The following is a 144179-nucleotide window of genomic DNA, read 5'->3' as shown; positions in this document are numbered from 1 at the left end:
AATCTCAATATCTACCTATTACTTACCTATCTGTCTACTTTAAACCTTAACATTATTTATTGATATATTCCTTTCTTGTTAATTTTGAATTAAGTACCCCAGGCCACTAGAGACTGAAGAACCTGATTTGGATTTCTATGTGCCCAGTCATGATACAGAAGAGCTGGAAGTCATAGCCAAGTTACTGTCACTCAACTTGCCTCACTAAGTTTCCCCTGATTCTCTGAAATAGTTTCTTTTTAACCACCTTTATCCTCAGCCTCCTATTATTTTTTCTTTTTCTTTTTTTTTAAATTGAAGTATAGCTGATTTACAATATTGTGTTAGTTTCAGGGGTACAGAAAAGTGATTCAGTTATATATATTTTTTCAGATTATTTTCCATTATAGGTTATTACAAGATGTTGAACATAGTTCCCTGTGCTATATAGTAAATCCTTGTTGCTTATCTAGTTTACATATACTAGTGTGTATCTATTAATCCCATACTCCCAATTTATCCCTCCCCCGACTCAGCCTCCTATTTTTTAGGTAGATATCATTACATAAATAAATAGTAATAACTGTATTATTGAGTGTTTACATTATGTGTTTATAATGTTTATGAACATTATCTCATTTAATAGTCACAATGACCCTGTAAAGTTAGTACTATTATTATTTCCATTTCACAGATAAGGAAACTAAAGTATAGAAATGTTAATTAACTAGAATTTAAACTGAAAAGGAAGTTCACCATCTTAAAGCCTACTACACTGCCACCATAAAAATTTTCACATTGATTGACTTGACGAAGTGCTTGTAAAGGAAAAAAGAAAACAGTTTTTATGATGTAGCTTCATAACGAGTTTTTCATATTTGAATATGAATGTTATTCTTATCCACACATTTGAGAAACTATAGTATAGTGTTTGCGTTATAGTATAGAGTTTGGGTTTTAAGATTTGAACTAGAGTTCAAATCATGACTCTCCAGTCTTCTAAATAAACTTGACAGAAATATTTAATTCATTCAACAAATACTTATTGAACATCAATGTGTCAGGCACTGTTCAAGGTACTGGAGGTTCTACATGTTAATTGTTTGCTTGGTTTTTGTTTGTTTGTTTGTTTTTGTCTTTTTTTTTTTTGGCCACGCTACGCGGCTTGCAGGATCTCAGTTCCCCAACCAGGGATTGAACCCGGGTCACAGCAGTGAAAGCCAGAATCCTAACCACTAGGCCACCAAGGAACTCCCTTAGGTGTTTAATACAATGAACAAAATCACTTCCCTGATCTCATGGAACTTACCTTCCAGTGACAGGAGAGTGTCAATAAATCAACAAGTAAATATATAAACTCTGTCAGACAGCGGTAAGTGCATAGGAGGGATGTACTGCAAGGTAAGAGATATAAAAAGGGTGGAGTGTTATTATCTTATAGGATATATTAGTTTTCTAGGGGTGCTATAGAAGTACCACAAAGTGGGTGGCTTAAACAACAGAAATCTATTGTCTCACAGCGCTGGAGGCTAGAAGTCTGAGATCAATAGCTACAGGGTTGGTTCCTGATGAGGGCTGCAAGGGAGAATCTGCTCCATGCTACTTTCCTAGAGTCTGGTAGTTTGCTGGCAAACTTTGGCATTCCTCCATTTGTAGGTGCATCATCCCAATTTCTGCCTTAATGTTCACATTGTGTTCTCCCTGTGTGTGTGTCTATGGACAAATTTTCCCTTTTTATAATGACACCAGTCATATTGGACTGGGGACACATCCTACTCCAATATGACCTCACCTTAACTAATTACATCTGCAGTAACTCTATTTCCAAAAAAGGTCACATTCTCAGGTACTAGGGATTAGGATTTCAACATCCGCATTTGGGGGGACACAATTTACCCCATAATACAGGGTAATCAGGAAGTCCTCACTGATAAGGTGATATTGGCACAGGGGCTTGAAGGAAGTAAGGAAATTATCCATGCAGATATCTGAGGGAGGAGTGGTCCAGATACAAAGGACCTGAGACCAGGTCCTAGAATGTTCAAGAAGTGGAAACAAGGCCAGTGTGGCCATGGTGAGTGAGTGAGGGAATGCCTGGAAATAAGGTTAGAGAGGGGTGGGCAGGAATGGAGGATGGATTACATAGATCTTATCTTACATCAAAAGATGGAAAAGCCTTGGTTCTTACTCTGAGTGAGAAGGGAAGACACAGGAGGGCTTTGAGCACTGCTAGCTGCTCTCTGGTAAGCCACGTGTGAGGAGCAAGGGTGGAAGAATACAGACTGGTTAGAGACTTTTGCTATCAGGCAGGTGAAAGATAATGGTGGCTTGGACTAGACAGATTGTACTGGAAATACAGAAGTGGTTGGATTCTGCATGAATTGCTCTTAGAGCAAATGTGGATTGTGAGAGCAAGTAAGGAATTAAGACTATCTCTGAGGTTTTTGTCCTGAGCATCTTAAAGGTGGCAAAAGCTATATTGGAGCAGTGACTTTGGCAGGGGAAGACAAAAAGGAGCTCAGTTTTGCCCGTGATAAGTTTGCAACTCCTAGATATCAGGTAGAGGCGAAGGCAGTTGGAAATAGGAGTTTGAATTTAAGGGGGAAGACTGCGGATGGAGACATACATTTGGAAATGCATATCAGAAAGTAGATTCTATTTAAAGTGATGCAGGACTTCCCTGGTGGTCCAGTGGGTAAGACTCCGTACTCCCAATGCAGGGGGCCTGGGTTGGATCCCTGGTCAGTGAACTAGATCCCGCATGCTGCAACTAAGAGTCCTCATTCTGCAACTAAGAAGTCCACATGCCACAAGGAAGATCCTGCGTGCCACAACTAAGACCCGGTGCAGCCAAAATAAAGAAATAAATAAATATTTAAAAATACATAAATAAAGCCATGGAACTGTGAGATCAACAACAGAGTGAGTACAGAGATAAAGAAGATGTACATGGAGAGGAAAAGGAGAACCAGAACTGAACTCTTTGACATTTCAAAGTTTAGAAGTTCACAAGTTGAGCCAAATGAGGACTGAAAATTGATCATTAGATGTAGTAACATGGGGGTCACTTGGAACCTTGTCAAGAGAAAGTTTGGTGGGGTAAAAAGCCTGAATGGAGTGGGTTCAACGAAGAATGTGAAGAGAGGAACTGGCTGTATTAAAACTTTGTGGAAGATCTTGCTGAGAAACGGTGTTGAGACTGGAACACTAGCTGCAGGGGAGAGGAGGGTGTCTGCGGTAAAGGAAAACATTTTTCAAAGGTGGGAGTATGTCTATATGGAGATCCATAAGAGAGGGAACAAATTAATCTCTTGAGGGTCATCTTATCTGTAAAAAGCCATAACTCCCACCTCCATGGGGCAACTGAGCTAATGAAGGGAGATAAGGATCAGGTCTTGGAAAGTGGTTTGCCCTCAATCAAAATGACAGCTCCAGGGCTTCCCTGGTGGCGCAGTGGTTGAGAGTCCGCCTGCCGATGCAGGGGACACGGGTTCGTACCCCCGTCCGGGAAGATCCCACATTGCCGCGGAGCGACTGGGCCCGTGAGGTGAGCCATGGCCACTGAGCCTGCGCGTCCGGAGCCTGTGCTCCGCAGCGGGAGAGGCCACAACAGTGAGAGGCCCGCGTACCGCAAAAAAAAAAAAAAAAAGACAGCTCCAACTGCATCCCTGAGAAACAGTGATGTACACAAGGCTGGTCCCTGTGGGGATTCACCCCTCCTGCCACCAGGCCTGGCACAGATGGAGGTCTGCAGAACCTGGTCCTGCCGTTTAAGTTCTTCACAGGGCTGCAGAAGACGTGTTCTCCGCCTTAGTGAGGACGGGGGGGGGGGGGGGGGGCCGTCACTACCCTGTACGGTAGCTGAAAGATGCTTTCTCATAGTGAAGAAGGTGGGAAGGGAGAAGCTCAATCTTGGGGAAGGCGGAAACGCCCAAAGCCGTGTGGAAGACACACGGCTGAAGTCGCTTCGCTCACCAGCCCACATCTGACTTGGGGTTGAAGTCGCAGTTCACATTTCACACCGCATTCACTCCAGAAATTAATTCCTCCTAATCAGGAGGGAGTGGTTGGCGGAACAAAGAATGTGTGTCTGCGGAGGCTAGGGGTGGCTGGGTGGGTGCCTTTCAATGCGAAAGGGGAGAATGCGTGGGACCAGGCAATGTGTGCACGGTATGAATGGAAAGAGGCCAATGAGTGTGGAGATGGGCAGGGAAGAGCTGCACGCGGCGCCCCAGCGGCCGGGGGCCTCCCGAGGGAACGTCTGCCTGTGATGCGGGAGCGCCAGTCGAGGAGCCTCCTTCTCCCCACCCACCTCCCAAACTCCGGCAGTCAGTGGTGCATATAGACATATTTCTGGGAGCTGTCCATGAGCTCATCGCTCTCCCGGCGATAGCGGCGGCTGCGAGGGAAACAGCCTCATTTCCCCCCGGCGCCGCTAGAATAAGCCCCGCCGCTCGCACATTCACACGCGCGGCGCGCGGCGCCGGGAAGGAGCAGCCGCCGGCCCAACCCCGAGGCCAAGGTCGCCCCCGACCCTGGTCCGCCATGGCCCGGAGTCTCCCCGCCGGGAGGTAGGTGGGCGCAGGAAGGGGCGAGGGGCTCCGGCCAGGACTGCAGCCGGGCGAGCCAAGCGGGCAGCCGCCCCTCGCGCTCTGCGGCGGAGGAGCCGGGCGGAGCCGCGAGCGCGGCGGCTGCGGAACCTCCCCGCCCGTGTGGGGCCGCGGGCCGCAGGCCCCGCGCGGAGGAGCCGCAGGAGACCCGAGGGACCCGGGCGTGACAGGAGGAAGAAACCGGAGCACCAGGAAGATGGCTTCTCCCACCTCCCCGGCCCCGGAAGGCGGGGCCTCCACGCCGCCGAACCCGCCGCGGATTCGTCAGGTGGGTGCACAAAGTGCGGGGAGGGGCGCCCGCACCCCATTGTTCTCGCCTTCCCCAAGGACGGGGACGTCGCCCCAGTGCAGAGGCTGACGAGGAGTGGGACTGACACAGGCATACTTGGCCGCATCGCCTGGTCCAGGACCATTCTCTGAATGCCCTGTTCCCAGTCTCGCTTCACACACGGACACAGAAACACACACACACACACACACACACACACACACACACACACACACACACACTCCTAGAAAAACACGTTTTCCAAAACCAGATGTGTAACTTATGCATACACACACGCTCATATACACCCCGCAAACTCACCACCCAAACTCATCCCCCCACCGCGCACACACACGCCCAGCTGTCACATGACCCACTGCGGAGCTACACCATTAAGGAGGAGCCCTTGGTGCCCTCAGGGGGGAAATGCACCCCAGACCCCACACCCCTAACCCCCGAGGACCTTGAGAGGGACTGCTGGAAGCATTCACTTCCCACCCACAGGAGAGAAGGAACCGTGTCTAGAGGTTTCTTACTAGTTCTCAACTTTCAGATAGAGCTACACCCAACAATTGCAGCCTTGTATTAGACATTAGTACTGGAAAACATGTGTTCCTGCTCTCCCGACTGTCTCTGTCTGCAGAGACAGTTTTCCCCAACACTGCAAGGGAGGATGTGGGGTGGGTGATGCACATTTCTTTGGCTGTCTGAATAAACCCTGTTTTCTGTTTGTATGGTAATATTAAAACATGGGAGCACTGCATCTGGTTGTGATCTGTGATTTGGTATCTAAAGGAGCTTTCTTCTTTTTGTGCTACCATTGCCAGGAACTACAGCATTAGCACTTTAGGTTATCGCGGTAGCAACGCAAGCGTCAGGTTGCCCTGTTCAGTGTAGTGTATGGGTGTGAGAATATGATCCACTGACTACAGATAGGCAACCTCTTGACCAAGGAGAATCGAACTCCTGTTTAGAAATATGGTAAAACTGGTGAATGCAGCAGGAGGATAATACCCAACAGAACAGTTTTTCTTCAGGGCAGTGTGGAAATTTTGAAGAACCCAGAAGCTTTAGAATTTATGAAAACATGACAGTAAAATTTGGTTGACACTTCACAAGGTCTTTGCCACATTTGAATTTTAATGTGTATAGATAATGTTATTTTAGGGATAACCTTGTGCATTTTTAATGCAATGACTAAAAATCAATGTGTACTTTTTTTTTAATGGCCCTCTGTGTCTCAATGAAGTTGTTAGGGTTTTAAATGCTTGTAGAGTCCAAGACTCTAATTTTATGACAATGCATTTTTAATTGCACTTGGAGTTAATTTTTTTTCCTGAAGCATTGTGGTAGCAGGCATCATTACATCTGTATTTGTGATGTTTATGCGTCTAAGAATGATGGTGAAATCACTGCTATTTGCAATGTAAGAAAAATGATGTCCTATGTGAAAAATCATTTTTAATACCTATTTGGCTAAATATATATGTACGTTTGTGTATATAGTTATATGTATTCATAAGAATCTCTGTGAAGCCTCATTCTATACTTAGAATAATTTTACTGATCTAAGAAATAGTATGTGTGAAAATGGTCAGGAGAAAATATTTGTATGAAAGGTCATTGCTATTTTGCAGAGTAGACACCCTACTTAGAGGACCTCATAATTAGAAGCTGTGTAAATGACATCATGCTGCAACATTCAAGTATTTGACTGGTGTCCTCTACTCAGCTTTTCATTTATATGACCTTACAGAAGCACTCTTTTAGTGATTGGTGCATTAATTTGCATAGGGTGTAGAAATAGGTTGCTGGAATTATTGGTCATTCCAGTCTACCTGATTCATCTAGGCAGGTGGAACGGAAGTCCTGACAACCTCTGACTACAGCGTCACCACTTTCCTGCAAGTGATTTTGAGGAAATTAGAAATTAAAAAAAAAACAGAAGGGATAGCAGTGTTTTCCTGCAAAGTGGTGCAATATTTTAGGTCCCAGTCCCGGTATATTTTAACTGTGTCACTGTTTCCCTGACATATTTCTCCTTGTTCTTTAGTAATGCTTTTTCAAATCAATTCTGGATTGAATCAGAATTGAACTAAAGTCTGAATTGTTTTCCTCTTTTTAAACCATAGTTGACAGAAAAAGTATAATTGAAAGAACATAGAAGTCCAAAGGTTGAAAGATTTTAATTGAAGACATGGCATGGGCTTTAGCAACAGATAAATTTATTGGCCATCATTTTAATTATATAACAGAAATTTAGAAATAAAATATTTTAGAAAGGCTTTCAGTGAATATATATTTATATCTTGAAAATTAGTATATTTAACTGCTAATTTCAATGAAAATATTCTATGTGAAGATTCATTTATTCAACAAACACTTATTCAGCACAGAGTAATGTTTCATGCCCTAAAGATAAAGAAATGAAGAAGATAAAAATGTTATCCATTAGGAGGTGTAGGTGTTTTTAATGAAGACAAACCTTAAAGTATCTGAAATTTGAATTGCTTATAGGGGCTTTTCCACATTATTTAAAAATATATTTCTCAACTTTTTGTTTTGATCATTCCTCTAATAATGAGTCTAAATAATTCCTGGGTTTGCATATACCTAAAAAGTCACTGTATGACTGAATTAATGTTTGCATCCATTTGATATATGATATATTTCTGTTCTGTTTTAATCTGTTATTAGAATGATATATCAGAAACTGTATATATTATTTTTACAAATTGATCTTTTGGACGTTTTATTTTTTAAGCTTTTGGAAATTGCTGATATAGCATGAAATAGCTGAAGCAATCCAGTGCCTTTGCACATTGCAGTTAAAATCTAGGTTTCCAAAAATGAGATGATCAAGGGAAAATGACCTTCAACTTCATTCTGTCATGTTAAGGGAGAGAAAAATTTATTAATATGCTCTGTCTTCTCAGGCTCCTAAGATACTAGATATTTATTTTTTTTCCTCTTTTAAGAAAAGGGTTATATTTTCTTTATTTTCTATACAAGATAACTATGGTACAGAAGTTTCACTACTTTTTAAAACCATTTAAATCAAATTAGCTACCAAACTATAAAGACAAATCTCCTGGATTTCATTACGTGTCTATTCTTTATACATTTTCTGACCATAAAAGATTAAGAAATGATAGTTTTGCCACTAAGCTTTTAAATAGTTTGTCTACATATATTATGTGTATCAAGAGATCCATATGATTTCTATGGCCATTGCCAGACAATTTAAATCAGTTAATTAAATGAGTATTTATTGAGATCTTGAAGTTAAGATACTTTGCTAACATCTTTCTGGGCCTTATCATCTTTCTGATGAGCTATGATGGGAGTTTCCAAAGCATTGATTGCTTTGAGAATTGGAGAGCTATAACCCATCCTTTATAATTGGTGCCAGTAGAATTTAGTGTCTTTTTCTCGTTTCATGATCGATCCTTCTCCATGATCTGTGGGTATTAGTGTTATTTCATTTATGGAAGCAAACCAGTGTTCTTTCTTTCTTTGTTGTAGAAACTCAGAAACCTCTCATATGGTAATGATAAAATATTTACAAAGGGGCCAGGTGTGATGCTAAGCAAGGCACAGTTTTCCCAACAGTCCTATGAAGGAGATATTATTATTCCCATTTTCTGATGAGTAATGTGGGTTTAGCGAAACTAAGCTGCATCCTCAAGTTCATAGCTAGTAAGCTGCAGCTATGCAACTCGGGGATTTAAAACGTCGTCATGATGCCTCATTTCACACTCACTGTTATTTTATTGTCTTTCCCTTCTAATTTGTAACCATTGGGGGAGATCTTCTTAGCACTCTTTCTACTTTGAGCCCTCTGTAACCATTCTCAAGAATTCTCCTTTAGTTTGCCTTGATGAACTGTAGGATTTACAACAGAGTTGAAAAATTTTTCATTATTTTAATTCATCAAATGAAAATAACTTGAATTCCATTTGCACTTCTGTATTCTCTAAGAGAGCATTTCTGCAGCCTCATGGTTGCTGAGAGGAAAGACTAAGGTCCTCATTTAGCTTTTGTTTCCCCTGAGAGCTCCTCAATTATTCCTGCTGTTTCCACGTTGGTCCTGAGAAAAATAGTTCTAAGAATGAGCTGGATTAATGGACAGTCTTCTTGAACAGGCATAAATAAATAGGAGGCTTTCATTTTCAAGTTTTTTAGTTTCTTCCAATATTAATTCCATGCTTTGTTTATGCTTGTCAAGATAAGTTATATTTTGAATTTTTGTGTTATGCAAAGTATTTGAGTTACAAAAAGAGGATAATTTCCTTTAGACAGTGAAGGGATAAAAGAGAATAAAAGCAATAAGTGAATATAGTGATGCATTGATATAATTGGTTTAGATTTTTAATTTTGTTTTTTAATTTATATACAGTAAAATTCACTTTTTATACAGTTTAATGAGTTTTGACAGATCCTTAGAGTTGTGTATCTATCACCACAGTCTAGGTGTAGAACAGTTCTAGCTCCCTGAAATATTCCTTTCTTTTTTTGGCCACGCTGCACAGCATGCAGGATCTTAGTTCCCCAAACAGGGATTGAACCTGTGTACCCTGTGGTGGAAGTGCAGAGTCCTAACCATTGGACTGCTGGGGAATTCCCCTGAAATAGTCCTTTGTGCTAATGCCACTGTAGTCAAACAAATCCTCCCACCTTCAACCTCTGGCATCCACTGAGCTGTCCTCTGTCCCTATATTTTTGCCTTTCACAGAATGTCATATAAATGGAATAATTCAGAATACAACCTTTTTTTTTTTTCCCCCTGGTACGCGGGCCTCTCACTGTTGTGGCGTCTCCCGCTGCGGAGCACGGGCTCCGGACGCGCAGGCTCAACGGCCATGGCTCACGGGCCCAGCCGCTCCGCGGCATGTGGGATCTTCCCAGACCGGGGCACGAACCCGTGTCCCCTGCATCGGCAGGTGGACTCTCAACCACTGTGCCACCAGGGAAGCCCCAGAATACAACCTTTTGAAACTGACTTTTTTTCACTCAGCGTATTGCCCTTCATCTAACTCCTTTCATTTGTCAATATTTTATTCCTTTTTATTGTGGAATAGTATTTTATTGTATGGGTGAACCATTGTTTAGCCATTCAGATGAAGGACAGTTGGGTTGTTTCCAGGTTGGGGCAATTATGAATAAAGTTGCTATTAAATATTTGTATACAGGTTTTGTGTAAACATAAGTATTCACTCCTCTTGGGTGTATACCTAGGAATAGGATTGCTGGATCATATGATAAGCATATTTTAACTTTATAGGAAACTGCCAGACTATTTTTCAAAGTGGCTCTATGGCTTTTGCATTCCTTCCAACAATGAACCAGAGTTCCTGTTGCTTCACATCCTTGTTAGCATTTGGTATTGTCATTTATTTTCCTTTAGTCATTCTAATAGATCTGTAGAGGTATCTCACTGTGATTTTAATTTGTATTGCTCTAATGACTAATGATACTTGAATACTTTTGCCAACATTTTCTTTGTTGAAGTGTCCAAATATTTTGACCATCTTTTAAATAGGGTTGTTTTCTTTTTGTTGAGTTTAGAGAGTCATTTATATATTCTGGAGACAAGTTCTTTGTTAGATATATAATTTTTTTAAAAAAATAAATTCATTTATTTTATTTTTGGCTGCGTTGGATCTTCATTGCTGCACGGGGGCTTTCTCTAGTTGTGGCGAGCGGGGGGTACTCTTTGTTGTGGTGCGGTGGCTTCTCTTGTTGCAGAGCACAGGCTCTAGGCGCACAGGTTTCAGTAGTTGTGGCTTGTGGGCTCTAGAGCACAGGCTCAGTAGTTGTGGTGCACGGGCTTAGTTGCTCCATGGCACGTGGGATCATCTGGACCAGGGCTCGCACCCGTGTCCCCTGCATTGGCAGGGGGATTCGTAAGCACTGTGCCACCAGGGAAGCCCTAGATATATGATTTGAACATATTTTATTTTAGTCAATCTCTGCTCTTTTTATTCTCTTTTTAGTGTCTTTCTCAGAGCAAAGGTTTTTAATTTTGACCAAGTCCAATTATCAGTTTTTTCTTTAATAGGTTGTCCTTCTGTTGTATCTAAGAACTCTTTCCCTAACCCAAAGTCACAAAGATCTTCTCTCATTTTTTAAAAAGTTTATCATTTTAACATTTGACATTTAAGTCTTTCAGTCACTTTGAGTTGATTTTTGTGATGTGTAGTTCAAGGTTCTTTGTTTTTGTATATGAATATCCAGTTATTCCCCTTTGTTGAAAAGACTATGCTTTATTAAATTGCCTTTGCATCTTTGTAAAAAAAAAAATCAGTTGACATATTGTCATGAGTTAATATCTGGACTGTCTCCTCTGGATTTAGATATTTTGAGTTTTTCAGATTTCAGAAAAAAGTATGTATCATGTAATTTTTAGAAAATCTAATGACATTAACATGCTTTTGACTTTGTTTTTAAAATGTTATTTACATAGTTTTCAATCTAAACATCATATTAATGTACAAGGCAAGCCCTTATGTCTGGAACGGAAGCAGTTTATGGAAGTGAAATGCATGTAATAAAACTATATCAAGAAAACAAATGGAAAAAAGACAAGGTGTACCCTATTTGATGAATACAAAGAGTTTCCAGAGGTTTTTAGAAAACAGTTTCTAACTCAGCTATGTTGAACATGGAAGTGAGATGAGAAATAAATGGGGACTTTAAGCTTCATTCACTATAGGCTTTGGCGAAGATGAGCATTTTGTTTTTTATAAAGCATTACTATATGGGTAGATATGGTATATTAAGGAGCTAATTATCTGTTCCTAGTGACACATATGGCATTGAGTTCAATAGTCTAAACCTAGCTTTTAGGTTACGTTAGGTTATCTATTGCTGCATAACAAACCACCTCAAACATAGTGGTTTCAAACACCAGTAATCATATGTTTTGCTCATTAATCTGCAATTTGAGTAGGGCTTGATGAGAACGTTGGGAATCAGCTGGGGTTACTGGAAGGCTGGAGGTGACTTTACGGCTGGGGACAGAGCATCTCAGGTTTGCTCACTTGCATGTCTACTGGCCAATGCTGGGGCTATTGGCTGGAACACCTATATATGAGTCCTCTTCAGGTGGATACTTGTCTTCCTCACAACATAGTGACTGGGGTCTAAGAGTAAGAGTCCCCAGACATCACAGCAGAAGTAAAGGACATCTTATGACCTAGCCTTGGAAATCACATAGGGTTACTTAATGCCATACTCTCTTGGTTGAGGCAATCACAGAGGTTCAACCAGATTCAAGGGGAGGGGAATAGACCCCACTGCTCTATGCAAGGGATGAATATCAACATTACATTGTAAGAAATGCATGTGGGATAGGCCATTTGGCCACCTTTGAAAATATGATCTACCACAGAGTGAGAACTAAGTTAATACAAAGTAAGCTGCTGTATTCGGCACATTATTTTTGTCATTGGATCAGGAGGTAACACAGATGTGACAAGAACTGGTTATATAAGTATTTCACAGGAAATATTTTCCCACTTCAATATCATAAATCACTCTGTGCAAACACTGTACTTTTTTCACGTTGTTTGACTTTCGATTGCTTAGTAGTTCTAGACTTGGGGTCTGCCTGTGGAGTTTGGAGGGCGTTGCATAGTACCACCGTTAGACACAAGGCTCTAGAGCCTCCGAGAAGTCAGAAATCAGGTTTGTACAGCTGTCCTGGTTGCTATTTGAGTAATTCTGAGTAAATAATTTCATCTTGCTAAACCGTAGTTTTGTAATCTATAAAATGCAAATAATTATCATTCTATCTCATAAACCTATTATTAAACTTTGATATAATATTTGGGCAGGTACTTCTAAACAATAAAATAATACAGAGGTATATACTTTATTGTGAAAAAACATGTAATTTTTTTTTTTTTTTTTTTTTTTGCGGTACACGGGTCTCTCACTGTTGTGGCCTCTCCCATTGCGGAGCACAGGCTCCGGACGCGCAGGCTCAGTGGCCATGGCTCACGGGCCCAGCCACTCCGCGGCATATGGGATCTTCCTGGACCGGGGCACAAACCTGCGTCCTCTGCATCGGCAGGCGGACTCTCAACCACTGCGCCACCAGGGAAGCCCAAAACATGTAATTTTGATTTGAATTGTTTGTGACCTAAGCATCTTGGTTAACTAATTGAACTTATTCTAACAGTTTATAAACAATTTTATTATACTTTTTTTAAAATTGAAGAAGTCATGTAAGAATGTGGTAGAGGATTCCCTGGTGGTTCAGTGGTTGGGACTTGGTGCTTTCACTGCTGTGGCGTGTGTTCGGTCCCTGGTTGGGGAACTAAGATCCTGCCAGCTGTGGTGTGGTCAAAGAAAAAAAGTGTGGTAATAAATTAATATTTTTAGAGATGGATATATTTGAAAAGTAAACCTTACTACAAACCCAAACTCTGCAATCCCCTACCCCTGAAACAATCATTTCTTATGTATTCCCTTAGAAATATTCTGTTTATAGAAACATGTATCTGTGTACATACTCCTCCCCCCTTTTGTTTACACAAATGGGAGCCTACTATACACATTGCTTGATACTCTGCTTCTTTCATAAAAATTTATTCTGGTCCAGTTTGGTACATACACTTGATCTTTTATTGTTACATATTATTTTATTAAATGAATGTATCATAATTCATTTCACTCTTTGTGAATGGACATTTAGGTTGTTTCTAGTATTTTGTTTCAGTGAAAATCTTGTACATTTGTATTTAAGAATGTGTGTGGGCATATATGGGTCTTTGAACACATGTATTGGTAAATAAATTCCCAGAAGTCAAATTGTTGGATCAAAAGCTACTTTTTACTCTCTCTCACTTCTGAATACTATATTCAACAACGTAGAAACCCTCAAGTAACAAAACTGAATGATATCAATTTTGGTCTTAGGTGTATAATTGTCAGTCAACTTTATATTTTGCTAATCCTTTTTTGTTTTCTCCATGTATTAAATGTTACACACTCAAATGTCAACATATTAGGAGAAGAGCCATCATAGTCTTGCGATGCATCATTATGGATTACACTACTTTGGCTGAAAACTTTTCTTCATTTAAATCCATTCTTTCCTTAGATCACTTTAGATTATTCAAGTTCCAGAGTGTTATTAACAAGTATTATTTCTGTTCACTTTTCAGAATCCTTCATTATAATTCTTAATTTCACAATGACCAATATGTGTAACAACTTGGAAAGCAGATAATCCATATTTTAGATTTCAGATTAGTTAAGTGGATGCACAAAGAGTATAGTTTGCTTGGGATTACCTAGCAGATGAATGGCAGTCTGCACAAGGCCCTGATTAGTAACTATTTGCTTTTTAACCAACAGAACTTTATTGCATTTCAAACAACAAGTTAGCAATCAATCACATTTTCAATTTTAACTATCATTTGGTGGAAGGTTACTAATAATGTAACTCTCCTTTATATTTTCACTTGGATATAGATAGTATATACTTGGATATATAGAAAGTAGCTCTTAAAATGAGAAATCAAATTTAACAAATCAGGTGTAGAATACCCCTAAGTGGTCATTTTAAGAGATAACTTCCTCAGATTTTTCAAAAGAAAAGCCATCATTTTATAAAATAAGTTATGGTTCATTTGGAAAATTCTTCCTCAAAAGGATATTAGATCTACCCCTGCTCTCAAAAATCTTACAATCCTATAGAAGAAATCAAGCAGTGTACACAGCTTACTGTAATGCAGATAGAATATGGTAAGTATAATAATAGAGTACAAAATACCATGGGAGGAGATAAAAGAAGTTTATTTTGATTGGAGGAAATCATATTAGGTTTAGTGTAACAGTTGAAATGTGAGTTGAATATTGAAGAATGGATTTCATTTTGACAGGTAGAGATTAGATAAAAAGCATTTCAGGTCCAGAATAAACAGCATGAGGAGACACATAGAGATGGAAAAATATTACAGGTAGGCAGAATGGTTAATAATCAATCCCAGTTGGCTACAGGGTAGGAGACAAGGAGAGATTAGTGCAAGATAAAATTGGAAAAATAATTGATATAATATCATGCAAAGTCTTCAATTGACCAGAGTTTGGTCTTTATTCTTGAGAATATGCATATTCCTGCTAGGGTTTGGCTTTATTGTCCACCTCCCTCTCATCCTCAGATAAAAGCTACCTTCAAATAAAATCATCATCTTCACCATCACCTAATCATGGATAAACCATATTTTCACAATCTTAACTAGGAAACAGTGCTATTTTCATCAATTCTGTAACATAAAATCTAAGAAAAACCATATGTTTACTCTCTGCACAAATAACTTCATGCCATGCTCCCTTAGATTCTCTGTCTTCCTATCAGATTACCTTCTCTTGAATAAAAATTTTGGAGCTGTTGCTGCATGTCGAGATTTTGGTTGAAGGAATAATTTATTTCAAAGGTCGAACAATAATAGATTTAACATCATAGCTCTCACTCAGATCCTTTTGTGTAAATGTAACTTGTAGAACACTCAGGAAAAAAAAAAAAGAACATAGTAATAGTTATTGCTTATCTGGTTTGTCTCATTTGAGCTCCAGAGTCTTGACATGTCTGGGAAATAAACTAGATATTTTTTTGTAACAATGCTTTCAAAAAGTTCTTTAATTCAGGACTTTATGAAGGTAATAAAAGAATGCATAGGGAATAATTGAACTCACAATATAGAATAAAAGTTACATGTCTTTAAAGATACAATAAGTTAAGCATATCCTTGCAGTTTTTGATACGAAGTTCTGTGCCTCTTCAGTATCTCTCAGTCCTGTCTGGATTTCCTTTCTTCCAGATAGAGCCTGATCACATTCTGAATCCCATTATCTTTCCCAGTAATGTTTGTGCTGTAGTTGATAAATTCTTTAAGGCCATTATCATTATTTGCATATTAATCTCATTTGATACTAATGGGATTTAATTTGAAAATTGTTAAATTAGTTGATTTTATTAAAAATTAATTTAAATGTTATTTAAAGTACTAAGTTTTATCATCTGATTTCTGGGCTATTGTGCCTCTGTCACTTTACTCTGCAAATCTTCTACCATTATATATCAATTAACCTGTTAATGATATCTCTCTAATCGGTGTCTTCTGTCTTGAGAATGTGTATTTGGCCATGGTCATCATTTGGTGTGCTGTAGGTGATGGGAAGAGTATTTTAAGTTACAGCTTACTAGGTCATTTCTTTTCTTTTCTTTTTTTTTTTTGCGGTACGCGGGCCTCTCACTGTTGTGGCCTCTCCAGCTGCGGAGCACAGGCTCCGCACGCGCAGGCTCAGCGGCCATGGCTCACGGGCCCAGCCGCTCCGCAGCATGTGGGATCTTCGCGGACCAGGGCACGAACTCGTGTCCCCTGCATCGGCAGGCGGACTCTCAACCACTGCGCCACCAGGGAAGCCCCAAGTAGGTCATTTCTTGATGGGAGTTCAGGCTGAAAACAGAACCCCTTGGGCAGACTGCTGGTACTTCCTGTCTCACACATGACCAGGAGCAGAATCTGTGGTGATATACTCAAGTTTAGACAATGGAAGCCCAACAAGAAAGCAAAGATGCGATCGTGCTCATGGAGCAAGGTATCTCACAGCTGAAAGAAATTAGAGGAAACACCAAGATCTGAGTTCTTGTCAAGAGCTACACCTGGAATTTATTTTTTTTTCTTTTAATGGAAATTAAACAAACATTCTTTTGTTTTACCTGAGGAGGTCTGAAAACAGTTTAATTCTGTTAAATGCTTTATTGCAGGTAGACTGAGGTAGTAACAAATCTCCTTGAATCTGCTACACTATCTTTATACACAAGTTATTTATCTCAACAATTTTCCTTTATAATAGACGGTAACTTGCCAGCCACTTGGTATTAAAAACCAGACTCCTGGAAATGCAGTTTTTCAAATCCATTAACCTTTATTCAACTCTTATGGTAATAAATGTAGAAGGATCACATCATTTTTCTTCAGTGTATGATCTAATATAAATTGGGTTTGGCTGACCTTTTTTCTGACTGTCCTAAAGGATAGGCTTGTGAAACTAAAAGAAATCTTCCCACAGGTTTTATGAATACTGTGTTTCTCTTTTGATGTGTGTCTTTGCTTTAATATCATAAGGTTATTTCACCCTAGTTTATTTTGGGATCAGGCAAGTCAAATAAACCTTTTCTGGAACTGGATTTGACCTGGTTTAACCAATTTGCTGCCCCATGTAATGACTGATAATCATGAACACAAGCAAAAGTATTAGATGCATGATTTTGTGATATTGCTTAAATTGTGCAAGCTTATAAATTTAAGAGTAACGGTTATATTTAACGTAAATTATATGGACTAATGACTTTCATAGTGCCAATTTATAAAGAAAAATATTTGTTTTGTACATTTGCACCATTGAGCTAAAAATAATATTCAGTAAATCAGTATATTTAGTGTTATTCCCTACCCATGATAGTTATCAAGTATTTGTATAGCTTTGTTAGAAGTTCTCATACAATTTATTTAGACACCAATGAATAAATATTTACTTAAAAAAACATGAATTTATAGATATAAGAAGCTAAAATGTACAACAGTAACAGAGCTGTTGACTAAATCAGACTTCCAATTGGATAAAAGACCTCGTATGGCAACTTAGAAAATCCTATCTCTATTTTTGATAAAAGCTTGGATTGCTTATCACTGAATTAACTCTTTCATCTGAGAGTACAAAATGTTTTATTCATGAATGCCTCTTTTATAGCCACCTTCTTCAGTTATAAAAGAAAACCAGGGACATACCTCTACCTCTAAACCTCGTATTTTCACATATTCTTGCTTTCTTCCTTCCTATTTCAGAGGAAGAATTATCCTGACCTCGATCACACTCCTTTTGCCTGTCCTAGGAGTTGACTATGTCCAGGAGGTGCTTTTCTTTTTTCCCCAGTTTTTCAGTCTTCATTGTTATAGAGACTAGGGCAGGGGTGAGCCTGATGGTGAGGGTAAGGAAACCCAGCGGCTGTGGAGAGAAGGATGCTTTGGTTGAGAATTTAGCAAACTGACAGCCCTAATCCTTCTGGACATCTCAGAAGTTTTGATTCTGTTGATCTTTCTCTCCTTCCTGAAACTCTTCCCAGTAGGACTGTAGATCTCCATTCATATGTTCAATAATTATATTAACTCCTCTGAAGTAATGATGTTCACACTTAACTGAGCCTGAGTGTGTGCCAAGCTCTGTGACAGGTTCTTCACATGTATTATCTCATTTCATCCTCTCATCCATTTTATGAAGTAGGTACAATAATTATCCCAATTTAAAGATAAAGAAACTTAGTAGTTTGCTGACGATCACTTTGCAAACTACTAAGAGGCTTAGTAGTTTGCTGACGATCACACAGCCAAGTAAATGGCAGAGTGAGGGATTCATACTCACATGTGTTAGGCATCAGAACCCTCATCCTTAAACAGAGCATATGATACCACCTCTTCATGCCAGGTTCCCTGGTAGGGACTGGAAATACAGAGGTGAAAACACCTCAAATACAGAGGTGAAAACACGCAGTACTCATGGAACTTACGCTATAGTTATATGGCATATCTGTTATAGGGAAAACAAACTAAACAGGTAGAATGTGATGATTTTGATATGGAGGTATGATCCAATGCAGTGGGGGCTTTTATTTGGTTAGGGAATTCAGCAAAGGCCTCAAGGAGAAGCTGGTGCTTGAAGGAAGAGTAGTAAGATAGGGAGGGAATTCCAGGCAGAGGAAACAGCAGGTGCAAAGGCATGGAAGTAGAAAGCATGTTGCATTTTAGGGAGTGATCAGCAGTCCTGAGTGGCTGGAGCAGAGTGTTTGGGGGAGGTCACAGGAGATGAGACTGGTGAGTCAGCCTAGAGCCAGATCATAAAAAGCCTTGTTTATTATCATGACTCATTTGTGGTTTTCTTCCTAGGGTTTTCCCAGGCAGTTCTTTATCATTCTCCTCCATCTCTTCCTCTTCCTTCCCTTGTTATCTAGATATTAGTGTCTCTCAGAGTTCTGCTTGCTATCTTTGATTTTCATCTCATGTGTTTATACTTCTTCCCAGACCCAATCATCAAGTCCTATAGCCTCCATTACCCCTCAAATGCTGATCTTTCTTCCATCACTATCTTAGTGCCAACGCTTCTCTTAATGTTTTCATCTGACCTCTGTAAATCTTCTCCTTTTTATTCCTCAGGTCCTTCAAATTTAATATTGTCTAAAAGGAAGTCACTGTTTTCTCCCTACCCCACAAAAAGTCTCACATATGTGGACTAGATTGAAGGACAAAAGTAGAGTTTGGTTTTAATAATTAAGTTATTTCAGAGCACTTTACTATGTAATGAATAACTCAGATATGTGTTGTCTAGAGATTGTGTTGACAAATGGAAAAGCCATTATGTACTGAAAAAGAGCTTAAATTTGGCTGTGACTGTCAGTGAGGGATGAAAGATATAATGGGTCCATGACTAAGAAGTTTTGCCTCCCTGTTGTTTTTCTGAAAAGTTACATGGGATTATCTCAGTATTTTAAAAAGTCCCCCGTGCCACCCCCCTCAACTTTGTGGGCTCTTTTTACTCTCTTCTTAAAGTTCAAAAGCCCCTATGCTCCCAGGCCACTCTAAAGGTTGGGTACGTGAAAGGTAGGGTGGGAGAAGGATGCTGAGGAAAAGGTAGGACAGAAGATGAAGAGTTCCTTTGTGTTTCTTCGAACTGGGTTTGCCATTGTGATGAAGGTAATAGAGATTCGTTCATCACCCTGGAGCTCACTAGGAGTTTGGCTGCCCTGAGGAAGGCAGTGTCCCTGTACACCTGGAAAAAGGCTGTGAGTTTCCAAATTAGAATGTGGGAGAAGTGGAAAGTAGAAGAAATGATTCCAAAGCTATTGCTCTTTTCAAAGGGAAACATAACAATGAAATTGTGAATCCTGAATTGAAAGTGTCAGGAGTTATTATGTCTAGCTAGCAACTCACATGCAGGTGTGATGGAAGTGGAATTGCGAGCCTTAACAGAAAAGATATCAAAAGTAAGTCATTGTTTGAGTAAGTGAATCACCTGGGATCACCCTAATCTAAACTCATGGCATGGAGAGTGATTAAAATGAGTTTCTTTTAGAAGAGAAGTGAAGGCATCAGAGAGGGTATTTGCCTATCTTGCATGCATTATTACCAGACTTCATTTGTTGTCCTCAAATTTAATAGAAAAAAAATGTAATCTCATAAAAGGTTTTGTTTTATTAACTTTTATTAAAGGTTTTGCTTTGTTAACTTTTATGTCCACAGATTCCTGTATCTGCAGACATATTATCTGAGTGATTTCTAACTAGCTACCACCATTTTGTATGCTCTAAATTACTTCAAGGCTGGCAGGGACAGTTCCCACAAACATAATATAGTTGCAGTTTATCTTGTGTTTAGTTTTCAACTCTCTTTTAACTCATCCTTACTTCTGGTCCCCAAAGCTTATAAGTTTGAACCACCTAACAGTCTCTCTTTCTCTGTCTCTTTGTCTCTCTGTCCCTCTCTCTCTTTGCAAAAGATGAAGCTGTGGTCTAGAATCACAGCTATTTAATGGAAGAGTCTACCTAAAACACACACGCACATTCACACACATCCCTAAGCCATACAGATATCTACTGTTTAGCTAACAAGGAGGCTGAAGTTATCAGTCCCAGGATGTTTGGTTCAGTGGTCCAGTAATGTTATGAGTGATTGAAGCTTCTCTGATTCCTCTGCCTTGCAGTCCTCAGGTGTTATATCATCTCTCTTGGTCATAAGATGGCTGCCACAGTTCCAAGCATCGTGTCTTTGTGTAACAGCCAAAGCCTAAAGCAAGGGTAAGGCGAGGGGGCAGGTGGTGGCCAGGTCTTCCTCTGGTCATACGTTTTTCTTATAAGGGAGGGAAATCTTTCCTAGAAGCCATCCTGCAAAAGCCTCCTTTCCTTTCATTGTTAGAACTGGATCATGTGCCTGCCTGTCCTTTGAAAAATCCCTAAAAATGAACAGGATGCCATGTGTAGAGGTTGGATACATTATCATCCAACCAAAATGGTTGGGAAAAATTAGAGAAAGGTGTTTGGTAGCCAACCAAGAAATCTGCTACATCTACATAGATAGAACTCAACTGAATTTTAGAGCTCATGAATCTGCAATTCACTTACTGGATATTTACCACAGTTAGGTTTAAATGCTGTATCTTATGTTCAATTTATCTACCTCAATGGAAGGAAAAGTCGTTTTTAAATTCTTTTTCTGTTTAGCTATTTCTACAAGGGCTTGATATAAGCTTTGTGGTTGATGTTTCCATGGTGATCAAAAACACTATCATCTAAGAGCATTCCTTTAGAACCTAACAGCAAAGGAAACTGTTTAGATGATGATCACAGGAACAAACAAATATGGTTCTTGACAATTGCTGAGAATGTGTTTTGAAAGAATTGATTCTTCAGCTGATGTGATGTATGCATTACATTACTGAAGTTACATCTGCTTTTGAATTTTAAAATGTCATCAATAGTGATAAGAGTCTCAATTTTACACTCAAACTTCTGAGGGGATCTGTTAAAGATGGTCTATGTCATAATTCCTACAATAACTATTCTCTTGTCTTTTCAATTTGAAACTTATGCTAAGATGAATGAGATCTTTAAGGTGGGCTATCATTAGTTCATTCAACAAATATTTTTTTGGATAACTAATATGTATCAGGCAGTGTTATAGGATTTGGGAATACAACAGTGACAAAAATGACGTCCTTGCCCTCATGGAGCTTATATTCTAGTAGGTAGGAAAGATAGAAAATAAAGACATAAGAATAAATATATATAATCTCACCTGCATTAGGATGACCACTATCAAAAAGCAAAAAATATGGGACTTCCCTGGTGGCGCAGTGGTTGAGAGTCCGTCTGCCGATGCAGGGGACGCGGGTTCGTGCCCCAGTCCGGGAAGATCCCACATGCCGTGGAGCGGCTGGGCCCGTGAGCCATGGCAGCTGAGCCTGCACGTCTGGAGCCTGTGCTCCGCAACAGGAGAGGCCACAACAGTGAGAGGCCCGCGTACCACAAAAAAAAAAAAAAAAAAAAAAAAAAGCAAAAACTAATAAGTGTTGGTGAGGATGTGGAGAAATTGGAACCCTGTGCACTGCTGGTGGGAAAGGAAAATGGCACAGCTGCTATGGAAAACAGTATGGCAGTTCCTCAAAAAATTAAAAATAGAATTACCGTATGATCTAGCAATCCCACTTCTAGGTATATAACCAAAAGATTTGAAAGCAGGAACTTGAACAGATATTTGTACACCTGTGTTCGTAGAAGCATTATAGGCAAAAAGTGAAAGCAACCCAAGTGTCCATCAACGGAATAATGGATAAACAAAATATGATATATATATATATATATATATATATATATATATATATAGAGAGAGAGAGAGAGAGAGAGAGAGAGAGAGAAAGAGTCATCTCTTGTAATCTCTTATATCCATAGGGGATCAGTTCCAGGACCCCCTCAGATGCCAAAACCTGAGGATGCTCATGTCCTTTGTATAAAATGGTCTAGTATCAATATTTGTATATAATCTATGCACATCTTTCCGTATACTTTAAATCATCTCTAGATTACTGGCAATACCTAATACAATGTAAATGCTATGTAAATAGTTGCCTGCCATGCGACAAATTCAAGTTTTGCTTTTTGGAACTTAATGGAAAAATTTAAAAAAATTTTTTCGATGTGCGATTGGTTGAATCATGGATGTGGAACCCATGGATATGGAGGGCTGACTGTACGTACAATGAAATATTATTCAGCCTTAAAAAGGAAGGAAACTCTGACATGTGCTACAATATGGATGAACCTTGAAGACATTGTTAAGTGAAATAAGCCAGCCATGAAAGGACAAATACTGTCTGATTCCACTTATATGAGGTACCTAGTCAAATTCATAGAGACAGAAAGTAGAATGGTGGTTGCCAGGGGCTGTGGGGAGGGGAGAATGTCGTGGTTTATTGGATATAAAATTTCAGTTTGGGAAAATGAAAAGAATTCTAGAGATTGGCTGCACAACAATGTGAATGTACTTTACTGAACTGTACACTAAAAATTAGTCAGGATGGTAATTTTTTGTATATTTTACCACAATTAAAAAGAAATAAAATGTCAGGTGGTGATAAGGCCCACGGAAGAGATAAAACAAGATGAGTGTGGAACACATGGGATTTGCGGGGAGGGGTGTGGATTGGTATTTTATATTTGGTGATCAGAGAAGACCTCCCTAATGAGTGGCAGTCAGGCAGAGGCATGAAGTATGTGAAGGAGGGGACCCACCTCTGGGGGAAGAGCGTTTTAGGCAGATGTTAAAGCAAATGGGAATGGTCAACGGTAGGACCAGTTTGGTGTGTTCCGGGAATAGGGAACTTGCCAGTGTAGCTCAAGCAAAGTAAGTGAGGAGGAAAGTGGTAGAATGAGATCTCGCAGAGGTGGGGGTGGACAGATCGTGTTTCAGGTTATGATACTGAGTGTGTATAAATATGTCCTCGCATGAATAAAATATGGGTATTATATTTCTCTATAATTGTAGGCATAGTGTCGGTTTGTTGGAAAGCAGATGATTGTATTGATCTAAATCATGTATGTTTCACTCTCTATACCTTTGCAGTTAACAGATGAACATTTGTGTTGGCTCACACATTCCATTAACTGTATTCAGTATGATTCTCACCCCCTCAACCCCCCAACTCTGCCCCCTCTTGCCATTCTTCTAAAGGAATATGTTTCCAGAATGTTCACATTACAGAATTAACATTGTGTCTAAATCTTCAGAGTCAGAAATTAAAGCTTATTTTAAGAATTCCATTATTGTGAAAGTAAATTAAAAATTACAGAAATCGAAGTATAAGCCTTATTCATTTTGGTATTATGGGTAATTCACTGGAAAATATATACTAAGATGAGTTTTCTCAGTGTTTATAAATATCCAACTAGAGCTTACTATGGATGGTATATATAAAATTAAATAATACATGCATGGTTCAGTATATAGTAGCTGTAGTATGCAGCAGAGAGAGTTATTGTTAAAATACTATTATATAAGCTAACCCAAATTTTTACATGGAACTGATAAAAAATGAAAAGCAAAACAAAAAAATTTCTGCTAATTATGAAATAATGTGGGATAATGGAGCAAGCTAAGCTCTACCCTCAAAAGACTACGTTAAGTATATATGTTATATTATTTCCTAGATGTGTACCCTTTGGAAAGTTATGAATCCTCTCTAAGACTCAGTTTCTTCACTTGGGGATAATATCCACCCAATATGCTGGCTGTAAGGATTCATTGAGATATTGTAAGTAAAGCACATGGGCTACACAATTAATTGTCATGAAATTATAAATCATGTATCATTAATAATGTCATTCAAATAGGAATCATTCATGTATTTACAGTGGCTCTACTCTAGGAGGGGAATAAGGGTGGAAATCTGACTAGAAGTGGCAGAGACATTGGGGGAATCTGTGTTGATCTGTATAGTAAGCATACTATTTTAGTTAGGTTGTATGTTTTTGGGGGGCCTCCTGGGAAGGAGGGCCCCCTGGGCACTACTATAAATTCAGTTATTCTGAATATTGTAGGGTATTTGAATGATACAAAATCAGAGAAAATGCTGTCATATGTACTATATTAGTATATATAGTAACTAATATGTACGTATTTTGTGTATATATATATAGTATATATATATAGTAACTAATATCTACGTAGTGTGTGTGTGTGTGTGTGTGTGTGTGTGTGTATTTTATAATGCTCTGCATGCAGTGGTGAGCCATGTACCAGCTTGAGAGAACCAATTGTTCAAATATCAGGAATTCTGTGAGCTGATTGTCCTTATGTTGGTAGCTTGAAATTGGCTGTGGAAGGAAATAGGCAATCTCTTCAAAGCAATCTTATCTCACAGGCCAATTGTTAAACATTTTCCATCACACCACTGTGTGTTTATCAACTCATTTTAATCTCAAAATGACTCCATAAAATGAGTACCATTATCATTCCCATTTTACAGATGAAGGAATGGAGGCCAGGGAAGTTACGGTCAGTGGCCCATGGTCACTCAGATAATAAGTAGCAGAGTAGGAATTTTGGTTGCAACAGTCAGGCTCTGGAGTTCATGGCCTTAAATGCTTTGCATTGCTATTATTGATTATTCCCAAAGAGGTGTTCTCTCCTTACAGTGTTTTCTACAAAAAAACGAATGCAGCCTCACAATTGAAGGTTGTAATGTACTCTTCAAAGTCATCTATATGGGTTTTCATCAACACCAGACAATACCGTTTACTCTGGATTGGAAAGGGCCTGGGTTTCCCTCTGCAGCTAAAGAGTATTCACTTTTCTTCCTGAGTCTCAGATTCCTCACCAAAACAGTAAAGAATTTGGATTTTCTTATATCTACAGTGTCTTCTAGGCATAAAATTCTTGCTTAACCGAAGCCTGTCCAGTTCTGCCTCTTGGCCCTAATGTTTGGAGATTCAGCATCTGTTCCATGTGTAGCCTGTAGCTCTATCAGTGATTAAGCATTTAACTCCATTGGTAATTTTTCTCTAGTTATTTCATACAAGTGTATTTTCTGCATAAATTAGGTAGGTTTTAGACTAATAGCCTATTATGATTTTGCAAGTTAGACTCTAAAGTTTGTGATGGCAGAAACCCTGTCTGTTTGGTTCACTGGTGTAGACTCAGCATCTAGCTCAAATTAGGCATTTGTTGAATGAATAAGTGAAATTTTCTTTGATTCAATTGAACAATTCAATTCAAATGAACAAGGATTAATACTATGGGTAGAGGCTGAATATATTGGGGGTGGAAAGAAAGTGGAAAATCGGACACAGAGATCACTTACGTGACGTAATACGATGTGATGTGTGTGTGTAACATACATATTTGTGTCTATATACACAGAATATGGAAGAAAATGGGAGAAACTAGTAGCATTGGGTTTTTTTAGGGGTGAAAAACGTGAGTTCAATTGTAAGCCTACTCGCAGTGTCTTCTTATGAGAAGATGCCATGTCTTCTACTTTTTGGGTGAGGTAACTAACTCCCCAAATTGGCTCACTGATGGGATTTGACAAGTTATAAAAACATTCTCCTTAGCGTAATAAGTGATGGGAGTATTCCCACTGTTCCGTCTTTGTCTTTCTAGTTAAGTTCAGGGCCAAGATGAACCCCAGGGATGGCTTAGTGCTTTCTGTCTTTTGTGTTCAGAGTCACTAATCCTCAAGAACTATTTATTGAGAAAGTATGCTGGAAAGAGCCTTGTTAGGGGTATGTAAAATCAATGAAACACAAGTTACCTGCCACCATGGAGCTGTAATCCCCACTTTGCTTGGTGATACATAGATGTGGAGAGTGGTCTGAGAAGGCTTTGAGGGAATCAGACCAACAGAATATGTCTCCTTATTTTATCAAAGAGGATCCCCATCTTTCAAAGAATACTTCTTCCACTTTCCAGTGTCATTCATTATATTGGAAATTTATTTCATGAAATGTTTTTTCATTAGACTAGGTGTTCATGCTTATTTTTATTTATTTATCTATCTATCTATCTATCTACCTATCTATTTATTTATTTATGGCTGTGTTGGGTCTTAGTTTCTGTGCAAGGGCTTTCGCTAGTTGCGGCGAGCGGAGGCCAGTCTTCATCGCGGTGCGCGGGCCTCTCACTGTCGCGGCCTCTCTTGTTGCGGAGCACAGGCTCCAGACGCGCAGGCTCAGTAGCTGTGGCTCACGGGCTTAGTTGCTCCGCGGCACGTGGGATCTTCCCAGACCAGGGCTCGAACCCGTGTCCCCTGCATTGGCAGGCAGATCCTCAACCACTGCGCCACCAGCGAAGCCCCCATGCTTATTTTTAAAACAGAAATAAAAAGTAATACAGGGAAGAAGAAGAAAAAAGTCTTTCATTATTTTACCGTCCAAAATATAACCAGCATTATTGTGAGACACTTGTTTCCATTTTTACTTTGTATAGTACTTTGTTGGTGTGTGTAGGAAGTAATCTGGGCATTTTGCCCAGTTTGGTTTAATTTGTTCATTTGTAAAGTGCCTTAGATTACATTAAACTTATTAAATCATTACTGTTATTAGCTGTTACTAATGATACATGATAACATGTTCTTACCAATCTAAGACTGAAGCAATAAAAAGTTCATTCCCTAGGGCAAACTCATATGTTGTCTCAGGTATGAAATGGTGCACAGTGGAAATATAACTCTAACTACAGTGAAGCTAAAATTCCCTGGATTTTGGTTCTTTAAGTATTTCTTCTCTGTGCTCATTGCTTAGTGCAAAGTCAGAGTGGTTCTCTTCTGATCTCCCAATACACTGGCCTTTTCTATTTCCCCAGTTTTTTTCATCACTTCAATCTTCCCTATCTCTACCTGTCAAGACTCAAGTCACAGTTTTACTTCCTACAAGAAAGCTTCCCAAAAAGAAAAAACAGAAAGCTTCCCTTATCACACTAACATTCACACCAAACAAATGTATCTCTCATCTCCTCAAATCCCTGCACTACTTAATATCTGTGTAATTCATGTGGTATTTATATTCTATTTCCTTTCTTTTTTATTGTGGTAAAAAAAACCTCATAACACAAAATTGACCATCTTAACCATTTCTAAGCATACAGTTCAGTAATGTTAAGTATATTCACATTGTTGTGCAACCGATCTCCAGAACTTTTTCAACTTGAAAACTAAAATTCTGTACCCATTAAACAACAATTCCACATTTCCACCTTTCCCCCAGCCCCTGGTCACCACCATTCTACTTTCTATTTTTATGAATTTGGCAACTCTAGATACCTCATGTAAGTAGAATCACACAGAATTTCATATACTATATTTTTCCTTGATTGCAATTATTCACAGATGCATCTTTTCTTTCCTATCAGATTTTAAGCTACCGGAAAGATATTGTCATGTACATTTTCTTTTTTAATGTGCATTTTCTGACCGTTCATGTTGCTTAGAACAGAAAATTTTTAGTTAAATATGTTCAATAAACTTGTGTTAAATGAATAAAGCAATTTGACCCATACAGAGAATTGCTTTAGCTGCATGCCGTGCATACTAGTGGAGATCATGAGGGCTACTTATGTAACATTTCTTATTCTCGGGTTTAAAATTTTTTTTTTCTCAACAAGTTTTAACTTTGCTGGCAGATTTAATGTAGGTAATTTGTCTGGGAGTCATTTGTACTAAGTGTTCCCTAAACTCTCTCTTTTTTCATAAGTTTCAGAATAGAAATAAACCCCATGTATTACCAGTACCTTTCAATTAAGTCATGATATTTTATAGTCCTTTACCTAACTTAATGACTTAAACAGCTTCATTCCCTGATTTACCTAACTTAGTGACATAGCTGCTAAATTTATCTTAAAAATATTAAAAAAAAATAGAACCATAGAATTTAAACAATAAAGTTCTCTAATTTTACACATGAAGAAATCGAAATCGAATCCAGAGAACTGGGCTTCCAGAAGTATGTAACAGATCAGTATCACTTCCCTGCTGTGATGGCACGCTTCAGGCGGCTACCAGCTGGGGAAGGAATTTTTGGTCAGACAGGTTTTCTTTGCAATCACATCATTTCCGTAGGTGCTGAATGTTGGCAACGTTGACTGTCTTTCTACAAACCCTTTTTAGAGAGAAAATATTTCCGATTCTCCCACTTGACCAGTAGCCCTGGAGGAGCTCTGCTGAAACTAGAGAAAGAGAAGTGGTTAGCGTGACAGATTGCTGTCTTCTTCCTTTAAGGAGCACAGTGAAATGGTTCTGATGATTGGGTGGCGGTGGCAGCGGTTCTTTTCTGAAAATCACTGTAGTGTTTTTAAGATCTTGGGATCCGAAGGTACACTGTCTGCGTTCAGATCCTGGCACTGAATCTTGCTTGCTGTGTGACCTTGGACTGGTTGGAGTACTTCATCTGTCTAACCCTCAGTTGCCTCATCTGTAAATTGGGGATAGTATGTGTAGCACAGAATCATTGTGAGGATTAAGTGATGCCTACAATATGCAAACACTTCTTACTGCTTGATTTAATAACACATCAGACTCTCGTATGACCAGAAAATATACAGGTTCTTTCTGTAAATTTGTTGCCTTTCATTGAAGCAAATCTTTGAGTATGCTTGTGTATATATTTATTTATTGGGTATTATTTGTATGAAATTTAATATTTGTCCGTCAACCATCTATCTCAGTTATCAATTCCTGCATAACAAACCCTTCCAGTATTTAGTGGCCTAAAAGTACAGCAAATCATTTATTTGTTCACGATTCTGCCATTTGTGCGGGACTTGGCCGGTTAGCTTGTCTCTGCTCCATGTGGCATCAGCTGGGGCTGCTTGATTGGGGCTGGATGGTCCACTTCTCAGATGGCCCATTCACATGCCTGGGAAGTTGGTGCTGGCTCGGGGAGAGGTTCAGTTCTTGCTCAGCTGAGTCCTCAGTTCCTGCTGTTGGCTGCGTTCTCAGTGCTCTTCCATGTGGCCCCAGCATATAGGTCACTTGGGCTTCCTCCTAGCTTGATGGTCTTAGGGTAGTTGGACTATGTACATGGATTAGCTTCCAAATGTGCAAAAAAAGGAAGCTGCTAAGCTTTCTTAAGGTTTAGGCCTGGTTACTGGCACAGAGTATCTTCCACTGTATTTTACTGGTTAAAGTGTGTCAGATTTAAGAAGAGGGGACTGCCAAGGATGTGAATAGTAGGAGGTGTGGTTCATCGGGGTCCATTAATGTAACAGACTGCCACACCTTTAATCTAATAGAAATATTTGACTGCCCTTGGTGTATAAGAGGATATTTATTTGTTATTTCCACAATTATTTACTGAGCATTTATCCTGTGCCAGGGCTTGTAGTAGGCACCGGGGATACACAAGTGGACAAAATGTACAAGATCCTTGCCTTGATAGAGCGTACATCAGGCAATTAAACAAGTGATTTCACTAACTTGTGATTTGACGGTGCTCTGAGAATGGTAAGAACTATATGTTGGCAGGATTTAGCAGGGATCTTAACCTAGTCTGCGGGTTCAGGAAAATTCTGAACTGTGAGGTAAAAACAATACATTCTGTAGGAGTTCAAATGAAAGGAGAGAAGCAGAGTTAAAGTAGGTAAGGAGAAGTCTCTTTTGTCTGGATACTAAATGATGTGAAACGCCTGAAATGGTAAGGTGTAGGGGAGGAACCATTCCAGATAAAAAAGCCCAGTGCTGAGGATGGAAGCCAGTGTGTGTGTGAATGAGGTGAGTGATTCTTCTCCGTAGCAGCCGTGCTGAGGTTGTACTGCTTCTTCACTGTTTTCTAACTTAGAGCCACGGGCGTGTGCTTGCAGAATAGCAAGCAGAGAGGAGTGTGCATGTGGTACTCAGGAATCTAGGGATTGACCCTTCGACCTTGAGGTTATCAGCAAAATTCCCAAGTGGTTCCAGAGAGGGAGAGGCAAATGTGCATGAGATATGTATATGTATGTGTACAACTGAATCACTTTGCTGTATGCCTGAAACTAATACAATATTGTAAATCAACTCTACTTAAAGATAAATAAATAAACTGCACAGGATGGAAGCTTTTAAAGGCTACCTATGCCCATGCCCCCTTACGCCAAATTACCAACTTCCTGATGTTTCCTTGGGGGGCGGGGAGCAATTTCCTCCTACCTCCCCTCCAACCTCTCTTTCTGATAAATCTGAGTTGTCGCCTTCTCTTTGGTTAGCGGAGGAAAATATTAGAGAACCACCGATTTAACTCAAGTATGCTAAGAAGTTTCCAGAAAAAAAAAAAATTTTATGGCCGCGACACGTGGCTTGCAGAATCTTAGTTCCCCAACCAGGGATTGAACCTGGGCCCTAGGCCGTGAAAGCACCGAGTCCTAACCACTGGACCTCCAGGGAATTCCCAATATTTCTTTTTTTTTTTTCTGTATGCGGGCCTCTCACTGTTGTGGCCTCTCCCGTTGCGGAGCGCAGGCTCTGGACGCGCAGGCTCAGCGGCCATGGCTCACGGGCGCAGCTGCTCCGCAGCATGTGGGATCTTCCCAGACCGGGGCACGAACCCGTGTCCCCTGCATCGGCAGGCGGACTCTCAACCACTGAGCCACCAGGGAAGCCCCCCCAATATTTCTTAAAAATATCATTGTCATTGTTGAACATAACCATTGTCCAATTTTCCTATTCAAAATATGAATTCTTATCAATTGGAATAAAATAGGGGCCAGTTTAATCAAATGAGGCATACTCATCTGTGTAATGGGAAAGTTGGGTTAGATCCCATGGTTTAGGTTTCATATGGTGTTTTTGCTTTAGGAATGAAAACGATGTGGTTCAGGTATTATTTTTTAAATTTTTTTTTCATTTTTAAACATTGAAAAAAAGCATAACATTGAAATATATTAAATAAAAGTACTATAATAAGAAACCACAAATTTGAGTCAAATTAAAATCTCCATTTACTTCAAGCCTGCACCCCACCGTTACATTTGGCCAAAGAAAAATATGCAACAGTGGTGCCTGGTTTCCCTTTAGATTCATAATCCTGAACCTCCAGGGGCTCTTAATGTTGTCCAGAAATGTTACTGCACTTCCCTCATCCCATGTACTCAGATTTCATTGCATATCACTCTCACCAGGGCGGAGTGCTTGTTAGAACAAGACATCCAGGAGTACCTCCCCTCCTAAGTTTCTGATTCAGTAAGTCTGGTGGTCCTTGAGATTTGTAATTTCTAAGAAATTCCCAGATGACACTAGTGCTGCTGGTCTGGGCACCACACTTTGCAAACTAGTGTCTTAGACCATTCACTTTTTCACTCTATTTCATAATTTCATTTCTCCATTCTCTTAAACTTCTAACATCTCCTCCTTTACCTTCACTCTCACCTTCCTTCTGGATTCACTGAGAAAGTTGAAGCCATCGGAAGAGAACTTCCACAAGCTCCCATCAGCACCAGCATGCTCTGTCCACCAAGGAGAGTCAAGCACATAACCAGCTGCAAGTTATTATCTTAGATAAGTCTTAACAAGTATCTTTACAAAAAAATATAGATTTGAATTTATATAGCACATTTATCCTAATAAAATACAGTTCATATCACCTTCTATATGGGGCTGTTGTATAATTGTTCATTTGAGTTATACAGCTAAAAACAAAACTGAAAAACCACTGGAATTTATGACCTTTAAGATCCCTTGCAGCTGAATCATTTTCAGACTTCATTTAATGTAGAATGAGATAGGATAATTCTCAAGGGAATAGGGGTGTTTCACAACCATGGAAAAATTAAGTAGAGAAAAACTGCAACAGTTATCCTGCTGGACAGAAGGTCACTGTCATGATGATGAACTTCTATAAAGAGTTGCTTATTATTTGTTGCTTATTAGTCACCACATTGAAAGATATGTATGTGAGTGACATCATCTGAATTATTTTTTATCCTTTATTTTTAAAATTTATTTTTATTATATATATATATATATATATATTTTTTTTTTAATTTTATTTTTTTTGCGGTATGCGGGCCTCTCACTGTTGTGGCCTCTCCCGCTGCGGAGCACAGGCTCCGGACGCGCAGGCTCAGCAGCCATGGCTCACGGGCCCAGCCGCTCCGCAGCATGTGGGATCCTCCCGGACCGGGGCACGAACCCGTGTCCCCTGCATCGGCAGGCGGACTCAACCACTGCGCCACCAGGGAAACCCTGTTTTTGATTTTAAAAAAAATTTTGGCGGTGCCACGTGGCATGTGGTATCTTAGTTTCCCGATCAGGGATCGAATCTGCAGCCCCTGCATTGGAAGCGTGGAGTCTTAACCACTGAACCGCCAGGGAAATCCCCTGAATTACTTTTTAAAAAATTCAGTCACTACTGTGTGGAGATTAGGTGGAATGGGGACAAGAGTGTTAACAAGACTAGTTAAGATAGTATATAGCAATCCATGGAAGAGATAATGGTAACTTGGATTAGAGTACTATCAATGGAGATAGAGAAAAGTGGATGGTATTGAATGTATTTAGAAGATAGAGTTGCAGACTTTCTGATAAATTGGGTACGGTTGGTGGGTGAGGGAAAGAAAGGAAGCAATAAGATGCAAGGTTTGTGATTAAAAAAATAATAGCTCGAATAATTTAAAATTTTCTTCCTAATACTTTCTGTATTGCCCAAATTGTCATCTTGCATTAATAATGTTAAAAATAATCAACTGAGTATAAACCATTTAAAAAGAAATGTAGGCACAGACTGAAGTAACTTCTGGAATATCTGAATGCTTTATACAATCAAAAGTATGCTATGGGATTCCCTGGTGGCGCAGTGGTTGAGAGTCCTGCCGATGCATGGGACGCGGGTTCGTGTCCAGGTCCAGGAAGATTCCACATGGCTGCGGAGCGGCTGGGCCCGTGAGCCATGGCTGCTGAGCCTGCGCGTCCGGAGCCTGTGGTCCGCAACGGGAGAGGCCACAACAGTGAGAGGCCCACGTACCGCAAAAAAGTTTTAAAAAAGTATGCTATGAAATACATTTTCAAATTTACCTTTATGACATATATATTCAGAAAATAGGAGGATATATATAAATTGTTGTTGTTGTTGTTCAGGTGTAAATTACACAAGGGCAGGGATTGTGTTTCATGTTTCACTGTTCATTTACCCTGAAACCTAATTGGAACTAAGTAAATATTGGTAAATTATATTATATATATAAAAATTACATACATACATATAATATATATAATCTTATATATACTTTTAAAGTTTATATCTAAAATATTTTGTTTATAATAAACAATTTTGACTAATTTATTGAATGATAGATACTTGAGGAGGACAATCTTCAATCCCATCAGTATGACCTTGTGTTACCATATTTTCGTCAGAAAGATGTGGGAAATTTGACATAGTCCAGATGGATTGGATTACTGTTCATCCTAGGAGATTCTTTCTAGCTCTAAGAAAACCCAGGTAAATGTCAGGTTAAGTTCTCAGTGAGTGGTTCCTCTATTTACCTATTTCCGTGAGGCTAACAGTTTGCCCTGAATTAGAAACCTGGTCTCCTCTAGCTGCATAATTAGCATTAACACTCATGCTGGGCTAGAAAACGCCTATATGCTTTCTTCTGGGTCTATCAGGAAAGTATGGCTGGAGTTTCAGGGCTGGAAGAAGAGGTGTACAATACAAACATTTTGATACTAAAACAATAGATTAAAATGTAATCCTTGTCAGTATTTCCCGCCTCCCTCCCCCCCCAGAATGATAAAGTAACATCTCTTACATGTCCCTTTTTGCTTTTTTGCTTTTCTTACTCTCTTCTCTTACTAGCTTGTCTCCTAGTGTCCTCTATTTCATCCTTTACTTTGTTGCCAGGAAGATCTTTTTAAAACTCAAATTTGATCCTGTTATTTCCTTGCCTGAAACTATTCAATGATTCTTCATTGCCTTTAAGATAAAGTTCAGATTCTGGATAAGGCTTCTAAGATCCTCCACAGTCTGAATTGTCCCTTCTGAGCAAGGCCCCAGGTCTCTGAATGGGCCAAGCACATTTTGCTTCTTATACAAATTCCTTTGGTTGGATTCCAAGCCTTCCCCCTTCCTGCCACCCACGGAGTCTACTTCTATCTCTAGACTCATCTTAAGAGTCAACCCTCTATGGGAGCCTTTTCTGAGTCTCCCAGGTTGAATTCATCAGTCTTTCTTTGTGCTCGGCCTCCACCTTTTTAAGCTTTCATTGTCGCCACCTTTAACAGTTTAATGCACTTCTTTGTCTTAACATCTGTAACATCCTGGAGGGCATGGGCTCTGTCTTATTCATTTTATCCCCAGTGTCTAGCCTGGTGCATGGTGCAGAGAAGGCACAAGATGTGTGTTATATGAATTGTTAAATGAATGGTAATGTTTTTCTTGGGAAAAACCCTTCTTAAGAAATGAAACCTTGGGAATTCCCTGGTGGTCCAGTGCTTCCACTGCAGGGGGCATGGGCTCGATTCCAGGTTGGGGAACGAAGATCACTGCAAGCCACATGCACGGCGTGGCCAACAAAACAAAACAAAGAAATTATATACATATATATATATATATATATATATATATGTATGTAAAACCTTGCTTGCAGGCTGGTTTTTTCTAGCCTGGCTATTTTGTTTTCCAAATTCTCACCACCAGCCAGCTGCTTTTAAATGTGGTTAGCTGTCAGTATTTGCAGTCCAGTTTCTTACTGAGGGGATGGGGAGAAAGAGGAAAAGCAGAAACAAATAGGTATTACCAAAGGGCCAAAAGCATTATTCTCTGAAGGATTTTTATCACATATGACAACCATCCTCTCCCTAGCAACAACCATTTATCATGTGCTTCTGTATCCAGAGATTCAGCTTTGCCTTTCTCACCCCGACATAAACACCCAGGAGAAAGATATAAGCATGACTCCCTTCTGTTCAGTGATCTAACTGCTCCCACTAGGCTTTTCCCTAACCATTTGGCTTTCCTCTTTCCAAAAGCACTTTCCAATAAGGCCTCTTCTTTCCAGCAAGTGTGACACTTCTACAGTTGGCCCTATATCAGTAGACAGCTTCCTTTTTCCTTACATGGGCATCTGGACAAGGCAAGCTGCCCTGTGCATGCTGTCTTAGGGCTGGAACTGGGAAGTGTGGTCTGCAGAGCTGCTGGCTGTCCCTCACCACAGCCATCTGTCTCAGGGCTGGGGTCTGTAGAGCTGTCTAGGATAATCACTCATAGTCAGATTTTGTTCTGGATATAATGTGAAATGGCTGATTTGTAAATCTTTAAAATTGGTATTGGATTCTAAACACTTCTCAAAGCATTTCCCTTACACTTTACTTGAATAAGTTACTGTTTACAGCAGAGAATAAGCACTTAAACAAACAAACTAAAGTGTGATAAATATCACACAAACTCAGAGAAGGCTCCATAGAGGAGATGAAGTTCACCCTATGTTAGCACTGTGTCCTCATCAAACTTTTCACGGAGTTGTGTGTGTGTGTGTGTGTGTGTGTGTGTGTAGGTTGGGTGTGGAATTGGGCGAACTGAGATCCTAGGTATGACTGGTTAAGGTAGGTTGGGGCCAGAATGCTAAGGGCCTGTTTGCCTTGATAAGGATGAGTTTGGGAATTATCCTTTGAACAATGGTTCCCCGTAATAGATTTGCCAGCAAAGAAGTAACATGATCAGATTTACTTTGTTTCTTCTTAAAACAGAGTAAAACTAAAATTGGGTAAAAGTCCCCCAAAATGAAATGCCAGATGATCCAAAATTCCATTATAACAATCCATAAACAGATTTTGGAGATTTCCATCTTCATTCCATGTGTCCTTCTGAGTTCTACTGGGGCCACCAAATCAGGTCAAAGCCCAAATGTTGACTCTATGATACTTTGCATGAAGAATATGGAACTTTAATCTTCCTTAGGCTGTGAAAGCAAATTTTTCCCCACATCAGCTCACTGCATTGCTAGGTCAATAACACGGTCATTAGGAAACTGGCTTCTTCCCCAGTCTCGCCATTTTAATGGTTTTCTGTGATCTTTCCTTTCCATTTGGGACAGAAACATGAAACTACAGGCAGTCTATAGTCGATATCTGACAAGTCCATTAGAGTAGAATCCTGTGAGTCACTTTGTTTATTTACTAAATTGTTATTTACATATTTTGTTTCAGTTTTACATATTGAATTTTATTTTAAAATAATGCATTTTTCTGGTTACAGCATAGTATTTGCTTGTAAAAACTTGAAACATTATAGAAATATATTAAAGGAAAATACAAGTCTCTTCCCTAAAGATAACTTCCCTAGTACAGTCTTCCAACTTTTTCATGTGTCTGTTGTTTAAACCAACACATGTAGATGTATATTATTCTGTAGTGTATATTTCTCACTGAACATTTTGGATAAAATAGCATAGATACATTTACTTAATGGCTGCAGAGTATTACATTTAATGGGTAATTCTCCTCTAAGGACATTTCCATTGTTTCCAGTTTTCGTGTTACCTATCATATTTCCTTAGGATGAGATCCTAGAAGTCAAATTTCAGTGTATTTTGAATTTTAGAGTATATTGCCAAATTGTCCTCTATGCTTACAGCACAAATTTACATTCCTGCTTATAGAATATGAGAGTGCCTGTTTCAGCAAATGCTTGCCAATGATAAATCTTTCCTCTCATTTTTTAAAGTTTATTTATTTTATTTATTGATTTTTGGCTGTGTTGGGTCTTCGTTGCTGCGTAGAGGCTTTCTCTAGTTGCGGTGAGTGGGGGCTACTCTTCGTTGAGGTGCGAGGGCTTCTCGTTGCAGTGGCTTCTGTTGTTGCAGAGCACGGGCTCTAGGCGCGTGGGCTTCAATAGTTGTGGCTTGTGGGCTCTAGCGCTCAGGCTCAGTAGCTGTGGCGCTCGGACTGAGTTGCTCCGTGGCATGTGGGATCTTCCCGGACCAGGACTTGAACCCTTGTCCCCTTCATTGGCAGGTGGATTCTTAAGCACTGCGCCACCAGGGAAGCCCTCCTCTCATTTTTTATGTCTGCCAACCTGACAGTCAAAACATATTTCGTTGGATTAACACGTATTTCTTCATTTGTCATTAGGTTAAACATATTTTTATAACTTTATTAGCCGTTTATATTGTCCTTGTTTGTGAATGTCAGTTCACAGTCTTTGTCATTTTCTATTCGTGCTTTGGTCTCTTTTTAATTGATTTGTGAGGACTTTTTATATAAGTCATATGTGACCAACTAATTTTTATTTATTTATTTTTTTTGCGGTACGCGGACCTCTCACTGTTGTGGCCTCTCCGGTTGTGGAGCACAGGCTCCGGACGCGCAGGCTTAGCGGCTGTGGCTCACAGGCCCAGCCGCTCCGCGGCATGTGGGATCTTCCCCGACCGGGGAACGAACCCGTGTCCCCTGCATCAGCAGGCGGACTCTCAACCACTGCGCCACCAGGGAAACCCTCAACTAATTTTTTTTGCAGTTGGATGGGAATCCTTGGATTCCATTTATCATAGTTTTCCTTTATTATATTCATAAGCAGGCAGTCATATTTACCACTCTTTTTTCCTTCATTATATACTTCTCTAATACTTAGAAAGAAAAATTACATATACGCCTATTGTACAGGTACCAACACATAAGTATCAAATATGAATTCATACATAAGAACTATAATAACATTTTTTTTTTTTTTTTTTTTGCAACACAGCATTGAGTCTTTCCTCTAACCCACCCCTGCTCCTCACTTCATCCATGGAAAGAAATCTACTGAATTTTCAATTATCCAGTTGCTAAGATATTTTGGAAGTTATTAGATAAGATTACACATATTTGGGATGACAAATACATTAGCATGTATGGCCAGGTTTTGTTGATCATTAAAATGTACAAGAATTAAGAAAACTGAAAAATTATATTAATCTTATGAGTCGTTTCCTAAGTATATTTAAAGAGCACTTTTTTGTGTGTTTTACATCAGTTAAAACTGCCTTTTTTTTTTTAATCTCAAGTATGATGCAAATAAAAGGAGAGTCCAAATAAAATGTTATTTGGATTGTGGAGGTGGCAGAGTTAACTTGGGGACCAGAAAATGCCTTTAAATACCTACCTCTTTCTAACGTGCATAATTTTCTGGATAAAGAAAAATATCATTATTTTTCTTGTATTGGAAAGACGCAGATGATGAGCCCCTTATGTTTTGTACATGCTTTACTGTTAAATAATATTTAGTTTTATCTGAATATTTGTAAAATAGGAACAAATACTTAATACATATTAATCTAAAAGAATTTAATTTCTTTAAAATAGGTGTAAATGATTTATTTTTTTTGATTTATTATTTTAAATGTTAACTGTGCATAGCAGGGAATGCCTGATGAAGCTTATTAAAGTTATTCCTATTATTTGGTGACCAAAAAAGACATGATTTTATTTTTCTGTAAATACTTCAAATGCATTCAAATATTCAATTTTAAGCAGTAACTAGTTCTATAACTGTATTCACTTATTTATAAAATTTCTAAAATGAATTTCAATATGTATTATATTATTTCAGGAATTGAGTACAATTAATAGTTTCAGACTCCAATTTCCCCAAAAGAAAGGAGCAACAATAACCAGGTCTTTTGAGGTTGAGGAATTCCTAAGAATGTAAGTTATAATGAAGGGTATCAACATCCTGAGGTGATACATTCTTCACCCAAAACTCTGTGGGGATTTTCAAAGTGAGAAATTCTTTTGTATCTTTGAAACCAGGACAATCAAAGGAATTTCTTTTAATCTGATTTACATCCAGGCCAGTGAGTGGCACTAATAAGGAACAAACACATTAGCACCTAAAGGAAATGATAATTAGAAATGAAATCTTAATCCAGAGACCACAGGCTGGGATCTCTAAAGCCTTGCCACTGGACTTTAAATGGAAAAAATCACATTTAAAGGTGCTAAATGGTAACGTACAAGGATATTTGCATGTGAAAATGAGTGGTTTATGCGCAAATTGGTTGGGTGAATACCTTTTGTAGGGGAGTTGGAAGGTGGCTGTTCTTTTGGGGTGGAGGCAGTAGGGGAAGCACAGTTTTACATGAAAGCACTAAATTTAAAAGTAGATTTATTTTGCAAATCAAAAGTTAAATATTAAGTGCTGACAGTTAAGCAAGTTGACTTTGCTCTGAAGTGATTTTTTTAAAATGGTGGTTCTCTAATTTCCGGTTCTCCTTATTGGAATTCAGCTGCCCTCTTAATATTGAGAATTAAAAGAAGGTGGGAGAAGTATGAAGAGTGATAGGACAGAAGTAACAATAGACTTTAAATAATACTTTAACCTTTCAGTATCCTAGGGTTGAAAAGGAGAAATATTAATTAAGAGATAAAAGGTAGAAATTGATAAGTATTTCTAAATCTAACATCATCTGCTGATGTTATCAGGATAATCCTGGCACAAGGAGCTAATAGTTCTTTATTGTAGAGATTCCCAAAGATGTCCTCATATATATGTTTACTTTTTTGTTTTCCATTGATGAAAAGATCTGTCTATCATCCTAGAATATAATGAGTTTTACATTTGCTATTGAGATATAGTAAAATCTGTTTTCATACATACATTTTTTGGTAAGGTATCCTCCAAGTGATTCAATATCTTCAGGACATCAAGAAAATGTAGTGATTAATATTGTATGATGTAGAACACCAAAAACCCTTCTGGAACACTCTCTTGTTCCTGAATTTCTGTACCAATTTACAAGGGATACCTGAGGCAAAAATCAGTTTTTAATCAGGAGCTAAACCACCAAATTTGCCTTTTTACGCAAACATGTTTCCCATGTCATAATTGTTAGATAGCAAATTAAAATGGTCATTGTGAATTTCCTAGAGTAAATATGGAGGCATAAGTCAGAAATAAAATTCAAGGTCCCCAAGTGTGGTAGATCTAATTCAGACTTGCTACAACTGAACCTCCTATGGAAAGGTTGAGAACATCTTCATAACAAACCTGAAGCACTTACTTTTAGGAAAGTGAGTAACCCTAGTGTGTTTAATTCCTGGAGAGAGGACAAGTTCACAGTGATAAATTCTTCTTTCCTTAAATCTGTCTTTTTTTTTAAGTTGGCTATATCTTTGTCTTACGGTTAACCTATAAGGGTGTGCTAATTTCATACACAGAAAACACATTCCTGTTTAATCTTATTTCCTTTCCTCTAAGTCTAGTGCTGTTGGGCCTGAAGTTTCTTACAAGATGATTTTTTCCTGCATGTGTTCTGAGAATGGATGAAAACAAGATTCTCATATACATGCTTTATGGTCCCCTGAAGCAAGGCAGTTGAAAACCACTTTGTTGGAGACATTATGAAACACAATCATGCTTTTAAAGTGCTTGAAACTATTGGAAGCAAGAATTGCAGATAATCAACTTAGTAAATAACAGGTAAAAGTAGAGGTGGCTCTTTAAAATAAAGGCATTGGACTGATTCATGATTCTAAGTCACTTTTCATCAACTCTTTTATGACCCCTGCACATTTCAGCAATTATCGCCATCTATAAAGTGTTGTCACTGGTAACATATATGTGAGGATTTCAAATTTCTAGTGGGAAAATGTCTTGGTTAACTTTGCACTTAGGTGTTAAAGTAGATCCATAGATACTAATGGCAAGCATTTGCTTATGGACCTAAATAAATAAACCTTGAAATTCGGGGAAAAAAATGTTACATTCAGATAAAGTATGGAAAAGCATGGGTTGTTCACTCTAAAACTTCCCAAAGTCAGCTGTTCCAACCCTGCAGTGCTTGTAAGGTAGATGGTTGGCTACTGAATAACGTCGCTGGATTGAAAACAATCACAGCAGTATTTTCTAAGATTGCACCATGATGTTCTCGATGGTGCTGGATAATAAGGAAGCAAATTTTTGACATCGAGATTTATCATAGTAATAAAACGTGTTCGTTTTACTATTATTCAGCTCTAGGCACCTTCTAACATTATTTTCTTACTTCCGTAATTTTTTACTTGGAAACTCGAGAAAGATGCCTCCAACCCCACTTTTTTGATTACCCTAGTGTTCATGAATGAGAAAAATTTAAACAGATCAACAGTAAGTAAGCACCTGTTTATTTCCATGCATTGGAGTATGGATATTATTAGGCTTCATTTGATCTGTAAGGATATTCACCTTCTCTTACAGGAAGCAGATAGTGAAGGGGTGAATCTCAGGTTAACTCAAGTGTAATTAATAGGAGGAGTCAGTGCTTTTAGAAAGCCCCAGGATGCCCTGCCCCATTCCAACAAATTTGTGATTCAGCACATCAAGGAAAGATAAAGAGAAATGGAAGCCCTTGAGACAGAAGCTCATTAAGTAGGAAGTATCTACCTCTTTTTCAGAAAAATCACCCTTCAGACTTTTATGTATTTAGATCTGGTTGAATTATAAGGGCAGACAAGAATCTCAGCACACTGCCTTTTAACCAGATTCAATGTTGCTATCTAATATTACTATTTACTACAATATAACTATTTGTATCTATTGTATATATATCTGTGGAGGTGGAGATTTCTCCTAAACTCTTTCTACCTCCTGCCAGTGCAATCCTTCAAATCTCAGCAGATGAAGCAAGACCTGTGCTCTGAGCCCAGGAGAAGCCCCCAGGTGAGGGCTTGAGAGGCAATGAGGTACTCTATGAAGGAAAGGGCCTGGGGCTACAGAAAAGAACCTGGAACAGAGGCCTGTGGAAAGAGAGGGACCAGGCTCATTGGAAGGCTGCTGAGAACATTGCTATGAAATGAAGGAAGTGAAAAGAGACAAACCCGACCAAGAGAGTGTTGCTTAGAAGAGAGGGAAAGAAAGGCTGTGTGTACACTACAAGGCCGGGCCTAGAATGAAGCAACAGGCACCAATTGCCCAAAATTTAATCACCCGAAGAGCAAGCATCTCTCTTGCTTCGTCCTTGTGTCCCAGGTGTGAGTGGAGTGCTTACCGTGCACACACCAATGCATGTCACTCAAGGAGGTTTGGTGGGGTTGAAACAGATGGTAAAGAGCAGAGAACGATGTTAGTAGTCTAATGAGGACAAGTAACAGAGTCAGGTTCCTAACAGGGTGTCGTATAGAACTCAGTGGATGACTGATGGATGAATAAAGGATTGGTTTTTGTTTTTTTTTTTTTTTTTGCGGTACGCGGGCCTCTCACTGTTGTGGCCTCTCCTGTTGCAGAGCACAGGCTCTGGACGCGCAGGCTCAGCCGCTCCGCGGCATGTGGGATCTTCCCGGACCGGGGCACGAACCCGTGTTCCCTGCATCAGCAGGCGGACTCTCAACCACTGCGCCACCAGGGAAGCCCGGATTGGGGTTTTTTTCCCCTCGATTTTCCGCCTCCTGAAGAAACTAGAGTTCCTGGGAGTGGGGATCAGGTTGTGCCATGTATATAAGAAGTCTTGGCTTCCATCGTCTTTTATCTTCAGGTAATATGTCCTAAGAATTGTAGCAAAAACACCAGAGCATGCCCCAAACTATATTCCCCCTATCATTGTACCGATAGTACAAGCAGGTCCCTGAGATGTCATCATCTTCACTAAACAGGCTTCTCAGCTCTGCTGCAACATCACTTCTTGAGACCTCAGCACATCCCCACAAGAAAAGGCCAAAAAATTTGCCTCACTTCTTAAGTCCTTAACAGCTCCCTTGGGATTCCTTATGCAGATAGACCTCACTTCCTACTTTAGAGATAAGATCTCTGCCATCTGGTGTAAACTCCCTCCACACCTTAGCATATCTCAGGATGCATTCCATTCCCTACAGTTTTGCTAAAGTTGTTTCCTTCAAGTCTCCCACCGCCCCGCCACTTCTAATTCCATCCCTTCCCCGCCCCCCCCACTACTTAAACCTTCTCATCCTTTAGGACCTAATCTAATCCATAACTCCTCCGCAAAGTTTCCTCTGCTTCCAATGTTTCCTGCCCACAATGGTATCTTTCCTCTTTGAATTTCAATGAAGTCTGTCATAAAAAGTCTTAGGATGACTGAACTGGCAGCTCCTTAAGTCGCCTTCCAGTCTAACCTCATTGGTTTAGGTATTTGCCTAATCCTTGAGCTAGTTAATGGCTGAGCCAGGACTAGACCTCTGTTTTCTCATACCCAGGGCTGTGTTGTTAGCTGCACCATCGTATTTTAAAAATTAAAGCCCAAGTGTTTCTTCTCTTTCACAGGTTGCCTGATTCTGGTACATGGCGTTCTAAGTACTGGCAGCTTTTCTCTGTATTGGCAAGCACGGCCACATTTTATACTGCTCCGTTTCCTTGGAGTGAGGGTTTGGGGTTGTTCGTAGGAGGCAGGAGGCAGTCTGGTATACCTGGAGGAGCTTGAGACTGGAACAAGAGACCAGGTTTGGGAGGACAGACATCAGCTGGCTATCAGAGAGTCGAGTACTTACTCCTTTGTTCTATTTCTGGGCCTTGAACGATCTCCTATTGCTTGGGCCTTGATGACACGGATTTCCAAGAGTTCACAGGTTCCTTTTCCCACTAGACTGAGCAGCTTGAGGACAGTTCCTTGAGGGCATCCGTGTCCTCTGTCTGGCATGGTAATTCAATGCCAGTTAACACTGGTTCACCTGCACTGAAGCTGTGGTCCCTCTCTGGGCCCCAGTTTCCTTTCTGCCGTAAAACAGAGTTTTTTGCACTTCCTGATTTCTAAAATCTTTTTCAGTTCTAAATTTCTATAAGCAAGCTAAAGCTTCTTGTAAATTAAAAGCATAGGTAGCTGTCAACCTGTGGGCTGAGTTGGGTCCATGTTATGTTTTTGTTGCATATGTGGGCTGAATTATTTCAAAAATTTTTAGTATCCAATGGTTAAAAGCCTTCATATAAAAGTATGGATTTCCAGCTTCTTTTGAAAAAACTTGGTTTCCTTAAGATAGATATCAGCTGGAGCCATTTCTTGTGGCCACCACCTGCAGACTGGATAAAGTTCACCAGTTCCCAGGTCCGCAAGCCTGTTTCAGCTTTTCATGTTATTTCCTAACCACTGTATGTACTGTATCTGAGTCGCTGCCCTAAAACTGCCCAGGACAATTTGCTAGAAAGGAAAGTGGTAAAAGGGAGAGTGAGGGATCATGTAAAGAAAAACCAGGAGTGGGGCTTCCCTGGTGGCGCAGTGGTTGGGAGTCCGCCTGCCGATGCGGGGGACGCGGGTTCGTGCCCTGGTCCGTGAGGATCCCACATGCGTGGAGCGGCTGGGCCCGTGAGCCATGGCCGCTGAGCCTGCACGTCCGGAGCCTGTGCTCCGCAGAAAAAACAGGAGTGGAGATTGAGGGGGATGAATACTGAATGACAAATTCTAACCTGACAGTGGTCACCCCTGTAACAGAGACAGAGGAGGAGGCGTGGAGAGGAAACTTTTACTTTCTACCTTAAGCTCTGTGTCCTGACAATTTACAAGTGGGGAAAATCCAAGATGAAAACTTTCAGGCACATCAAAAACTTAAAAGTAACTAATATTTACTCTGTCAAGATTTTAAGTCTGGTGGTAGACCACTGTATATACCTTGTGGCAGGAACAACTCTTGTTCATTCTTTTAACTAGCCTATAAGCCCTGCAGAGTGATATTGGTGCAGAATAAATGATTATTGCATTGAAATAAGAGAACTATTAATCTTAAGATTATTGCTTTGTATACTCGAGACAAGCATATATTTCAGTATTTCTCATAGTTGGTTCCTAGGATCCTTTGGGCTATTCTTGGCTGGCTGAGGTTTACCGATGTGATTTGAATCTGTTGGAATAATGGTTCCAGTATATCTGACCATGAATTTGTCAGCATCTGGTCTCACCATGCACTGGAGGATGTTTACTAAATGGGTCCCAAGGGAGGTTGTTGGGCTCCAGCATGTCACGTGACTTTGGTCCTGCCCTGTAAACTATAGGGACTGGTTTCTACAGTTTAAAAAGGCAAGACTAGATTCTCTAAGGTCAGGTGGAATGTTCTTCCTAAATATTTGTTCAATAGAAGACTATGGTCCTTCTGCAGTTACCTTATCAGTGCTATTATTCAGGGATGTTACTGCTACAGAGAACAGTAGGAAATCAGAGGCTTAATAATCTAACCCTGCAAGCTCTGTTCAGGTCTATCTGGACTTCCCAACCTTGTTAAAAACATAAAACAGGGCTTCCCTGGTGGCGCAGTGGTTGGGAATCTGCTTGCCAGTGCAGGAGACATGGGTTTGAGCCCTGGTCCTGGAAGATTCCACATGCTGTGGAGCAACTAAGCCCGTGCACCACAACTACTGAGCCCGCATGCCACAACTAATGAAGCCCGGGTGCCTAGAGCCCATGCTTTGCAACAAGAGAAGTCACCGCAATGAGAAGCCCATGCAGCGCAATGAAAAGTAGCCCCCGCTCGCTGCAACTAGAGAAAGCCCGTGTGTAGCAACAAAGACCCGATACAGGCAAAAAACAAACAAACAAAAAAACCCCACATAAAACATACACTCTTAAATCTCACACCACCAAATGTGCAAATCAAATGTACTATTTACGATTTTTTTTCAGGAAGGCCATCTAGTTTATTCTGTAGATCTTCCTTTTCTAATTTTTAGAATAAATGTCTATTTTAATTTTGAGCCAAAGTATATTGTTGCCCTTGCATGAAGTTTTGTTGGAAAAATACCAGTATATCACTAGCCTTCATAAAATGATAGACTGTTGAGAGTGGATAAACTTGTACATAGTTTATAGAAAACAAATTGAGACTCCAAAAGTTTCTCTCTGATATATCTTTATTGACCTCAATTTATATTATATAGCTCAATTAATGACATTAAGTTCTTGCTGTGTGTGTGAGAAGGTACATGATGTGTAAGGAACCTCCTACCCCTTGACTGCTGACAGACTGGGGAGGTAGGGAAGAGGTGTGAACAAAGATTGGCAGTGTGATGTAGGGGGAGGGGATGGCCATATTAAATCAAGAAAGTGAAGGCAAAAAGTGAAGACGTTGCAAAAGTAAAACAGCAATTACTTAGATGGCACTTAATTAGCATTGCTTTTCCCCGTATTTGATTTGCAACCTTGGCTAACCTTGCCAATCCTTATAAATAGGGTAATGGTTTTATTATTATTTCCTAACCATTGTGTTCATAAGTTTTCGACATTATTTATAATCTGTGTAACATCATCTTCTTTATTTGAAATTATTATTAAAGTGAGTCACTATATGTCTGAATAGTTTTTAAAAAGGGAAGAAAATATCCTGTACTCCTCAATGACTATGAGTGGAAAATGTATTTCAGGCAGAAAGACCCCTCAGTTCCTCTAATAAAGGGCCTTCCTTGCTGGGAGCTCAGCTAGCCCCTGAATGAAGCAGGAATACAGGATTGACTTTTGGTTACTAGAGCCTTTACCAAGTGAAAAATGGGATCCAGTGTTAGGCCAGTGCAAAGAGGGGCTAGAATAGAAAGTAAGCATTGGTGGTTTATTTATTTATTGCTTTAAAACACTCTTTTGCCATATTGCAAAGCAATATCCAAGTATTTTCTTGTAAACAGAGAGACCATATTTCGTAGGGTTCTAATGAAGCTGGTATTCTTTGTTCCCTGTGGGGATAGGAGATTATATTGGGGGAGGGGAAGGACACTTTTGAATCTTAAAATATTTGAATGTAGTAATTAAAATAGTTTTAGTGATATCTTATAGATGTAGAAAAATAAAAATAAGAAAACAGATAAAAAGAAAAAAAGTAAAAACCCCTGATAGTATTCACTTGAAAATGATCATTGTTAACGTGTTGTTGTATGCGTTTCTGTTTTTTTCCCCTATGCATCTAATTTTTAAAAGGAAAAACAGGCCATACATAAATGTGTGGAGTCTCCGTTATACTAAATGTCTGAAAAAATCAACAAATCCCCATCTCATTCTCTAGAAAGACAGGTTATTCCTTGTCGGCAAATCTAGTCCTTTTTATCCCTTATCCTTATGAAATGCAGGTGATAAATAGCGTATCAGTAATTGAGGAAATCCCTCTTCTTGCAATTAGAAGTCAAAATATTTTATATCTGGAAGGAACCTAAAAGGTGGAGTTCAAATCCCTCATTTTAGAAGTGAGTAAGTTGGGTTCTGAAAGGTGAGCCACACAGCTGGTTGAGAACAGAATGTGGCCTGGATCCCAGGTGAGGGTATCTTTCATCACATCATGCAGCCACATCATTCTTCTAAAAACCTTAAATTCCAGTGTGTGGAGAGACTGCACAAGAGGAAAGCAGAGAAGAAACTTGCCTTCATTTGACATTGAAGAAGTTCAGTTTTGATTTATTTAGGAACTTGACTTAAAAGCCAAGTTTATTAGCAGCGGTAGGACCAAAGAAGAACAAACCAGCAAAAATAAAACTGAGTTGATTAAAACCTTTTGAAAAACAAACAAACAAACAAAAACCTTTTGAGCTCTCAATAAGTTCAACAATAAATAATAGCAATTATATTGTTTTAAGAGTTGTGTACTTCTTAATGCTCTTCTGATTTTTAAAATTACTTTTCTTGGGACTTCCCTGGTGGCCCAGTGGTTAAGACTCCACGTTCCCAATGCAGGGAGCACAGGTTCAGTCCCGGTCAGGTAACTAAGATCTCACATGCTGCGTGGCACAGCCAAAAAAAAAAAAACAACAACAAAAAGCCCACAAAATTACTTTTCTTATTATGAAAGTTTTCAATCCTGTAGAGAAAATAGTTTAATAATCCTCTATAACCATCACTCTGACTCAACAGTTATTAATATTTGCTCTTCATCTAAACCCTATTTTTTAAAAAATTAATTAATTTATTTTTAGCTGCATTGGATCTTCTGCTGCGCACGGGCTCTCTCTAGTTGAGGTGAGCGGAGGCGACTCTTGCGGTACTCAGGCTTCTCATTGCTGTGGCTTCTTTTGTTGCGGAGCACAGGCTCTAGGCACGCGGGCTTCAGCAGCTGTGGCTCACGGGCTCTAGACTGCAGGCTTCAGTAGTTGTGGCATGCGGGCTCCGTAGTTGTGGCTCACGGGCTGTAGAGCGCAGGCTCAGAAGTTGTGGAGCATGGGCTTATTTGCTCCGCAGCATGTGGGATCTTCCCGGACCAGGGCTTGAACCCGTGTCCCCTGCATTGGCAGGCGGATTCTTAACCACTGCTCCATCAGGGAAGCCCCTTTCCTTTATTTTTGTTGCTATAGTGTTTTAAAGTCAATCCCTGCCTTCTTGTGATTTCACCTTTTCCATTTGTGATTACATCATCCTACAATTCCCGTGTTACAATTTCATTGTTGACAGTTAACTTGGCATTTCCTGTGGTCTCTTAATGACAGTGACATTTCTTATTAGTAACTGTCTAACAGTATTAATGAGTCTACCTTGATGGCACCTCACGTGTCAGGCATTTCCCGTGTATTAATTTATTTAAGTCTCACAATAATCCTGTGAGACGGGATCTACTATATCCTCTGGTTTTATAGATGAGGAATTGGAAGTACAGAGAGTTAGTCTATGGTAGATTACTTCTGAGCAGTTCGTCACTTAATAAGTAATCCACAGTTTACAAAATTGAAGTCATAGAGTTTCTCAAGCAGGAACGTCTTACACTTTTCAACATTTTGCCTGCTAGGTTTTAGGGTGAATCTTCTTTTTGTGTCTGTAGCCATCCCATCCTAACACAGGAATAAAGTCTGTGGGTTGAGAAATGGTGTGTGTGGTAAAAGACAGAAATATCAAGGGCTTCATAATTTGGAGTTGTTAATTGTAGGAGAAGAAAACGTTTTTCTTGACCCTCTTAGGTTTCCTGACTGGGTCTGAAAATGAGACAAAGACAGATTAATAGGAGAAAGCATATAAAAAATTTTTTTTGGCATACAAATTTATGTGATATAAGTGTTATAAGACATGCGAGCTCTTATAAGGAAAGATCTGAAGAAGAAGTTAAACCTGAGTGTTTTTTATGCTTGGTTGTCAGCGAGTGGAAGGTCATGGAAAGATATGGTGGAACAAAGAGTATGAGGTCAGTGGAGTAAACTGGGGGAAACTTAGCAAGGCCTCTCCATTCAGATTCCTCTCTGTGTCCCTTTCTTTTAAGAGACAGGATGCTCATTTCCTCCAGTATAGAGATGGCATCTCTCACATGAGGAACTTAAGACCTGCTTCAGGGGTAGGTAAGAAAGTTCTTCCTGCACCGGCTGTTTCTCACATTCCTTCAGCTTAAAATGTTTAATATGCCAAAGCGCCATGTTTTGGGTCGTATGTCCTGATTATGAACCCTGTCGTAATCTTTCCAAAGATGCAGTGTTTTAGGTGTATGATTATGTACAAGTTTGAACATTAAGTTAGAAAAATAGAATTTTTTTCTGTTTATTGTCTATTTTGGATTTGAAATGCAAACCTAAATATATTTTAATTCTCTGATCAGTTTTGAATGTCATTCCTTCCAAATTAGTTTTTCTATTTATGATTTTCAGGAAACAATACTAAGGATCAGATCTACTAAACTGTCGGAACAGTCTTTACAAGGCAGCAGATCTTTCTAATTACCAAACTTGAATTGCTATTTTCTTTTATCTTCCTAGGAATTGGTATCAGACAATAAGAACAAAGGTGGAAGTTGCATAAAAATAAGAGGATTCCCTCTGGTCCATTTCTTGGTGGTAAATTCCATCTCAATACTGTAGAGAAGTGGGTGGTAGTGGTGAGTAAATTAGCATATGAAAGGAAAGTCCATTTTCTCTCTCATCCTTAACTTCTGTGGCTTTGATTGGTTTCAGTGGTATCCCTCCAGCATTTTCCTGTCATCCAGACTTGGAACCTTTATTTGATAATTAGTGATTATTAGAGTTTCATACATTGTAGAGGACTTTATGCTTTTCAGAGGGCTTCTGCATCCATGATGTATTTCACTCGTTTTCCCCTTCATCTTCTCCCTACCCAATTTTTGTTAAGTTCCTATTGATTTCCTGACTATTATGTGTTTTGGATTCAACCCATCCATTCCAGTAGCTGATACCATAAAAATCACAGCGTGGTGGGGCTGGAAGAATCCTTAGAGACCATTTAATATGAACACATCATCTGTTAAATGAAGAAACTGAGATATGAGTGTTATGTAACTTTGGCAAGATTATAGGTCCACTGCCCGCCCCTGCCCCCTGCAGGTCTCTGGACCACTGCCTTCCAGGCCATAAATCACAGTTTGACTGCTTAGTCCCCACCCCCATCCTCATTCTCACCCCAGTTCCAGTTCGTTCTGTAGAGTTAGGAGGAAAATATTTTTCTTTTTTTTTTTGAAAATATTTTTCAAATTCCATTTTATTAAAGCTGAGTTTTCTCCTCTAGACTTAATGGGACTTATTTTCTGATATATGAAATCAAAAGTGCTTTAGGAGGGTTAATTATGTGTACCTTCTTTATAAATTATTCCTTTTTTTCTTGAACATGTGTGCACTGTCTTTATAGTAAATATATTACATTTGAATGTATATTACTTTTGTAATGTACTGAAGTTTTGGGTGTGTATGCTTAAAATATCTAAAGTTTGAAACTGTGCCATTTATTTCTTTTGTAGGCTTCTTCACAGTGTTTAATACAGTGTTCTGAGCTGGATCTCAGTTAATACAAATAAAGTTCTCTACCAAGTTGAGTGCAAAGATAGTACTTGGAAATATTTCTTTCACTAATGAATGCTTACTTAATGTTTGCTAGTCTTCCTCTACTGTGCTTCTTCCATTATCATATACCTATTTTTGCATGTAATTGTATTTTTTTTTCCTCGTGTCACTCTATTACCTATTGTAGGGGAGAAAAAAATATCTTTTTTCTCTATTTTTTTTAGTTCTGGACTGCAACCCCTTCAACAAAAGACAGATTAAGAAGAGAAAAGCATGCAAGTTTATTTAATATTTTTTATGTGATATCAGGGCCTTTATAAGGAAATGAAGACCTAATGAAACAAAATGGTTAAACCTGAGTGTTTCCATGCTAGATTTGCTGCAGAGTGAAAAGTTTGGGAAAGGTCCCAGTGATGGGGCAAAGGGTATGAAGTGCAGTAAACTGGGTGAAAACTTAGTAAGGCCTGTTCATTCAGGTTTATCTCTGTGTTCCTTTCTCTTTGGAGATAGGGATGATCCTTTTGTCTGAGTGTAGGGAGGGTTTCATGATCTGCTTTAGAGGAAGGTCAAAAAGTCCTTCCTCCACCTGCCATTTCTCAAATTCCTTCACCTTAAATAAAATATTAAATATACCAAGATGGCGTATTTTAGGGCAGCGTGTTCTGAACCCCATGATATAAACTCCTTGAGGGAAAAAGCTAAGCCTCTGATGCACGGCATATAGTAGGCTTTTAAGAAATATTTCCTTCATCTAATGACACTGGAAACACCAAGTGTTGTAGGAGTACAGAAAAACACAGAGGAAGGAGTGATTCATTTTTCTACAGGTGACATAGTGTGAAAGGCAGCTGGACCAATATTTGAGCTGGTCCTTGAATTTATTGGGCTGGGGGAAAGACGTTTCAGGTAAAAGGAATCATATCACCAAGGTAGGGAGAGTTCCAGCATTTTAGGTGTGACTTGTTGCCCCAGTTGATCAATGCATTGAAAGATTGAAACATAGACCTCTGAGGGTTAGTCTGTTTCTTTGGAATAAAAGAGGTAAAAAAAAAAAGTTTTCTTAACTTTTGATTAAATAAATCATTGGAATATAAGAGAAGGCAAGGAAATATGTTAGCTAAGGTGAAAATTACTAAGCTCAAATCTGTACCCTTAATAAAGTGAGGTAATTTATTGGTTTAAGCAGAATACCTTCTAATTTAAAATAGCAATAAGCTCGATAATATAATTCTGATAATTTTTTACTTTTGTAAGTGTTTCAAATATTGTGTCAGTTTTAAAAAATCAGTTTAAAAATATTTAATGGAAAAGAATAAAATTAAGCTATGAGTTAGATTTTCTAAATATTTTGACGCTCTAACCTGTACTCTATTTTTTAAATACTTCAAAATTGAATTTTTAGCAACTTGAAAACTACGGTATTTTTTAAATGCTTGTGCTTCTGAGCTTCTCGTGCCCTCTAGTGGCAGGAATGAACTATTAAATGCTTAATTTAATGTTTTGAAAATGCTCAATACTACTCGATATAGTTAATTTTATGCATATTCAACATTTCATTAGGAGAAAATTAGGCTTACAACTAATGGGAAAGAAGTACTAATTTGGATTAACATAAAGTAATAACTCCTAGAAACATTGTTCTAACATTTGATGAATATTAATTTCATTTAAGAAAAAAAAGAATCAGTGGGCTACAGTTCTCAAAAAGTGTTACAGTTAGTAGTTTGTAGCTGATACACTTATCTAGGAAGCTAAGTATATCAAATCAAGAGGAAATCAAAAAAACAAAAAAAAAAAAACAAAAAAAAAACAAAAAAAAAAAGAGGAAATCAAGAACATACAAAGTGGAGTGGTAATTTACATAGTTTCTTTCATCTATAGGTCTTCAATAATTAGGGAATTTTGCCCCCGGGAGGCAGTAGTCTGCTGTATTCAAAAGATAACTAAGTGCAGTGGAATTTTCCCTGATCCCAGAAATCAGATTATAGAGGTACAAAGTATCAGATAACCTGTTTCTTTTGAAAAACTCAAGGCAGAATCATGCAGCTGAAAACTTTACTAAAAGACCTTGCTTCTAGTTCAAGATCAGTCACCTCACCAGTGGGAGGGTGGTGCCCACGATATTTAAAATACCCTGTTTGCCATCACCCCAATGGTGGGCTCAAGATCCAGAGTTTGGAGACTGAATTTGGACACTTGCTTCAACTCCGACTGGCTGTTGCCCTTTATCCTTGCTGGGCTTCAGTTTTCTCATCTGTAAAGTGGAAATTGTAATATCAATGTTTATTGGTTTGATTTTGTGTCTTAAATGAAATGTGTAGATAAAGCACTTGCTAATTTTAGAACAACTTTAAAAATTAGGTTTTTTTTTTTGTTTTGTATTATTATTATTTTTTAATGTTTTAGGCCATGCCTTGCGGTATACGGATCTTAGTTCCCACCAGGGATCAAACCTGTGTCCCCTGCATTGGGATCACGGAGTCTTAACCACTGAACTGCCAGGGAAGTCCCTAAAATTTAGGTTATTTTTATTGCTAGGAATTGTTACTATTGTTACTAGGCAGAGCATGAGGAGACAGAGAGAGATGGAGGGCCATTCAAAAGGGATATTTCAACCAGGCTTTTGGCAACTGCTAAGACATTCTGAAAATTTTGCCAATCTCTGAGTTCAAAACTAATAATGCATACGGCTCCCCTGGTGGCGCAGTGGTTGAGAGTCCGCCTGCCGATGCAGGAAACACGGGTTCGTGCCCCGGTCCGGGAAGATCCCACATGCCGCGGAGCGGCTGGGTCCGTGAGCCGCTGAGCCTGCGCGTCCGGAGCCTGTGCTCCGCAACGGGATAGGCCACAGCAGTGAGAGGCTCGCGTACCGAAAAAAAAAAAACAAACTATAATGCATATAGGAAGGCTAGGCCTGAAAGGTCAATAAAGGCATGTAGAATTAGTCTCCCGAGGGAATGGGACTAGACATTTCTCTCTGGATCTGTGAATAGTGTTTATTGTGCACCTTTCTCTTTTTACTATGTAACTGTTAGGGCTTCATTTGGGTCTTTGTTGGGGCACTCTGGGGTGTTTCCATTCAAATTTATGAATTGTCCTTGAAACTTTTCAAAACACATTTAATATCAATTATCACTTTATTTAGGATACAGTCATTAAGATCCAGGCCCCATGAAAAAAACACTGCTTTTCCCCATTGGAATCTGCCTGTGGGTGTTAACACTGTCAGACTCCAAGGTGGCTTCTGGAATGCAAGGTTCACTCACCTAAGGGTTCATTCTAGACTTCGACTAAACCTACCATCTGGCAAACAGGAAGTTTTCCCCCAAAGAAATCATTCCCTTGGAATCCAGACACTTTTCTTCCACTGAGGTGTTTCCCTGTATCTTCTAACTGGTCTCCTGACTGCACTCTCTCCTCCCTCTAACTCAGTAGTTCATAGTCCCAATCAATGGAGAACCCATATACAACTGCTGAAGCTAATTTCAGGAATTCCAGGGAATCTTGACTGTTAAGTAAGCCAGAGGAACCTAGCTTGTGTCACAGTATTAAAATAACTTAAAGCAATGACAGTTGCAAACATTTCTAGGGCAAAGCTTCTCAACATATCTTGTCGTCTTTTCTTTCACTGGAAATCACCTTTTTTCGCACTCCCTATGCCCCCTAGGATTTTCCAGCCTCTCTTTTTACTAGGAATGCTGAGACTGTGCTCTGGCTTCATATCTGGGCCCAGGGTTTCTATTTTAGTTCTAAATTGAAACTATAGTGAAGAGGCAACAATACCCCCAGTGGCTACCTCTCTTGGACTCTGGTACAGACTTTGTTCTTCAAGGCTCTCCTTTGTCATTGATATGTAGCCTCCCTATAGGGTCTACCAAATCATTTCCACCTAGTTCGTTTTTTTTTTTAAATTTATTTATTTATTTTTGCTCTGTTGGGTCTTCGTTTCTGTGCGAGGGCTTTCTCTTGTTGTGGCAAGTGGGGGCCACTCTTCATCGCGGTGCGCGGGCCTCTCACTATCATGGCCTCTCTTGTTGCGGAGCACAGGCTCCAGAAGCGCAGGCTCAGTAGTTGTGGCTCACGGGCCTAGTTGCTCCGCGGCATGTGGGATCCTCCCAGACCAGGGCTCGAACCCGTGTCCCCTGCATTAGCAGGCAGATTCTCAACCACTGCGCCACCAGGGAAGCCCTCCACCTAGTTCTGACATAATTGCTTTTGTAGTGAGTTGGTTGGTTAGGCCATCTCTTTCAATCAGCTGTTTCTGTGCTCCTTTCTACTTAGACTACTTACCATCCATATATGAACAATGGAGGTACATCTGTACACACCCATTGTTTCATTTGATCTTACACTATCCTTATGGGATAGGTTATAGTGATCCCATTTTACAGATGTGGTTCAGAAACATTTAATGAGTTGCTAGCATAGGGGAACAAAAATTCTTTTTCCTACTGAAAAAATTCTTTTTTCTCGGGCTGGGGCCCTAAAAAGTGATCTGACAAAAGACAGATTAACAAGAGCAAAGCATACAAGTTTATTTAACATAAGTTTTATGTGACTTGGGAGACTTCCTAAGACCCGAAGAAACTGTTAATCTTGAGAGTTTTTGAATTAGGTTTGAAGAAGAGTGAAGAGTCACGGAAAAATGTGATAGGACAAAAGGGTATGAGCTAAGGGTAATAAACTGGGGGGAACTTAGCAAGGCCTGTTCCCCTCTGTGTCCCTCTATCTCTGGAGATAAGAATCTTCCTTTCCTCCAGGTATAGGGAAGGTACCTCTCACATGAGGGTCTTAAGACTTGTTTCAGGAGAAACAGGGGAGGTCAGAGAGTCCTTCCTGCATCCGCAGAAGAATTTCTTCTCAAATTCCTCAAATTTCTCAAATTCCTTCGGTTTAAAACATTCAGTATGCCAAGGTGCCACATTTGGGGGGATAGTGTTCACTAGATAATGGCAGAACCAAGATAGGATTTTACATCTCCAAGATCCTGGTGCAGTGTTCTAGCCACTGAATTACTGTCTCCCTTTTATCTTCTTGACCTCTGACCTCTTCTCTTTTTTTCAAATACCTGTCCACCTACTGAGATTTTTCAAGGACGAATGTTGGGTGTTTAGTACTTCAGTATTTTCTAGCAGTCTCTCGTTTAATCCTTAGATCTTATGGGGGAGGTATTACTATGAAATTTTTTTGTTTAGTTTTTTTAAAAATTGAAGTACAGTTGATGTACAATGTGATATAAGTTACAGGTGTACAATATAGTGATTCACAACTTTTAAAGTTTGTACTCTATTTATAGTTATTATAAAGCATTGGCTAAATTCCCTGTGTTGTACAAACTATGAACCTTGTATTACAAATGAGGAACTGGATGAAACACGCAGAAGTGAAGTAAGAGGTCCAAAGTCACACACCTGGCGTTTGGTGCTGTGAAGATGTGAATCGAGAAGTGTGACTCCAGAGTTCTTGCTGTCAACCACAGTGCTATGCAGGCATTTTGTTTCTTCCTTTTTTCTTTTTTGGCTTAAAATCCTTCACTGATCTTGTCAACATGTTCCTTTCCTTTCATCACCAAAATCAACCCACTATCTCTATTCCCTTATCAACTGCTTACTCTTCCACTCCCTGCATTCTGGCTCTTGATCAAAGCTTTTTTTTTTAAGATCAGCAATCACCAGTTTTCTAACATATTTTCTTTCTTTCTTTTTTTAACCTCCATTTACTCTTGGCATTGTTAAGTCCTTCCTCTCTCTTGAAGCTTTTTTTTGTTTTCTGTGACACATCAATCTGACTGGTCTTTCTCCAAATTCATTTATTTAGGCATTCATTCATTTAGTGTGTGTGTGAATGTATGAGAGAAGATGAGAGTCACTGTACTAATCATTGGACATTGGAAAATGGTTCTGTGGTGTTTTATGTTTTATTCCTTAACTTGATTACTTATTATATGGATGTGTTTACTTTGTGAAAATTCATAAAGCCGTACATCATGATTTGTGCACTTTATTAGTCTTCAACAAAACATTTAAAACCAAGTAAGTACAATGAGGAGGAGTTTAAGGTCTAGTATGGGAAAGACACACACCATTACAGTACAGTATGATTGCATTGCTATGGCATTATTCTGATGTGGGTTATGATACTTGGGGTCCTAGGAAATTACAGACTGAGCAGTGAGAACTGAAGTAGTGATGCCAGAGTTGAAAGTTAAAAAAATGTTTAATAAGGTCAAAGAGTTTGAAGAAGATTTAATTAAGACGGGGTGTAAGCACCTTTTGGGCAGAGGTTACTGCATGTAAAACATACATTTAAAACATGGGGATTGGGTTTCCCTGGTGGTGCGGTGGTTAAGAATCCGCCTGCCAATGCAAGGGACACGGGTTCGAGCCCTGATCCGGGAAGATCTTGCATGCCGTGGAGCAACTAAGCCCATGTGGCACAACTACTGAGCCCTCATGCTGCAACCACTGAAGCCCATGCGCCTAGAGCCTGTGCTCACAAGAAAAGCCACTGCAATGAGAAGCCTGAGCACCGCAACGAAGAGTATCCCCTGCTCACTGCAACCAGAGAAAGCCCATGCACAGCAACAAAGACCCAACGCAGCCCCCGCAAAAACCCACAAAAAACCATGGGGATTTCCCTGGTAGTCTAGTGGTTAGGATTCGGCACTTTCATTGCCATGGCTTGGGTTCAATTCCTGGTTAGGGAAGCGAGATCCTGCAAAAACAAACAAACAGGAAAACCATAAAAAGAGTTTGCCAAGTTTGGAAGACTCCATAGCCTTCCAACCACCTGATAGATTTTGAGTACCTATGCTTAGGTACTATGCTAGGAATGACAAACTCAGTCTCTACTCTCAATGAGTTTACTCTCTAGTGTAGCATATGAGGTTGACAGTTAAGCAGTCAGTTTAAGGTGTGATGAGTTAACTACTACCAAGAAAGAACATGGTGATATTAAAGTTGAGATCTAAAATAAATGAATAGACATTAGCCTGCAAGCTGAGGCCAAACCTTAATGGTCATGTTAATTGCTTAAGATTTTATCCCAAAGGCAATTTTTTCACTGGCAAGTGAAAGGATTAGATTTGTGGTTGAGGGAGGTTCTCTCTCTGTGGCTGCAGGGGCTGGACTGAAAGCCAGGTTCCCAGTTAAAAGGGTGGTGAGACAGGAGAGACGTTGGAGTTGAAGGCCTGGCTTTGCTGGCTGCCTTGGTGATAGGAAGACAGGATGGCTTCAGGAGATAGATTTCTCAGGACAAGGTGTTGATTGGACGTCAGCCAGAGAGTGCGGGGTTGAGGAAGTCTTCCACACTTCTGACACGGTCATTAAAGATAGATCAGACCGTAAAATAGAAAATGTGAGAGCAGGTCTTGCTGTAGGGAAAGGTGACGAGTCTAGTTTTGGCCTTAGTGACATGAAAGTTCAGTGTGGCTAAATGTCCACAGCAGGTTGCAGCTAAACTAGGGAGATGCGTGAGGAGAATATCTTGGAGGGCATTCCATGTCTGTGTGCACACTTGGAATCTATCTTTAAAGGCCATGGGGAGCTAGCCCTAAGGGCTTCTTCTATGTCAAGATTTGTGTGTTTATATTCAACATTCTTATTGTACACTTACTGATCTCACTTACTGCCAATGCTTTAATCACTGTTTTCGTTCAGAGTAGTCCTAAATCTGTGCTTCTAGGTACATATCTCCAGAGATGCACAGATAACATTTCCATTGGCCTACTTGGTGATTGGTGCCACCTGGTTGTCCTATAGCTTTCCCTGGATATCTCACTTACACTTAAAATTTAACGTAACTCCCATGTTTATTCCTTCTGGGTCTCATGATTATTTTCCCCCCACCATCCTCCCATTATACAGCCACTAAATATCGGCATCATCTTTGACTTTACTTACTCTGCATATCCAATCAGATGGCTCTTGGTCCCATCGATCTCTTTTCTATTGTAGCTCTCTAATCTATGGCTTCTTCTATTCCAGTCACTTTTGTGTTTTTTAAAATATTTCTCATTGATTTTTTTCCCTTGTGTCTTCTAATTGGTCTCCTTGACCTCACCATAAATCCCCTCTAATTTACGGTCTTGACTGGTAGGGCTGACATAGGTGGTCATCATGAATCAAGATCACCTAGAGAAAAAAAAAAAAAAAAGATCCCCTAGAGAGCTTTCTATTCTGCTCCTCTCAAACCACCCGGGCTATATCAGACCCTCAACAATATACTTTGTTTTCTCTTCCCTCTACAATCTACAAAGAACCAATGAGTCCAATTCAGTTTTCCCCAAAGGATGAGAATTAGCTAGAGTGATTCCTGGACCTGAGATTACGTTTTACTAGATTTTTTTTACTAGATTTTAGATGGGGCTCAGGAATTTGTAGTTTAAGACTCTGGTCTAATTCATTCTGCATACACTTGCTAAAGTTATATTCTTCACACAGGCCAGGGCTAACCTGTGGTTTCACTTTTTTTTTTTTTTTGCGGTACGCGGGCCTCTCACTGTTGTGTTCTCTCCCGCTGCGGAGCACAGGCTCCGGACGCGCAGGCTCCGGACGCGCAGGCTCAGTGGCCATGGCTCACGGGCCCAGCTGCTCTGCGGCATATGGGATCCTCCCGGACCGGGGCACGAACCCGTGTCCCCTGCATCGGCAGGTGGACTTCCAACCACTGCGCCACCAGGGAAGCCCTGGTTTCATTTTTTTCAAGTGCATTGAACATGGAGGCAGAGGCCTCTGATTATGATTTGCCTGCATTGTTTACGAGCTCTGTGAACTTGGACAAGTCCTTAGTATCTTTGAGCCGTGTCTGCAAAATGGGATGATAATAAATAATATTAATAATCATGATATTGAGTTCTTATCTGGATCAGAAACTTTTTCAGTTATGAAGATCTTTCATATATTTACATTCCAGTGTCTTCTTATAGTAATGGGGATATTGATACCCAGTCGGTTTATCTCAGATTTCAGAACTGGGTCATAAAGTGAGAATGGCCCTAGAAGAAAGAGTAGCCAAATGCTGAAAGGCAGTGTCAGGGTTATTAAAAATCTCTTCTTGCCTCAAGTCAGTATAAATTCCGAACTGCAGGTTGGTATCAGGAATTTGATAGGGCATCACCCAGACAGGATGGGGGACCCACACATGAATGAATGCAGAGTAAAATTGGGGTCAGTGGTTATCAACTTGGCTGCCCACAGGACCGGAGGAGCTTTAAAAACTGCTGATGCCCAGTTTCTACTCCCAAAGTTTCTGATTTAATTTGTCTGGGGGAGGGGCTACAAAGAAGTTCAAAATACTCTCCAGTACCCAGGTTGTTGTAACGAACGTACAATTATAATTGAGAACCATTGTTTTAGAATGTCTCATGAGGAGTTTGCTTTTTCCTTCCAAATTGTCACTTATTAAACTGAAATGATCTTTTTAAAAAGAATTTATATGCAGTTTAATATGTGCCAGGTATTGTTTGAAGCACTTTACAAGTATTAATTCATTTAATCTCAACCACATATAAAATAAGTATTATCTCTATTTTACTGATGAAGAAATTGAGGTGTTGAGATTTTAAGCAACTTGCCCATGTTTTGGATTCAAGTAGTTTCGAAATGATATTCTAAGTGTGTAGTCTAAGCTGTTTCTCTAGTTTTTCTTCAGCTTTAAAATTAAAAGGAGTGGGGAGACCAAAATATTATAGCACAGTTCATACCCTTCAGTGTTTTCTTAAATAAACAGTTATTTATTTAAAAAATTGGAAATTGTTTAAACGAATCTTTAAATAGTATCAGTACATAGGAACTATGTAGGACAAGAAATAGAAAACCGTAGGAAGGATGCATATGTATTATTTCTTCAATTAACTATGATAAAGTTATAATTTTTAATTGACATTCTATTATGAAAATTCTTCTAATATAGAGAAAAGTAGAGAGAATACGCTAGTGAAAATCTATATATCCAGCAGTATTTTAACAAAATAATTATAAAGCAGTTAAAGAGAGAATTAAAATGCTAAATGAATCTCTAACACAGTATCCTAGATTTAACACTTATTAAGATTCTGCCATATTTGCTTCATCTGAAATATTTTAACATACTAACAAACATGATGATTGTCTACCCCTGAATATTTAATTATACATCTCTAAAAACATGAAGATTTTTCTGTATAACTACATCAAACAAACTGGACAACAACTTCTTAATATCATCGAAGATCCAGTCTTTGTTCAGATTTTCCCAGTTGTCCCCCAAATGTCTTTTACAGCGAATTTGTTCACATCGGGATTCAAGCACTCTCAGCATACTTACCACATTAGCTTGTTCTGTTTCTTAGGTCTCTTTTAATCTAGAATAGTTCTAACTGCCCCCCAGCCGCAACTTGGTTTTGACCTTGCCTTGCTGAGAAGGAGGACCAACTGACTGCAGAATGTCTCCGTTTTGAACTTGTCAGAATGAAGCTCTATTTTATTATTAACTTGTTTTGTCTTGCCCCTGGCTGCTGGCGACCTCAAGCATTTTTTTTTCTTTACATCCTTAATCATTTGCTATTTCATATCTCTTTCTATTCGTTGAAACCCTTATTTGTCTTTTACCTTCTAATAGTAGATATCACTCTGTTCTGACTTCTTGAACAACTTTTCCTATTCTATATATATATAGATATATATCTATATATATATCTATATATATATATATTTTTTTTTTCCTCGATGGGTACTTCTGATATGTCCTTTATACTGGACATGCCTGACAGCTCTAAAATCCTTAGTTCTATGATGTCATTATCAGGGTCTCCCCGCTCCTTGCTCCTCAGTCATTCTCAATCAGGAGTAGTACTGCCCTCTAGGGGAATTTCTGGAAATGTGTGACAATTTCAATTGTCACAGTGGGGGCTTACTGGCATGTATATTGGACAAAGGCCAGGGATGCTAAATGTTCTTCCCTACTTAGAATAATCCAGAGCAACTAAGAATTATCTTGCCTGACGTTATAATAGTGCCCATGTTGAAAAACACTATGTAGATGACACTAGGTAATTTACTTTTGGTTGACTGATACACCAGCACATAGTAGGTGTTCAGTACATATTTGTTGAATGAATGAGTTTTGAAATTTGACCTTTTAAAGCAGACTGTTTTGCCACACACACACACACACACACACACACACACATTACACAAAATTATTTTGTTAGAACTCCTTTAATTACAAGTGAGAAAAACTCAGTTCACACTGGATTATGTAATTGAAAAGTTCAGGGGTATCTGCCTTCAGAAATTGCCAGACCCATGGCCGTAAATTGTATTATTGGCACTTGATCTCCTTTAACTTTTGGCTTTCTACTCTGAACATTGGCTTCACTTTCTGATGGGCTCTTCCCTCAAGAGAGTGCCCAGCAGCTCAAGGTTTATATCCCTTACCCCAAAGTCCAGGAGAAAGGAGAATTTCCTTGTCCTAACAGTTCCAACCCACACTTTCACCTTACTAGAGTCATTTGCATCACCTGCTCATACCTAAGCCAATCACTGTGGCCAGAGGAGATGGGGTACATTAACAGGTCAGGCAAGATTGTTTCATTTCCTTCACTCAAGGCAGGCACTGAAGTTAGCCCATCTGCACCAGATGCTTTTATCAAAAGAAGAGGGGATGGATGCTGAGCAGGAAACAGCAAAACAACATGCATTTCCACTGCTCAAACCCATCACTCAGTACAGAACACCAATCAAATATTCACTCAGTCATCATCATCTGAACCAGGGACAGATTTTAAAAACGTAATTATACAGTGTAATTTTAACATTATTACACAACACTAAATAGTAAATATTATTTGTGTATTTTGAATATCTTGTGATGTAAAACATCATCCCTGTCTTACCATGAAACTAGAAACTAAAGGAATATTTCAAATAGAACTGAAGTGTTTTTTTTTCTTTTCTTTTCTTTTTGGCTGCACTGCATGGCTTGTGGGATCTTAGTTCCCCAACCAGGGATTGAACCCGGGCCCTTAGGCAGTGAGAGCTGGAGGTCCTAACCATTGGACCACCAGGGAATTCCCAAATAGAACTGAAGTGTTTAATTCGATTCTACAAGTATTTCTTGAGGCCTACTTGTAGTGTCACGTTGTACTGAATTGGTCGACCAGACCGGCGCCTGGGTCCTAGCCTCAGAGAGATAGGAGGTTTCGGCCAGGGAGGTTCTTTTTCTGACAGGATTTGTGCAGCCAATAACGAAACTGATGCTGAGACTAGAATAGCACAGGCTTTACTCAATGGCCAAAGAATGGAGAAGCCGGAACCTAGTTCACAAATCATCCTCTCAATTCAGGCAGAGACACCAAATATATAGGAGGGTGGAGGTAAAAGGGAGGAAATTGGAAAGAGTAGGAGGAATGTTCATGAGTTATCCAAGAACAGGGGTGTGGTTTGGACCTGGAATTGATGCAACTCTCCTTTTCATTCCTTGTTTGGGCTTTCCAGTTGTTGTCATGGCAATCATCAGCTGTCATGGCTCTGGTGGGTGTGTCATTTAGCAATCTAGTGCATTACAATTAGCTATAATGAAGTTCCAGGTCTACTGGAAGGCAGATCCTCCCCCATCTTGGGCCTAATTGATTCTAACCAGTTCATGGTTTTTTTTTTTTTTTTTTTTTTTCTGTTTGCAGCTTCTTCCTGAAACTTAGATTAGTTGGTTTCTATTCAAGGGAGGGGCAGGCATATGATTCTGGGGCAACAGCCTTGGTAACAAAATTTCTAGTAAAATAATTGAAGAACACTTCAAGGTAGTATGAGTTAAAATGCTAAATTTAATTTCTAAAAATATAGTTTAGTCCATATATTCCTAGCTTTCACCTCTGGGGCAAAGGAAATGGACAGCAGGCAAATATTATTTATAGACTAAATTTTCTTTTTGGATATGTCTTGAATATGTAGGTGCTATTGTTAAAAATTAAATGTCTATTCCTTGGTAGCATTTTTTTTTTTTTTTTTTTTTGCCATGCGGCATGCAGGATCTTAGTTCCCCAACCAGGGATCAAACCTGTGCCCCCTGCAATAGAAGCTTGGGGTCTTAATCACTGGACCACCAGGGAAGTACCTCATTGGTTGCATTTTTGGCCATTGTTGTTACCTTACCAGATGTTAGAAGTAACATTTTTTTTCAACTTTAAAAGGAACTAATGCTGGACTTTTGAGTCAGAAAGAGAAAAACAAATATCGTATATTAACGCATATATGTGGAACCTAGAAAAATGGTACAGATGAACTGGTTTGCAGGGCAGAAATAGAGACACAGATGTAGAGAACAAACATATGGACACCAAGGGGGGAAAGCAGGGTGGTGGTGGTGGTGGTGTGATGAATTGGGAGATTGGGATTGACATCTATACACTGATGTGTATAACATTGATGACTAATAAGGACCTGCTGTATAAAAAAATAAATAAAATAAAATTCAAAAAAAAAAAAGAAAGAAGGAACTAATGCTCAAAAAGGCTGGGGTTTCTGGCCCAGGCAATCAAATACTCCTATTATAGGAATACCTTTCCCATCTCCTCAATCCCATATCAAGGTGTGAAATACTCCCTTTGCCTTTTAGCTGAAAACAATCAGAGGAAGAAAGGAATAGGGCCAGAGAGGCACAAAAGGGGCAGGGGACTGGGAGAGGACAACGTTGATGTGCAAGATTTCTTGAATGGCTACTGGTGAATGGGAGTAAGGCATATGGATGTAAGGGATGTTTAACTTTATATGCTGTCCTTCTATCTGCATTGACATTACTCCATAATCAGTAGGTATATACATTTTCAGACCTCATCCGAACTGAAATCAGAAGCACTTGGTACTATTGTTCATGCTTGCCTTCTTGAAATTCTGTTTGTTTATATTTTGCGGTATTATTTTCGTCTGTAGCAGGAGAGAATACCTGTTTTACTGACTACCTTTTAAACGGTGTTCCCCAAATTTCTTATTTTGCTGTTTTTAAAAAATTTTTATTATTATTACTTTTATATTTTGCTGTTAAAAAAGAAATCTTACTGTTTGTGCTCTCTGAGATCAGTTTATGCTGAAGGAGGAAATTTATGTCGTCAGCTCAAAATTTTGTTTGGGTTCTAGATTTGTGTTTCTATGTTACTTTTGCATGTTTTTACCTAGTTGTCCTATAATGATCTTAAATTCATGATGTCTAGACTTGAATTTTTCTTTCTCTACTCACATGCTCTGCGTCTGTTTCAAAGTCTGCAAAGAGAACCACTGGGTTTCTTTTTTTTTTTTTTTTTTTTGCGGTACGCGGGCTTCTCACTGCTGTGGCCTCTCCCATTGCAGAGCACAGGTTCGGGACGCACAGGCTCAGTGGCCATGGCTCACGGGCCCAGCCGCTCCGCGGCATGTGGGATCCTCCCGGACCGGGGCACGAACCCGTGTTCCCTGCATCGGCAGGTGGACTCTCAACCACTGCACCACCAGGGAAGCCCCCACTGGGTTTCTTGACTCTCTCAGTTACCTTTACCTGTTGCTATAAAAATGCTGTGTAACAGTTCACTTTGAAAGCTCAGTGGCTTAAAATACTGTCATTATTATGGCTTACAGGTCTCAGCTGGTTTTGCGCATGTAGTGTGAAGTCAGCTGCCCTTTGGTTGCATGGTTCTGGTGAGCCTGATGAGGCTTTCACATGTTTGAGGAGCAGCTGGCTATAGGCTGGTCTAACATGACCTTAGTCGGATAACTGGGCTCTTCTTCAAGTGTCTCTCATATGCACATGTTTCTCATGTCCTTGTAGTAGGCTAGCCTGAGCATGTTTTCAAGCAAGCTTGGAGAATATGCTCAGAGCGATCACAGAGAAGCAAAAGAAGGTAGAAGTTCTTAAAAGCTTTTTCAAGTCACTGCTTGCTTCAAGCTTGATATTGTCCCACTGGTGAGAGCATGTAATATAGCCCAGCCCAGAATCAGAGTAAGAGGGAACTAAATATAGGGTAAAGGGTCTAGATATGGGAGTCCCTTTAATTGGGGCCATTAAATGGAATCCATTTACTGCACTTTTCTAAGTTTGACTCAGAGTTATCCTTGGTTTCTCTATTCCCTTTACTTGCCATGCAGTTAGTTGATCATGTCTTCTTTTTTTTAATTTAATTTTTATTTTATATTGGAGTGTAGTTGATTTACAATGGTGTGTTAGTTTCATGTGGACAGCTAAGTGATTCAGTTATACATATATATCCATTTTTTTTAGTTTCTTTTTCCATATAGGTTATTACAGAATACTGAGATTTCCCTGTGCTATATAGTAGTTCGTTGTTGATTATTTTATATATAGTAGTGTATACATATTAATTCCAAACTCCTAATTTATCCCTCCCCCCGACGTTTCCCCTTTAGTAACCATAAGTTTGTTTTCAAAATCTGTTCCTCTTTTGTAAATAAGTTCATTTGTATCCTTTTTTTAAATTTAATTTTTAAATTTTTTATTAAAAAAATAGTCACGGCACGTGGGATCTTTCATTGTGGCGTGCGGACTTCTCTCTAGTTGTGGTGCAGGGTCTCTAGAGTGTGCGGGCTCAGTAGTTGTGATGCGCGGGCTTAGTAGTTGTGATGCGCGGGCTTAGTTGCCCTGCAGCATGTGGGATCTTATTTCTCTGACCAGGGATAGAACCTGCATCCCCTGCACTGGAAGGCGGATTCTTAACCACTGGACCGACAGGGAAGTCCCTGTATCCTTTTTTTTTTTTTTTTAGATTCCAAGTATAAGTGATATCATATAATATTTGTCTTTCTCTGTCTGACTTACTTCACTTGGTATGATAATCTCTGGGTCCATCCATGTTGCTGCACATGGCATTATTTCATTCTATTTTAAGCCTGAGTAATATTCTGTTGTATATATGTACCACATCATCTTTATGCATTCATCTGTTGATGGACATTTAGGTTGCTTCCATGTCTTTTTTATTTCAGTGATTTTAATTTTTATCATGGTTAAAAAATATAATAAGATATAAATACAGTCAGCCCTCTGTATCTGTAAGTTCTACCTCCATAGGTTCAACCAACCATGGATCAAAAATATTCAGAAAAAAACCAAACAAACAATTCCAGAAAGTTCCAGAAAGCAAAATTTGAATTTGTCACATTCCAGGAATGATCTATATAGTATTTTTTAATGGGCTTGTCATATAGAATATATAGCCTTTATTATTTTGAGGTGAATTATATACTTTTGAGGTTTTATAAACAACACAAAAAGGGCGGACAGCAAAGAAAATACTTGGTTCAAAGGGAGATGGTACTGAAGTTACCTCTGGTTGCCTCAGCGTTGCTGAGTCTGATGCATCCCTTAGCTACTGCTGCAAAACAGCCCACCCTCCCCGAACTCGGTGCTGAAAATAACAAGCACAGGTTGTTGCTTGTGCATCTCTGGATCAGCTGGTTAGTTCTTGGCTTGGCCTGGCTCCCTCACATGTCTGTTATTAGCTGAGTGTTGGCTGGAAGCTTTGCTTTGCCTGCCCTTCCCATCCCTGGTGTATGAAGCCCTTTTTGCTTCTCTGCAGAGGTATGGTCTTCCTCAGCATCGTTCCCATGTCTTCTCCCTGGACCCCAGCCAGGTCCGTCCATCATGGCTCCCTCAGCTGAACGCTGGGCATGCGAGCCTTCTCATGGATTACCTGGGTTGCATCTGAGTCCTTTGTGTTAAAAGTCCATCGCAGTTTACCCTTCTAATCACGTGTCCCTCATTCCCCTTCACCTCTTACCACACATAGGATTGTGAATTCCTTTTACTTTGTTCATCTCTCTCTCTTATTTTTTTTTTCAGGTATTATTTTTTTTAACATCTTTATTGGAGTATAATTGCTTTACAATGTTGTGTTAATTTCTGTTGTATAACAAAGTGAATCAGCTATATGTATACATATATCACCATGTCCCCTCACTCTTGTGTCTCCTTCCCACCCTCCTTATCCCACCCCTCTAGGTGGTCACAAAGCACCGAGCTGATCTCCCTGTGCTATGCGGCTGCTTCCCACTAGCTATCTGTTTTACATTTGATAGTGTATACATGCCCATGCTGCTCTCTCGCTTTGTCCCTGCTTACCCTTCCCTCTCCCTGTGTCCTCAAGTCCATTCTCTACATCTGCATGTTTATTCCTGTCCTGTTCCTAGGTTCATCAGAACCATTCTTTTTTTAGATTCCATATATATGCGTTAGCATACAGTATTTGTTTTTCTCTTTCTGACTTAATTCACTCTGTATGACAGACTCTAGGTCCATCCCCCTCACTACAAATAACTCAATTTCGTTTCTTTTTATGGCTGAGTAATATTCCATTGTATATATGTGCCACATCTTCTTTATCCATTCATTTGTCGATGGACACTTAGGTTGCTTCCATGTCCTGGCTATTGTAAATAGAGCTGCAGTGAACACTGTGGTACTCTTTTTGAATTATGGTTTTCTCAGGGTATATGCCCAGTAGTGGGATTGCTAGGTCATATGGTAGTTCTATTTTTAGTTTTTTAAGGAACCTCCATACTGTTCTCCATAGTGGTTGTACCAATTTACATTCCCACCAACAGTGCAAGAGGGTTCCCTTTTCTCCACACCCTCTCCAGCATTTGTTACTTGTAGACTTTTTAATGTTGGCCTTTCTGACCTGTGTGAGGTGGTACCTCACTGTAGTTTTGATTTGCATTTCTCTAATAATTAGTGTTGTTGAGCATCTTTTCATGTGCCTATTGGCCATATGTATGTCTTCTTTGGAGAAATGTCTATTTAGATCTTCTGCTCATGTTTTGATTGGGTTGTTTGTATTTTTGACATTGAGCTACATGAGGTCTTTGTATATTTTGGAGATTAATCCCTTGTCGGTTGCTTCATTTGTAAATATGTTCTTCCATTCTGTGGGTTGTCTTTTTGTTTTGTTTATGGTTTCCTTTGCTGTGCAAAAGCTTTTACTTTTAATTAGGTACCATTTGTTCATTTTTGTTTTTATTTTCATTACTCTAAGAGGTGGTTCCAAAAAGATATTGCTGCAATTTATGTCAAAGAGTGTTCTGCCTATGTTTTCCTCTAAGAGTTTTGATCCTGTCTTCATTCTTCCTTTGAATTGAATCAGCTGTTTCTCTTCATCAGTGCCCACTAATGCTGATTGATTTAAGACCTTAACCATCACTCTCCTGAATTACTGTAATAGTCTTTGCACTGGTAGGCTTCCCCACCCCCACCCCGTTTTATCAAGTTCTACATCAGATCACAACAAAACTGGTTCATTTCTCCATGAACCCTGCAGATCCCCGTCAGTTTGGTTTCCCTTTTCTGGAAGTTCTGACTCACAACCCCAGAGATATTTTAGCCCTCCTAGTCCTGTGCCGCAGTCAGGAGCTCCAGGGAGTGTGGACATATGGTTTGGGTGAGCCTGCTGCAGATTCTGTGCTGTTTGTTCATCCAGCATGGGGTATGTTACTGAACGCAAGTTTGTGTGCCTGACACAAGTAAGGCCGAACCATACTGAAATGTCACAGTTCGGAGCAGAGAAAGGTTTATTGTAGGACCATGCAAGGAGGCAGGTGGTTCATGCCCCCCAAAACCCCAATCCACCGAAGGGTTTCAGCAAAGCATTTTTAAAGGCCAGGTAAGGGAGTGGGGTTGCAGGGTATGTGATCAGCACGTGTACAATTCTCTGATTGGTTGATGTTGAGGTGACAGGGTGGTTAACATTATCAATCCTTGGGCACCAGTAGGTCTGAGGGCTACATGCTCATGATCATCAGGTAGGTAATTTCTTCTATTTGGTGGTGGTTTTTAGCATCTGAAAAATTCAGGAAATATGCATGAGATAGTATTATCTGGGTACTTAAGAGAGGAGCTAAAGCAGAGGATATGGGGGAGGGGTCTGTCCGGGTAGGCCCCATAGGGTCCTGCTCGGTTACCGATAGGGTATCAGAAGGCATCCCAAGGACTCATGCTCCATTCATCGGTAACATCCCTGGTTAAATGGGAGGAGAGCAGTTTTTTTTTTTTTTTTTTTTTGCGTTATGCGGGCCTCTCACCGCTGTGGCCTCTCCCGTTGCGGAGCACAGGCTCCGGACGCGCACAGGCTCAGCGGCCAGGGCCCAGCCGCTCCGCGGCATTGTGGGATCTTCCCGGACCGGGGCACGAACCCGCGTCCCCTGCATCGGCAGGCGGACTCTCAACCACTGCGCCACCAGGGAAGCCCGGGAGAGCAGTTTTTACTGTAGCTAATGCTGATGAAGATTCCAGGTCTCCATAGCACACTCATCGCAGAGAACTGGATGCATCAGCATTGGAAACAGATTCTGGAGGCCTCTAACGCTGGGGTCACAGGAGGTCACTAAAAGCAGATCTTGGTTGGGATGGCAGTGTCTCTCTGTGGTATCTTCTTGGGCATGCCTCTGCTGATGCCTTTCAGAGCCTTAAATCTTCATACTTTTTACAAGAACAGCAGCTGGTGCCGTAGGCTCGACATTTCTAGAAGAAAATCTAAAATTTCTTTTGGCTAAAAAGCTGGGTGGTATATTGGAGTATTTCTACTACGAGGATGAAGTGCGGAAGTGTTTGAGGAGGACTGTGACCCTAAGACTATTGTGGTAGAAGTTAGCGTCTCATCCAGATCTGGCACCAGTGTCTCTTTTTTGTTTATGGCCCTAGGACACAGGGGTCGGAGGAGGGATTCCGTACTGAAAAGTTTGGTGCTGACTTACCATTCTGATCCGAGGAGCTCTAGAGCTTTGTGGCAAAGGCCCCAAAGGTACACGGGCCCAGCAGACACTGCATTATCTCATGTGCCTCACTGAGGTCCATGCAAACCAGTTCTGGCCATTAGACAGGAAGTGGGGGACTCAAAGGTCAGCGTCTAAGAAGGACATAGGACAGAATGAATAGAGAGTGGGCACAGGGGGCTGTAGGGCAGCAGGCATGGGCAGTTTGATGGGACCCTTACTGGGAGAACTGCACTGAGGGCTCTCTGGGAGTCTGGACAGAGACAGCCTCACTGGCTTTCAGTCCAAACAAGACATAAATATCTGTAAAGTACCTGGTACTTGATACATTGTAGGTGCAGTATAAATATTTGATTTATTGTGTTTCTCTTTGCTTTAATTTATACAATCAGAGTTACCTTTCTAAAACACAGATAAAAGTATTCAATACATCATTTCTTTGTTTTAAACCACCAGTCACTACCTTTCCTTTACATCAGTAGTTCTCAGATTCATGTACATTAGGATCACCTGGAGGGCTTTATAAAACACAGATTTCTAAGCCCCACCTCCAGGATTTCTGGTTCAGTAGATCTAGGGTGATGCCCAAGAATTGCATTTCCTAACAGGTTCCTAGCACCGTGTTGATACTGATGGTCTGGTAATTGCACTTTGAAAGGTACTTTATCTCTGAATAAAGTCCCAACTCCTCAGCACGGTTAACAAGGACCTCCATAACTTTAGCTCAGATGTGAAGATGGGGGATTCTACCTCGGAGAGGCGACAATGCCAAGAGCACCATCCCCTCTCTGGTGTGTCACAGCTGGATTACCCTCCCCTTTTGGCTAGGCAATATTTTATTCCCCTAAAATCTGGCTTAAAAGAGTGTGAAGGCAGTTAAGGCAAATGTAGCTTCACTAAATAGTACAGCATAACCTCAGGAAAGAAATGTGTGTTCAAGAGGGAGAGGGCCAAGACCCTTGCTGTTTAGTCTTTTTGGTACCCTTGGTGTGATGGATTTTGTAGCCAGGTCACACCTTCAAGTCCATTTTATTATCTGCTGGTGAAGTTGCTTTCTTCTTCTGTTACACTTTTAACAGAAGTTGCTCCACCCACTTACCACCAGAGGTAGGAGGTTATTGTACAGGGGAACATGTGTCCTGGGGGGTGTACCAGAATCATGTGGGGAGATTGGAAAAAAATACAGATTCCTACTGTAGACTTACCAGCTGAGAACCTCCAGAATGAGGCCTTAGAATCTGTATTTTAATTTAATTTTAATACAATGTATTAGGTCTTAAAAAAATACAGAAAACTATTTTTTAAAAACCCATAAGAGGGGCTCCCCTGGTGGCACAGTGGTTAAGAATCCGCCTGCCAATGCAGGGGACACAGGTTCAATCCCTGGTCCGGGAAGATCCCACATGCCATAGAGCAACAAAGCCCGTGCACCGCAACTACTGAGCTTGTGCTCCAGAGCCCGTGAGCTACAACTCCTGAAGCCCGGGCGCCTAGAGCCCATGCTCTGCAACAAGAGAAGCCACCGCAATGAGAAACCCGCGCACCACAACGAAGAGTAGCCCCCACTGACCGCAACTAGAGAAAGCCCGTGCACGGCAACAAAGACCCAACACAGCCAAAAATAAATAAAATAAATTAATTTTTTAAAAAGTTATTAAAAAAAAGAAAAAATAAAACCCCATAACATTGGCCCATATTCCTCTACTCAGATAACCTATATTGGCATTAAGAATAGAAAAATGAACATATTGGAACATTAATATAGTAAAACCTTCCCTCCATCTTCTTCTCCTTAGTTCCTTTACTAAAAAGTAATCACTCATTGCTTTCCCCTGTTTTTATCTAGATAATATTCTGGGAATCTACTTTTTGGGGAAGAAATGTACATACTGAATGTAGAACTATTTTTATTACAATGTGAAGAGAACACTACAACATATCTATAAGTATCCCTCACTAGCTCCTTTTCCCTCATTTCCTTCTTAAATTGGGCACGCTGCAAAATCCATCCTCAGCCCTCTTCTTTCACCATCACCCAGGTGTGACAGCCCCTGTTCTGGAGAAACTAGGAGAGACCCATTCAAGCATTTAATTTGTGCCAAGATAGGTTGGTTTGACTTAACCTTTGTGTGGTAATTGATAAAATATGTATTTCCGCTCAGTTAGTGTTTATTGAGTGTGTCTTAGTCTGTTTGGGCTGCTGTAACAACATACCATGGACTAGGTAGCTTATAAGCAACAGAAATTTATTTCTCGCAGTTCTGGACTCTGGGAAGTGCAAGATCAGGATGTCAGCATGGTTGGTGAGGATCCTCTTCCCTGTTACCAGCTTCTCCTTGTATCCTGACACGGCCGAAGGGGCTAGGGAGCTCTGTGAACCTTTTTATAATAGCACTGATCCATTGGCAAAGACTCCACCCTCATGATCTAATCATCTTACCAAGGCTCTGCCTCCTAATGCTATAAACATTAGGCATTAGAATTTCAAAATATGAATTTTGGGAGGACACAAACATTCAGACCATAGCATAATGCTTTCAAAGTATGCGAAGTAGTTTAAGAGATAGAAATGAATTAAGGTCTCCATCATGCCCTTTAGGGCATGTGTTATCCGATAAGCAAATTACTATGCCTGGAAGAAAGGAAGCTCTCACGGAGGTGTAAGAAATGTGCCCTGGGAAACTTCCCTGTTGGTGCAGTGTGGTTAAGAGTCCGCCTGCCAATACAGGGGACACGGTTAGAGCCCTGGTCCAGGAAGATCCCACATGCTGCGGAGCAACTAAGCCCATGCGCCACAACTACTAAGCCTGCGCTCTAGAGCCTGCAAGCCACAACTACGGAAGCCCACGTGCTTAGAGCCTGTACTCCGAAACAAGAGAAGCCACCGCAATGAGAAGCCTGACAGGCACCACAACGAAGAGTAGCCCCCGCTCACTGCAACTAGAGAAAGCCTGCGTGAAGCAACAAAGACCCAGCGCAGCCAAAAAGTAAATAAATAAATACATTATGAAAAACAGAAATGTGCCATGGGCGGCACAAAGATAACTGATTTGTGAGTTCTGATAGGCAAGTAGCATTCAAACTGGTCTTTGAAGGATAAAAAGTAAAATGGTAAATAAAGAGGGATGGGGGCCTTCCCTGGTGGGGCAGTGGTTGAGAGTCCGCCTGCCGATGCAGGGGACACGTGTTCGTGCCCCGGTCCGGGAAGATCCCACATGCCGCGGAGTGGCTCCGCCCGTGAGCCATGGCCGCTGAGCCTGCGCGTCCGGAGCCGCAAAAAAAAAAAAAAAAAAAAAAAAAAGAAAGAAAGAGGGATGGAAATGGGAGGTGAAATCCAGATCCAAGGAGGAGCATGAGTGAAAGTGTGGGGTGGGACCACGCTGTCATGGCAGGGGGCAGGGGTTTAAAAACATCATTTTAAAGAGTTGAGATTTTTAAATAGACAGTGGGAACTTTTTCTTTTTTTTTTTGGCCTTATGGCATGTGGGATCTTCCCCAAACAGGGATTGAACCTGTGCCCCGTGCAGTGGAAGCGCGGAGTCTTAACCACTGGACTGCCAGGGAAGTCTCGACAATGGGAAGTTTTGAAAGTTTTTTTTTTTTTTTTCCTTCCCCTCCTCCTGAAAGTTTTTGAGAAGAGATTTAACAGGAAAAGACTGATGTTTTGGAAAAATAACGCAATACTATTAATATTTATGAGCAACAGGATCACAGAGAGAATTAAGTCCCAGAAAAAGAATATTTTGGAGCAACCAGCAATGGGATTATATTGATGTACAACATGGTCTTTCTCCTTCTTATTTTTTTTGTCCAGCAGAAGTGTGAGGGATGGATTTGGGTGGGGATCAATCAGTGGTGAATAGACCTGTTACTGCAGTACGGTAGTGAAAGTAAGAAAGGAGAGTAGGACATGAGAGACATCGCTAAGGTAGAGTCAGGACTTGTGACCGGAAGAAAACTAAAATAGATGATTTTTAAGATTTCTAGGCTAAGGGACCAGGTGAATATTAGGTATCATTAATTGAGATGGGAGAGCCGGAAAAGGAGCAGGCTTTAGGGTAGAGGTGGTCAGGGAGAGGGGTAGGAAGGTCGAAGCTTATTACTTTGCTGAGTTTGAGTTACACTGGGGATATTCAGATAGAGAGATTTAGCAGGCAGATGGTAACTCAGGTCTGGAGCTCACAAGAGAGGTCAGAGCCAGGCAGTACAGGTTTATAGCCACAGACCTAGGAGGCAGATGAGATTGCCTGGAGGCAGTGGTTTTCAACACACATCAAAATCACCTGGAGGCCTTGTTAAACCTCACCGCAGGGCCTCATGCCTGGAGTTTCTGATTCAGTCTGGGATAGGCCCAGTAATTTGCAGCTCTAACAAACGCCCAGGTGGTGCTTATGCTGCTGGTCTGGAAGCACACTTTGAGAAGCATCAGCCTAAAGAAACATGTAGTGAAAGAAGAGGTCTGAGGGTGGGAATTGGGGCAGTGCCCAGCTTAAGGAGGAAGTGAAGGAAGAGGAGCTAGTGAGAGCTACTTATAGATATGTCTTAGTGTTCCCTTACTTAGTAAGAAAAATAACTGTACATTAAATGTGTACATTACGCACATATATTTGCACATAAAATATGCACATTTCAGGTATACAGTTAGATAAGAAGGATCAGAGGAGAACCTGGAGAAAGAGAGGATGCTGTGAATCCCAGAAATCTGGTCTTTTTCGAGGAATCCCTCTCACTCTGTTTAATCCCTGAATGGCTTTCATTTGGGTGTCATCCATTTCCTACAGGTCTCAGTAGCTAGTCCTTTCATTGACTGATCGGTTTAACCCATTCCTGGAATAGAAAAGTCAGACCCAGTTTATAATCTGAGATTTCATGTGAGTTGCTTCTAAAAATTGAAATAGATTTTAATTTTATTATTAGGAGGAAAATAAAAATAATATTGATGACAATAACTCAGTAAAGGTTGAGGTAGTATATTTTTGTTAATTGGGTTGAGTCGTTTCTATACACAGTCTTGTTCTGCGGGGTAAGCTACAGCTGGCCAGCAATATGCACATAGAAGACTCAAATGAACAAAATCACACTGTGGGGAACTTGCTCATTAAGGTAAACATTTTAAAAGCCCTGGTGATAAAAATATTGGAAGTTATAGAAATTAGTTTTTAAAAATATCTGTAGTTTCATATTTGAGAAATAAAACCACTATGAAGATTTAGGTATATTTCTTTCTAGTCTCATATATTTTGTAGGGGAAGAAAATTTCTTTTTTTTTTCTTTTTACTACACTCTTAGGTTCTCTGGCTGGGGCCCTATAAATTGGACTGACAGAAGATAAATTACCAAGAGGAAAGCAACCACATTTATTTAAGTCTTATGTGACTTGGGAGCTTTCATAAGGGAATGAAGACCTGAAGAAACAGTTAAACCTGAGTGTTTTTATTCTAGATTTGATGAAGAGTGGATAGTTATGGACAAAGAAGTATGAGCTAAGGGTAGTAAACTGGGGGAAACTTAGCAAGCCCTGTTTATTGGGATTCTTCTTGGTGCTCCTCTGTCTTCAGAGATAAGGACGCTACTTTCTTCCAGGTATAAGGATGGCACCTCTCACCTGATGGTCTTATCACCTGTTTCAGGGGAGATGGGGTAGGTCTGAGAGTCCTTTCCGTATCTGTCATTTCTCAAATTCCTTTAGCTTAAAGTATTCAATATGTCATGGAGCCATATTTGGGGGCAGCATGCTCTGAACTCCATCAATATTTTAAAAACTTAAATCAAATAATTGATTTAATTTTATATCATGCTTTTTTCCACTAAATATTATAATGTGGTCATTAAGTATCTTTTGGAAACCTCATTTTTTATTGGCAGCACTGCATTCTAGTTTATGGTTGTATTATAATTTAACCATTGCCTCCAGTTGTTTCCTTTTTAAAATTTATTCTAATCAAAATACAGTGAGGTAAAAATTAATGTTCTTTTTTGTATGATAGAGGATTTCTACTAAAATGTCATAAACAGAAATTAACTTTTGGCAACATTCTCCTTGCTGTTTAGATATTTAGATGATATCTCATCTGAGTTAATGGATGTATCTAGTGCTTCAATATGCTCATCAGTTTTATTTTCCTCAACTTCTTTCATTTTGTTGGACATGAATCACCTGCTTGAGACTTTTTTTGCTAATTGTATGTGTGTAACTTTTAACAATACCCATTAGCAAATACGTATTAAACTCTGTGTATCAAGAAATATTAGGTGTTATGGGAAATTATAGAGATAAGTAAAATGGGGCCTCTGGTCTCAGAGAGATCATATGTAGTAAGGCAAAAATATAAAAAGAGTATAAATGATAATGAAATTTAGTTTATTGATCAACCACTCTCTGATCTACAGTTCCAAATGAAAGGAAAGAAGTCGTTAGGCAGTAGAAATTACATGTATATTTCTTCCCTTCTGTAGTGTTAGGAAAAAAAGACCGTTGTGTTAAATATGCACGTTGATTATAAAATGCATCCCTATTTCAGAAACATTAGATGTGTAAAGATATATAGTTCAGAATTAAGACATTCTAATTTATATGTATGTATCTGATATCTATCAGATATATATCTACCCACCTATTATCTGTGTTTCAGCTTTTGATGTATATTTCTTTTCCTTTTATATTACTTAAGAGAGTCTCTTATTCTAGGGCTATTCTTGTGGTCCTTTAACTGCTCTACCTGCCTCCAGTCACTTCTGATCTTGCTTATTACTTCCAGATGAATATTCCCAATCCCCAACACTCATCAGAATGTAGTGAAAACAGTCTATGCTGGCCCTGGGGCCACAGCTACAGCTGATTCTGGGATTGTCAAGACAGTTGATCTCTGTGCTGGCTACAAACAAGACCAGGGTCCTGCTGATAATAACAGTAAGACTTTGAAGAGCCAATCAGGGTGGCTGTCACCCGCCCTTCTCTTTTCTGTGGTTGTTGGTATTTGATAGCTCAACAGATGAGGTATGGAGAAAATCACACTGGATATAGTATACCAGAGTTTGAGCCCCATCTTTGTTACCTATCTTGGTTTTTTTAGTGAAGTCCCAGGTAGTCTTAAACAGCTTTTGTAAATCAGGATAATAATTATTCTAGCCAGACCTTGAAGTAGCAGGGTGCTGACAAAATTTAACTTATTCATGAAATAATGTATCCTTTTAAAAGCAGTTTCATACACATAGCTGATTTCTTCACTATGCTACTTCAAGGTCTGGCTGAACACAAATCCTGAAATATTATGACTTCCAACCAACTGCAATGTCAACAAACATCTGTGGAGGATACAATGAGACCTGGTAGTGCTAAGGGCTGGGAAGACAAGGGTAAATAGAACACACAGTTCCTTTCCTTGAGAGGTCGGTAGGTTCCTTGCCTCTGAAAGCAGGTCCCTGTACCTTGCTTACCCCCTTGCAATAACTATGTCATGGAACCAAATCTTTGAGAACTGATGCCAAACTGCAACAGGATTGGCTAGCTAAATTATTCTTGTTTGTGTTTGGGGGGTGGGAGCATGATGAGAGAGTGGCTTGACTATCAGATAACCATCCCTCAAGCCATTGCCTGGAGCTGCATTTGTTGCTTTGCTAATTTTTCTTTTGTATGGGGAAATTGAATTTATAACAGCTTCCAACTTCTCGACATCACCTTTTTCTGGCACTTACCACTTATTATTACCACTGATTTCTGACTTGCTGAGTTAGCTTAAATTGCCTGTTCTTTACATCAAATTGAACCTCTAGGGAAATCTAGTTTGTACCAAAGTGGTCAGAAATGAAAGCCTGCTTCTGTGCAAGGTTTCTACATCACCATTCAGTTTGTGTGATATGCAACTTCCATTTATCAATGCTGTCTTCTCGGACACAGAGAGTGGAAACACTCTCCACAGAGAGTGGAAACACTCTCTGGGTGAGGTTCTGGTGTATTTTCAATAGCTACACACATCTTATAATATAAATGTGGAATAAGTAAGTGATTTTTTTTTTGATAATTCTGCATTTTCTTTAAAAATCAGTCACCTTATTCTTACTGACAATGCAGTATAGTAGTATATAGATTTCTCATTTGTTCTCATTTACTCACATAATTATCTTAATTTTACAAATGTATGAGAGACAGTCTCAGATTTTATCACCAGATTTAGCATTTTTCTCAAAGTCTTGGAGAGTGAAATACTCTACATGACTGTTGTACATAAGCATTTATACATATTTTAATTTCAGACCTTTTCACAATTATTTTATCAGACAATCTTCTCTTGCTTTCACCTGAACATAATCTTAAAATCGGATTATGGAGGAAAATAAAAAAATTATCGTAGAGCTTGACTTTCTGTTTTCCCAGAACAAGGGATTTATTGCAGTGCATCTTTCAAGGTTTTCTTTCTCCCAGGAACTCTGCCAGAAGACAGCATCCTGCTCCCAGAGGCCCCTCTCTGCTGCACCCAGTCATTAGAAGTCAGTGAAAACTCTGCAGTTGGAAGGCCCATTAGCCTCAGAGAGGCTGGCAGGAAATGAATTTGCTTGTGCATCTCCAGTCAAGGACAATGCCATTAAGGGTTGCAAAACTACAATATCTCAGAATAAAGATTTTCAAATTCTATTACCGGCGCACCATTGAGACACTTTCATTTCATTTCGACTCAGGGCTGGAAACCCAAGTAAGGAAGCACAGTAGTTAAGGTAGAATACAATTATAATAATGAAAAATACAAGTAAATTCTAAAAGCGAATCTCTATATTGAGTTAGCTGGAGAATAGATCTCTGGCTGTTTGCTATACTTTAATGACCATAGTTGAATCTGTTTTTAATTTTCAGTGGTATTTCCTTTCTAAAAATGCTGTTTGTTGGTAATGCCTTGAAAGACTACCCTGGCATATTTCTGACTTCCATTGTCACTGCCAGTGGTAACAAACAGTATTTTATATTTTCTTTTAGAAATAATGAAAAGCACCTAAATTGTCTAAAAAGTAGAAATAGGCTCATATCATTCATCACTGTAATGTTAATTTAAAAATGAAAAATTACTGTGAAAGAGACTGTCAACCATTTGTAAGATATAACCCTATTTGGATCCTGATTTGAAAACATTTGTAAAAAACACACAAAAAGATGGAAAACTCAACATTCTATTTCTTCTTCCAAGTGCTGGCTGGTTACATGGGAATGTTCACTTTGTAAAAATTCAGCAAGCTGTGTACTTATAAATACTGCAAAACAAAATTTACTTAAGTATTTATGAGACAAGCTAGGAAATTGAAGCAGTGACTAGATATTTGATAATATTAAGGAATCGTTAATTCTTAAAATGTGGTAATGGTATTTTTGGTTATGTTTCTAGAAATCCTTATGTTTTAAAGACATAAAAATGTATCTATGGATGAAATCTAGGATTCCCTTCAAAATAATCTAATGTGCGTTTCTGGGAATGGGGGTAGAAGTGAAACATTGGCCATGCTTTGCTAATTATTAAAGCAAAGTGATTGGTACATTTGGGCTTATTATACTAGTCTCCTTGCTTTTGTTTATATTTACAGTTTTCCATAATAAGTGAAAAAAATAAGTGAAAAATATTTTCATGAAATATTACAGCTGTACAAAAGGCTATAGAATATAATAGTAGCTGAATCAAATAGTGCTTACCCATGTGCCAGGTACTGTTTAAGTGCTTAATATATATTCACTTATTTGATTTTCATGGTACCCCTGTGAGATATGTTTCATTATTATCCCCATTTTACAGATAAAGAAATTAGGTTAAATAACTTGTCTTGGGTCATAGAGCTAAATAATGGTGGATCCACATGGGTTCCTATGAACCCATGTGTATCTTCCTCTTAGCTTAAAAAGTAAAACCTACTTAACATAGTCAAAGACCACTTACATGTGAGGTTGAACCATATATGACATTGTTGTTTTTGTAGGTCAAAAATGGTGGAACATTGGCAATATCATGTGGTTTAACCCAATACCTTGTCCCAATTATATTGTCCCTCCTAATCCCCATGCATTTCTTTGTACTCTTAATTCATATATATGTGTCCCTAACAGTAGGTAGAATTGTTTCTCATGTTTTAAAATGTCATATAAATGATATAATATTGTTAGTATTTTAGCAATTTGCATTTTGCCCTCCATTTATGTTTATGAGATACATTTATGTTGATATGTTTTATAAATATATTGTGGTATACTCATACTCTGGCATAGTACACAATTGAAAATACATGAACTTGGGCTTCCCTGGTGGCGCAGTGGTTGAGAGTCCGCCTGCCGATGCAGGGGACACGGGTTCATGCCCCGGTCCGGGAAGATCCCACATGCCGCCGAGCGACTGGGCCCGTGAGTCATGGCCGCTGAGCCTGCGCGTCCGGAGCCTGTGCTCCGCAACGGCAGAGGCCACAACAGTGAGAGGCCCCCGTACCGCAAAAAACAAAAACAAAATACATGGACTAAAGCTAAACTTTTCATTTTAACTTGTTTTCAGTGTCACTTATTATTCTTTGGTGGGCTTTCCATCTCACAAATATTGGGCTACCTCATTCCTTTTCATTAGCTGCATAGTATCCATTCATTGTATTGGGTAGACTAATTTATTTAACCAGCTCCCTACTGATAGACATTTAGGCTGTTTCTAGTCTTTTGTTATGACAAGCACTCTCCTACAGATATATAGGGCATAGTCGTATGAGTGTGTTCAAAGGATAAACACCTATCAACAATGGCAATTTATAAACTTTACAGTTAGTGGATAAAAACACCACCTTAAACTTCTGTTGCTTCTCAAACGTATTTGATTGGATTTTATTTGGTCTTTCCTGAAAATATTCCAGATGGTTCGCACTGATTGTCATGACAGGCTGTATTTCATCTGTTCTCACAGAAAAATATAGCCCCCCTTAAGAGCAACTTTAAGAGTGTGTGGATAGACAAAGCAGATAATGTGGTTGAGCTGGAAAATTTTACTCAGTTTGATACTGTGGCCAATAACATAAAAAAGAGGGAAAGAACCAGAAATAGGAGAGAGGGAGTCTTCACAAAATAATATATTATCTTATAGAAATAACCTCAGTGTAGCTTTGGTGAAACAGCTGCTTGCTCTTGAGAGAAATCCATCTTCAAGAGTCTATGGGCTGTGGGGGACTTCCCTGGTGGCGCAGTGGTTAAAGAATCTGCCTGCCAATGCAGGGGACTCGGGTTCGAGCCCTGGTCTGGGAAGATTCCACATGTTGTGGGGCAACTAAGCCCGTGCACCACAACTACTGAGCCTGCACTCTAGAGCCCGCGAGCCACAACTACTGAGCCCGTGTGCCCCAACTACTGAAGCCGGTATGCCTAGAACACGTGCTCCGCAACAAGAGACGCCACTGCAATGAGGAGCCCGCGCACTGCAACAAAGAGTAGCCCCCTGCTCACCGCAACTAGAGAAAGCCAGTGCGCAGCAACGAAGACCCAGTGCAGCCATAAAGAAAGAAGAAAGAAAGAGTCTATGGTGGGCTGTGGATGTAAATGATGGAAGAGTTTGTACATCTGGATCGTTGGTGGGAGTATTTATCCATTTTTACTGCCCACTCTCTGACGCTTATTTTGCTACCTCTCCTTGATACCTAATATATCTTTAGCCTTTCTGGTGACCTTTTGAGGCCCTTGGAATTAGTGACCCTTTCTTATATAAAACCTGAAAAGATACAGGGAAGCCTGAGCTTCAATAATGAACACTGGGCATACCAAGGTGAATCTTCTTTGCCAAGCTGCCGTGGCCCTTGTGCTCTTGGTACACACATTTGTAGAAAGAGGTAAGAGGTGCTGGAATGACTTTGGAAAATAAATCGTTACCAGTCGGTGTTGTTTTTTAACTGTAAGCTTTTCTCTTTTTCCCACGTTAGCAATGCTTAGTAGTCAATGTTCCTGCACTGTAGGTAGATTCTTAGTTGAGATTATCTTGGAAAACTGGATACTTGCTTTTTTTTTTCTCTGAATATTAAAAGGTTTCAGCTGCCTTCACTTCAGACAGAGTCAAAGAAGATATTTCAATTAAAGAATTATGGTTAAAAATTTTTTTAAAGCATACTACTAGACACAGGAAAGAACATTTTAGCATCTTACTCCTTTAAACTTTCTTGCTATTTATGCTTTGCTTTAAAAAATCGTTATAAAGCAGACCCAGTTATTACGCATTACCAATTGGAACCATAAAGCCTTTAATATTTAAATTCAACTACAAGAAAAATCAATCTTATTTTGAGATAGCCTATAAATTTTTTACAATGTTGACCAAAATATTTTGGCTTGCAAAATCCATTCTTCACTGTGTGTAAGAAAATATGGCAATATGAGATTTGGATGTAGATGTACATCTTTTTTTTAAAGGTTTATTTTTTAGAGCAGTTTTGTATTCACAACAAAATTGATAGGAAGGTACAGAGGTTTTCCATATACCCTTTGCCTCAACACGTGCATAGCCTCCCCCATAATTTTTTTTTTTTTTTTTTTGACTACACCTTGTGGCTTGTGGGATCTTAGTTCCCCGACCAGGGATTGAACCTGGGCCCTCGGCAGTGAGAGCACCGAGTCCTAACCACTGGCCAACTAGAGAATTCCCACCTCCCCCATAATTAACATCACTCACCAGATTGGTACATTTGTTACCAAGGATGAATTTCCATTGACACGTCATTATTACCTAAAGTCCATAGCTTACTTTAGGGTTCACTGTGTTATATGTTCTAATTCTATGAGTTTGGACAAATGCATAATGACATATAATAATATGTCATTATAATATCATACAGAGTATTTTCACTGTTCTAAAACCCTTCTATGATCTGTCTCTTCACCCCCACCCCCATTTCTAGCAACTGCTGATCTTTTCATTGTTTCCATATTTCTGCCTTTTCCAGAATATCATATAGTTGGAATCATACACTATGTAGCTTTCTCAGATTGGCTTCTTTTACTTAGAAATATGCATTTAAGTTTCCTCCATGCCTTTTCATAGCTTGATAACTCATTTCTTTTTAGTGCTAAGTAACATTCCATTGTCTGGATGTACCAGAGTTTATCCATTCCTCTACTGAAGGACATATTGGTTGCTTCTAAGTTTTGGCAATTATGAATAAAGGTTCTATAAACATCTGTGTGCGCGTTTTTGTGTGGACATGTTTTCAACTCCTTTGGGTAAATACAAAAGAGCACGATTACTGGATTGTAAGATAAGAATATGTTTAATTTTTTAAGACAGTTGCCAAACTGTCTTCCAAAGTGGCTGTACCATTTTGCATTTCTGTCAGAAATGAATGAGAGTTGCTGTTGCTATACATCCTTGCCAGTGTTTGATGTTGGCCAATCTGATAGGTGTGTTGTGGTATCCCATTGTTTTAATTTGCATTCCCTTGGTGACGTATATTGTAGAGCATCTTTTCACATGCTTATTTGCCATCTGTATATCTTCTTTGGTGAGATGTCTGTTAAGGCCTTTGGCCTATTTTTTAATATGGTTGTTTTCTTATTATTGAGTTTTAAAAGTTCTTTGTATATTTTGGATAACAATCGTTTTTCAGATGTGTCTTTTACAAATATTTTTTTCCAGTCTGTGGCTTGTCTTCTAATTCTCTTGACATTGTCTTTTGCAGAGCAGATGTTTTAATTTTAATGAAGTCTAGCTTATCAATGATTTCTTTCATGGATGCCTTTGGTGGTGGTGTTCCCAAGGTTATCTGGGAGTTTATCTTTTTGGAGCTTTATAGTTCTTGCATTCTGCATTTAGGCCTATGATCCATTTTTAGTTAATTTTTGTGAAGATGTAAGGTCTATGTCTAGATTCATTTTTTTGCACATGGATGTCCAGTTATTGCAGCACCATTTGTTGAAGAGACTACCTTTGTTCCATTGTATTGCCTTTGCTCCTTTTGTCAAAGATCAGTTGACTATATTTATGCGAGTTTATTTCTGTGACCTCTGTTCTGTTCCATTGATCTATTTATCTGTTCTTTCACCAATACCATACTGTCTTGATCACTGCCACTTTATAGTAAGTCTTGAAGTTGAGTAGCATCAGTCCTCCAACTTTGTTATTCTACTTCAATATTGTGTTGGCTACTCTGGGTCTTTTGCCTCTGCGTACAAACTTTATTTATTATTTTTTTTAAAAGATTTTTTTGATGTGGACCATTTTTAAAGTCTTTATTGACTTTGTTACCATATTGCTTTTGTTTTCTATATTTTTAGTTTCTTTTGTTGCAAGGCATGTGGGATCTTAGCTCCTCGAACAGGAATCAACCCGACACCCTCTGCATTGGAAGATGAAGTCTTAACGACTGGACCGCCAAAGAAGTCCCAAAATTTTAGAATCAGCTTGTCTGTATCCATAAAATAACTTGCTAGGATCTTGACTGGGATTGCATTGAATCAGTTGATCAAGTTGGGAAGAACTGACATGTTGACAATATTGAGTCTCCCTATCCATGAAGATGCAGTATCTCCCCATTGATTTAGTTCTTTTATTTCATTAATCAGAGGTTTGCTCATATAGATCTTATTTTGTTAGAATTATACCTAAGTATTTTTTTTTGATGTAATGCAAATGTTATTGTGTTTTGAATTTCAAATTTCACTTGTTCATTGTTAGTACGTAGAAAACAATTGACTTTTATATATTAACTTTGTATCCTGCAACCTTGCTATAATTACTTATTAGCTTTAGGAGTTTGTTTGATCCTTTTGGTTTTTCACATAGATGATCATGTCATCTGCAAAGACAGTTTTATGTCTTCCTTCCCAATCTGCCTGTGTACCTTCTATTTCCTTTTCTTGCCTTACTGCATTAACAAGGACTTCCATTATAATGCTGCAAAGAAGTGGTGAGAGGGGAATGTCCTTTCCATATACCTGATCTTAGTGGGAGATATACATCTTTTTTGTGTGTGAAAAAAAGATTTAGAGAGCATCTTATTATGTCAACACACTACTAGATTTTTAAATACCTTTGGTTATCTGTGACAAATAGATATAAAATCAAACATTGTTATTTATGCTATTCAAGTCACATCTCTCTCTTAGCACACTCTAGCACTGGGCATGGCCTGGAGTGGAAGCATCAGGTGTGGGTAGGTGACCTTCATGGAGCCTCACGTGGCAAAGAGGATAAGGAAGGTGACCATCAAACAGAAGAGCCCCATAGACTCAGACAGGGCAAAGCCCAGAATGGCGTAGGAGAAGAGCTGCTGCTTCAGAGATGTGTTCCTGGCATAGCCAATGATCTAGCTGCCAAACACTGTGCCAATGCCGGCCCCCGAACCAGACACACCAACTGTGGCGGCTCCAGCGCCGATAAACTTGGCCGCTGTGTCAGGGTCCCGGGAGACAACACTGATCCGGAACTCCCGCCTGGCCACGGGGAGTGGGACACTGCTGTAGGAAGGCTGTTCAGATGGGACCTCTGGCCTCCTCAGGAAGGAGGCAGACACAGGCCTGATCAGACCCCTAGTACAAGAGCAGATCAGAGCAGGAGGAGTGAGTAGTGCCCCGGTGGTCTGCGTTTTTTCAGTCTGCACTCCCACTGCCCCGCTGCCCCTGCTCTGCCCACAGTGCTCGCCCGGCTTGAGGTGACTGACTCCTCAAGTCACATATATCTCTTGCAAATTAATTTATTTCAGTCTCGACTGGTAGGCACTCTTCTGGTTTTTTTTTAAAGTTTTGCCGAATATGCAATGGCAAAGTGAAAGTAAGATTACATAAAAAAGAAAGAAAAATATAGCTAGTATTCAAAGTTCTTCACAAGTGAAGACCTTAATCTACTGTTCTGAATTTACCTTTTGCTGTCCCCTGGATAAACCCTTCATCAGGGTAGACCTGTGTATTGCCTGTTCCTAAAATATATTGCACTAGGCTTTTTGTTGTTGTAAGGAGGAGATTCATTCAGGTAATCTTAAGATAAAAGGGGTTTATTGTAAATACCAAGGACCTAGACTTTGTTTTCTGATGTCTTTCTGGGTGATTGCTCTCTAGTTTTCTCCCCCCTGTTCAATCTTCTCTGCATTCTCCAGTATAAATTCTGGAGGGAGGGCTTCCCTGGTGGCGCAGTGGTTGAGAGTCCGCCTGCGGATGCAGGGAACACGGGTTCGTGCCCCGGTCCGGGAAGATCCCACATGCCGCGGAGCGCCTGGGCCCGTGAGCCATGGCTGCTGAGCCTGCGCGTCCAGAGCCTGTGCTCTGCAACGGGAGAGGCCACAACAGTGAGAAGCCCGCGTACCACACACACACACACAAATTCTGGAGGGAGATAGTCGGATTGGACTAATTTCCACTGCTCCAGTAGGAAGAGTCCTTTGAATTGGGCCACCCCATGAGTCAAGACTGTGGAGTTGCTGCCCTTGGGTCAGGCCCACTCTGGTTTACTCAGTGGCCATTTCTGAGTAAAGAAAAAGTAGCCCCACTGTCATGGGTAGGCAGTTTCAGTGAGAAGAATGAGATTTTCTGTGTGACCCTGGGACTGCTATGTCCAAGACGTGTCTAAGGTGTTTCTACCTCTCTGCCTTTGTTGACACTTACTCTCTTATCCATAGGGCGTTCCCTGTGAATTTACACATATTCTGATTTTACCAAGCTGAAATATTAATGATTAGGTAGGCAAAGCCTGCCCCAAATATTGCAGTCTAGTGATATCTTCCATCTTTGAATTTTTAGCGGATCATCACAGAGCACAGTGATGATTTGAGACCAAGGAAGTGAAGGACCTAGAGAGGAATGATTTTTTCAACAGTCTGTAAGAATGCAAAAATAAAAATATTTATTAAATTTGGAGTTGAATTTATTCTGGGCTTGGAGGTGCGGGGAGAAGCAACATGCACTAACAAGGACAACAAAGATTACTGAATTCTTTAGATCGCGCCAATGATTTACTCTGGTGTATGTAGTTTACGTCCCCTATCTCCTTTATACTCTAGTAAATCTGTGCTTTTTTGTTTATTTTTTAACTAAAGTATAGTTGCTTTACAATATTGTGTTAGTTTCAAGTGTACAGCAAAGCAGTTTGGTTATACATATATATGTATATATTTATATTCTTTTTTATTTTTTACATTATAGTTTATTATAAGATATGGAATACGATTCTCTGTGCTCTACAGCAAATTCTTGTTGTTTATTTTATATGGTAGTTTGTATCTACTAATCCCATACTCCCAATTTATCCCTTCCCTCCTTCCCCTTTGGTAACCATAAGTTTGTTTTCTGTCTGTGAGTCTGTTTTTGTTTTGTAAATAAGTTCATTTGTACTGTTTTTTAGATTCCACTTATAAGTGATATCATATGGTATTTGTCTTTCTCTGCCTGACTTACATCACTTAGTGTGATAATCTCTAGGTCCAACCACATTGCTGCAAATGGCATTAGTAAATCTGTGCTTTTGATCTCTGTGTTGTGGACCACAGCAGTTAGTATTCAAAGTAATTTTTTTGACAATTCAGATATGACATATTTACAAGAAAAGCACAGCAGTTGGAATAAGCTAGAGAAAAAGAAAAAAGGGATGCGAGAGGACATCAACCAAAAGGTGCAGGACTTGAAGGCAAAAATCTCCCTCTCTGCACTTCCCTGGTGATGCAGTGGTTAAGAACCTGCCTACCAATGCAGGGGACATGGGTTTGAGCCCTGGTCTGGGAAGATCCCACATGCCATGGAGCAACTAAGCCCGTGTGCCACAACTACTGAAGCCTGCGTGCTTAGAGCCTGTGCTCCAAAACAAGAGGAGCCACCACAATGAGAAGCCCGTGCACCACAACGAAGAGTAACCCCCCACTCACTGCAACTAGAGAAAGCCTGCACGCAGCAACGAAGACCCAATGCAGCCAAAAAAAAAAAAAAAAAAAAAAAAATCTCCCTCTCTTTGGTCCTTGGAAGCAGCACCAGAGAGTTACCCAAGATGGTGACAGCAAGGGATTCACTGAGGAGTTCCCCAGGCACCAAAGGACTAGGCTTATTTGCTCTTCTAATATAGTAGTTTACATGTGCATTGGACTAACTAGTTTTTCCTTATGGAAAAAAAGAGAATAAATAAGACTAATGTAGACATTTTGGACATAAGAAAGGTGATAAAAAATAAATGAATTTTACTGGTGAGAAGGAATGAATGGATTCTTTGTCCACAATGACCTTGAGGTAAATAGGAATAATCTGTCCTCAATGATGTACTCATTTATTTTCATGAAGTATCAGGTCTCCAACCAGTTGATCTTGAAGTCTATCTTGTTGATTTCTGAGCCAGCTGACTAGATTTCCAACAAAGGGGACCTTACAGAAGGTTTTTCGTCATAGATAGGTGGTCTCATCGACTGAAGTTCCCTTCCTCTTAAGGGTTTTTTTTTTTAATATTTTATTTATTTATTTATTTATTTATTTATTTATTTATTTATTTATTTATTTATTTATTTATGTAGGCAGCACTGGGTCTTAGTTGCAGCACGTGGTATCTTCGTTGCGGCATGTGGCATCTTTGTTGCGGCATGCGGATTTCTTAGTTGCGGCACGCATGCGGGATCTAGTTCCCTGAACAGGGATCAAACCCGGGCCCCCTGCATTGGGAGCGCAGAGTCTTACCCACTGGGCCACCAGGGAAATCCCCTCTTAAGGGTTTTGAGGGGTTTTTAGAGAGTAGCTTTTCCTCAGGAAAATTTAAGACTAATTTAGCAAAGTATCGTGCCTCTTATTATTCATATTTATGGAGTACTTAAGGAGTCTTTCTAGCTGCCACTTTTTTTTTTTTTTTTTTTTTTTTGCGGTACGTGGGCCTCTCACTGTTGTGGCCTCTCCCGTTGCAGAGCACAGGCTCCGGACGCGCAGGCTCAGCGGCCATGGCTCACGGGCCCAGCCGCTCTGCCGCATGTGGGATCTTCCCGGACCGGGGCACAAACCCGTGTCCCCTCATCGGCAGGTGGACTCTCAACAACTGCGCCACCAGGGAATCCCCAAGCTGCCACATTTTAAAGAGAGTCTTGGTAAATTAGAGTATGTTTAAGTAAGAGGCTGAAGGATAGAGAAGAGTTGTTAAAATATTGGGGACTCTTCACGTAATCTTTTTTTAAATTGAGAACAGGGGTTAAATTTATTTCCTGTAGCTTCAGAAGGCAGACCTTGGATTATCGGGTGGAAGCTGCAGAAAGCAGGTTTCTGCTTAAAATAAGAACTTTCCAACACTTGGAGTTGTTTGAGAGTGGAATTGGCCACCTTGTGAAGCAAGGTGTATTAGTCTGCTGCTAAAACAAAATTCCGTAGCCTAGGTGGCTTAAGCAAGAGAAATTTATTTTCTCACAGTTCTGGAGGCTAGAACTCCAAGGTCAAGGTTCTGGCTGATTGAGTTTCTAGGGAGAGCTCTTTTCCTGGCTTGCAGATGGCTGCCTTTTCGTTATGTCCTCACATGGTCTTTCCTCAGTACATATGTGGAGGGGGAGGGAGAGAGAGAATGAGTGAGTGCTCTGGTGTCTCTTCTTATGAGGACACTAATTCCTGTCAGATCAGGGCCCCTATGACATCATTTGATTTTAATTGCTTCCTTAGCAGCTCCATCTCAGCCACATTGAAGTTAGGGCTTTGGCATAGGAATTTTGCGGGGACACAAACAAAACAGGAGAACACTGTGTTTGGAGTGTTTAAATAGAAACTGGTTGCCATCTGTCCGGAAAGTTTTAGAGGGCATCCTCAGACTAGGGGAGGCTTGGCCAGATGATCTCAGTTTTCTTAAATCTGAAGGAACAAGGTCAAGCTGTAGATTTTTGAAGATAGGCATATATTGGAGCACACATTTGAAAAAAAAAAGTTTGGTTTTATTCTGGAAACTTGTTAGGAACCAAAATTATAGGTGTTGGAAAATCAAAGTGGAAGTAAAGAAAACCTCTTACCTCTAGAGCTGCCTGTACTTGGTTAGCTATGAGAATTGAAAGCATTAGAATCTACCTAGATAGAATTTCCAAATATCTTAATCTTCATAAATAGCAGAAATAAAGGGAATACATATGTATTTGTCATGTAGCTGGTTCTTTAAAGGACAAATTCATAATAACATTATAAATATGTTGTGTAATTATTGGATGTTGATAACTACTTTCTGAGAACATAAACCTCATTTCATTTTATTCTTCAGCACGTCCTGACAGAGTTCCTTTCTCAGTAGGCAGTGAGGTAAATTTTGCTTCTGTTAGGATATCGGAATTGGACCTAATAACAATCAACATTTGAATGACTTGAAAACAGTCTTTATTTATTTATTTATTTTTGGCTCTGTTGGGTTTTTGATGCTGTGCGCAGGCTTTCTCTAGTTGCGATGAGCGGGGGCTACTCTTCCTCGTGGTGCGTGGGCTTCTCATTGTGGTGGCTTCTCTTGTTGCGGAGCATGGCCTCTAGGCGTGCAGGCTTCAGTAGTTGGGGCTCCTGGGCTCAGTAGTTGTGGCTCGCGGGCTCTAGAGTGCAGGCTCAGTAGTTGCGGTGCATGTGCTTAGTTGCTCCGTGGCACGTGGGATCTTCCCGGATCGGGGCTTGAACCCATGTCCCCTGCATTGGCAGGCGGATTCTTAACCACTGCGCCACGAGGGAAGTCCTTGAAAACATTCTTATATACAGGTTTATTGCACTGGAATTTGAATCCTTTTAGCATGAAAAATAGATGATAGTCTACATTGTTCAGTGTTGTTGATGACCATAGATTGGCTACTAGGTGGATGGTCATCTTAGGCGCTTGGTATTTACTTTGGGTCACACAAAAATTTATACTTTATGCTAACTGCAGCAGAAAAAAATATTTGGTTTGCGACAAGAAATGTTAGAAACGTCTAGATGGTATACATCATATAGTTTTCTACCTTCCCTGCTTAGTTGATTTCCTACTATTTTACAAATGTAGAGAAATGAAGGGCCAAAAGGAAAGAGAGAAATAGAAAAGTTTTATCCTGATATAAAGAAGAATGTGAATTTTATTTTCATGGTATGTTATTCTTTTGTTTTTGTTTTATTATAAATTTGATACATGCTTATTATAGAACACTTGGAAAAGAGTGCATTCTTTTTAAACTTACCATCTGTTACCTCAAAACTAGATTTTTTTTTTTTGGATAACTTGAACTCATCCCTTTTGATCCAAAAGTATAAAATAAAACCACAACAGTGTGGTTTACTTTAAAAAGAACTTCAATTTTTAGAGTTAAGAACCTAAAAGCATTAAAAATATAAGAAAATCTTCAAATTAACTTTTTATCTTTTGGTGCCATTTATTAAATTATTTTGCCCAAGAAATTAAAACAAGTCACAAACGAGCCAAAAGTTAAGGTGTTAAGATCGTTCATATCAAGATTATTGATGTGAAAGCCTGGAATATTATTTGTATTTTGTTCAAAGAATTTAATTATATTATAGGCATATTAGTTATACTGTAATAACTTAGAAAAGTAGTTATGACATGTAGTTTTTATCATTATTATTTACCCTGCAAACCCTCTGTTAAGAGTTTTATCTCATCATGCCATTAGTTATTAAAACTTAGGTAGGAACTATTTTGTATTTTGGTTTATCACATTGCTGAATAACTAAATCATAGAAGCTCAAAGACTGGAATAAATTAGAGATGATTTTACTCAATTCCATCTTTCATAGATGAGAAAACTGAAGCTCAGATGGAGATGAGATAATTTCCTCCATTGAGTAACTAGCAGCTCCCCTGCCTTCCCAACCCCATCGGGTTTCATCACATTTCATTGGTGGGGTTTGTGGAATAATGAATTATTGATTTCCCCCACCGCAATCCAATGTGTTGGAAGATATATTAACAATGCAGAAGACTCTGAAGTGCTTCTATGACAAAAGTGGATTTCATTTTAGGACAAGCCATAGAAGGTCATGAAAATCCTTTGGAAAGTTTTCATGCAGTTAAGAGTTAATTTGTGTAGATTTCTAACTTGGAAGTCATAAAATTAATTGCTGTGTAGTAAGATTTCATTTATAAGAATTTGATGTATTTAATGCAGTATTTTGATAGACAAGTCTGCTGTTGTCTGGAAGAGGATCAGGTCACTTGTTGGAAGATATTCAATTACTTAAATGAGTAATAAAAACAGAGTATATAGTTATCCTATTTGTTTATTGCTTTGCTTATTCTTAGCCAATAAAGTAAAATCAATCCCATAAGAAATACTCCTGAAAATGCAATTTAAATATAATTAAGTGCCTAGAATGCTTATAGGGGAGTACAATATCCAAGCCTGAATTTAAACTTAGTGATTTTCAGGCATCAGGTTTAATTTCTTTCATCAATATGAGTTGGTGGCTGTTTTCCTCTTGAGCCAAGGGAGGTACTGAATGCAGGGGTAAGAAGCACTTTCTTCTGTTGCCTCTAATTATTCTAGCTGGGAATCAATTCTTTTTTTTTTTTTTTTCTGTACGCGGGCCTCTCACTGCTGTGGCCTCTCCTGTTGCGGAGCACAGTCTCCGGATGCGCAGGCTCAGCGGCCATGGCTCACGGGCCTAGCCGCTCCTCAGCATGTGGGATCCTCCCGGACCGGGGCACGAACCCGTGTCCCCTGCATCGGCAGGTGGACTCTCAACCACTGCGCCACGAGGGAAGCCCTGGGAATCAATTCTTAAGTACTTTCATCAAAGAATGAACTTGCTGCCAGGAGCCTTATTTGCCTGCCAGCATAAAAGTTTGGGAATAGATTTTATTTTTTTGCGGTACGCGGGCCTCTCACTGTTGTGGCCTTTCCCGTTGCGGAGCACAGGCTCCGGACGCACAGACTCAGCGGCCATGGCCACCAGGGAAGCCCCTGGGTATAGGTTTTTTTATTTCAGGGTAACATAGCACTTTCCAAGGAGGAGCCAATGGCAGAAATTGACTCTATAGGCAATTGTGAGACAGAACAATAAAATGATCCTGGGCTATAAGAATTAGAAAATAATCAAGTTTGAATCCTAGTCCTAGGACTTGCAGGCAAATGACTTTGGGAAATACTAATTGCTTTGAGCCTTAATTTGGCCATCTATGAAATGAGTATAATAATATGTTTGTTATAAGAATCAAATGGGGCTTCCCTGGTGGCGCAGTGGTTGAGAGTCCGCCTGCCGATGCAGGGGACACGGGTTCGTGCCCCGGTCCGGGAAGATCCCACATGCCGCGGAGCGGCTGGGCCCGTGAGCCATGGCTGCTGAGCCTGCGCGTCCGGAGCCTGTTCTCCACAACGGGAGACGCCACAACGGTGAGAGGCCCGCGTACCGCAAAAAAAAAAAAAAAAAAAAAAAAAAAAAAAAGAATCAAATGAAATAATGAATGTCAAGCACCAATGGCAGTATATGGTGCATGTTACATGTCTTATTTCCCTCCCTGTCTCCCTACAAATTCAATTCTACTTCCTTCGGATTTCTTTGGAGACTAAACTGCAGAATAACTGAAGTGGGGACAGAGCACGTTGGGCTACTACAGAAGCCATCTGTGGACATTGCCTTTAAATACAATTGAGATTACCATTCTCCACTGTGTCCCCTTCCTGACTCTAACTTCAAGCAGTGCAAATCCAATTAGTTCCCATTCCCAGAAGCCTCATCTTTGGCTATATTACTTAGAAACTTGACATGATGATAACGAGGCCTTCATTCCAGGTTGAAGTGATCCAAAATTTTTCCCAGTTGCTTATAGAGTCCCAGTGCTCAGGTAAGGTGGGTTTACTGTTATTCTCTGTGAAAGATGAACAAGAGCCACAGATGCTAAAGTAAGATAGATGTCAAGGTCCAGGGACAGGATCAATAAGGACAACTGTATTAATCTTTTAAAAAATGTGGTAAAATACATATAATATAAACTTTACTATTTTAACCATTTTTAAGTAAGTGTACAGTTGAGTGACATGAAATACATTCACAATGTTGTGCATTCATCACCAACCTCCATCTCTAGAACTTTTTTTTTTTGTTTTAACCTCGCTAAGCAGCTTGTGGGATCTCGGTTCCTTGTCCAGGGATTGAACCTGGCCGGGCCCTTGTCAGTGAAAGCGCCGAGTCCTAAGCACTGGACCGGCAGGGAATTCCCTCTATAACTTTTTATTCTTCCAAAACTGAAACGCTATACCCATTAAACAATAACTCCCCACTCCCACCACCCCCAGCCCCTGGTCACCACCATTCTACTTTATGTCTTTATAAATTTGACTATTCTAGATACCTCATGGGTGGAATCACACAGTATTTGTGCTTTTGTGACCAACTTATTTTGCTTCCCACAATGTCTTCAAGGTTCATCTATATTGTAGCATGTGTCAGAATTTCCTTCCTTATTGCGGCTGAGTAATATTCTATTGTATGTATATATCACATTTTGTTTTGCCATTCCTCTGTCAATGGATACTTGGGTTGCTTCCATCTCTTGGCTATTGTGAATAATGCTTTTATAGACATAGGTGTATAAATATCTGTTCAAGTCCCTGTTTTCAGTTTTTTGGAGTATATACCAAGGAGTGGAGGGCTTCCCTGGTGGCGCAGTGGTTGAGAGTCTGCCTGCCGATGCAGGGGACACGGGTTCGTGCCCCGGTCCGGGAAGATCCCACATGCCGCGGAGCGGCTGGGCCCGTGAGCCATGGCCGCTGAGCCTGTGCGTCCCGAGCCTGTACTCCGCAACGGGAGAGGGCACAGCAGTGAGAGGCCCGCGTACCAAAAAAAAAAAAGAAGTGGAATTATTGGATCAAATGATAGTTATATTTATAATATTTTGAGGAATCCCCAAATTTTCCATAGTGATTGCAGTATTTTACATTCCCACCAGCAGTGCACAAGGGTTCCAATTTTTCTATACCCTTGCCAACACTTGTTATTTCTGTTTTTTTTGTTGTTGTTGTTAATGTCATCCTAATGGATGTGAAGTGGTAGGTTAATCCTAAAGAAATGATGCATAATGCATAACCTGTCTAGGCTCCAAGCACATAGTAGGTGCTTGTTAAATGAATGGGCAAGAATTCACATTTCATATATGAAATGCAAGACCATTAGAATATAATCCAGGAAGTATTACAACTTATCCATCTATCCATTAATGAAACGGAGTGTGTACCATGCACTATGTTAATTATTAGGAGTTCAAATTTTAATAAAAAGTGAAGCCAAGGCAAATGTTGTTCCTTCTCTCAAAGAGCTCACAGTCTCTTATCTCTCCAAGGAGGGAAGCTGAGTCACCAAAATATGACAGCTTAATTAATGAATCCTTAAAAACATCTAATCCTTTTGGCTCTAGAGTCCATATTTTTTAAGCCACATTATAATTATAATTAGTATAATTAGCCACATTATAACTAGATAGTATATTCTAGTTTTTGTGACACATGTATTTTCTTTTACCAATTAGTAAATATAATATATACATGTACATACCTACACACATGTATACATATATATGTATAAACTGTATATATATGTATATATATATATATATATATGTATATATATATATAGTTTACTTCATGGGATTCAAGCCCTCTGGAATTCTGGGAGTGAAATAAGCCCTAATGGTTATTAGGCATCCATTGCATGTAATGAATTAACTTCTCATTGCATCTAGAATGGTAGTAATTATTTGCCATCCTTGGGAGAATGGAGAAATAATCTCTCAAATAATTTTCTGTATTCTGTGTTCAGATGAAGAACCCCTGTTGAGAAAGTCTGCCTCAGTGACTTTCCCCTTGGGAGTGAAATAATAAAATTGAGCTTCTGAGCCTGCAAAGCTGAGGACTGTTCACTGGACCATGATAATGGCCGAAACATGCAGGAATCAGTCAACTCTGCTGTTACATTACTGCTCTTACTTTCTGTATAAATTCAGAAAGATAAGGTGGAAACAAATTTGCAGCTGAATCACAGTCTGGTTTTCTTCCTGTAGGAGAATGGGCTTATTTGCAAGGGGGCGGGGTGGTGGTGTTTGGGTTTATTTGTCTTATGCCCAAGTCAACAAAATGCTGTAAACAATCATGCTGCCATTTTGTTTATTACACTGAAGCCATGCATTGAACTGCCTCCCTGAACAAAAATGTACAGTACCTTTGCTACTGGGATCAGTATTGCTCTTTCTACCTATTTAGTTCCATTTATTTAACAATATTTATTGAGATCCTACTGTGTCCCCATTATTAGGCTAGGTAGTATTTGATAATACTTTAATAATACAAAGGTGAACTGATCCTGTGGTCTAGTGGTGGTGAAAGACAAATGAATAGGCTGTTACAATTGCTAAGTATTAATAAGTGACAGAAAGCACAGGATGCTGAGATAGAACAGAAAAGAGACCCCTAACTCAGACCAGAAGAATCAGGGGGAAGACCTCCTGGGGAAACTGATGGCTAAATTAAGACCTATCAATTTAATAGGAGTTAGCTAAGCAAGGAGAGGGAAAACTGTTTTTAGAAGAAACAGCACATACAAAGTCCCAGCGTGGGTAAGCATACACTCTTAAGAAAATGAAAAAATGTGAACATGATGGTTTGAGACCAGATTGCGAGGGTGTGAGATGAAGCCAGAGAGATAAGCAGGAGCTCACTAATCTAGGATATTATAATCCCTCTTTGGGACTTTGGTAGCTTTCTGGATATACAATGTGGGGGAAAAGGTGGACTCCCTGGTTTCTGGCTTGGCCACTGGATTAGAAGGAAAACACTAGGAGTATCAGGTTTTCTAGGGAAGACAGTAAGTTCAATTTTAGATAATTTATATTTGAGGTGCCTGTGCAACAAGCAAGAAGGCTTTTGGGGTGAAAAGTTTAGGGGGAGATTAGGGGAAATTATTGCTGTTGATGTTTTAATTCTTGCCCTTATTGCCAATCCTCTCTTAGGATGCCACTATAAAATAAATAATTTGTGAATTAGAGATATTTCCTGTGGGATTGGATCCAAAGCATATAACAAGCAGGAGCATATAACTTGCTGCTTCTTGGGAGCATAATGGGCTGAGGTAGCACTGTTTTGGTTATCACTTTCTGCCAACAGCTAAACGAGTGCTCTTTCCTATTTACTTAAATATATACATGGTTATATATACATAGATGAGGTCTTGATATATCTGTTGATGTGCTCATCTTTAGGAAGTGGGTCTAGTTGGAGGAGAGGGAAATATTACTTTATATACCTCTATATTGCTAGAATTTTTTTTTACACAAAGCACTTTATTTTTATGAAAATAATAAAATGAAAATTAGTAAATAATTGAGTAAAAATTTTGAGTACATTGAGTTGAAAAAAGTAGTTAAAGTGTTGGGGAAGTTTTGAAGGGCAATGCAGAAGACCCAGAAAGAAAAAAAAAGACTGGAAGTGAGATAGGAGGTGTGGGGATACTCCACAAACTACATGGAACAGGTGTTTCTGCCTTCCTGCCTCCCTAAGTGGTATATCAGGAACTATGTGTAAAGAATGTTTGTCATTCAGTTGCTGCTGCTTATTTATTCTCCTGTAGCAAGCCTCCAACATTATACCTGTTAGCAAGACTGATGCTCAACCGGCACTCCCTGGTAGGCTATAGTGGTTATTTATAGCTAATGTCTGTTATGGTTGGTCTGATTACTAGTTGTTATTATCACTACTCCTTTAGTTATTTATACTCTCTGGCATCACTGATTTAGAAAACCTTTCTTGGCATCTGCTTGTTTTCCATCTCCTTTCAAGTTGAACTGTCAACTCCTTCTCTGTTTTTCCAGTGTTCCCTGATAGATGTCTATCATGGCTCCTGTGGTGGGCTGAACAATGACCCCCAAAGGTATCTGGTCCTAATTCCTGGAACCCTCAAATGTTACCTTATTTGGAAAAAGGATCCTTGTAGATGTGATTAAGTTTAAGATCTTGAGATGGATTATCCAGACAGGCTGTAAATGCCATTACAAGTGTCCTTACAAGAGATAGGCAGAGAGAGATTTAACACACATACACAGGAGAGAAGGCAATGTAAGGTGGAGCCGTAAGAGATTTGAAGATGTCAGCCTTGTAGATTGGAGTGATGTGGCCACAAGCCAAGGGATGCTGAAAGCCACTAGAAGCTAAAAGAAGTAAGGGACAGATTCTCCCCTAGAGCCTTGGGAAGGAATGCAGCCCTGCTAACGCCTTGATTTTGATCTAGCGAAACTGATTTCATGCTCTTTAACTCCAGAAATCGGAGACAATAAATATCTTAAATATACTGAAAACCTATTGTTTGTTGTTTATTTGAAATTCGAATTTAACAGGGCAGGCATTCTGTATTTTATTTGGTAACCCTAGATAGAGATCTTGCGTTAATCTTCATATTACTGTTTAACAGCATTTGGTAAAATGGATGTTTGGTGAGTAAATAAATAACCTAATAATTTTACAAATAGTTAAAGAGTATTTTTATTATTGAAATTTCCAAATATATTCAAAAGTAGGGAGAATAGTGTAATGAAGCCCCATGTAGGGATCACCTAGCTTCCACAATCATCAATGCATGGCTAATCTCACAGTTTTTAAAACAATACTTTGTTTAAAATAAGCAGCTCTGGTGGTTTTGTTTTGTGTGTGTATATTTATGAGTATGTGTACATCTGTACAGCAAAAGAGGGGTGTGGTAGTAATAGCACTGAATTTCAAGATACTGTATCTTTCCAAAAGAATCCAGAAAGTGGAGAATGATAAGCATTTGTATATGAATGACAGGAGAGCAAAACGAGACTTCTACGATTAAAGGAGCTTGCTATAGAACGCCGGGTAAGATAGAAGACGTGGCCAATATTTTCCAAGTCTAAATTGAAACATAGGCACAGAGACTGGTAAATATAACTTCTGGTAGTCTTGTTCTGCTAAAAAAGCAGTTCATGAACCCTCAACTAGCTTTGCTGCTAATTTCACCTCTCAGAATAGCAAGGAAGCAATCAAGAGAGTGGACATCCAGAACTTGATTCTGAATGCCAAGGAAGAACAGGTTGGAAACGTGGACGTGATTGGCACTGAGGGAGGGCATGACCACGTGGTCATATCATCCCAGAATATGAAGCTGCCAAGGAACGGAGGGCTGGGCTTAGTTAGACCATGGTTTGTAGGAAAAGTAGGCTTCAAAAATTCAGGTTTAATTGCATCATAAGGATGTTGAATGATGTGCAGGTGCCAGAGGAACAGAAAATTCTTTTTTTTTTTTTTTCAGTACGCGGGCCTCTCACTGCTGTGGCCTCTCCCGTTGTGGAGCACAGGCTCCGGACGCGCAGGCTCAGCGGCCATGGCTCACGGGCCCAGCCGCTCTGCGGCATGTGGGATCTTCCCGAACCGGGGCACGAACCCGTGTCCCCTGCATCGGCAGGCGGACTCTCAACCACTGCGCCACCAGGGAAGCCCCCAGAAAATTCTTTAAAAAAGAAAATTTTACAGTTAAGCTTCATACATTTTTATGGGAGGAGAATAAACCAGAAGGCATCTGTAGCAGCTGCTGTTGGTTGCCCATCCTCATAACAGGTGGTGTGAACCAGTGAAGTGGTCCAGTCCAGCATCTCAGCTGAGAGAGCCTTTTCTTTTTCCAGCTTTATTGAGGTTTAATTGACAAAGAAAATTGTATATATTAAAAGTGTATGAAGACACAAGAATGAGGAAAGAAAAATGAATAGGAAAAATAGGTCAGAGAAATGTACAAAATGTGTCAGAGAAGAAAGATTATTTGTTTGCTTACAGGTCAATCAATAAGCATTTATTGTTGTTCTTTCACTGTGCACCTCAAAATGATACTTATTCCTTTGGGACTTGAAAATTCTTTAAAATTTAAAAGTAAATTTCACAAGTACCATGGCTTAGAAAGGTCACTTTTCTCTTATACCTTCTTCAAAGATTGTTGTATTATTTATATAAATACCAGTTATTAGTATATTAATTATTGGTAATTGTAATATAAAAATATCTTTAATATAGGGAAAATATATCTAAAAAAGTTAGGGATTCAATTTTGATTCTTATAGCAATGAACCTTTATAGAGCCATTGCTACATGCTAGGTAGTATACTAAACACATTATACCCATTAACTAACGTAATTCTCTCCACACCCTCTAAAAATAGATGTTATTTTAATCTCCATTTTATAGTTGTGGAAACTGAGGCACAAAGAGGTAGAGTAACTTACCTTTAGCTAGTAAGTAGCAGAATAGGGTTTTGAGTCTAGAATCATAAATGTTATATAATATTCCCTAATTATTCTACCAAGATTGCTGTCTATGATGAGAAGTATTCAGTAGAAGAACCCAGGTCTTGTATGTGATATCATAGATGTCAGCCTCACAAATTAAACTAATCGGGAAAGATGTCTGAATTAGTTAAAATCTGATTTAAAGAAAGATTGAAAAAATTACATTCTCTATTTTGACATACATTCTTTGGCAGTACTTCAAGACAGAGTAACGAAGCACAAGAAAATGTCACTAAATTGGAATAATTTGAAATCAATAATCGTATGTAAATGGATATTTCTTAAGTAATCAAAAATTCTTATGATAATTAAAATAACCTTAGTCAATTTATAATCCTCTTTAAAGGTTGTACAATGTGATGATTTATTCTATGTATGTATTGTGAAAGGATAACCAAAATCAAATTAATTAACACAGCCATCACCTCACATAGTTACCAATTTTTGATTTTTTTTTTTTTTTGTGGTGAGAACATTGAAAATTTACTATCTTAGTACGTTTCCAGTATACCATATAGTATTATTAACTATAGTCACAATGCTGTACATTAGATCCCCAGAACTTATCATCTTACAACTGAAGGTTTACACCTTTTGACCAACATCACCCCATTCCCCTCACCCCCAACCCCTGGCAGCCACTGTTCTATTCTCTGGTTCTATTTTCTAGAAATTAGTTTCTATTGGTTTCTATTGGTTTCTATTTTCACTTTTCTAGAAATTAGAAATTTTCTATTTTCTAGAAATTAGTTTCTATTGGTTTCTATTGGTTTCTATTTTCACTTTTCTAGATTCCACATATAAGTGAAATCATACAGTGTTTGTCTTTCTGTGTCTGGCTTATATTACTTAGGACAATGGCCTCTAAGGTCATCCATGTTGTCACAAATGGCAGAATTATGTTTTTTTATGCCTGAGTAATATTTTATTGCATATATATACCCCGTTTTCTTTTATCCATTCATCCATTGACACTTAGCTTGTTTCCATATCTTGGCCACTGTGAATAATGCTGCAATGACTTGGGAGTGCAGATATCTCTTCAAGATGCTGATCCCATGCCCTTTGTATATATACCTAGAAGTGGGATTGCTGGATTGCATGGTAATTATATTCTTAATTTTGGGGGGAATCTCCATGATGTTTTCCATAATGGCTGTACTAACTTACACTCCCACGAACAGTCTACGAGGGTTCCCATTTCTCCACATTCTCACCAACACTTGGTATCTATTGTTCTTTTGCTAACATGTGTGAGGTGATATCTAATTGTGGCTTTGATTTGCATTTCCCTGATGATTAGCGATGGGCATTTTATTTTATTTTATTATTTTTTAACCTGTGAAAGTCAAGGTTTATTTGAGGTTGCTGTATAATTTTTCTGAGTTGTACAATAACCTTGCAAAGGAAGAATTATGCACAGCTCATAAATGAGGAAACTGCAGTTAAGAACAATTTTGTGGTTTGCCCAGTTCCACACAGGTAGGCAGTTTTGAAGTTTGTATCCTCCTTAACACCAACTACATGGTGTCTTTTCCAACATCAACAGCCAATTCTCCAGTTCTCTGGCATCATCTAGGTATCCAAAAATTCAATTCAACTCTGATACTATCAAAGTTAGCTCATACCCCTCTGTCCCACCAGGCTACCCTACGTCAGACACCAGCCACAAATGGGTTGCCCAGGCTACCCCACATTTCTGCTCAGCTGACTACAAATGGAGTTTCCCACTGATATTGTACAAACCAGATTGGGCCTTGAACCCATGGTCTTTTATTTATTTATTTATTAATTCATTATTTTTTTCAATCTCCCAATTCATCACACCACAACCCCCACCCCCCACCGCTTTCCCCCCTTGGTGTCCATAAGTGTGTTCTTTACATCTGTGTCTCAATTTCTGCTCTGGAAACCGGTTCATCTGTACCATTTTCTAGGTTCCACATATATGTGTTAATATACAATATTTGTTTTTCTCTTTCTGACTTACTTCACTCTGTATGGCAGTGTCTAGATCCATCAACGTCTCTACAAATGACCCAATTTCGTTCTTTTTTTGTTTTTTTTTGTGGTACGCGGGCCTCTCACTGTTGTGGCTTCTCCCGTTGCGAAGCACAGGCTCCGCGGCCACGGCTCACGGGCCCAGCCGCTCTGCGGCATGTGGGATCTTCCCGGACTGGGGCACGAACCCGTGTCCCCTGCCTCGGCAGGCGGACTCTGAACCACTGCGCCAACAGGGAAGCCCCGTTCCTTTTTATGGCTGAGTAATATTCCATTGTATATATGTACCACATCTTCTTTATCCATTCGTCTGTCAATGGGCATTTAGATCGCTTCCATGACCTGGCTGTTGTAAATAGTGCTGTAGTGAACATTGGGGTGCATGTGTCTTTTAGAATTATGGTTTTCTCTGGGTATATGCCCAGTAGGGGGATTTCTCGGTCATACGGTAAAATTCTATTTTAGCTCTTTAAGGAACCTCCATACTGTTCTCCATAGTGGCTGTATCAATTTACATTCCCACCAGCAGTGCAAGAGGGTTCCCTTTTCTCCACACCCTTTCCAGCATTTGTTGTTTGTAGATTTTCTGATGATGCCCATTCTAACTGGTGTGAGGTGTTACCTCATTGTAGTTTTGATTTTCATTTCTCTAATAATTAGTGATGTTGAGCAGCTTTTCATATGCTTCGTGGCCATCTGTATGTCTTTGGAGAACTGTCTATTTAGGTCTTCTGCCCATTTTTGGATTGGGTTGTTTGTTTTTTTAATATTGAGCTGCATGAGCTGTTTATATATTTTGGAGATTAATCCTTTGTCCGATGATTCATTTGCAAATAGTTTCTCCCATTCTGAGGGTTGTCTTTTGGTCTTGGTTATGGTTTCCTTTGCTGTGCAAAAGCTTCGAAGTTTCATTAGGTCACATTTGTTTATTTTTGTTTTTAATACCATTACTCTAGGAAGTGGATCAAAAAATATCTTGCTGTGATTTATGTCAAAGAGTGTTCTTCCTATGTTTCCCTCTAGGAGTTTTATAGTGTCTGGTCTTACATTTAGGTCTTGAATCCATTTTGAGTTTATTTTTATGTATGGTGCTAGGGAGTGTTCTAATTTCATTCTTTTACATGTTGCTGTCCAGTTTTCCCAGCATCACTTGTTGAAGAGATTGTCTTTTCTCCATTGTATATTCTTGCCTCCCTTGTCATAGATTAGTTGACCATAGGTGCGTGGGTTTATCTCTGGGCTTTCTATCCTGTTCCATTGATCTATATTTCTCTTTTTGTGCCAGTACCATATTTTCTTGATTACTGTAGCTTTGTAGTGTTGTCTGAAGTCAGGGAGTCTGATTCCTCCAGCTCCATTTTTTTCCTCAACACTGCTTTCGCTATTTGGGGTCCTTTGTTTCTCCATACAAATTTTAAGATTTTTTGTTCTAGTTCTGTAAAAAATGCCATTGGTAATTTGATAGAGATTGCTCTGAATCTGTAGTTTGCTTTAGGTAGTATAGTCATGTTCACAATATTGATTCTTCCAATCCAAGAACATGGTATATCTCTCCATCTGTTGGTATCATCTTTAATTTCTTTCATCAGTGTCTTATAGTTTTCTGCATACAGGCCTTTTGTCTCCCTAGGTAGGTTTATTCCTAGATATCTTATTCTTTTCACTGCAGTGGTAAATGGGAGTGTTTCCTTAATTTCTCTTTCAGATTTTTAATCACTAGTGTATAAGAATGCAAGAGATTTCTGTGCATTCATTTTGTATCCTGCAACTTTACCAAATTCATTGATTAGCTCTAGTAGTTTTCTGGTGGCATCTTTAGAATTCTCTGTGTAGAGTATCATGTCATCTGCAAACACTGACAGTTTTACTTCTTCTTTTCCAATTTGTATTCCTTTTATTTCTTTTTCTTCTCTGATTGCCGTGGCTAGGACTTCCAAAACTATGTTGAATAATAGTGGTGATAGTGGACATCCTTGTCTCATTCCTGATCTGAGAGGAAATGCTTTCAGTTTTTCACCATTGAGAATGATATTTGCTGTGGATTTGTCATACATGGGCTTTATTATGTTGAAGTAGGTTCCCTCTATGCCCACTTTCTGGAGAGTTTTTATCATAAATGGGTGTTGACTTTTGTCAAAAGCTTGTTTTGCATCTATTGAGATGATCATATGGTTTTTATTCTTCAATTTGTTAATAAGGTGTATCACATTGATTTGCATATGTTGAAGAATCCTTGCATCTCTGGGATAAATCCCACTTGATCATGGTGTATGATCCTTTTAATGTGCTGTTGGATTCTGTTTGCTAGTATTTTGTTGAGGATTTTTGCATCTGTATTCATCAGTGATATTGGTCTGTCATTTTCTTTTTTAGTAGTGTCTTTGTCTGGTTTTGGTATCAGGGTGATGCTGGCCTCATAGAATGAGTTTGGGAGTGTTCCTTCCCCTGCAATTTTTGGAAGAGTTTGAGAATGATGGGTGTTAGCTCTTCTCTAAATGTTTGATAGAATTCATCTGTGAAGCCATCTGGTCCTGGACTTTTGTTTGTGGGAAGATTTTTAATCACAGTTTCAATTTAATTACTTGTGATTGGTCTGTTCATATTTTCTGTTTCTTCCTGGTTCAGTCTTGGAAGGTTATACCTTTCTCAGAAATTTTCCATTTCTTCCAGGCTGTCCATTTTATTGGCATAAAGTTGCTTGTAGTAGTCTCTTAGGATGCTTTGTATTTCTGTGGCATCTGTTGTAACTTCTCCTTTTTCATTACTAATTTTATTGATTTGAGTCCTCTCCCTCTTTTTCTTGATGAGTCTGGCTAATGGTTTATCAATTTTGTTTATCTTCTCAAAGAACCAGCTTTTAGTTTTATTGATCTTTGCCATTGTTTTCTTTGTTTCTATTTCTTTTATTTCTGCTCTGATCTTTATGATTTCTTTCCTTCTGCTAAATTTGGGTTTTGTTTGTTCTTCTTTCTCTAGTTCCTTTAGGTGTAACGTTAGATTGTTTATTTGAGATTTCTCTTGTTTCTTGAGGTAGGCTTGTATAGCTATAAACTTCCCTCTTAGAACGGCTTTTGCTGCATCCCATAGGTTTTGGATCGTGTTTTCATTGTCATTTGTCTCTACGTAGTTTTTGATTTCCTCTTTGATTTCTTCAGTGATCGCTTGGTTATTGAGTAACATATTGTTTAGCCTCCATGTGCTTGTGTTTTTTACGTTTTTTTCCCTGTAATTGATTTCTAATCTCATAGTGTTGTTGTGGTCAGAAAAGATGCTTGATATGATTTCAATTTTCTTAAATTTATAGAGGCTTGATTTGTGACCCAAAATATGATCTATTCTGGAGAATGTTCCATGTGCACTTGAGAAGAAAGTGTAAACTGCTGTTTTTGGATGGAATGTCCTATAAATATCAATTTAATCTACCTGGTGTATTGTGTCATGTAAAGCTTCTGTTTCCTTATTAATTTTCTCTTTGGATGATCTGTCCATTGGTGTAAGTGAGGTGCTAAATTCCCCCACTATTATTGTGTTACTATCGATTTCCTCTTTTATAGCTGTTAGCAGTTGCCTTATGTATTGAGGTGCTGTTATGTTGGGTGCATATATATTTATAATTGTTATATCTTCTTCTTGGATTGATCCCTTGATCATTATGTAGTGTTCTTCCTTGTCTCTTGTAACATTCTTTATTTTAACGTCTATTTTATCTGATATGAGTATTGCTACTCCGGCTTTATTTTCATTTCCATTTGCATGGAATATCTTTTTCATCCCCTCACTTTCAGTCTGTGTGTGTCCCTAGGTTTGAAGTGGGTCTCTTGTAGACAGCATATATATGGGTCTTGTTTTTGTATCCATTCAGCAAGCATGTGTCTTTTGGTTGGAGCATTTAATCCATTCATGTTTAAGGTGATTATCGATATGTATGTTCCTATGACCATTTTCTTAATTGTTCTGTGTTTGTTTTTGTAGGTCCTTTTTTTCTCTTGTGTTTCCCACTTTGAGAAGTTTCTTTAGCATTTGTTGTGGAGCTGGTTTGGTGGTGCTGAATTTTCTTAGCTTTTGCTTGTCTGTAAAGCTTTTGAGTTCTCCATCGAATCTGAGTGAGATCCTTGCCTGGTAGAGTAATCTTGGTTGTAGGTTCTTCCCTTTCATCACTTTAAGTACATCATGCCACTCCCTTCTGGCTTGCAGAGTTTCTGCTGAGAAATCAGCTAACCTTATGGGAGTTCTCTTGTAAGTTGTCATTTTTCCCTTGCTGCCTTCAATAATATTTCCGTGTCTTTAATTTTTGCCAATTTGATAACTATGTGTCTCGGCGTGTTTCTCCTTGGGTTTATCCTGTATGGGACTCTCTGCACTTCCTGGACTTGGGTGGCTATTTCCTTTCCCGTGTTGGGGAAGTTTTCGACTATAATCTCTTCAAATATTTTCTTGGTTCCTTTCTCTCTCTTTTCTCCTTCTGGGACCCCTATAATGAGAATGTTTTTGCATTTAATGTTGTCCCAGAGGTCTCTTAGGCTATCTTCATTTCTTTTCATTCTTTCTTCTTTAGTCTGTTCTGTAGCAGTGAATTCCACCATTCTGTCTTCCAGGTCACTTATCCATTCTTCTGCATCAGTTATTCTGCTATTGATTCCTTCTAGTATATTCTTCATTTCAGTTATTGTATTCTTCATCTCTGTTTGTTTGTTCAATTATTCTAGATCTTTATTAAACATTTCTTGCATCTTCTCGATCTTTGCCTCCATTCTTTTTCCGAGGTCCTGGATCATCTTCACATCATTATTCTGAATTCCTTTTCTGAAAGTTCGCCTATCTCTATTTCATTTAGTTGTTTTTCTGAGGTTTTATCTTGTTCCTTCCTCTGGTACATAGCCCTCTGCCTCTTCATCTTGCCTATCTTTCTGTGAATGTGGTTTTTGTTCCACATGCTGCAGGATTGTAGTTCTTCTTGCTTCTGCTGTCTGCCCTCTGGTGGATGAGGCTATCTAAGAGGTTTGAGGAAATTTCCTAATGGGAGGAACTGGTGGTGGGTAGAGCTGGCTGTTGCCCTGGTGGGCAGAGCTCAGAAAACTTTAATCCGCTTCTCTGCTGGTGGGTGGTCCTGGCCTCCCTCCCTGTTGGTTGTTTGGCCTGAGGGGACCCACACTTGAGCCTACCCGGGCTCTTTGGTGGGGATAATGGCAGACTCTGGGAGGGCTCACAGCAAGGAGTATTTCCCAAAATTTCTGCTGCCAGTGTCCTTGTCCTTTGATGAGCCACTGCTGCCCCCCACCTCTGCTGGAGACCCTCCAACACTAGCAGGTAGGTCAGGTTCAGTCTCCTATGGGGTCACTGCTGCTTCTTCTGGGTCCTGATATACACACTACTTTGTGTGTGCTCTCCAAGAGTGGAGTCTCTGTTTCCCCCAGTCCTGCCAAAGCCCTGCAATCAAATCCCGCTAGCCTTCAAAGTCTGATTCTCTAGGAATTCCTCCTCCCATTGCTGGACCCCCAGGTTGGGAAGCCTGACCTGTGGCTCAGAACCTTCACTCCAGTAGGTGGACTTCTGTGGTATAAGTGTTCTCCAGTCTGTGAGTCACCCACCCAGCAGTTATGGGATTTGATTTTTTTGTGATAGCGCCCCTCCTACCATCTCATTGCATCTTCTCCTTTGTCTTTGTATGTGGGGTATCTTTTTTGGTCAGTTCCAGTGTCTTCCTGTTGATGATTGTTCAGCAGTTAATTGTGCTTCTGGTGTTCTCGAAAGAGGGAGTGAGAGCATGTCGTTCTACTCTACCATCTTGAAACAATCTAGCAATGAGCATTTTAAAATGTACTTGTTGACCATTTGTATGTTTTCTTTGAAAAAATGTCTATGTCCTCTGCCCATGTTTTAATCAGATATTTTTTGCTACTAAGTTGTGTGTGTTCCTTATATGTTTTGGATATTAACCTCTTATTGGATATGTCAGCAACCTAATTCTGTAGGTCACTCTTTCATTATGTTGTTTGTTTTCTTTGCTGTACAGAAGTTTATTAGTTTGATATAGTCCCACTTGTTTAGTATTGCTCTTGTTGCTTGTGCTTTTGGTGTCTTATCCAAAAAATCATTGCCAAGAAGTTGTTTCCCTATGTTTTCTTCTAGGACTTCTACAGTTCCAGGTCTTACATTTAAGTCTTTAATCCATTTTGAGTTAATTTTTGGGTATGGTGTAAGATAAGAGTCCAATTTCAGTCTTTTACATGTAACTGTCCAGTTTCCCCAACACTATTTTTTGAAAAGATTATCCTTTACCTATTGTGTATTCTTGGTGCCCTTGTCAAAGATTAGTTGAATGTATGTGCATGGGTTTATTTCTGGGCTCTCTATTCTGTTCCATTGATCTATGTGTGTGTTTTCTGCCAGTAATATACTGTTTTGAATACTATAGTTATGTAATATAGTTTGAAATCAGGGAGCATGTTGCTTTCAGTTTTGTTCTTTTTCTCAGAATTTTTTTGGTATTCAGGGTCTTTTGTGGTTCCATATGAATTGTAGAAGTTTTTTTTTTTTTTTCTATTTCTGTGAAAAATGCCATTGGAATTTTGATAGGAGTTGCATTGAATCTATAGATTGCCTTGGGAGTATGAATATTTTAACAATATTAATTCTTCCAATTCATGAACATAGGGTATCTTTCCATTTATTTGTGTCATCTTCAGTTTCTTTCATCAGTATGTTATGGTTTTCAGTGTACAGCTCTTTTACCTCCATGGTTCAATTTATTCCTAAGTATTTTATTCTTTTTGATGCTATTGTGAGTGGGATTTTTTAAAAAAAATTCTCTTTCTGATACTTCGTTGTTAGTGTATAGAAACACAACTTATTTTTGTACATTGATTTTTGTATTCTGCAATTTTACTGAATTTATTAATTCTAATAGTTTTTTTTTATGGGGGGTGTCTCTAGGGTTTTCTATATATAAGAGCATGTCATATGCAAACGGAGACAATTTTACTTCTTCCTTTTCTATTTGGTTGCCTTTTGTTTTTTATTTTTGCTGCCTTGTTACTCTGGCTAAAACTTCCAGTACTTTGTTGAATAGAAGTGCAAAAGTGGGCATCCTTGTCTTGTTCCTGACCTTAGAGGAACTGCTTTCAGCTTTTTACTGTTGAGTACAATGTTGGATATGGCCTTGTTATATATAACCTCTCTTATATTGAAGTACATTCCTTCTATACCCAATTTGTTGAGGGTTTTATCATGAAAGGATGTTGAATTTTGTCAGATGATTTTTTCGCATCTATTGGGATGAAACCAACATAGTCTTTTTTTTTTTTAACATCTTCATTGGAGTATAATTGCTTTACAATGGTGTGTTAGTTTCTGCTTTATAACAAAGTGAATCAGCTATACATATACCTATACATATATCCCCATATCCCCCCCTCTTGCATCTCCCTCCCACCCTCCTTATCCCACCCCTCTAGGTGGTCACAAAGCACCGAGCTGATCTCCCTGTGCTATGCAGCTGCTTCCCAGTAGCTATCTATTTTACATTTGATAGTGTATAGATGTTCATGCTGCTCTCTCACTTTGTCCCAGCTTACCCTTCCCCCTCCCCATGTCCTCAAGTCCATTCTCTACATCTGCATCTTTATTCCTGTCCTGCCCCTAGGTTATTCAGAACCATTTTTTTGTTTGTTTGTTTTAGATTCCATATATATGTGTTAGCATACGGTATTTGTTTTTCTCTTTCTGACTTAATTTATTCTGTATGACAGACTCTAGGTCCATCCACCTCACTACAAATAATTCAATTTCGTTTCTTTTTATGGCTGAGTAATATCCCATTGTATATATATGCCACATCTTCTTTATCCATTCATCTGTTGATGGACAGTTAGGTTGCTTCCATGTCCTGGCTATTGTAAATAGAGCTGCAATGAACATTGTGGTACATGACTCTTTTTGAATTATGGTTTTCTCAGGGTATATGCCCAGTAGTGGGATTGCTGGGTCGTATGGTAGTTCTATTTTTAGTTCTTTAAGGAACCTCCATACTGTTCTCCATATCGGCTGTATCAATTTACATTCCTACCACCAGCAACATAGTCTTTTGATGCTTTGTATGCCTCAGGCACTGACCTAGGCATCGAGGAGCCCATTATAAAGGATCCAGACAAAGGTCCAGTGTACCAAGAGCCAATATTCTGGTTGCAGTTTAAGACCACAAGGATGTAGGGACTGTGACAAAGTAGATAGGTTTGTGGATTTTTGTATCTTTTTTTTTTTTGAGATTGTGTGGGGCAAACAAAATGAGACTGCAGAGGAACCTGGCTCTTGGGTGGCCTGTTTCCAACTTTCTCCTAAAAGATAAAGTTGAAGTTTCTTAGCATGGTTTCCAAGGGACTCTCTGATTGAGGTCTTTAAAAGGTCCTTAAAGGATGTTACTTAAAAGGTACCTTCCATCTTTATTTCCTGCTACTCCATAACTCTCAGTCCAGCAGTGCAGAACTGTTTCTAGTCCCTGTACACACTGTGCTGTTCTGCATCTCTGTTTCTGTTGTTTTCTCTGTTGCCTCCCTGTCAACTCTCACAGTTGCTGTTAAAATACCTGACATTCATGAAGTGTAGGTTGAATTGAACTGAATGTTACTCAGTATTGTTTAAGTAACTTAAAATCTGATTGAGGAGACAAATGTGTATGCAAACACCTTCACAGAAGTACATGCAGGTACCATAATAAGTTCATGGCTCTAGGACTTAAGGAATGGTATAGCAGAGCAATGAAAAATATGTAAGTGCAATTCACAGTCACTATTCTTTGAGGAGAGCTGGAGAATGGCAGAGATTCTAGGTGATGGGTGATTTTTATTCATATTTTCAGAAAGGGGATAAACTTTGGATTTTGATGTATAATTGTGTTCGCCGTTGGTCCTCAGCAAAATTTAGAATGAATTTTAAAATAGGAGGTGTGTGAGCATTCAGATTGGGGGGAGATAATCATTAGGAATCAGTATGGGTTTACGATGAGCAGGTGAGATCAAAACTAACCTTGCTCCTTTTTTTCATAGGTCTCCTAGTTGGTAAGGAAATGCTGAAGATCCACTATTTCAACTCAGCCTTGGGCAATCCCCCAGAATGAAGCATTTGGTTATTTTGTCATTGGACTTGGTTCTTTACTCTTTGTCAGACATGTTTATTAAATTTGCTGATGACTAAGTTTTAATTGCTTGAAAAGTAAAATTAGGATTTATAGTCAGGCTGAAATGATGGACCAATGTTGGAAAGATGAAATTTCACAAGGGTACATATAGTAATATATATACAAATAGATTCAGCATTCATCTGCTTATATTCAAGAAAATGTAGATCGATTTTAAGAACAATTTAGTGGAAAAGTTCTAATGATTTTAGTTGACTGCAAGCTCATTCTGAGCCAATAGTGCAGAGGGCTGCCAAGAAAACTGGATACAAATCTAGACTGCATTAATAACAGCTGAGTGTTCAGGATAAAGTAAATAATAATCCCTTCTTTGTGCTTCTCAGATCACATATATTTGGAGTCTTGAGTCCTTAGATCTGGGCTTCACATTTCAAGAGGAAACACTGACAAAGTGGAGCATATTTAGAAGTGGGTAAGCAGGACAATGAAGAGAGTGAAAGATCATGTCAAACAGGAAACGGCTGAATAAACTGGGAACTTAATTGCTCTCTTCAATTATGTAGAAGGAGTTCACAAATTTTATGTCACTCCAGAGAGCAGAACTAAAACTGTGGGGTTGAGGAATTTGAAGAAAGCACCTAATAATTCAATATGAGGAGGAATTAAAACTAGAGCTCTTAAAATTTGAGTGAGATTAAGTATTAATTGTCAGTAATATAGAGATGATAATCCTTTCCAATTTAACTTTAATCAAACCCCAATAGAAAACAAACAAACAAAAATAGGATTTTTTTTGGAGGTTGGGGGCAAATTTCAAAAATTACCCCAAAAAACAAATGAACAAAGATAAATACTGTATGATATCACCTATATGTGGAATATAAAAAATAAACCAAACTTGTGAATATAATAACAACAGAAAAACAAATGGGCAATAATGGCTTTAAAAATTGAAAAGAGAAGGTTGTTTTATCATTGCAGAAAGCTATAATAATTAAATTAAAATGACACTGGTATAGATATATCAATGGAATAGTTATCTTAGAAATAGACTAATATATCAATATTTAATAAAAGACAAAAGAAGTATAACAATTGAGGAGAAATAGAAGGATTATTTAATAATTGTTTAGGGCAATTGCTTTCATAATTGGGGAAAGACAAAATACTGCAAAAAACAGTCCAGGTAACAAATTGTTAAATGGTTAAAAAAAAAATCAAACCATAAAAATTAGAAGTAAATATTTAGAAAACTCCTGGACTTGGGAAGTACTTTTCTGTGTTATTATGTTTTACTATAAAACCTATCAAACATGAAAATAAATAGGGTGAATAGCGTGACAAATACCCACATACTCCTATATAGGAGTTACTAATTATTAACATTTTGCCGTATTTACTTAATTTTCTTTTTAAACATTTGGAAACAAATTACGGTCATGTTTTGTCTCTATATTCTATGGTATGCGTCTCTAAAATAAGGATATTTTTCCTAAGCATGATACTATTATTATCACATCTAAAAAATTAGCAAAAACTCCCTGATAGCTTGTAATACCCAATACACATTCCTCAGTTGTCCCCAAAGGGTGTGGTTTGTTTTGTTTGTTTTTAACTAATTTGCCCAAACTAGGATCTAATCAATGACCTACATGGCTCTTACCATTTGGCTATTGTAGATCTTATTTCTCTGTTAGTTCAGGAAAGTTCCACCCTTCTCTATTTCCCCCTTTTTAAAAATTATATTTACTCGTTGAAGAGACTGCGTCAATTTTCTGGTAGAATTCCACCCTCTGGGCTCACATGATTGTTTCCTTCTGGTTTCATTTAACTTTTTATTAACTCTCCACTGTATTTTCTGTAAACACGAAATTTTGATCTCACGTTATGACTAAAGTCAGGTAAAACATTCTTGTCAAGAATATTTCATGGGTGATGCTGTGAATATATATATATTTTTAATTAATTTATTTATTTTTTAGGCTGCCCTGGGTCTTCACTGTGGCATGCGAGATTTTAGTTGCAGCATGCGGGATCTTTAGTTGTGGCATGTGGGCTTTTAGTTGTGGCATGCATGTGGGATCTAGTTTCCTGACCAGGGATTGAACCCAGTCCCCTGCATTGGGAGCACCGAGTCTTACTCACTGGATCACCAGGGAAGACCTGGTGCTGTGCATATTATATTGGTTATTTTAGGGGTTGCATAATACCTAGTTGTTTTACTTTTTAATAATCTAAGCTCCATCACTGGATTAATGGTTAACGTGAAAATTGCCACATTACTCCATTATAAAGTTATGATTTTTCCGCTTGAGACAAGTAAATATTCTGTGTGTTGTTAACTTTGTGGCAGATTAGTATCCAGTCCCTTGTCAACCTCATATTGAATGCTTTCAGTATCCATTGCTGATTCTTGCCTGAACCACTTATCCCATTACAAGTTGAAAAATGGTGTTTTTTTCCACTTCCTTCTGTCCTTTTGCATTCATTAACTGGAATTCTTCTGTCAAGAAGAGCTTCCCCTCATCCACTGGAACTAATTTTTACTCTGAAATAGAGTCCCACGTAGAAAAGAAAGAATTAATACGTAAATTTCTCTCTTTTTTTGAGTAAGGAGTTGGTGTAACTGTCATCTCAATTAGTGGCAAATATGGGTTTTTTCCCTGTGTTGAGTGTCATTAGGATTTTTATATATTCAAATACATCAGTCAATTATAGGATTCTTTATTATGCTGTGATTACATTTACCAAAGAAGGCTACACCAATATATTTGGTCTCACATGTTCTTCTTATAATGTGATATTGACACTTCTCCATCACTTCTGCCTGGCACTCTCTTGGGACATGTGTGTTTAATGAAATTCGATCACCTTGAAGACATCGCACTGAAAAGAGCACATCAAAAGACACCATAGAGACAAAGAGAGTTAACTAAGAAGTCCAGATTGTTCCATTCCTTAGCTGTTCACGTCCAGGCAACAACAGACATGCAAGTGAACAAGCTCTCAGTAGATTTCAGCCTCTAGCTTTTTTTTTTCTTTTTTGGCTGCGTTGGGTCTTTGTTGCGTGCGGGCTTTCTCTGGGTGCGGGGAGCGGGGGCTACTCTTTGTTGCGGTGCACGGGCTTCTCATTGCGGTGGCTTCTCTTGTTGCAGAACATGGGCTCTAGGTGCGTGGTCTTCAGTAGTTGCAGCACGCTGGGTCAGTAGTTGCAGTGTGCGGGCTCTAGAGCGCAGGCTCAGTAGTTGTGGAGCACGGTCTCAGTTGCTCCGCAGCGTGTGGGATCTTCCCAGACCAGGGATCAAACCCGTGACCCCTGCATTGGCAGGTGGATTCTTAAGCACTGCACCATCAGGGAAGTCCCCAGCCTCCAGCTTTTGAGATGCTCAGTTGATACTGAGTAGAGTAGACACCAGCTGACCCACTGAGCCTTGCCGACACTAAAGATTTTAGCAAAAATAAATGTTGTTTTAAGCTAAGTTTGGTGTGGCTCTTACATATCCATAGTAACTAGAACAGATGCTTTGATGAAGTTGGCTTTTGGGAGCCTCCCCCAAATTGATTCCTATGTCCTTTGACACGACGCCAATGCTCTTCAATAGTTTCCTTGCTTTCTGGAGTAAGAGAATGTACCAAGTTTACCTTGTACCTTCTCTGCCTCAGATCTGAAATCAGCCTTTTCCCTTAAAAACCCTGACTCTTTTTAGTGAGGTAATGGTATTTAGGTTTCAAAATCTGGGCATTAGGAATGCTTTCCATGGAACAAGTTGTAGTAGAAAAATTACAAATTTGATGACAATAAAACATTTCAGCATGTTTTCCAAAAGCAGAATTAAAAGACAAACTACGAAGCTCAACAGAATGGACAAGAATACTAAAAATCCAATAAAAATGAAAAACAACATGAATAAGCAATTCTCAAAAGATGGAATACAAATGAACACTAAATCATGTTTAACTTCCTAATAATAAAAGAGAGGACATATACTATTATTTTCCTTTATCAATTTAGTAGATTTTCTTTAAAAGAAATAAGCTTCAGTGTTGACAAGAATGCAGTAAAACTAATCTTGTACACATTGGTGGAAATGTCACTTGATTTTTGACTTTCTGCTAAGTAATTGTGCAATATGAATTAAGTTGCAATATTAAAAAGTTGTGATCCAAAAAAAAAAAAAAGAAAGTTATGACCACTTATACTAGTTAGGACAGAGCCTAAGATTCTGTGACAAAGAGGTACCAAATAAAGTGTCTTAAAAAAACAAATTTATTTTTCTCTCATATAACGGTCCATAGTGAGTGGTCTGGGTTGGAAGAACAGCTCTGCTTTCTGTCGTTATTCAGGGGCCACTTTTCCTTCCATTCTCTTGCCCTGCCATTTCCAAAGTGTTAAAGCTGTGTGGTTGAAGCTCGGTCACAGGCAAGTCTGTGTTCCAGTTTGCAGGAAGGGGAAAAAAAGAACTCTAAGAGAAGCAATTTTCTTTTAAGCAAGAGAGGTAGAATTCTGCTTACAAGGCCACACCCAGCTGCAAGGGAGGTTGGGAGCTCTAGTCTTTGGACAATCAACTATGTATCTAGCTTAAACATTATTATTTTGGAAGAAGACCATATGCTTTGATGCAATAATTCCATTTTCTGGTAGTCTACCCTAATGAAATAAATCAATTATAGAAAATGTATTAATTCCTTAAAGAACAATAATTCAGTCAAGGAGAGTAATGTTCAGTATGTTACTTACTAGAGAGGAAAGGCTCTTGAGAAACATCTATGCACTATTATTGAAGGGTTTTAAGGGCCATGGTAAGGAATTAAATGAGATGGGAAACTGGTGGAAGGTTTTAAGTAAAAGAGTGATTCAATTTGCTCAAGAAGAACATTCTGCTTCCTGAATGGAGGACAGAGTGGAGGCAGTTGCCATAGTCTAGGAGACAAATGATGATGCAGATTGAACTAGGGTTTTAGCAGTAGCAGTGATAGTCTTTTGAATATTAAATTTTTATTAGCTGTATAGATTTGGAAGTAGCATTTTGTCTGTGAGGCCAAATTTCTCACTTAGCCCATATAGTAAGAGATAATGGCAAAAATCACTAAGTGGAGTGTTGGTACAGACACATATCTGGGAATTTTTTTTTTTTTTTTTTCGGTACGTGGGCCCCTCACTGTTGTGGCCTCTCCCATTGCGGAGCACAGGCTCCGGACACGCAGGCTCAGCGGCCATGGCTCACGGGCCCAGCCGCTCCGCGGCATGTGGGATCCTCCCGGACCGGGGCACGAACCCGTGTCCCGAACCCGTGTCCTCTGCATCGGCAGGCAGACTCTCAACCACTGCGCCACCAGGGAAGCCCTGGGAAGTATTATTTTAAAATGTTCAAGTTAATTATGTTTATAAAGTTAAAGGTGAGCAAAATGCCAAGAAACTAAAGGACATTTCTTAAGTAGAAAAATATATCATTTTCATTTTATTGTATCTTAGTTTATTAATATGCTTTTTCCTACAGAATAACCAAAAACATTTTAGCTTTGTTTTTTTTAAATTAAATTTAATTAATTTATTTAAATATAGCAGGTTCTTATTAGTTATCTGTTTTATACATATTGGTGTACATATGTGAATCCCAATCTCCCAATCCATCTCCCCACCCCCACCACCCATCACTTTCCCCCCTTGGTGTCCATACGTTTGTTCTCTACATCTGTGTCTCTATTTCTGCCCTGCAAACCAGTTCATCTGTACCATTTTTCTAGATTCCACATATATGCATTAATATATGATATTGTTTTCTCTCTTTCTGACTTCACTCTGTATGACAGTCTCTAGGTCTCTACAAATGACCCAATTTTGTTCCTTTTTATGGCTAATATTCCACTGTATATATGTGCCACATCTTCTTTATCCATTCATCTGTCGATGGACACCTAGGTTGCTTCCACGTCCTGGCTATTGTAAATAGAGCTGCAATGAACATTGTGGTACAGGACTCATTTTGAATTATGGTTTTCTCAGTGTATATGCCCAGTAGTGGGATTGCTGGATCATATGGTAATTCTATTTTTAGTTCTTTAAGGAACCTCCATACTGTTCTCCATAGTGGCTCTATCAATTTACATTCCCACCAATAGTGCGGGAGGGTTCCCTTTTCTCCACACCCTCTCCAGCATTTGTTGTTTGTAGATTTTCTGATGATGCCCATTCTAACCGCTGTGAGGTGGTACCTCATTGTAGTTTTGATTTTAATTTCTCTAATAATTAGTGATGTTGAGCAGCTTTTCAGCTTTGTTCTTTATATTTAAAGTGGACTGTATTGTTTTCTTATGCATTTACTAAAGCTATAATATCAGTGATTAGATAGTATCTACATATCCTCTTTGTTATGGAAGCAATCTAATCTAATAGCAATCTATTATCTATATAATTATTAATCTAATAATCTATTTGTTATTTTATATGTAATATTTAAGTCATCTATTTGTTTTGCATCAAACTTGTGATGTTTACCGCTGAGAAGATTACCTGGTTGCTTGTGACTATGGAATTCAATATGAGATTCCATGAGGCAACTAATTTCCATTTGATCTCTATTGGGAATAAGCCACATAAAGAATAAAACTGTTTGAGTCAATTCATTTATTCTTACTACTTATTGAACACCTATTACGTTTAAATCACTGTAAATAATACCGAGGTACATGGCATTCAGTGGGTTTCTAAGCTGGTTAGGGAGCTCCTGTTTCCACATAAATATCTGAAATGCAGTTGATTAACCAAATTCACAGGAAGTAATATAGTTAAAGCACACAGAGTGAATTCTCTTGATTAGGGAAGAATACATTTCTGGTCCTTGCTGCCTAGCTTGGCTATGATTTTGCTTCATAAAAGCTTAATAATTTTGGTTATTCTTTCCTTAAAGGTTACATTTATCCCCATTTATCATAATGAAATTAGGGTAGAACATGGTTTTGTTATCAGCCTTCAGATTCAGTATTCGACACAGAACATATCGTAAAAAGCCTTCATAAAGCTATTACTTCCACCGCATATTACAGAAATAGAATTAGAAGCCCTGTGCCAAATTAAAAAAAAAACTTGCAACTATGCATATTGTTCAAATATTCACCCCCCCAATTTAATATTCCCCCCTTGTGCTGGGTACCTAACATGTGATCAATAAATGGTTACTGAATGAATGAACACAAGCAAGAATAGATCATCCTGACTTTCTACCTACTTACCTCTGTCCGTCTAGATCTACAAGTCTATTTCTGTTGGACTGTATATGAGTGCCCTCACGGTGGAATTATTGTAATTGGCACTGAGTCTAGTGGTTATCTCCCTGAGATCTTCCATGAACTAACATCAGTGGTGCCTAGCTTATAAAATCTACACAAAACCCACTGCTATTTTATGATATATATAATATCATATAGTATATACATGATGATCTACAGAAACATGGGGGAGGTGGTGGTGATTTGCAGATGAAATCACCCCCCTGGTATTGGCATCTTGACAGTGGCTCATTCCTCACCTTCCCTGAACCAGGTGTGGAAGTCCAGTTACTTCCCATATAGCTGATAAATTCTGGCTGCAAACGAATCCAAGTGCTTTCTTTCTTATTTTTTCCTTCTGTTAGAAACAGAAGGAATCAGGCAACAACAAAAAAAACACTTTGTGAGAAAACAACAGTTCCTTACTCTGTACCACCTGCTTAAAGGCAAGCTAAAGGCACCCAAATGATGCAACCCATGAGTGTGGAAGAGGCTGGCCGATGGGCTGTCACGTCTGGCTGATCTGATGTCAGAGCAGATCATGTGGTGCTCTGTGGGCAGCTGGGACTGGCCCGCCGAAAGCACATGGATTACAGTCTGAGGCTGTAATGGGAAAGTCGGATCCTGGGCTACTGTCTGCTAGACATCAGCTTGCTGGGAAGCTGGGGGCTCTCCGATTTGCCCTGCTCTGGGACCCCTCCTGCTGCGTGACTCACGGGCGCATTGCTGAGAGAAGCTGCTGCTCCCAGTAAGTGCTTAAAGAAGGTCTTTATTCAGAGCATTTTGGAAGCGGAAAGGAAGCACTGGTGTTGATGGGGGTTTCTGGAAGCCCTTTGTAAAACACTCTCCCGGATCTGGGCTGGGCAGCATTGCTTTCTGTGCCATCCTGGAGTTCATAGGCAGCACTGATGTGCAAATGTCCCCCAGCCCTGATTTCTGTTTGTTCTCCACAGGATGTGTCTTTCTGAATTTCATTTTCTATTTTTGTAATTGTAGGGTAGATTTGTTAGAGCTGGTTAAAGCGAATTGATTTCAGATTCACAGACCCATGAGTGGACTTGGTATTCTCTGTATGGTAAGCAGGGAGAGGGGAAAGAGGGTGGTGGCTCTCTTGGTCAGAATCACTGCTTCTGTTAAGATATTGGCTGTGTCTGTGCTGGATAAATATTTAGTGGTTGCCGCCTCTTTTCTGTTTTGGGTGAGTGGGTGGTGAGAGGGGAAGGAGGGTGAACCAGCAGTGAGGAGCATGTAGATTTAGGTAGTTGCTGGTAAATTGCGATTTTTAATGGTCTAATTTATATTAGGTGGGGTCAGCTGGCAGAACAGGTGCCGGTAGTGGAAGAATGATGGAGTTCTCTCCCCTTTTTCCCAGCAAGCAAATTGTTTCCTGCTTCAAAAGCCCAATTAAAGAGCAGTGAGAAGCGCTAGAGCACAGATTTCTAAGCACTGCTTTTTGGTTTTTTGCTGGTAACAAGCATCACATTCCCACACTCATGCATCAGAAGAGATCCTCACCTTGGCAATGTTTAGGTGTGGGCTTTTTGGAGAGCAAGGGAATAAATTCAATAACATCTTACTGTTTCTTCTGGGCATATGACACTACATTTGTTTTAGAGATAAGTGAAAATAAGTGTGTGTGGTTGGAAGGGACTTTAAAGGGAAATTTAGGAGAACAAATCGTTTCTTTGCCTTAGTACTTTTCTATGAAAACTTGACAGAGTTTTAGGTCAAGGTATAGGATGTCCACTTGAAAGACAATAGCAAATAAATAATTAGGCTATATCTTTAAGCATTGTAAAATATTTATTCTTTTTTTGTTTTATTTTGAGGGATAACCCTAGTCTTCTCTGTGAGTCTCTGCACAAACTGTAGGCTTTGGGGCCAAAGACTGGTTCCAGAAACATGTAGCCATTGAAGAAACTTTTGGGTGGGAAAGATGGTGAGATGGGAGCAAAGAAAGTAAGCTGAGATGAGGTCTATTCTTTTTTTATAGCCTTTTGCAATAGATGGTTTAAGTCACAGAACATCAAACAACAGACAAGAGCTTGCCCCACCCATAGTGTTGTGAACATGGATTATTCACTTGCCATTTTATTCCACTAACTCGCATGAGCACTCAGTGCAGAAAGGGTTCCAATTCATCCTGTGACTCTGTGGAATAGAGTACAAACTAAATCAAATGAAGCATAGAAAAATGAGCTTCCCCCTGTCCTGCCCCACCCTACCTTGTGCTCCTTCCATATTGTTGAGTGAAGGCAGATTTATGCTGGAAAGGGCCCTATCACTGCTTGTAAATTTGTGAGTTATTCCAGAGACGCTGACAAAGGGCAGAGGAAATGCAGCTGGTGCTCGGCGGAGAGTAGGTGAGCCCAGTGTGAGGAATGTTTTCAGAGGTATTACTGACCCAGCCCTCTCTCTCTGCCTTCTCTGACCAGCCTGAGACCACACCCCCTTTTCTGGCCATGTGCCAAACACCATCTCTCTCTGAGAGGAAGCCTGATGAAGTGATGTCCATGCTTGGGCGTGTTGATTCCTTGGATAGAAACTTGAGGAGCCCTCATCTCTCTGTAAGCAAACAAGTCCTGCTTCTCAGGGTAGAGATGCCCATTTATGGGAGTTTTAGAATTTCTTTTCTTCAAAAATTAATACACTGCTATGAAAAGAAATGGAAGAAAAGTTACCCATTTCCCCATCTCACTCGCACAAGCTCCATTTACTGTCTTTGTGTTCCCTTGTCTTAATCATTACTTTGGGCAGGTTATGATTAATGCAGAGAGGCCATCTGTACCCCATACTACTTTTCAGGGGAAGACATGCGCAGTTAGGAACTTAGAGCTGAACAAACCTTAAGGACTGACAGTTCACCCCCTTATTTTACAGAGGGGGAAACTGGCCAGAGTTATACATGTGATGAGTGACAGAATCAGGACCAGAACCTAGATCTCAGTGCACCTCTGCAGTCACATAACTTAAGGAAAGAGTATTTTCCTACAAACTTAGGTGTTCTTTCAATTTCAGTTTCTTTTTTTCTTTAGCTATGGTATTGCTGGAATAATAAAATCACTGCCATTTCACTTGCCTAAGAATATCTTGGAATAGGTTGGAAAGTCCTTAAAGAGAAAATTAAGTTTCTTTTTCTTAGGGGCATAGCATGTATATATTCTTTGCAGGTCATGTGATGAGATCTCAAATACCTGATCATTAGTTTTCCAATCTTGCCGTACCGGAAATGAGGACCACCCTAATTAATAAAGGGATTATTGTTCAGTTTTGGCAAATCAAATACCACAAGATCATTTAGAAGCTTCTTCCCCGTTGGGTAGTTTTCGGAGTCATATTAATGTTCTTTGTTTATGCAGGCTCTATTTATGGTGACATATTTAAAACCAGGTATAAGGGATGTTTAATTTAAAATAAAGTTTCAGCTTGACCTCCTCTCCTTAGATTACTGCAAGACCCCAAAGAGATTTCAAAAAAATACTTACTGATTGAGTGATAGAATATAAAGAATACTACAATGCCTGCTTATGAGTATAATGAAATTTAAAATGTAACACAATGTTATGCTGTTCCTTAATGGTATTAGAATGCCCATCTGTAAATTATTCAGTCTAATTTTAGTCAGGGTGAGATTCACATATTTCTTTGAAATCAATATAATTATGAATAAATGTCACATGTAATTTGTCTATGTTAATGCTATTTGTAAAAGCAATAAACACATAATTAGGTTGGGTGTTGTTTAATTACATTTTTTGGAAAGCTTGACTACAATACAGAGGCCCTCTGATTATATCCTTAATGTTCAATCATCAGTTTCTACTGGTCCAGTGAGGGCATCTTTTCATTCTAGACGTTAAACTATAGTGATGTATTGGGAGAAATTAGTTCTGGTAGCTTTGAGTGGTTTCAACAAGAATAATTGGAACACTGTTCTAAAGAGCCTGCACTCTCTAGCTTAGAAACAAATGGCTGCATGTGTGACATTTCTGAATGGTGACATAGTGAAGGAACCCTCTGATTTTTTATTTTCAGCTTCAGGTTATGGAGAGGGGAAAAAAACAGAAAAGGGAAATTAGGCATTAATGTTCCTACTGTGGAGAGACAGAGACTCCAAATAAAGGTACCACTTATTTTAAAAAGATGTAACTTAAGAGGAAATCCAAAAAAAAAGGATGTTCACCGGAGTCTCAATACAGTGAATAGCTGCTGTCCTGGTTGTAAATTTCACTCTTAGGTCTTGGGTGCCTTTAACTGGTTCCATTTAGGCTGAAAGCACAAGAAAATACCTCTTGTGGTAAACAAAGCAACAGATTTAAGTTAATGCTAATGTGTTCACAGGCAGAGCCAAAAGCTTTTCAGGGTTATTATAACACACTGGGCTCTTAGCCCATCCATCTAAATGTCTAAAGTAGACTAAAGTTATGGATCAGTCCATTGTATACACCATCCCACATGAGAGCCAGATGCTACTGTTTACTGTGCTAGTAACTCTGCCAGCTTCAATGTGAAATCTGAGATTGCAGTTTGGGGTCAATGGAAGTTATAGATTGATTTTTCTGATCATGAATTCAAGCTTCTACACACCAGTCTGGTTTAATTAATGCTGCTTTTTCGAACAAAGCTCTCTAAACTGTTTAGATGGAGGGCTTCCTTGTGAAAACTGTTTATTGTCTTTTGGGCTTTGGGTTTGGTGTAGGTCTTCAGCATAGTTTTGTCCTTTGTCTTGAGCATGGAAAAGAAGGCATGAAGATCTATTGCACAACACTACATTTGAAAGCACCACTACATCACAACCTTTGAGAAGACTGGGTAGAAAAACCGTTCTGTGTATACTGATTTAGAAAAAGACTATCTACTGTCCTCCGTTGTAAAGACAATTCTATCATTCAAGACTCAGTATTGGGTTTTACTGACTCAGTTAGATCCTTTATTTTAATCTTACCCCATTTGATTTGTGCCTTTTTATCATATTTTGAGGAAGTATCATAAGCAATAATAATAATAGCAATAGCCATTACCACGTGCTCAGCACTTCCCATATGCTATACCCGGTACCAACATTTCATTTATTTATGGACATTTCACAGACAGTAAGGTAAACTTGCCCCAAAGCACATGACTTGTTAGCTGAGATTCCAACCGGGTCTTTCGAAGTCTAAAGCGCTTTCTCTTATAACTTATGCTTATTGTTTCAACTATAGATTTCTATCGAGTTTTGTACACAAACTAAAAGGTTGTGACAAAGCCCTTTTTATCTACATACAACACAGATTTGGTGATGGGGGGGATGTTGATTTACAGATGAGGAGGGAATGCCTTTATTTTAGGTAAGATTTCGTTGTGTTAATGAATCGTGGTGTGATATGGTTGAAAGGTACAGGGAATGCTTAGAAGTAATACTTACCTGCTTGTTAGTTCTACTTTCAGTATCTAGAAGACAGTCCCCGTAGCAAGTTCCTAATGAAAATGTAATTTAACAAAATTTTGCATTACAGGTCCTTATTATTAAAAGGGCAGCTCTTTTAGCTTTATCCAAAACAGGGTAGACTTTTACTATAAAGTTTTGCAATGATTAAGACTTCCTAAAGGTAATCAATGTAATTTAATGCACTAATACAGTTATTTCACAGAACGATATTACTAAAAATCTAAAAAAGCACATTATCATATTTGTTATATTTTCCTCCTTTTGTATATTAGTTCACGTCCCTGAACTTGGGTAGTCAGTTGCCCTCATAGCTTAGATTTCTTTAAGTTCCTCGAGAGAGGGGCCGACTTTTACCTTTGCCTTTTCAGCTGGGCACAGTAGCTGGTACAGGATGTTGCTTGTTCGCAAAATTGCCAACCACTCAGAGGCCAGCTCTCTAAAGGTGTAAGCTTAGTGGTTGAAACTTCAAAGCAGGATTTCTTTGACTTCTTAAGAGAATACATTGTAGAAAAACAGAAAATATCTAAGTAATCCAAACTGAACTGCTTGTGCCTTAGTTTTTAGCAAAGCAATTTGACAAATCCTTTCATGCTAGCCATTCAGAATACCTACCCATTGTTGCAGGTTTTGTTTGTGACACCTGAAAGTGTACCCTTAAATGTGCTATTCAAGTGTTAATGAAAAATAGGTTCCACAAAGGTTTACATATTAGATCTTTTTTCTCATCTTGGTGTTGAAACATCAACTCTGCCATTCAATAACTTTTCCTCATAACTCAATATTATTGGGTTTTATAATAAAAGAAACATTAAGCCATCCCTAATGAGGAATGAAGCTGATTTACAAAGTAGATTTTGCATGATTTCACAGTCACACAATTATTATGTTTTGTCCAGAAAAGACTATTATTTCTCCATGTTGTATATTTTATGCTTAGTAAAACTGTTGGTATATATAAAAGCATATTCTTTCTAGTTGTAAAGTTACTTGTGGAGTAATACGGCAGAATTTTAAACTCCTCATCTTGATATTGTATGGTATTTAATTTCAGAATAAACTGAATCCTGTAAGAACATTTGGCCCAGATGTTACTAAAAATAATTGTTGCTCTAAAGTTTCACACAGGGAATAACATTCCATGATTTTCTATTTGTTATGTACTCTGGCTTCATTTTCCATTTGGGATTGAAAAGAAGAAATTTAGAAAAAGAAAATATTTAAAAAGGAGATGCCTTGGTGCTTTATAAGCTCCCAATATGCTGCCTCAGTTAAACCTAAATTGTTGCTGTAAAGAGACAACTATATATTTTTGTGTTTAGGCACTAATCTGTTTAAATTATTTAAAATTTAATTTGGAAAAAAGGCAAATCCCCCGTAATGACAGCTAGACTGGTATATGTTAGTTGATCAACACTTAGCTAGGTTGGAAGGGCAGAAAATGATCTGTAGCAGCTGGATTGTAATACAGGTCTCATTTGGATGTGGAACAGTTTTGAAAGGTGGTCTTGCTTTCAGCTTAACCACCAGAGAAATAAACAGAGAGGCTTTGCTCTACTGAGGAAACGCTGGAACATAGAAATATAAAAAGTTTTGAACCAGAATAAGCCAAACATGAGGTAGTAAGTAAGGGAGATAACAATAAGCTGAAGTGGCAATCTTTTAGACCATAGTAGCTTGAAAACCCAGAACAGAACATTGGATTAAACAGATGGCTGGAGATTTCTGATTTTAGAGATATCAGAGCAATTTTCCAACATAAATCTGGCAGGATACCAAAGTTAGATTAGTTTAAGCTGTGACTGATAATCACATTTAATGATTAGTTTTGATGATACATGATATACCAGGTGTCTGTCTATACATTGTTTTTTTTTCTTTTAATTTATGAATGATTTATGTTTTTGAATATATAATATACAACCCTAAATTCAAAAGATACAAAAGGATAAACGTATCTTCTTCTTTCCCCTGTGCTCTAGTTCCCCTCCTCAGAGACAATCACTGTTTTTAGTTCCATGTATATTTTCCGGTTGTATTTCATGACTTTCTCTCTCTCTATATCTATCTATCTATCTATATAGATGTATATGTGTACACACACATATCTCTATATCTTGTTAAACACAAATTGTGGCATAGTACGTAAACATTCTGTCTTTTTTCACTTAATATGTCTTGAGCATTTTTCCATATCAGTACATACAAAGTTCCTTATTTTTTAAGCAAGTGTTTTATTATGAAAAATTTCAAACATACCAAAGATTAGCATGTATAATGACCCCTTCCAGATATCTATTATCCAGCTTCAACATACATATCAATATTTTGACAATCTTACTGTATGTTAGAAAATATCAAGAGATTATCATTAATTTTGTTCCATGTGATATTGGCCTAGCTGTTATGTGAAAAAGAAAAACTCCTTATTGATTAGTGATACATGTTGATATATTTATGAGTGAAATGATATGTTGTCTGATGTTTGAGATTTACTTTAAAATATACAAGAAAAGATATGTGTGGGAGGAATAACTTGAATCAAGATAGGCAAAATGTTGAAGTTGGATGAATGCAGATTCATTGTATTATTTCTCTGCTATTGTATATGTTGGACGATTTCCGTAAGAATACCTTTGCTAATCTGGTTTCAACTATAGCTCTCCTTTTTTCTCAGGAATGTTTTAAAATAAATCCAAGATATCATGTAATTTCACCCATAAATACTTTAGTATGTATTCCTAAGACATACTGAACAAAAACCTGCTACAATGCCATTATCACGTCTCAGAAAATTAATTTATTATTTTTTTTTGCGGTACACGGGCCTTTCACTGTTGTGGCCTCTCCCGTTGCGGAGCACAAGCTCCGGACGCGCAGGCTCAGCGGCCATGGCTCACGGGCCCAGCCGCTCCGCGGCATGTGGGATCTTCCCAGACCGGGGCACGAACCCGTGTCCCCTGCATCGGCAGGCGGACTCTCAACCCCTGCGCCACCAGGGAAGCCTAATATTTTTTAATAATCTAAAATCCAATCTATTTTTCAATTTCCCTAATTTTCTCAAAAATATTTTTTTAAAGTTGTTTTGTTTAAATTAAAAGTCAAATAGGTCCACATATGGCATCCATTGACACTTTTAAACTTTAATAATTCTCTTCCTTAAAAAAAGACATCCATTCATTTAAGAAACTTAAGTTATTTATCTTGTAGAAGACCACACCTTCTGGATTTGACTGTTCCGTCCATGTGTTGTTCAACTTGTTCCTCTGTCCCTTGTATTTGAGACTTGATTGGATTCAGACTGAATATTTTTGGCAAGAATCCTTCCTAGATGGTGCCCGCTGTGCTCTTGCTGCATCACCTTAAGAGGCTCATATGTCCCACGTTTGATTTTGAGTGATTCAAAGATTGAGCAGAGGATTTGGGTGGTGTCAATCTGATCTGCCTGTTGTAAAGCTTCCCATCAACATTTTGTCTAATGTTTTTGACATCCAGTGTTTATTACTGCCTCAGTCCATTATTCCATTAGGGGTTGCAAAATAATTTTCTAGTTCTCCATTCATTTTTGCATTTATTGCAAAATAAAGAAGTTCCCCTCATCAACTTTTTGATTAGTCTAAGTACAGTTGGCTTATTCTTTTAAAGACCATATAGCATTTTACTGTACCATAATTTAACGGGTCCCTATTTATGGATATTTAGAGTGTTTCTTTTGCTATTTCTTGGATTAAATATTTTTTCATACTGTATTTACTATTCATTATACATACATAAGCATATGAGAAAACTATAGAATTTATATTTTAATAGAAAAATAATTATTGGATTTTTTACTTTCTGAGTGTTAGTTTAGTATAAATGTAAGAGTTAGAGCCACACAGACATGTATTTTAACCCTGGATCACTTATTAATCACATGACCTTGAGCAACTTATTTATCCTTTCTAAGCCTCATTCTCTTCATTCATATATTGGGAATAACAGTAATATCCAATTCCTGATTTTATTTAATCTTTGAAACAATCTATCAAAATGCTTGGTACAGTGCTTACTACATAGTAAGTTCTCAGTACGATGAACTTGATTAACATTTGAGGGTTAAATGAAATAGCACATGCAAAGTCCATTGGACAGCCCCTGGCAAATAGATGCTCAATACGTAGTGCTACTTTTCTCCCTTTCTTCATTTTTGCCCCCAATCTGAGCCGTAATGATTGTTCTTTTTCCACCTGTTTTCAGGAATGAAAAAATAAAAACCAAAAATTCTTAGCTCCTCTGAGCCTTTTGCTGAGAGACCATTCTGTCACTCTAGTATTAGCCTTGGTGGAGACTCACATGGAGGTTCTGGGGCCGCAGCTTCCTGTCGCGGAGGCCTGGCTACATACGGAGAAACTGCTTTTCAGGTTGTCTCAGTCCAAAAAAAGAATAGGTAGAATGCAAACAACACTAAGTTCTAACCATGACCAGTAGAAATAGAGTGTTCCTCTCCTCTGCCTTGCCCTCCCTGCCCAAATAGAACCATGACCAATTAACATTCCCATCAAACATTACTCTAGAATAAATGCAATTTGCCTGAAAGTTGATACGCTAAATTATTTTTGCTAGCAACTCATGAGAATGACTATTTCTCCTGTGCTCTTGGCATTCCTCTTTCCCATGTATTCCTCATCTTAGTGAGGTTTTCATCTTAGCTTTATTCCTCTACTTCCCCCTATCAAATCATGGCCACTCTTCCCTCTTTCTCCTAGGGTTTTAGGCTTCTAGCACCTCCTCTCCTTACTTTCTGCTCTAATCTTTCAATTCTCAGAAGCACCATCTGTCCATGAAGTAAGGAGACATTTTGCACAATTCCTTTGTTCATGTGATTGGATAAAACTGGCCGTTCTCAGCATTACCTCATTTCTTTTTCCCATGTTCCTATAGAATAGCTGACAAGCACTTTTCTTTCACTGGTCCCAGGTTTCTTAGATATACAGAATGCAGAAAGGTTAAGTGATGTGAAATGATATGCGGAAGATAATAACGGAGTCAGTCCTGCAGACTGGATGAGGATGGTTGGCTCCCTGATGCCAGGATCAGGCTATTTTCAATGAAATCTGCTGAAGGAGCACACAAATATTTTAGTAACAGTCTGGAAAACAAGAGGTACTTTTGGCAATTCTAGTGATATTCTGCTTTGACAGAAAGATACCATGAATGTGTGCTGAGTCTTTAAAGAGTGGTGAGGCTAAATATTTTGCCAAATTTGAATGACTTTTAAGTATTAAGGTGTGGTTTTGGTTAAGATGACTGCCATTTGGTATTTTAATTGAGATTTGGAGTATCACAAACTCTCATAGAATTGCTTTGCTACTTAAATGAAAAATAAAGTATAAAGCAGAGGAAAGAAGGTCAAGAACACAGAGGCCGCTTATTTTTCCAGTCACTTTATGATTAATCCATGACAAGTTAGTTCAGATGTCAGTGATCAGTTTTAAGCAGGAATGACCCATGTCTGTTCTTCTATCAAAAAATTTCTAGGGGGCTTCCCTGGTGGCGCAGAGGTTGAGAGTCCGCCTGCCAATGCCGGGAGCGCGGGTTCGTGCCCCGGTCCGGGAGGATCCTGCGTGCCGCGGAGCGGCTGGGCCCGTGAGCCATGGCCGCTGAGCCTGCGCGTCCGGAGCCTGTGCTCCGCAGCAGGAGAGGCCACAACAGTGAGAGGCCTGTATACCGCAAAAAAAAAAAAAAAAACAAAAAAAAAACAATTCTATACCTAGGATGAAGGATGACTTAAAAAATTATATGTAGAAGTTGAAATTTTGTCTTGTAAATTCTCTGTACCTGGAACTCCTAAAGAGGAAAACCTCTTAAAAATGTCAACTTGTGATCTTTCTCTGCTAGGTTTGCACTCCTCTATGCGTTGGGCAATAGATTGTTTCTCCCATCTATGAAGGACAAGTGTTATTCCTCCTGCTCTCACTCATTCATGCAACAGTAATTTTATTAAGCAGCTACTAAGTGCTAGATTTGGTGGTACAAAGACAAATAAGATGCAGTCCTGCTCTAACAGCTGCCACTAGGTTAAGCATCTCTGCCTGGAACAGGCAGGGTTTCCCAGAGTGTGTAGACTCTCCTGGGGCCCTACCTCAGCTACCAAGTCAGAATCTCAGGATAGACTGAGGAATCTGAATTTTCATCAGATGATTCTCATGCATTGGTCCAGAGCATAGTAGGAATAAGGTGGTTAAGGGGGAGAGTACCAGCCAGCATGCAGTGCAGCACATCCCTCAGAGAGAGCTTTCTTTCCACTCAGCATTAATATTTCTGGAAGGCTCCACAGAAGGGGAACACCTTGCCTGGCTTGAAGGAGCTTCCCTTGGAAGGGGTAGGCTGAGTGCTGGTGTAAAGGCTTCTGGGAATGGTATGAGTTCTGTCCTCCAGAAATTCTTAGTTCTGGATCGAGGGGCAGATTCTGGGTTGGGTCAGGGGTGGTGGTGGTGGGGATAAGGGCTTGTACCCCTAGAGGGTCCATAATTTAGTCCCTGGACTGTTCAAGGGGAGAATATAGCTGGCAGCTAATATTCTGAACATTCATTTAGGGACAGAAAAATGTAGAGGTAAAACCGTAAGAGCTAGTACATATGCAATGTCTTGTTATACCTGGGTGCTTAGAAGCACTTTACATACATTAATTCATTCAATCCCAACAGCCTTATGAGTAACTGTGTTAGTACTATTGTCCTCATATTACAAATGAAGGTTAAGCAATGCTCAGAGTCCCCTAGAAGACCCAGGATTCCAACACAGATAAGTGTAGTACAGAAGGTTAGCTCATTACCACTGCAGTCAGCTGTCTCTTAGAAGCAGCATCATGTAAAATGGTAAAGCAGAAGTGCACACCTTTCATACTGTTCTACTTGAGCATTGATTTCTTCAGCTTTTCACCAAGTAATATCCTCCCTCCTCCATGGGCCACACAAAGAACACTTCTGGAAGCCCTGACAGCTGCCGTCTTAAATGCCTTTAGGACTGGCTTCGGTTTTAGAGAAGAAATTACATGCTTCTTTTTGTTGTTACTTTACAATCTAGATGCAGTGAAAATCCCTGTTACAGAAGATGTGGTCCTTCCCTTCACTGCCTGAGTGAAGACTGGATGCACTCTTTTTAGAGATTAAGGCCCCAACATCTTAGTCTTTAAGCAAGTGTGTGATACAAAACAAAACAAAACCAACCAAACAAAACACCCCCCAAACTCACAGTGCATGTTTAGAAGGCTGAACAACCTTTCAGTTTCTCTTATTTTTTTTAGCTTCTTTTATTTGATTTTAATATCAGATTGAGTATCTAAAAGCTTTCATGTTGTGTGTTCAGTAACATGGCTAATTATTAACAAGTTTAAAACATGTTAACAAGGAAAAACACGTTTGAACTCTGAGCTTCTGACATGGAGAGTTATTTGACCTGAGTTCTTATTCAGGAGCTATTTAACGTTTTTACATATTGTGCCAGCTGACAGAGACCTGGCTTACAAACAGATCTGGAGTTATCTTGAATCAGAAGGAAACTGGTGAACTGAGTGGCTCTCTTTCTCTCTGTAGGAGTAGGAGCAAGAGGCCTGCCGTTTCTTGGAAATTTTGCCCAGTAGTCTGGCAACGTAGACACCTTCCTGGCCTCCTTGCCGGAAGAATTACACCCACAAAACATTATCTAACACTGACCCAATCATTCTTAGGTGTAGGTTTGCTGCATAAACACGTATTCCTGCACTCATCAATACCCTTGCCTAACTGGGTCAGCTCTTGCAGCTTTACAGAAGGGCATTTCTGACTATGAAAAGATGCATGAACTTCTGATAGACCCCACTGAATATCCAAACCCAAATTATTTTATTAATTTCAACTAATTGTTTTCCATTAAAATAATAAGTGCAAAGAAAAAATAATAAGTGCTTCTTTTATTTATTTATTTGGCTGCGTTGGGTCTTTTTTTGCTGCACATGGGCTTCCTGTAGTTGCGGCGAGCGGGGGCTACTCTTCGTTGCGGTGCGCGGGCTTCTCACTGCGGTGGCTTCTCTTGTTGTGGAGCACGGGCTCTAGGCACACAGGCTTCAGTAGTTGTGGCACACGGGCTCAGTATTTGTGGCTTGCGGGCTCTAGAGCGCGGGCTCAGCAGTTGTGGCACACGGGCTTAGTTGCTCCGCGGCATGTGGGATCTTCCCGGACCAGGGCTCGAACCCGTGTCCCCTGCATTGGCAGGCGGATTCTTAACCACTGCGCCACCAGAGACGTCCCAATAAGTGCTTCTTGTAAAAAATTCAATAGAAGAAATATTTGAAGTAAAAGGTGAGTGACCCTCAACCCCCAATTATTTTCAGTGTTCACAGATATCTGGTGCTTCTCTTAAAACCGTTTTTCCACCAAAGAAAACAATAGTTTAAACCGCTGAAAGCTAGAGTTATGATTCATAAGAGTTATTTTTAAGTTTTTGACTACTAAGAGACTATATTAATTTCCTATTGCTGCTGTAATAAATTTCCACAAATTTACTGTCTTAAAACAACACAAATGTATTACCTTACAGTCTGGAGATCAGCCGTCCCAAGTGGGTTTCACTGGGTTGAAACCAAGGTGTTGGCAGGGCTGTGATTCCTCTGAAGGCTCTAGGGGAGAATCTGTTTCCCTGCCTTGTCCGCATTTTAGAGGCTGCCTGCATTTCTTGGCTCCTGACCCCATCCTCCATATTCAAAAAACATCACTCCAGCCTCCGGTTCTGTCATCACATCACCTTCTCCCTTGTTGATCCACTTGCCTCCCTCATAAGGATCCTTGGGGTTACACTGGGTCCATCTGGATAATCTCTCATCTCAAAATCCCTAGCTTCATCCCAACTGCAAGGTCCCTTTTGCCATCTGTGGTGACACTCACAGGTTATAGGGATTAGGGCGTGGACATCTTGTGGTGGAGGCATTACTTAGATACCACAGAGACATATGACTGATTTGCTCAGGGATTTTGTGTGGGAGAAACTCATATTAAATTAGCACTTCTCCCTCAACTCTTCTTTCTGTTTTCATCCGAATACCAGAAGCTCCATTAAGGTCTCACATTTGATTTATCTGAGAACACCTGACAGTGATGTGAAGTGGGCCCTAGAGCAACATTTACCAAACTGGCGCTCTAGTGGCCCATGAAATGTTAAAGATGTTCTGCGTTAAAAAGTGTTCTGAGGGAGTTCCCTGGAGGTCTGGTGGTTAGAACTCCGTGCTTTCACTGCCCTGGCCCGAGGTCCCGTTCCATCCCTAGTCCGGGAACTAAGATCCTGCAAGCCACTTGATGCAGCCCAAAAAAAAAAAAAGTGTTCTGAGTTAAATAAGCTTGAAATATTCAATACATTGCGTGCTCCTACCCACTCAGCTTCCTCTTGTTTTTTTTTTTTTTTAACATCTTTATTGGAGTATAATTGCTTTACAATGGTGTGTTAGTTTCTGCTTTATAACAAAGTGAATCAGTTATACATATACATATGTTCCCATATCTCTTCCCTCTTGCGTCTCCCTCCCTCCCACCCTCCCTATCCCACCCCTCTAGGTGGTCACAAAGCATCGAGCTGATCTCCCTGTGCTATGTGGCTGCTTCCCACTAGCTATCTATTATACATTTCCCACTCACCTTCCTCTTTAATACACATTAGCATATGGGAAAGCTACTGAGAATTCTTGCTATTGTCTGTGATTCCAAATGTATTTTACAATGAAATATTTTTTCTCTTTATATATATATTTAAAAAGAATGCTCATTAATGACCTTCTCAGGGATACCAGTGTATCATGTTCAGGAACTGTTGTTCTTAATGCGGTCTTTCATTCTAAAAGTTAACTAACTATATTGCCCTGAAAAAATAAATAAAATAAAAAGAGCATAGTGGCGCTGACTCTAAATATCTCCTAAATGACATTTTTCCTATTTAATTCTGTCTCTACTACTTATGTGGAACTTAGTTTATTTAGACTGTAAAGCAACCAACTTTCATAATTTAAATTAAAAACCTGATATTAAGAATAACTTAAGTTTCTGTTAATAAATATTTAGAATAATATTACATGCATAAAACATTTTGTGACTATGACAACACAAACAAAATTGTTTTGAAAAGCAAGATAATGTCTTGATGTTTTTCAAGGCATGTAGAAAAATTTACTACTGTGAATACTATTTCTGAATCGCTGGACTGGAATCCATTAGTTTAAAAATTATATTAATCTTTTCCCTATTTTGAGAAGACAGTTCCTCTGAAGGAGTCCAGAATGGTAACTGATAACTTAGGTTGATTCACCTGAAACTTCCAAGAGTGGTGTGAAGAGAGCTTTAGCCTCCGCTTCTGGGTTCATGGAAAGATGGTCCTTAGCATAGGTTGGCAATGCGATCTTTGTCAGATAAGACTTTCATTGCACTTTCTTATGACACCGATCACCTTTTAATCATATATTATTAGTTGTATATTATGGCTTGCCTGCACACAGTAAAGTTCCTGAGGGTAGGAGCCATCCATATATCTGTTGTGTGCCTGTTTCAATGCTTTTCCCTTAGCAGGAACTGGACCAGTGTTTGTCAAATGAATGGCTCAATGAATGAATGAATGCATTAATTTAGGATGGAAATCCTAGCAATATCAAGTGTGTATGTCAATAATCCATCAGTTGATCCATCCATTTATATCCTTCCCTACTTAAAATTTGAGGAAACTCCCAAATATATATAGAGAGAATAAGGAAAAAGCTAAATTAAAATTAGGTAAGACAGTTAAAGCAAAGGAAAGATAAGGGCTGGAAAGTAAAATGGATTTAGGACTGAGCCTAGTTCTGAAAAATATATACCACAAAATCTTATGCATTTGTAAGGGGAGAACAGTAATTTGGTGCTAAGCTTACTGGAAGCCTATGAAGGAAGCAGTTGGTTATTTGATTTTCAATATCTAGAAAATTATGATGTCAGTTGCTCACATGAAACTGTTATTCCTGGAATTAGGACCAGAGAGAAACTCTTCCTATGGTATAACAGAAGGAGTTTACTGTGTAATATAAAGAATAATGTATTCAGCTTATCTTTAAACACAGCGATGCATTTCAAAGAGAAATTTCTTATATTACCCTTGGTTTATACTGATAGCATCCCCACCATAGCCTATATGAAGAGTACAGCTTTTGAAAGGGATAAACAGTGGTTCATGAAATCCTGTGATTCAAAGGAAACTGCAAGATAGCTTTCAAACAGTTTTTGCAAAACCTGTACTTAGCAATTAATGTGCATATAAAATTTCATTAGCAGAAACAAGTGTGGAATAATGTAAAATCTATTGCCTAGTTATTAGAATAAAATTGAAATCAGTTAATAGAATCAATTATCTGAAGATGGGGCTCAAATATTGATGAACATAATTTACTCTTTTTTTTTTTAACTTTTCTCTCTATGTATAACTACAGAATGCAGCAAATGGAACTAGTTATTAAACAACAGGGAAAATTCAGTTAAACAGAGAATATATTTCTTCCTTAGGTTGTAATTTAAGTTCCTTTTCAGTAGAAGGAAACGGACTCTAGTGAGAATTCACAGATACCAATTATCCCAGAAAATGATGACTTAAAAGGAAGGTGAGAGTAGAAACCAATTAAAGAAGAGCATGCACCTGGCGCCCTCTCTTGGGGATGGGAAAGTTGGATGGGACTGTTGTAACTGCAGGGATGTGATAGATGGAAATAGCATGTCTTTTGGGAAATTAACCATCACTAGCTTCCTGTCTTATGCACCCGTGTGGATTTTATGTTGCCATCTTGTAACAGAGGCACCACCAATGGCAGTTTGGAGATATTTGTCAACATGCAAAAATTTACAGAAGAGTTTACAAAACTGTGAATTTCCAAAAGTTATTGTTAAATCTTAGAGATTTTCTTGGGATGTTGTCTAACTACTGGAAGTTCTAAGGTTAGGATAAAACCTTACCCTGGCCTCCTCCCTTACTTCTGACTTACAGCATTGGTACTGGCAAGGGGAACCCATCAGATCTATCGATAGAATGGAAAATAAGCCTTCTTATTTGGTTTCTAATTCCTTTGAGTCACCATACATTTAGGACTTTTAAGCCTATATAAAATGACCGTCAAATACTTTTTTCCATCTCTCTTCCCTTTCCTTTTTTTTTTCAAAAAAATATTTATTTATTTATTTTTGGCTGCGTTGGGTCTTCATTGCTGCGCACGGGCTTTCTCTCGTTGCGGCGAGCAGGGGCTACTCTTCGTTGTGGTGCGCAGGCTTCTCATTGCGGTGGCTTCTCTTGTTGCGGAGCACGGGCTCTAGGCATGCGGGCTTCAGTAGTTGTGACACGCAGGCTCAGTAGTTGTGGCACACGGGCTTAGTTGCTCCGCGGCATGTGGGATCTTCCCGGACCAGGGCTCAAACCCGCCTGAATTGGCAGGCGGATTCTTAACCACTGCGCCACCAGGGAAGCCCCCTCTTTACTTCTTGAAACAGTAGTCTTCCGCAACTCTAGCTGCTTCCTTCCTTCCTATTAACTTTTAATAGGCCACCACCCCTACTGCTTCACTGACTTTGTTCTGGCAAAGAACAAAGATCAATTTTGTTCTTCACCAAATTGATTAGCCTCTTTTAAATCTCCATCTTAGTTTTCCTCTGCCCCATTGTATATCTCTAAACCAGTCTTCTTCCTGTCCGAAGTACCCTCCTCTCTCTTGACCTTCTCCTACCCCTGTGGCTGATTCTTTTTGGTCTTGTAAAAGGGCCTTTCTTCACTTTTTAGAGATTGTTGTTCATCTTTGTGTTCCTTTAAGTTTTCTCTCTTTTTTTCTGGTGATCTCATTCATCCTGAGGTTTGAACTATATGCCGATGCCCCATGCATTAGTCAGAGTGAGGCTAAGCTGCTGTAACAAAGAGGTAGGTGCGTGATTATGCTCCATCTGGTCACCCAGGATCTCAGTTTTCTTATCTCTTGTTGCTCCACCATCCCCTAAGGTGCTGTCTTTATCTGCACCATCTGCAGTAGCCCAGTGGCACCATGTCTATGTTCCAACACCCAGGAAGTGAAGGTCAAGAATTTCCAAAGGAAGTGATAAAGAAATTGTACACAGTGTTTGTGCTGAAATTGCATTGATGAGGTTATAGTCTCCTGACCACCTGTAGCGTCAAGAGGGGCTGGGAGGGGGAAGGGTAAGCTGTGACAAAGCGAGAGAGAGGCATGGACATATATACACTACCAAACGTAAGGTAGATAGCTAGTGGGAAGCAGCCGCATAGCACAGGGAGATCAGCTCAGTGCTTTGTGACCACCTGGAGGGGTGGGATAGGGAGGGTGGGAGGGAGGGAGACGCAAGAGGGAAGAGATATGGAAACATATGCATATATATAACTGATTCATTTTGTTGTAAAGCAGAAACTAACACACCATTGTAAAGCAATTATACTCCAATAAAGATATTTAAAAAAAAAAGAGGGGCTGGGAAATGAATGGCCATGTGCTCTGTGAAAACTATGAATTTAATAACTATGAGGAAGAAGGGGAGAAGGCAAAATGAGTGGTCCCTGCTAAATGAGTGGGTCAGCCCCATTCTCTCATGTTCCACATTCATAGATCTGTCTACTTTGTGATGCTTTTTTTTTTATGGTTCATTAGTTCTTTTAAAAAAATTTCAGCTTCATTGAGGTATAATTGACATATAAAATTATAAGATATTTAAAGTGTACATTGTGGTGGTTTGATATACACTGTGAAAGAATTTCCCCATCTAATTAATTCACACATGTGATGTCTTCTTCTGCATGTCCTAAAGACACCTCAAACTCAACATGTCAAAACAAAACAAGTGTGAACTAATTGTTTTCTCCAAGTCGACTCCTCTTACCAAACTTTCTCAGTCTTAGTTAGTGGTTATTACTATGTTGTTTGAACTAGAAAACTTAGTCATTCTTGATTTTTTTATTCCCCACAGCAAATTTGCCACCAAGTTCTATATATTTTAATTATTGAATCCATCCTTCTACCACTGTCTGTGTCTATCCAGGCCCTAAAAACTTTCTCTTATATTATTTCTGAAGCCCCCTGACTGGTCTCCAGTCCAAAAGTTGTTTCCTTAGATGACTGTCCTCCCCACACAGCCACCATATTTATCTTTCTAAAGCACATATGGATGATTAAAAGTCTGTAGTGACCCTCCATTTGCTCCTGTGGGTTTTCTTTAAATACGATTTTTAGAAATAGAACCCTTTTTTTTTCTTAAAATAAATCCTACCCCAAATTCTCCATATAAAAAAATATTCAGAACTTCTTATATGGGCATTGTCCTTACAGTGTCATTTGAAAATTACTGGCTTCAGGATTTTAATTCAGATTACTTGCTGGTAAATAGAAGACCCTCACAATCGAGGCCCAGCTGACCTTCCCAAACTTACCTCTAGCCAGTATTTCCATCATCTTCTCTGCTCTAGTCGCATGGCATTAATCACCCCTCTCACACACTTCAGGCCCTTGTGGGTCTGTTTTTGCTCCCGTTCCTTCAGTCCTGAGCGGTGCCTCCTTGTTGTACACTGGCCACACCGTTACTCACCTGAAAGGGCATGAGCTTTGGAGCTAGGCAGACTTGGAGAGCCTCTGAAGAGTCTCATCTGAGCCTTGGTTTCCTCATTGCATGGGTTTAATAAGAGAATCTATGTAAAGTACCCAGGCCATAGGAGAACCTCAAAATGCCACTTCCTTTCCTTCTCTCTCCTTCTTAAATGTCACTTCCGTATTTTGTGTGTGTGTGTGTGTGTGTGTGTGTGTGTGTGTGTGTGTGAATACTGCAGGAAGAAGTTGGTTTCCCCAATCTGTTTTTATAGCATTTGATAATGCTTCTATAAGAGAACTTTTATTATTATATTTATTTATGTATGTAGTTGTCTCACCTGTTGGATTTTGAGCTCTTTGAAGATAGGAGTCTTGACTGACTCACCTTTGATCTTTGGTGCCAGGCAAAAATAGACATAAAATAAATGTCTTTTAAACTGAAGTGCATTGAACTGTATTGAAATGGAGTTGTAGTAGGAAAAAAAAAAAGGTCAATCAGTTTTTCTGGCTCTGACTTACCCTTCTCATAAGGAATGGAACAAGAGTTTGACGGATGTGCATATGCTGTTTTGCAATAAAAAGGAGCAGACTTCTGATTCTGAACATGAAATAGCAACTGCTGGACTGTGAAACAATTTGCAAAATTGCATTTATCCTGGAGTGTTTTGTTTTGGCATCAGTAGGGTAGAATGTTGTTTCATAGTCCATGTTTATTGAACCATGTAAGGGATTTACAGGAGCATCTGTATGGAGGCCAAAGTTGAAGTGGGGCACAGTCCCAAAAAAGTGACATGTAAAACAAATTGATGTGTTCAAGCATGCAGAGTTGACAACATAATCTGCTATTTTTATAGAGGAAATTTTGGCACTAGGTGCAGGGTGTATATATATGTGACAAAATCAGGCTTAATATCAACTCCCCCCTACCAAACAAATAAACAAGTTCCTCTTCTTTACTTCTCTATTTCTTTTTATTTTAATGTGGTAAAAAACATAATAAAATTTACCATAATAACCATTCTTAAGTGTATAATCTAGTAGTGTATATTAACATTATTGTGCAACAGATCTCTAGGACTTTTTCATCTTGTTACAGTGAAATTCTGCACCCACTGAACACTAATTCTTCCTCTTGCCTTCTCCCTGCCCTGGGCACCACCCTTTTACTTTCTATTTCTGATTTTGAGTACTTGAAATACTTAACATGAGTGGAATCATAGAGCATTTGTCCTTTCGTCACTGGCTTATTTCACTTATAATGTTCTTGAGGTTCAACCATGTGGTAGCACATGACAAGATTTCCTTCTTTTTAAGGCTTCATAACATTCTGTTATTTTTATATTCCACATTTTCTTTATCCATTCATCTGTCAGTGGACATTTGGATTATTTCCATCTTTTGGCTATTGTGTTAATGCTGTGATGAACATGGGTGTGCAGATATCTTTGAGATTCTCTTTTGAAATCTTTTGGATAAATACCCAGAAGTAGGATAGGTGGATAATATGGTAATTCTATTTTTCATCTTTTAAGGAATCTCCATGTTCTTTTCCGTAATGGCTGTACCATTTTACACTCCCACCAGCAGTGCACAAACATTTCAATTTCTCTCCATTCTCACCATCCCTGTTATTTTCCATTTTTTTGATAGTGGCCATCCTGATGAGAGTGAGGTGCTATCTCATATGGTTTTTTTTTTTTTTTTTTTTTTGCGGTACGCGGTCCTCTCAGTGTTGTGGCCTCTCCCGTTGCGGAGCACAGGCTCCGGACGCGCAGGCTCAGCGGCCATGGCTCACGGGCCCAGCCGCTCCGCGGCATGTGGGATCTTCCCGGACCGGGGCACGAACCCGTGTCTCCTGCATCGGCAGGCGGACTCTCAACCACTGCGCCACCAGGGAAGCCCATCTCATATGATTTTGATTTGCATTTCCCTAATGATTAGTGATGTTGAATATCTTCTTTGGAGAAATGTCTGTTCAAGTCCTTTGCCCATTTTTAAAATATTGGATGTTGCTGTTGTCCTTGTTGTTGCTGAGTTGTGAAATTTCCTTATGAATTTTGGATATTAACCCCTTATCAGATATATGCTTTACAATTTTTTTCTTCCATTCTGTAGATTGCTTTTTCACACTATTGATTGTTTCCTTTGATGTGCAGAAGATTTTAAGTGTGCTGTAGTCCCACTTATTTTTGCTTTTGTTGCCTGTAGTTTTGGTGTCCTACCCAACTTTTTTATTTCTTTCAATGACATTACCGGTCTTTGTGTTATACAGCTCTGAAGTCTTGAAATATCTCTTTCTAGTCCCTAAGAGTTGCCTAAGACCACTCAATTCGGTAATAGTTCTTATATCCATTCTCTCTCTCTGTCTCCATTCCACTGCACACATGGTTTATCACTCCTGTATGGATTTCTCTCTCCTCCTTATATGACATCTCTCCCCTTTCCAGGCTTGTCAATATACTGCCTCCAGTTTATGCTTCTTAAAGAAGCATATGTCTAGTTATAGATCTGTTTAGAATACTTAAAGTTTCCCCATTGCTGTGCAGAAATGTCTAAATTTTTCTAAAATCTGGCTCTGACTTACCTTTACAGCCTATCCTTTGTTCCTTTCTCCCATTCCCTACACAGACTTTATAGTTTAGTTAAACAAGGCGAATCGTCTTTTCCTTGTGTTGCCCCATAGTTTCCTGACTTTGCCCGTGCTGGTCTTTTTACTTGGAATGCATTAGCATGTGCTGGTGACCCTCGTTTGGTCATTCATCTCTCTGTCTGCCATCTTCCGCTCTTATTTCTCTATACTTGCTCCTAGGGAATTCATCTTTAACCTTGACCTATATGTTGATATTTCTTAAGTTAGCATCGCTGTGTATGATCTTATTGCCTCAAGGATGTTACTGAGGTTTTAGGGGACCAATGACTAGCACTCATCCTCCACACCCAAGATATGAGCCAGTTAAGGGATAGACTAGGAGTAAGACAAATGAAACCAAAATACCATCTTTATTATTAATAAAGTTGCAACTGGAAAAGGTGGCTTATACTTGGGAGAAATAGAGTTCCTAATGCTGGACCTAAAATTAGTCCACTTTAAAACTAAACAGGTGGTGTACAGCAGGATGCACTTCCTACTGGCGATTGCTGCCCAAAGATAAAGAGAAAAAGGAGAGATGCTGTACATGTCCAGCTTTTGCTCTCAAGGTCCTCAGTCAGCCTCCTGTGGGGAGAAGTGAGTGAGGAGATGGAGCAAGGCCGAGGGGGTTGCACTACTTGACATCTGTCCACATGGAGGAAACATCGGGAGTGGGAGGAACATTTCTCCTCCTCCCCTGACACACAAGTCTCCTTCCTGCTCTCCCACTCTCATCCTGCATCCATGTTCATCATATTCCCCTCAAAGACAGCTCTCCTCCCCGACTGCTCTTGTTACACTAGAACTTTTCACCACCTTTAACTTGACTTCTCTCATATGCCACAAAGTTGAGTATTTTAGTAACATTCCTTTTCTTTAAAATGCTTCCGTAATTTGATCATTCTCCAGTATCGCTACCATTAACTTAGGACGGACCCTTAGCACCCTCGAATGGATTTGTCCAATCTGTAAGTGTTCTCCTTCACTTCTGGTTTGCTTCCTAAAGAAGAATGTTTATAAATCCAAGGTATTTTGGATTAGATGCACATTGGCATTCGAGTGTCTCTTCATTGCCCTAATGCATGACATTCTTTTACAACATACTCCAGCTTACAAACAGCACTTTAGAAAGATAATGTTCTTGGAACATTCCATGCTCATTCCTATTGCATCTTTGCCCAAGTGGACATTTCTGCTTGAAGGACAGCCCCTTAACCCTTTATATTCTTAAATTTCCAATTCACTGTCCACCTCTCCTAGGTGGCTTTTTGTGTACCTCTAGTTGGCATCTCTGCTATTGTACTTAAAAATTATTATTTTATAATTCTCAACTTATTTATTTTTTGTTTTATTTTTTCAACTAATTTTATTGAGGTCAAGAGGATTTCCTTTACTTCTTATGTCTGCCCTCCCTTTCCCTACATGTCTAGTATGGGCTAAACACAACAAAAAAATCAGTGGAACTGATTAGTCAAGAAAGTTAGAATAACATGAGTTATTTAATATGTTTGAGGTTAAATTTCCAGGCTAAGATGTGAGTCTTTACATATTACACAACAAAAAATTTCTCCATTTCCTAGTTAAGAACTTCTGTAAATGACATGGCATTTATAAGTATCCAATTTAGAGTTCTTCTGATGCATTCCTTGTTGGAATATAAGACCCTTTTCTTTGCTGAATCCTAAGTGAGAGTATTGGAATGGAATACTGACAGGAAAAAAAAGCTCTCAAGATAACACATGGCCTCAATCAAGAAAGCATCAGAAGGAATTAAACAGGAATTTGGAGAAAAGACATGTTGTCATCTGGGCTTATTGATTTTAAAAGAAAACATTTGGGTACATTTAATATTTAAAGCCACTTTCTGGACCCTTCATCTTAGAAAATAAGTTATTTATTTATAATGACTCTGGTTTCTCTCTGATGTATAGTGGTAAATTTGAATTGACTTTGTACAGCAGCATAAAATATGTGATGGAAAGGCCAAAGGATGCTCTAGAAGTATCTACTGGAACTTAATTTACTAAAGGAAAATATTAAAAGCAGAAGTTTTGTCTTACTTACATCCACACAGTTGTTTTTTCTAATAAATACAGAACAATTTGAGAGGTTGACTCCTTGAGCTTTTATTGTTCTTGACTTTCATTTGTTAAAAAAGTCTTCCTTTTAACAGTAGAACAACTACTACAAG

General features: G+C 39.2%; 1 pseudogene across 1 annotated transcript; it reads right to left on the bottom strand.

Moving 5' to 3' along the window:
* Nucleotides 1-85890: 85890 nt before the first annotated feature.
* LOC309960713 (ATP synthase F(0) complex subunit C1, mitochondrial-like) lies at nt 85891-86680 on the bottom strand (annotated as a pseudogene). Its single transcript has 2 exons — nt 86575-86680; nt 85891-86378 (listed from the first exon to the last, which is right to left on the bottom strand). The product of its transcript is annotated as an ATP synthase F(0) complex subunit C1, mitochondrial-like (transcript).
* Nucleotides 86681-144179: the final 57499 nt, after the last annotated feature.

The sequence above is a fragment of the Leucopleurus acutus genome, assembly GCF_964270905.1.
Source record: "Leucopleurus acutus genome assembly, chromosome: 4".
NCBI classification, from domain to species: Eukaryota; Metazoa; Chordata; class Mammalia; order Artiodactyla; family Delphinidae; genus Leucopleurus; species Leucopleurus acutus.
The sequence above is the reverse complement of the archived record's forward strand: the minus strand, read 5'-3'. Positions and strand labels throughout refer to the sequence as shown.